The sequence below is a fragment of the Leptosomus discolor genome, chromosome 7 (genome assembly GCF_034619465.1).
Source record: "Leptosomus discolor isolate bLepDis1 chromosome 7, bLepDis1.hap2, whole genome shotgun sequence".
NCBI classification, from domain to species: domain Eukaryota; kingdom Metazoa; phylum Chordata; class Aves; order Leptosomiformes; family Leptosomidae; genus Leptosomus; species Leptosomus discolor.
The window spans coordinates 12,230,867-12,373,730 of NC_141397.1; the positions used below are offsets into that span (position 1 = coordinate 12,230,867).

The 142,864-nt window shown below is 46.1% G+C and overlaps 4 protein-coding genes across 4 annotated transcripts in view; all 4 read right to left on the reverse strand.

Moving 5' to 3' along the window:
• Positions 1 to 17,034: 17,034 nt before the first annotated feature.
• LOC147415075 (ankyrin repeat domain-containing protein 26-like) lies at positions 17,035 to 30,589 on the reverse strand. The gene is made up of 12 exons (XM_086468519.1): positions 30,555 to 30,589; positions 30,234 to 30,417; positions 28,546 to 29,499; positions 26,838 to 26,990; positions 25,779 to 25,838; positions 25,663 to 25,682; positions 25,287 to 25,380; positions 21,958 to 22,070; positions 21,403 to 21,538; positions 19,726 to 20,007; positions 19,283 to 19,518; positions 17,035 to 17,272 (listed from the first exon to the last, which is right to left on the reverse strand). Exons 1-12 carry the CDS (start codon positions 30,587 to 30,589, stop codon positions 17,035 to 17,037), a joined length of 2,505 nt encoding a protein of 834 aa, XP_086324645.1.
• A 4,694-nt stretch (positions 30,590 to 35,283) lies between these two features.
• Positions 35,284 to 79,119, reverse strand: LOC147415076 (uncharacterized). Its single transcript, XM_086468520.1, is given in 36 exon segments — positions 35,284 to 35,510; positions 36,102 to 36,271; positions 37,752 to 37,797; positions 42,000 to 42,246; positions 42,997 to 43,232; positions 43,440 to 43,721; positions 45,118 to 45,253; positions 45,673 to 45,785; positions 46,575 to 46,709; positions 47,820 to 47,897; positions 49,002 to 49,095; positions 49,378 to 49,553; positions 50,537 to 50,689; positions 52,248 to 53,201; positions 53,936 to 54,119; positions 54,795 to 54,841; positions 55,726 to 55,932; positions 56,805 to 57,137; positions 57,169 to 57,405; positions 57,407 to 57,463; positions 59,112 to 59,197; positions 62,812 to 62,856; positions 62,948 to 63,014; positions 63,113 to 63,141; positions 64,765 to 64,876; positions 66,029 to 66,090; positions 67,601 to 67,726; positions 68,452 to 68,889; positions 70,560 to 70,666; positions 70,749 to 70,782; positions 72,645 to 72,793; positions 73,571 to 73,708; positions 74,244 to 74,350; positions 74,462 to 74,635; positions 74,879 to 74,993; positions 78,917 to 79,119. Coding segments are annotated over 35 exon segments (5,856 nt in total). The 3' UTR covers positions 35,284 to 35,510; positions 36,102 to 36,122.
• Positions 79,120 to 96,400: 17,281 nt separating this feature from the next.
• On the reverse strand, positions 96,401 to 109,864 carry LOC147415077 (ankyrin repeat domain-containing protein 26-like). The gene is made up of 14 exons (XM_086468521.1): positions 109,830 to 109,864; positions 109,509 to 109,692; positions 107,821 to 108,774; positions 106,112 to 106,264; positions 105,061 to 105,120; positions 104,945 to 104,964; positions 104,569 to 104,662; positions 101,240 to 101,352; positions 100,685 to 100,820; positions 99,008 to 99,289; positions 98,565 to 98,800; positions 97,568 to 97,814; positions 97,071 to 97,126; positions 96,401 to 96,554 (listed from the first exon to the last, which is right to left on the reverse strand). The coding sequence occupies exons 1-14, from the start codon at positions 109,862 to 109,864 to the stop codon at positions 96,401 to 96,403; spliced, it is 2,724 nt and encodes a 907-aa protein (XP_086324647.1).
• Positions 109,865 to 114,557: 4,693 nt separating this feature from the next.
• LOC147415078 (uncharacterized) overlaps positions 114,558 to 142,864 on the reverse strand; it is a 43,859-nt gene continuing 15,552 nt past the window's right edge. The window contains 24 exon segments of the mRNA XM_086468522.1: positions 114,558 to 114,784; positions 115,376 to 115,545; positions 117,026 to 117,071; positions 121,274 to 121,520; positions 122,271 to 122,506; positions 122,714 to 122,995; positions 124,393 to 124,528; positions 124,948 to 125,060; positions 125,866 to 126,000; positions 127,111 to 127,188; positions 128,295 to 128,388; positions 128,671 to 128,846; positions 129,834 to 129,986; positions 131,543 to 132,496; positions 133,919 to 133,984; positions 134,094 to 134,138; positions 135,020 to 135,226; positions 136,099 to 136,438; positions 136,440 to 136,699; positions 136,701 to 136,757; positions 138,407 to 138,492; positions 142,107 to 142,151; positions 142,243 to 142,309; positions 142,408 to 142,436. Coding sequence (XP_086324648.1) covers positions 115,397 to 115,545; positions 117,026 to 117,071; positions 121,274 to 121,520; positions 122,271 to 122,506; positions 122,714 to 122,995; positions 124,393 to 124,528; positions 124,948 to 125,060; positions 125,866 to 126,000; positions 127,111 to 127,188; positions 128,295 to 128,388; positions 128,671 to 128,846; positions 129,834 to 129,986; positions 131,543 to 132,496; positions 133,919 to 133,984; positions 134,094 to 134,138; positions 135,020 to 135,226; positions 136,099 to 136,438; positions 136,440 to 136,699; positions 136,701 to 136,757; positions 138,407 to 138,492; positions 142,107 to 142,151; positions 142,243 to 142,309; positions 142,408 to 142,436 — 4,001 coding nt within the window. The 3' untranslated portion in view covers positions 114,558 to 114,784; positions 115,376 to 115,396.

Consider the following 142,864-nt stretch of genomic DNA (forward strand, 5'->3'; position numbering starts at 1 on the left):
TCAGGCGCCAGGCTGCGGCGACGGGTCCGGGCAGGAGGCGCCCGGATGCGCGGCGGGGCGGCGACAGGCCTGGCGTGCCCCGGGGGGGGGTCAGCGGGGCCGTGCGGCCGCCGAGCGCCCACTCCTGGTTTTTCCCTCGGCGCATGGCCAGGGTGCCAGGATGAGGCGCGGGTGGGGTCAGAGCCCAGCTGGGGCAGGCAGGGCCCGCGGGAGCTCTCAGTCGATGCCCACGGAGCGCTCCAAGCCTGCCGTGCTGGAACTCCATGATGCTTCCCCAGCTCCTCTGTTTTGCCCTTCTTGGAGACATTTGACATTGGAGACAGGATGGACGTTTCCTGTTTTCCAGGCCGCAGGAGCCCCCTCCGACTGCCATGGCCTCTCTGAGATCATCAAGAGTGTCCCCACAGTGACACTGCAGATGGACTTTCAAGTGAAGGAATGGACTGGACTTCACTTTGCACCCTCACCCCCCACCCCATTCTAACTGCTGTCAACTCCTATTACACCAGAGGCCAACGCTGAAGTTCCGTTCTGCTGCTCCACCAGCCAGGAACTGTTCCCTCTCACTGACAACTGGCAGCACAGAGCAGGTTAGGAACCAACTGGAAAACAGGTCACGTCCGAGTCTGCCAGCACAAAGTAAGGGCCAAGACGTTCTGCGCCTGCTTTCTCTGTGGAGAGACGCTACAAAGTACCGGAAGCTGAACTTCTTCTTGACCGCGCTCTGATGCAGGCCAGAGAAATTGCTTGCCCCCTTTTGCCGTTGCTGGCTACAGATTGGTCAGCTTCCCACGGATCAAAACCTGTGGGATTTGCCAGCATTTCAGGGCTACCAGAAGCTCACCCACTACCTTCCGCCCAGACTACAGGAAGGGTCTGGGATGTGATTAGTAGCAATACCTCAACTCCAGCGCACAGTCTTAACACCACTGTGCTTCACGCCTCGCCAGAGGACAAGGCCACAGAGGCTTGCTGGCCATTTGCCCGGCCTCCAGGGCAGACTGAAGCTGCAGCCAGGAAGAGAGCGGAAGTGAGCAGAAGAGAGCTGTTGCTCGGACTTACAGCCTTGCTTCTCTGTCACCCTTGGAGACATCTGCATGGCTGATTTTCACTCAGATTGAGGGCAGAGAGAGAAGTCTTAACTGACTGCTTAGGAAAACAGCCTGAATAAGCCTTCAAAACTGAGACTGTCCTCATCCATACCACCTCGGTCCAAAGAACTCAAATTCTGTGACAAAATGCACCATTTCTCCTAAAATGTCACAACAGTGATAGCAGCCATCACCTTTTTGCATCAATCAGAGAGGTCCTCGTCTGTACCAGAGGCAAGCAGAATAAGAGGGTACAATGACGTGAACAGGAGATGGGAGAAGCAAAGCCAGCAGGGGGGAACAGAAGAAAACAGACACAGACTAGATTACACAGTTTATTAAATACCAAGTTGGAACAAAATACTTGGAATTAAATGCAGGGTGTCGGCAGCACAAAACTGTCATCTTCCTGAGAAGGTGATGGCTGTGGCTGCTCTTCCTCACTGCCTGGCAACTCCATTCCCCTTAGACCCCCAAAACACATACATAAATTAACACCTGCACACTGCTAATACCCTTCGGTTTTGATAGCAACTTATGGAGAAGTGATGGTTTTTTTCTCCATAGGAGCTTAAAAACCATCCCCCGTCACTTCACTTTCCTGCATCTTCATTTCTCAGCCCTTGCATATTGGATGGTTCTTCCTTTTATACCACTCTTATTTGTGTCATCAGTGCAATACATACATAAACCCCATGAAATACAAAAACCATTCTAAAGGGCATAAAATGGACTAAGGAAAAGAGATGAAAGAAGCTCTGCAGAAGAATCACCTTTCTCGATCAAAGCTTAGACTTGGATATTTTTTCTCTGTTCTTTGCTCAGGTCTGAGCAGTAGCACCCTTTTTGCCAAAACCTTCCACAAAGCCAAGAGAAACACAACAAACCAGAACAAATCAGCATTCCTTGGTTCCACGCATATAACCTATACCTAGTATGTTTCGAACACAAAATAATTTCCAGAACAGAAAGAACAATTTAAAGGTTTTCAAAGTGGATATGCTACCTCGCTTTCTACTTTGTCCATCTCAGATTTAAAGACTTGTTCCCTCAAAGCAGTACACTTGGCATTTAATTCCTTGTTTCTCTCTTCCACTACGCAAACTTTCTTTTCAGTATCAGTTCTGAGTTTGTTGAACATATCATTAAACCGGTCCTGCACATCGCGCACTGCTTTCTCTTTGATGATCCCCTGGTTCTGCACATCTTCCAGTTGCTAACAGAGCAAAAGGTTTTCGCTCTGGAGCTGGGCCAATCGCTCCTGCATGGATTCCTGCTTTAGTACAAATTTGCTTACTTGATCTTTCTCAAGTTGTCAAGCGTGATCTCGTTGCTTTGCCTGAGCCTGGGCTTGACTTAATTCCTTTTGTGCCATTTCTAAGAGCAATGTTTTTTCCCTGAGCGTTTGTTTCAACCGGTGAAGCTCGTTTTCTAGACTATTAGCTTTGCTTTCAGCTTTACTCAGCTGCTGAGACAAGCTCTTGTTGGTTTCTTGCACATCAGAGAGGTCGTGATGGAGCTTGTCTTGCAAGCGAAGCCGTTCATCACGTTCTCTCTGAAACGTTCGTTCAACGTCAGTTTTCGATGACTGGTGACGTTCAAGTTCTTGCACAGCAACGTTCAGGCGGGAACGAAATGATTCCATTTCTGTCCCTAGTCTGTCTTTGCTTTCTTTCATCTCCTCAAGTTTGGAAGCCAGCACCGCAGATTCCGTCATTAGTAAGTTCAGCTGTCCGTTGTACTGAAAAACTGTTTGTGTTAAGGCTTCCTCTTTCAGTTTAAGTTCCTTTTTGGGATCTTCAATTTTTTCTTTCAAGGCCTCATTTTCCTCTAAATATTCTCCTTCTTCCTCCTGGTGCCTAAGTCTTACTTGATCAAGTTCTAGCCTTAGCATAGCAATCTCATCTTGTAGTAACTGTTTTTTGTGCAACAGGTCCTTTTCTCTCTCAGTGTCGGATTCCTGAATGACAGGGGACAGGAATAAATAGCCAGTTGGGAAATGAATCTACAAAACCACTTCAGCATCAAACGGCGTTTTAACATTTCTCACACTGAAGCGTGGCTTCAAAGAGGAGAGTGAAATTTCAGGTAATACATAAGGTACTGTATGAACCCGTGCACGTGTACAATGTACACACACAGCGCAAGTGTAACATACCCTTAGAGAGCAAACGAACATCCCACAGACACAACGCCTTTTTTTTTTTTTTTTAAGCCAGCAACCAAATAATGAAACTACTTAAAATATCTCAAGTATAAAGCTTTGAAAATAACTGTGTTTTAGCGTATGTGCATGCTTTAAAACATTCCCTTGGAGGTTAATTTAGCCCTGTTACAACTCTGGTAAGAAACAGGGCTAAAAAAGGGTATTTTCCTTCTCGTGCCATCTTTCATCTTCTATCAGTTGTCAAGTATCTTCTTAACACGGATCCTTTCTCTAAGCTGTACAACTTCATCATCCCTGGAATGCAGTAGCCTTGTCATGATCTGGCAAAGGAAAAAACCCACCTGACCACCAAAAACCCCAGCCCACTGGTGAACCAACTGTTCTCAACTACCCTCAAAATTTGGCAATAGTTATCCAATGCTTCTTCCATGAACAAAGTACCTCCTTCTTTAGGCATACTGGAATACGATGCCATTGAAAAGAATCAGCCAGTAAGAATACAAGCCTTTAACTCACTATTTAATATACCTGTTGCAGGAGCTTTCTCGGTGTTAACCACTCCATCGCTAAATCCCTTGAGCGTAACTCAAGTTGATGTTTCTCCTCTATCTCTTTACAATACGCATCTTCTTTCCTTCTTAGTTTTTCTCTTGTTTTTCTCTTAGTTTTTCTCTTTTCCTCTTCCCGCTTCAAAGTAAATCTAGGATTTAACAGAATATTTGAGAAAATAAAGCACCGATATAAAAATTAGATATTCCACATTAGGAACTTGCCGAGTTCATATTTTTACTGTAATTTTTACTTTTTAAAGAATTCTAAATTCATTCCATTAACCATGATATCAGTTGCACAAGACAGGGTATAAATCGCTGAGTGATTGCTTGAATTTGCGCACAGTTATGTACACCTATTCTTACGTTAAAGCTCAAGACAGCTTGACTTCTCCTCAGAGATACCTCTTCACCATGCTAAAAAGCCCTACCTCTCACAGTCTTTCTGCAGCTCGGAGCTTGTTCTCAGTTCTCCGCACAGATGCACATTGTCTACGTGTGTCTGCACCGCCAGCCTCCTCACTAGCTGTCCTGCACTGTCGCACATTCAAAATAGAAAAGATACATGACACACACATGACATAGGAACAATATCTACGTGCAGTATATGCATCTAGTGTTCTCCACAGAGAAGCTGCTCTACATCCCTGTCGCTTCCTGCATGACCCCCAAAGGACAAGGCACTCAGCGCCTGAATGGCAGGGGTAACAGAAAAAGCCGAGGATGCAAGAACTCCACAAAATGTGGACATGGTTCTCCGGGGTGTTGGCTCGGTGTCTGGAGAATGTTGTGGGCTCACCCCTTCCAAGAGTTCAGCCTTTTCCCTGTCACTCTGAGCAACACGCTTTTCCAGGTGGGATCTTGACTTCAACTGCTCTTCCCACGTGCTATGCGAGTCCTTTGGTGTCAGAGCCAGCACTTTCTGCTTTTGCATCTGTGAAAGCAACAGTGGCAAAAGAAAAAATTGAGGTGACCGGAAAGACAACGCTGCAAGTGACAGCAGTAACTGAAATGGAAACAGGCCTAAGCTCTCCTCTCCCCATGCAAGATCTAGGGTTAAGGTTAAGGCGGAGTGTAAAACACACCTCGGGAAACACAACCAAGAAGAGCAATTGAAGCTGCTGGAAAGAAAAAACACTCTACAGTGCCAAGGTGAGGTTACAGCTTTGGGGGCTAAGACGACATGCACACGCACAGACAAAATCACCCTGCAACTTTCTTCCAAAGGTCCTCCAGCGTTCATAATGATACGTAGTGCATAATATAATCACTCCTCTAGTGCCCACTACAGAAACTGCCCTAACCCCACGGCTTCTTAACACCCCAGCTTCCTGTGGACCCCCTGTCTGCTCGCTGGCAGGGCAGCATGAGAAACAGAGAAGGCCTTGACACTGTGCAAGTACTGCTCAGCAGTAACTAAATCAATCAACCCTGTGTTGCTAACACTCTTTTCATCACAAATTCAAGCCCCAGACAAGCTCCCATGAAGAAAACGAACGAGTGTCAAATCCTTACCTTTTAGAGCATTAAGTAGGACTTGCTAAAGTAGCATGGGAAAACTCTCAACACCAGAAAGCTGGGGAATGGACCAGGCTGCTTTCCGAGCAGCCTCTATTCAGCAGAACGAAGGAACTGAGCTCCCCTAGGCTCTCCAGGAAAACCTCGTCTTAATATTTCCCTACAGATACAGGCAACTAGGCTCAGGAGCTCACAAAAAGGCAAGTTTATGAGCAGCTTACTGAGGCAGAGGCTTGCAGGTCTCTCTGAAGGGCTTCGATCCTACTGCTTTGTTGCTGGACTGTAGCTTCCAGTCTGGCGTTTTCATTTTCAAGGCTTAAAAAGAAATACAGCTCGTATTACCACCAGAGCACCAATTCTGAAAGAACAGCGTGAAATAACATAATCTAAACCAAAAGCATCTTTCAAAATCTTGTATCAACTTCCTGTGATGCTGTTGTTTCCACACAATCCCAGAAAGCAACACAGAGACTTTGCTTCACTGTGTTACTCTCTTACCGTTGCACGTGTTCATTCAGTTGTTTAATAGGAGTATTAGTCCCAGAAGATGCCAACAGGGGGTCCTGCAGTTTCTGGGAAGAAGCTCTTTCTTCTCTTTCCTTATTAGCCAAGGCAGTCTCCAAGTCCCGAACATAATGCTCAGACTGAAGACGCTGCTCTTCCAACTCCTGCAGCTGTATAATCACAGTAAGAATCCACATCAGCCAGGTGAGCTTTTCTATAGAGGAGTCAACTGCTGCTGAAGCATTCAAGCACCGCAAATATCTGCACATACCCTCTACTCAAAGAACTAATCATTTCAAAGATACTCCAACCCCACTTCTACTAGCAAACGAACCCCACCTGTGTTACTTCATCACCTTTTATACTGGCCTCTCCCATCCCTCTGCTGATTTCCTCCAGGACAGTTCTAAGCAGTGACACTGCCCCTCCTAGCCTTCTGGTGACTCGTGAAACTCTTGCTACCCACTTGTTTGTTCCTCCATGAAAAACAGGAATTAAAAAGTTCATCTTTGTCCTAAAGTGGCTTCACAGCTCCCTCATAAGGGGATTTAAGTTGATTGCTATTTCAGAACGCCGAGGCCCCTGACTTCAGTTTTTGTAAGAACACTACAAAAGGCGGTCCCTGCCTCAGAAAAGAGCTTACAGTGCACTTGCAAGATGGCTGCTTAAGGATGCCAAACAACAGCAGGGCCAAAGGGGGAAAATAAAGGGTGAGATGCTGCTTTGGGCATACACTGCAAACACCCCACCTACAAACAAGCCGAAGGTTTGACTGGCTTCAAGAATGATGACAGAGGATCGTTGTTAACTTCCTTAGATCTCTCTCCTCCTGGCTCCCAGAACACTATGTTGTCCTTTTTCATGACGTTCAGGAAGAAAGTGCCACCCACAGGATTATGACAGAAAGTGACAGGCTTTCCATACCTCAGCTTCAACGCTGTCCAATTCCTTTTGCAAGCACAGTGTGTCCTTCTCCAGGTCACTCTGGTAGCACACAGCAACGTCCAGTGAAGCTTGTGACCTCAATTGCTTTTTAAGAGCATTGACAAGCTTCTGCTGCAGCTGTGTGACCCAGTCCTAAAGAAATGTTGTTACATGAGCACAAAGAATTCGATAAGAACATGTGAATATGAGGTGGGCTTTTACTTAGCTTCCATAACTAGATCAGCCTTCAGAGTGAATTCAAAGATAAGAAATGTTGCCGGCTACCAGCAGGCACCTCTCATTTAATGCACAGTCGGTAAGCCCCACTTAGAAGAGCGTAACGTATTCCACATACCTTCATCGGTGGCGATCTCTCAAAATTGTCATCAAGGTTCAGCTGGCCATCCCCTTGTACTAGAAAGCTGACGACATCCGCATGCCTGTTGGCACCAGTGAGATGCAGAGGTGTCCTAAAAATTAAACGTACGAGCTCAACAGAGACGACAAAAGAACCAAAGCTGTGTTGCCTCCCAGCCCTGGGACCCTGCCCAGGGTCTGCTCCTCCTGCCTCCTGCTGCTGCTGCTGCAGTCCTGCACTGGTCACCCATAGGGCAGAAGAGAACTGGCGATGCCTGAACCTCCCGCAGCAACAGCTGCCAGAAGCAACCAAGGTGTCCATCAGCGGCCTACAGCCCCTCACCTCTTCCCCTGGTCTTGCCGGTCAATGCCGACTCTCTTCAGCCAGCAGCGCCAGCAGCTGAGCCAGGCCAGGTCGCTGCGGGCAGCCGTATGGCGCAGCCTGCCCAGGTCCTCCTCCTGGAGCTCGTAGGCGCTGGCGGCAGTGGCGGCAGCAGCGCAGGGCTGGCCAGAAGTGGTGCCGGAGGGCGACTGCTGCTGCTTCTTGCCGAAGAGCCCCATGACCCTCTGCATGCTGCGGCGCGTGGTGCAGTGCACGGTGTGGCGCGGGCACGGCCACGCTGGGAGCGACCCGCAGCAGGAGGCACCCAGCGGGCTCTTCTGGGCACCGGACAAGGCCAAGGATGAGGGCGAGGGCCAGGGTGAGGGCAAGGGCGAGGAGAGGCCCAAGGGAGACGAGCTCGGCCCGAGCAGTGGCCGCGGCCTGGAGCCCCTGAGGCGAGGGCAGGGAGGCACCGACGCTGCCAGCCCGGGAGGTGCTGCCGCTCCCCCGGCGGCGGCAGCAGCACGGAGTGTCTGCTGGGCTCGCCAGCAGACGGCGGGCAGCCCCGTGCCTGCGCAACGCTTGGGGCGAGCAGGCTCTTTGGCGTCACATGGGGTCGTTGGTGTGACGCCGCCGTGCGGGGTCGGGTGGGTCCCTGCCGGGCCCTGGCGGGCGGGAGCGAGGGCGGCCTGGGGCGCGGCGCGGGGCTTGAGAGGGCTGCCGGGGGCCCCGGGGCGAGGGGGCTGCACCCACGCAACTGGGTCCCCCGGGTGAGGGGCGCGGGCTGTGCCCGCCTGGCCGAAAGCTGCAGCAGCGGCTGGAGCAGCTGGGCCTCGCCCGCTCCTGGTGTCCCTCGGCGCATGGCCAGGGTGCCAGGACGAGGCGGGGTGGGGTCAGAGCCCAGCTGGGGCAGGCAGAGCCCACGGGAGCTCATGGCAGATGCCCACTAATTGCCCCGCCTGCCGCGCTGGAGCTCTAGCACGATGCGCTTTCCTCCAACGAAAAGGCGGCCTGAACTTCCTGCAGTGTGGCAGAAATCAAGGGCCCCATCTCGCTGTGCTGGTGGCTGCTGCTCCCCGCCCCTGCACAGGATCCCAGAACAGCTGAAGTGCTCTGGTCCAAGTCCTCTCCTCAAGCGGGGCCAAGTAGAGCCAGTTGTCCAGGACTATGTCCAGCTGGCTTTTGAATGTCTCCAAGCATGGAGACTCCACAACCTTCCTGGGCACCCTGTGCCACTGCTCTGTCACCCTCACGGTAAAAATGTGTTTCCTGATGTTCAGAGGGAACATCCTGTGGTGCAGTTTATGCCCGTTGTCTCTTGTCCTATTGCTGTGCACCACTGGAAAAAGCTTTGGTCCTTCCTGTCACGGTCCACTCAGTGGACTCGTGATGGTTCGTTTGCTATGATCTCAAAGTGCAAAATTAAGGCGACCACGCCAAAGGGGTTTGCTTCAATCAAACAGTGAAACTTATTGGTCGCCCGTAAACTGGCGTGCATTAGGTAAAGAGTGTGAAAGGAAAGTGAAAAGAGCAAAGAGATTGATAGCTACCGCCACGGGTCCAAGGCGTCTATGGTCCCGGATCCAGGCAGCATCCCGCCGGTCCTAATGATCATCATGATCCTTGGTGGGGAAAGCTTCCAAAGTTCGGTTGCTGAGGAGCCATCTTTTATGCCAGGTAACACACCTTGCTCCTCCTCTGTATCTCGGCTTCTTCTTGGCTCCATCAATGCTGATCAGTCTTTCTTGACAGCAGTTATGTGGTCCACCTGGTCAGCTCAGGCTCCTCTCTGCTACCAGAGAACGGCACGGCACTCTTCGTGCCATGCAGCTCTCCCTCCTGGGGTGTTCGTACCGCATTCCGTTCTCGGGATCAGCAACTGTGTCTCAGGCAGGCCGCTGCAGACTCATGCCAAGATGTTAGCCTAACTTTTGGGGTACCTTATTGTCCATATCCCTGATGACAAGGTTCACAGAATCACAGAAGGTTAGGGGTTGGAAGGGACCTCGAAAGATCATCTAGTCCAACCCCCCTCCCAGAGCAGGACTGCCTAGAATAGATCACACAGGAACGCATCCAGGTGGGTTTTGCATGTCTCCAGAGGAGACTCCACAACCTCTCTGGGCAGCCTGTTCCAGGGCTCTGTCACCCTCACAGTGAAAAAGTTTGTCCTTTTTTTAAGGTGGAACCTCCTATGCTCCAGCTTGCAGCCATTGCCCCTTGTCCTGTCACCGGACATCACCGAGAAGAGCCTGGCTCCATCCTCCTGACACCGCCCTTGACATATTTATAAACATTGATGAGGTCACCCCTCAGGCTCCTCTTCTCCGAGCTAAAGAGACCCAGTTCCCTCAGCCTTTCATCATAAGGGAGATGTTCCACCCCCTGAATCATCTTTGTGGCTTTGCGCTGGACTCTTTCAAGCAGTTCCCCGCCCTTGAACCGAGAGGCCCAGAACTGGACACACTATTCCAGATGCAGTCTCACCAAGGCAGAGTAGAGGGGGAGGAGAACCTCTCTCGAGCTACTGACCACACCCCTTCTAAGACACCCTAGGATGCCATTTTCTGCCTTGGCCACGAGGGCACATTGCTGGCTCATGATCACCCTACTGTCCACCAGGACCCCCAGGTCCCTTTCCCCTACGCTACTCTCTAACAGGTCAGTCCCCAACCCCAAGTGGTACAACACTTGCCCTTGTATTTCTTTACGTTTCTCCGTGCCCAGCTCTCCAGCCTGTCCAGGTCTCTCTGAATGGCAGCACATCCTTCTGGTGTGTCAGCCACTCCTCCCAGTTTCCTGTCATCAGCAAACTTGCTGACAGTGCGCTCTGTTCCCTCGTCCAGGTCACTGATGAATATATTGAATAGTACTGGTCCCAGTACTGACCCCTGAGGGACTCCACTAGATACAGGCCTCCAACGAGACTCTGTCCCATTGACCACAACTCTCTGACTTCTTTCCTTCAACCAATTCACAATCCACCTCACTACCTGATCATCCAGACCACACTTCCTCAGTTCAGCTGTGAGGATGCTGTGGGAGACGGTGTCAAATGCTTTACTGAAAGCAAGATAAACCACATCCACCGCACCACCCTCATCTATCCCCCTGGTTATGTCTTCATAAAAGGCTCTCAGGTTGGTCAAACATGACTTCCCCTTGCGGAAGCCATGTTGACCACTCCTAATGACCATCTTACCTTTGATATGCCTAGAGACACCATCGAGGATAAGTTGTTCCGTCACTTTTCCAGGGATGGAGGCGAGGCTGACTAGCCTGTAGTTACCCAGGTCCTCCTGTTCCCCACAACTTAGCAAAGATGATGGAGAGTGGTTCAGCAATGACTCCCGCCAGCTCCCTCAGCACCCATGGATGCATCCCAGTTGAGACAATGCTGTTTTCCAGACCGACTCTCACACCTCCCTTCAGGTACTACAGACATTGATGAGATTCCCCACAAGCTTTCCCTTCTCCTGGCTGAACAGTCCCAGCTCTCTCAACTTTTCCTCATGTGAGATGCCCCAGTCCCTTCCTCAACTTAGTAGTCCTTTGTTGGACTTTCTGCAGTATGTCCATGTCTGAGGACACCAGAACCGGACACAATACTCCCCTCACCAGTGCTGAGTGGACATCCACCTCCCTAGACTTGCTGGCAATACTTTGTCTAAGGCAACCCAGGATACCATATTCCGTTTTTGCGACAAAGCAAGGACACTTGGCTGGCTCATGGTCCACCAGGACCCCTAGGTCCTTTTCTGCAAGGCTGCTTTCCAGGTGGATGGCCCCCAGCAAGTACTGGTGCCTGGGATTGTTCCTTTTCAGATGCAGGATGTTACAATGTCCCTTGCTGAACCGTGTGAAGTTCCTGTCAGCCCATTTCTCCAGCCTGTTGAGGTCCCTCGGGATGGCAGCACAACCCTCTGGCATACCAGCCACTCCTCCCACTTTTATGTCATCCGCAAACCTGCTGAGGGCGTGCTCTGCCCTGTCATCCAGATCATGAATGAAGATTTTGAACAGGACTGGACCCAGTATTGACCCCTGGGGTGCGCCGCCTGTCACTGGCCCCCGACTAGACATTGCACTGCTGATCACCACCCTCTGTGCATGGCTGTTCCGTCAGTTTTCAGTCCACCCTGCTGTCTGCTCATCCAGCCTGCACACACATCAGCACCTTTTCTGTGAGCATCTTATTGGTGACGGTGTCCAAAAGGCCTTACTGAAGTCCAGGTAGACAATATCAACTGCTCTCCCCTTGTCTACCAGCCCCGTCTTTTTATTGTAGAATTCTATGAAGTTGCCCAAACGTGGCTTCCCCTTGTTGAAGCCATTCTGACACCTGCTGATGATATTGTCAGTCATGTCCCTGGAAGCGGTTTCTGGGATTAGCTGCTCCATCACCTTCCCAGGGATGGAGGTGAGGCTGATCTGCCTGCAGTTCCTGGGTCCTCCTTCTTGCCCTTCTTGAAGATAGTGGTGACCTTTTCTTTGCTCCAGTCTTTGGGCGCTTCTGCCAGTCGCTGCAATCGATCACAGATTATCGAGAGTGGCTTCACGATCACATCAGCCAGTTCCTTGGCAGTCGTGAGTGCGTCCTGTCAGGGCCCATGTATGTCCAGTCTGCTTAAGTATTCCCTGACCTGATCCTCTCCCACCAAGAGTACATCTTCCTTGCTCCAGATCTTCCCCTGGTCTCTGGGACCTGGGATTCCTGAAGGCTGGCCTTGCTCGCAAAGACGGAGGCAAAGGCGGCACTCAGCACATCTGCCTTTTCCATGTCCTGTGTAACCAGGCCCCCCATCTTATTGAGCGACTGGCCCACGTTTTCCCTGGTCTTCTTTTTGTCACTCACGTGCTTAAAGAAGTCCTTCTTGTTGTCTTTGACATCTCTGCCCTGATTCAATTCCATTTGGGGTTTAGCTTAAGCTGCCTTTGATTTTCGCATCCTCAGCAAGCCCCTTGTTGTTAGTGAAGGTGAGGTCCAGCAGAGCACCTCTCCTTGTTGACTGCTTTATCACTCGGAGGAGGACGTTGTCATCAGTGCATTCTGGGAACCTCCTGGATTGCTTATGTCTTGCTGTGCTGTCCCACCAGCAGATATGGGCGTAGTTGAATTAATTATTCATATTATTAATTCCTCTTGCTTGTTTCTGCACTACTTGGGGCAGCCTCGAGATTCCTGGAAAGAACAGACACTGAAATAATTCTCATTTCTATTAGTGTGTGCCAGGAAGAGCTGGAAGGGGCAGCTTTACTGAAGGCCTCTTTAAACATTGTCCACCTGGTTTCAATCAAATCATCCAAAGAAAAAGCAAACCTCTCCTTCAGAATAGCTGTCTCTTACTCATTACAACACCCAGTTAAAAGAAAATAAAGGGGCAGAAGTCCCATTGCCTGATGTCATAAAGACTACCAGCTCTGATTCCTGGTCTCACCTCAGAACACCACTAAGGAGGGGAGTGCCAGGCACCCTTTTCTCTGCTAAGCACAGCCATCAGGCTCCTTAAAAGGCATCAGAAGAGCTGCAATGGGGATTGTGATTCCAACCTGGAAAGGAATGATGTTGTCAGGGCAGAAGTCCCTCACATTTCTTAACAGCACTTTTACTACAGCTGCCAGCCAGCGTGTGCTAGTTTCTTGGGTACAGACTGGCAGGCCTGAAGAGGCATTGCTGCTTGTTTTAAATGTACTTGGGAGCTTTCCTGCGTGCTTAAAAACAAATCTGGCCAGACCAAGGGCACATCCGAGTCCTCATCAAAACGGATACGCGCCGTAGGGCCGTAACAACTGAAGGCAAGCAGAGGTACCCAAAGGTTCACAGGGCAGACGGTCCACAGAACTCACTGCAGACTAAAAGGGAAACATAATTATTCAAAAGTTAGTACTCCCTGCAAACTAAACCTGTCTGCAAGCTGAACACACCAAGAGGCTGCAGAAACACGTACTCAACACCTTAAATGATCTTGTGAGGAGCTGCGACAGAAACAAGCCTTACTTGTTCCTTACACCCGGCCACGTTGTTGTGGCTGCTGCCGGTTTCGCCTGTGGTCCCACAGTTAAATCACCCGCGGGGGGTTGGACGTCTCCGTAATACTTTTCCTGTCCCACTGGTTGGTCCCAGGTTCCAACCCCTTTCACGCGCGCCACTGTCCTCTCTTCAAGGACAACTGCTGCTGGACTGAACCTCTGGGTTTCCCAACCCCATGAACTAAGCAGGCTCCTGCTCCTGTAAGGGAAGTTTTCACAGGAACTGGCCTCATGATTGATGGGGGCCACCCCTAACAGGTACAGCAAAATTTCACATGTTCTTTATTGACCTGAAAGCCATGATAAGAAAAAGACCCAGAACTGTGGCTTATTTAAACACTAACTTCTCCTGGTGGGTCTGAGTAAATTACACTCAGTACCTCTTCCATGGCACCTTCCCTCAGCTGAGGGCTCCCGGCGTCTTCTTCCTCTTGAGTTTGGTGTTTTGAGCCTGTTCAATACCTTTAAGTCCGTGCTCTGGCCTTGAAGGAAAATTTCCAGTTGGCTAAAGCACATGGGTCAGCATTCCCCAGCCTTATGACACCTGGAATTTTTTGCTCCTTTTAATAAAACGAGGACATTTCAGAGATACCTTGTTCTTGCCTCATTTCTGAAACTGTTTTCTTTCATATAGTTTCATCCAACACTCCTTCCTCTCAGATGCAACTCCACAGCAGGATCAAGCAGATCAGCTCTATAAACAAAGGAGTACAGATTTCACTCTCCTTGGTTTTATACGGGAATTGTGCACTCTCTCGTCACAAAAAAATCCTAATCACCACAAACTAAGCATTTCTATTATGTCACGGTAATTTCTATTATATCATGCTATCAGTTTATTTGAAAGCTACGAGAAATGCAGTGTTAGTTCTCTTTTGAGCTTTTGAAAATAAAGCTTTTGTTTATCAACACGTAAAGGGCGAGTGTCAGGAGGATGGAGCCAGGCTCTTCTCGGTGATGGCCAATGACAAGGGGCAAGGGGTGCAAGCTGCAGCACAGGAGGTTCCACATTAACATAAGGAAAACCAAAAACTTTTTCACTGTGAAGGTGACGGAGCGCTGGAACAGGCTGCCCAGAGAGGTTGTGGAGTCTCCTTCTCTGGAGACATTCAAAACCCGCCCGGACGCGTTCCTGCGTGACCTACTCTAGGTGGTCCTGCTCTGGCAGGCAGGTTGGACTAGATGATCTTTCAAAGTCCCTTCCAACCCCTGACATTCTGTGATTCGACCTGCAAGTTTATCAACGCAGAAGACTCAGAGAGGAAACAAAAATTAACTCAAAAGCAAACATTTTATTACTCAACTTATATCAAAAGAAATATAACTCATAAAACATGTAAAAGTTCTACAGGTGGGGGATTAATTGGAATGCAGCCCATCGTGAATCTCTGAGCTCTGAACTCTTGTATTTCTTCAGCCAACAGCTGGCTAATGGGTGTATACAGCTCCAGCTCTTCCAGCACACATTCGCTAGCAAACAAAAAAGAAAACCACAGATGAAGGTGAAATTACATTGTCAAAACAAACCCACCAGAGGCTATTGCCTACTTTGAATCCAGAGCCAGGTTCAAATTCCGGCTACCATGAAAATTAACGAAATTAACTGGACGATCTTGCAATATAAATGAACAGGCACTGCATTACATAGGAAAATTAAGAAAAAAAAAAAAAAAAGAAGAAAAAAAGAGAAAAAAAAGGGCTAAGTTTTTCTATAGAAGTTTTTGGAAAAGAATCGAAGGGATAATGCTGTCCCAGGGGCTCTGACAAGTCCCGAAACCTTTGTTTCCTTCCTTGTCCTCCCGCCCGCAGCTCAAACCCCATCTTCCCAATAATACCACAGGTGTCGAGTGCCCAGCCCAGGTTCAAAACAGGGATCACTTTCTTCCCAGGCCAGCAGGACCCCAGAGAACCAAACGAAGCAGTGTTTTCCGTGGTTCTTACTGCATGTCCCAGCCTCCCCCTCATGACCATGTCCTCTGCAATACCTCTGCACGGCCGACGGACAGACAATATCAACGGGTCCATCTCCGCTTGGTCCCATGATGGTGCCTGCCAACGGAAAAAAAACATTAAGTCGTTAAAATGTGAAGCAACGCCGCATCAACATGAACTGCAAGTGGAACCGTTCGAGTGGTGGCGATCAGCAGTTTGAGCAGAAAAGGCGGTTTTTCCCCCCGCGCTGAGCCGGTCCCTCCGGGAGCTGAACCCAGCGAGCTCCCCAGGGCAGCTCCGGAACCAGAGCTCCCCGGGACCTCCTCCTCACGGCGCCGCGCCGGCAGCAGCTCAGGGCACCGCAGGGAAGGGGCTGTTTGGCTCCCGCTGCTTCCCCGGGGAACTGCCCCAGCCCGCGACGAGACACCCGCAGCCGCAGCTTCCCGAGACCTGCGTCCAACGGCAGCTCGGCCAACCGCTCGGCTGCGGAGCTCCCGCCGGCAGCGGGCTGCGCGGAGCCCCGGCGGCAGGCCCGGCCCCGGGGGCAGCCCCCACCTCCAGCCCCCCGCCCGCCCGGCCGCCCGCCGGGCTAGAGGCTGCCCAGGCAGCCCGGCGGCCTCGCGCCCCCGCCCTCGGCGCCGCCGCCGCCCTCGCCGGTACCTGGGTGCCGCGGCGCAGAGGGCCCGTCGCCGCCGTCGCCGCCGCCGCGGCCGCCGCCGGGAGGGTCGGTGCGGCGGCGGCCCCCGAAGAGGAACCGGCCCACGGCCGCCGCCGCCCAGCGCCGCCCCACGGCCGGGAGAGGCGGGCGCTGCGCGGCGGGGCAGGGCTGCGGGGGGGCGGGGGAGCGGCGGCAGGAGGAGCGGGCCGGGGAGGAGGAGCGGGCCGAGGAGCGGGCCGGGGAGGAGGAGGCGGGCGGGGCCCGGCCGGGGCCCAGCGCCCGCCGCGCCACCGCCACCGCCGCCGCCGCCAGCGCCGCCAGCAGCGCCACCGCCGCCAGCTGCCGCGCCGCCATGTCCGCTCTCGGGCAGCCGCCGGCAGAATGAGCCCGAGGGCCGCCGCGTCGCCCGCGCGGGGCCGGTTGCTGCTGACGCCACAGTGGCCGTCACCCGGCAGCGCGGCCGCGCCCTATCGCGCCAGGCGGCCGGGCCGGCAGAGGGCAGCGTCGCCCTGCGGCCCGCTGGCCGCCCGGAGCGGGCGTGGGACGAGGTGCAGTCCATGCCTTGGTAGAGATTTGTTATCCCCTTTTTTCAGTGGAGAACCTCGATCAAAAATGGATGCTTTGTCAACCTTCTCCTTCCTTTTGACAGAGCACCTCCCTCACTCTGAAGTCTGAGCCTGTTTGACCTGGACTGGCTCTCAGCCAATGCGAGACAAAGGCTCTGTAGGCGGACACTCTGTAGGCGAACACTGCTTTGGAAAACATGCCACCTGCCACGAAAGACTCGAAAGGAGATGTTGGGAGTTGCATTTGAAGGGACGTCTGCATCATGACGTAGCAGTAGTTCATCAAGGCACTAGTTTTTAGTGGGACCACCACTACGTCAACACAAAGGAGGGCTCTCATTACGAGGCAGCAAGCCAGGCCCTGGCAAGGTGCAAGCACCGGGTTTTGTTCACTCTAATTGTAAGGTATTGGCCTTACCAGCTGCCACTGCTGCCCAGGTTGCTAATGGCTTCAGCAGGAGAAGAATGAGAAATTTCCGTCGGAAATAAGATGGACGATCGCTGTGGGCTTTTTGCTTTTGACTTGGGTGACAGCGCACAAGGCTGACACTCCATGCTAACCGCTGCTCCACGCTGGATGACAAGGGTGGGCACCTGGTTACACAGCTTGTGTCTGGCCTCTGTGGCATTGGGGCATGAGGTAGAGACAATCCTGAGGAGGGGAAGGGTCACGTAGTGGAGCGAGTCTTACACGGTGTGAGAAAGTTGACAGACGTGTGCTTTCCAGGCCCCCAAGCGATGGGTCATCTGTGAGCTTGCTCAGTCAAGCAGTGCACTCCTCCAGCTATTCCCATGGGCTCGTGAAGCTAAAGAAAATTCCTTCTCCCTTCAGAGAGCTCTGCACCAGGTAGTTAAGGCAAATGCTCTAAGAGTAGAGAGAAGTCTCTGTCTATCCTCACCATCGTTTCCAAATCTCATGATACGATGTTATAACGTTCACCATTCTGTGAGGGATGTGCCACCACACTGACGGCTAATTACAGTGCATACTTTGACCAGATGTATTGCAGAGGTTGCAGCATTGCTGCAAAATTAGACAGCTGTGAAGACTTCCTGAGGACTAGTTAACTTTACCTTTTCATGTAATAACACATAGCAGGAACGACAAAAACAAATGCCTCCTACGCATAGTATATGTCCTGCACTGAAGTCTAAAGTGAGAAGTTACGTGATCCTGTTCATATCGTCCCCTTTTTGAAGCATCCCTTTGTTGGTATTAATGTAGTAAAACAAGTTCCAGCAAAGAAGCTGCTAGAGGGAGGATCAGTGAAGAAGGAAAAGGTGTCTCGAACCAAAATGTCTGATGGGATTTTGCACTCATCATAAAGTCAAGCATTTTAAAGAAGTCCTAGATACGATACATTAAATTTTAATGAAGAGATTAGCTGGGAACTTCCTATGCCACAGGATGCTTGATCACATTTTCTCTTGTAAAAGAGTGTAGTTACACAGTTCATTATTTAGATGTCAGCATTTTTTGGTCTTTGAGCACTCCTGGAAATTTGTACAACCCTGAGGACCAAAAGTCTTCACCCCTACCACATGCAGTCGTGTACTGTTTTGGCATATTAGACTGTATGGTTTGGAACTATGCATGGATTTGAACTTCAGGCTAAAAAGCATAACCCTGCTTATGGATACTCTAGAGTATTTCCAAATGCTTACCTTAGCCACGTAGGCTTCAACGCTGTTTCTTGATGACAATGCATTCCCGGTAGAGCTTAGGAAGCTTCCTCCTAGATTGAGACTTCTGTTCAGTGCCAAATTGTTGCCAAGATGTCCCAGTTCAGCTGAATACAGAACTGGACTTGCAGGCGCACCTCCACTGACAACGCTGCTTGCGATTACGGATTTGCTTCTGTGGTGCTCCTGAAGGAGCTGAGCGTGCACTTCTGCTAGTCTCTCATTAGCTCTGAAACATTCAGAAGCAGAGAAAGAATTATCTTCAGTAGTAACACTGTCACAACATGAATCTCCAGGTCTTTGACTATTATTCAACTTCTGAAAGTGGAAGGGATGATGAGCATCCAAAAGAAGAACATCGCTTGACCTGAGGTTTTTTGGAGAGCCTGTTTCTAAGAAGTCACAGTACCTGCAAGGAGCAGCAAGAGTTACCCACACTTAGGACTTCTCAGCGTTAGGGCTGTTGTGGATGCAATGTGTTTACATAGCTTCTTCTGAAGGCTGTGTCACCTGCGTAAGAACTCTGGGCCACCCTCCCTTTCCCACAGAAAGCTCAAACCTCAGACACACTGCTAAAATGGAAGCCAAAAGAGATTTGGTTTGATATGTCACAGAATCAAAGACTGTTCTCTGAAGGACCTATCCTTATTCCAGCAGAACAGAACGTGAAATTTATCGTTTCTGCCACAGACAGAATAAGAGGAGGAGATTATTAGAGATGGGCAAAAAGGCTGTCTGTTAAAACACCATCAACTTAAACAACACCCTGTTAATGCCATGATCAGTGGTATTACTGCTGGAGCAGTAAAGAGAAACAAATGAGGCAGAAGGGTCTTGAGGTACTTTCCTCACAACTATGCCATTTTATGCTGACATACGTCATGCTGACCAGATGTAGAAAAGGGAGTTTAGGAGGAAAATGCATGAGTAAAAAGTAATATATTATTACAGCTGCAAAAAAGAAAAAGCATGGACTTACCTTTCCAGTTTATTTGCTAGGCAGCTCCTCGTTTTTACTTCCTCCAGGTACAGCTCTTTGTACTTTTCCACTTCTGCCTGTGCCGATTCTCTTTTAAAAACACTGTCTTGTTGCATATTTTTTATCCTGTCCAGTTCACATTTGAGGTCTCTAATTCTCTCTTTCAGCTGGTTTCCCAGCGATTCGTGATGACTGGCTCTGATTTGTTCTAACCTGTCCTGGGAGGCTGCCTGCACCTGCAGCAGATAATGCACTTCCAGTCACCGCAAAGTAAAAGAGAACTCCTCCAGCCAGTCAACTGCACGTACCTAATTTCAAGGACCTGCCTTTACTTAGCGAGGCAACTGTGCCTCCTCACCATCATCAGCAATGAAAAATAAAATACTAAAAAAATAACCAAGTGTGTAATGGAGACTACAAACACAAGTGAGAAACCCACCTACCTGCAAAAATAGATTGACTTCTTGTAGTTTTTGTCTTATTTCTTGGCCAGCTCGTTCTTCCATCTCTCTTTTATATTGTTCTATCTGGCTGCGATCCACCATGTTAGTCTCCAGATGATGTTTGAGGTTAGCCACCTCTTCTTTCAGCTGGCATTTGCTCTTCTCCAGTTTTTCCTGTTTCCCATGCATGGTGGACAACTGTTCTCGCAAATCCTGATTTTGTGCTTCTACCTGCTTGCGCTTTTTACACTCTGTCTCCAGTTGCTGGGAAAGTTCACCAACCTGTAGACAGCAAAAAAAAAGAAAAAGGAACTCAGAGGGATTTAATATTAGTAAATTCTGTGAAAATCCGTAAAGGGGTTGGCCATGGAGACTGAATTTGTTGTCTGCTGACTCAGAATTAAAACCAATAGATCCCAATGGTCAACCTCAGCTCCATCTTCCTCTTCCCCACTCCAGAAACATAGCTTTTCTATACTTACTGAACATAAAACATGATGTCCTGTCTTTTATTAAAAGAAAAAAAAATAGTGGAGGAACTAGCGTAGTAAAGACTTGAAAAGAGTCTCTAACAGAAAGTAGAAACTTTGCACTTATTTGAAACTGCCTAAATGTAATGCACTTCCCTGAGATTCGAAATAACTGTTCCAACAGAAACACAAAAACACTACCAACTTTTGGACTGAAAATGAGCTGCCGCAAAGGCAGTCGACCCATTCTGCAATACCTTCTAAAATCAAACGTAGCTCTGAAACGTGGCTGCTTTAGCAACAAATCCGAGTAACGAGCGGAGAAGCAGATAAAAGGTTACATGCTGCTAAAACAGCCAGAGCCCCCTCAAAAGCACTTCTGGAAGTCTTCTGCTGGGTCCCCATGACAAGGGAAAGACGGGCTGTGACAGCTACTAGGGAGCAATAAATTGCAGATTTTTTTTCTGCATCACCTCAACGCATCGTGCCCTGGGAAGCAACAACACTGTTTGGAAAAGCAAAACCTGAACTGCCTCCTGGTGAACTCGTGCCTAAGACAGGGCTCAAGGGGGGCTCTTGGGCAGAGCCAACTTCCTCCAGTTGTTCGAGTTACGGTCGCGTTACTTCCCTCTCTTCCAGAGAAGGAACTCATCTGTCAGACGTCGAAGATGCTGCCACAGCCTCCAGCTGCAGCCAGGCCTGTGGCGGGCCTCAGTGCTCTCAGCCCCAGCCCTCCCCCATGGGCGTGATGTCGTGGTAGGACTGCAGGCCTGCCCGGCCCCATGGACGGGCCTGGCGATCCGCATTCTTGGCTGACCCCGCTGACTGTCACCAGACCTGTTCTGCTCTTCTTGGTGAGGGCATGTGGGACTGCTCCCTGGCCCGCCAGGTCACGGACCCTGCCAGCCTTGCTGTGATGCTTGGCTCGCCCTTCCTCTACAGAACAGCTTACCCTTGATGTGCCCTTGCAGATACGGCTTTGCTCAAAACGTTTTCATCTTTACCCATGATGGTAACTACGTCGCTATTAGGTACAGTCATCTACTACCGTAACAGTAGAAGGAGCATCAAGAAAAGTCAATGAATTCCAAAATACAGCCATGAAAAAAAAAAAAATCTACATGAAAAGCAGTATAGGGAAAGAATAACACAGGTTTCAAAAGAAGAAACACCACCACCAAAAAACCCCAAACAAACCAGTGCTCACCTTTGTTCTCAATCTATCAACTTCATTGACCGTTTCAGAATACCCGTTCTTCACTTCTCCCTGCAAATTAAGCTGGGACTCTCTCTCCTCATACACTCTTAGTTTCTTCATAGCTCTGTTCAGAAGCCTCTTCATCCTGCACAGTAAATTAGTCAAGAAAACCATGAGGCAAAGGAACAACGGGCCTTTTTCACAGACTCTCATGGAAAGAGCACAGACATGGCTGGCTTTGTCTTTAATGTGCTTGATAGACCAGGATTTACTGAGAAAAACCAGCACTCCCGTGCCACAAATCCCTCGGGGGGTGCAACTTTCACCTCAAAAGAGGAATAAGAGGCAGACTTCCCTTCCAGGAAAACCGGAGGGCAATTTGCATTTGCAGTTCTTTTGGCAGCTCTTGGAAACTACAGGCACGTGTACAGAAGCATCTTGCAAGAGCTAACAGGGGGCTTGAATTCACTCACAAACAGTTACGTACACCTATTTTTACACCAAAGTTCAGGCAAGCTTGACTTCTACTTAGGGATACCTGTGCACCATGCTAAACAGCCCTACCTCTTACAGTCGTTCTGCAGTTCGATGTTTCTTTTCATTTCTTGGTCCAGATGCAGTTCCACTGTGCATTTCAACTCTTCCAGCTTCTTCACTTTCTTTCTTTCACTCTCACACTTTCAAAATAGAAAAGACACATGACACCCCCCATAGGAACAGTTTCTACGTGCAGTATGTGCATCTGGTGTTCTCCACAGAGCAGCTGCAGCACATCTCTGTCTGTTTGCCAAGTTCCACAGAACAGCAAGGGACAGAATTCCTGGCAGATTTCCCATCAAACAGGCCAGTACCTAACAACAGATGCCCCCACTAAAGCAAAGGCCACCCTCTTCTAATGCTTCAAGGCAAAAAGGTGGAAAAGAGGCTGGACAACACTTTCAGCAGTTCCTCAGCTCATAGCAGAGGTTACGTAGGTACACACAGCATGGGAAAGCCCAAGTCCATCTAAAGCTTTCGTGGGATCTTCAACGACCAGCAGGCAGGGGCTTGTGGGGGAATTTGATCTTTTGGAATTCTTTAATGGTTTACTCCCCTCTGCCATTACCTCCATCTCTTCTTTGTGGGTACGTACTTATTCACATGTTGTTACTCCTCTGGGTGTTTTCTCGGCCAAACCAGAGCAGAGCTTGCAGCAAGGAAAGAACTGGTGAACTGCAGCATTGCTCCATGTGCTCAACTGATAGCAAACCACACTGGGAGCCCCGCCCAACAGAACCACTCCAGAACTTACACAAAGAGACCCAGCTAGCTTTTACTCACTTCCTGGATGACCCCCAAAGGACAAGGTACTCAGCGCCTGAACGGCAGGGGTAACAGAAAAAGCCGAGGATGCAAGAACTCCACAAAAAGGTGGACACGGTTCTCCTGGGTATTGGTTCGGTGTCTGGAGAATGTTGTGGGCTCACCCGTTCCAAGAGTTCAGCCATTTCCTTGTCAAGCTGAGCAACACGCTCTTGCAGGTAAGATCTTGACTTCAACTGCTCTTCCCACGTGCTGTGTGAGTCCTTTGGTGTCAGAGCCAGCACATTCTGCTTTTGCATCTGTGAAAGCAACAGTGGCAAAAGAAAAAATTGAGGTGACCAGAAAGACAACGCTGCAAGTGACAGCAGTAACTGAAATGGAAACAGGCCTAAGCTCTCCTCACCCATGCAAGATCTAGGGTTAAGGTTAAGGCGGAGTGTAAAACACACCTTGGGAAACACAACCAAGAAGAGCAACTGAAGCTGCTGGAAAGAAAGAACACTCTACAGTGCCAAGGTGAGGTTACAGCTTTGGGGGCTAAGACGACATGCACACGCACACACAAAATCACCCTGCAACTTTCTTCCAAAGGTGCTCCGGCGTTCCTAATGATATGTACTGCATAATAAAAATCACTTCTCTAGCACCCACCGCAGAAACTGCCCTCCCCTCACTGCTTCTGTACCAGCTCTACATCTCCTGAGAGCAAGAAAATGTTTTCAAATTGGCAATGCTATTTATGTTTCTATCCAAAGGGACAAAGGTTTGCCTAATAGATGCACTTGAGTGGAACAGAACTTGCTGATTCAGTTCAAGTATAAAGAATGCAAGACGACTCGCCGCTTTTAGTGGCATTCTGTAAAAAAAAGAAGAAGAAAAAAAAAAAGGACGTCTACTGATCTACAGAAAGTTGTCGCCCTTACAGAGTAGATGAAACGCTGGGTCTTACAATGGAAGCCAACATGGTGTCAAGGGCAAACTGTGACAAAACTGCAAAGGTAACATGGATCTCCCAAGTCCAGTCTCCTCTCTCAGCTTTCAATCACAGACCTCCCTGCTGCCCTCAACATCCATCCTCTCCACCATCTGCCGTGGGTTAACCCTAGTAGGCAGCGGAGCACCACAGAGCCAGTTGCTCACTCCCCGCAGTGGGATGGGTGAGAGAATTCTTCTGACAAATCGCGCTGATGAACACGAGTATCTTTCACACCACACCACAGATAAAAAACACAGCAGTGGGGAAAGAGGAAATTTACAGCCTTTTTCCTTGAAGGGGGCCTTGCCCTAAAATCAGAAGGGTATGTGTCAGCTGAACTGTGCCTACACAGTCCACCTGAGCTTTTCATCAATTACCTGCACACGAAAAATTCAATGTCTAGGACAGTCATTCACAGAAGCCATTTGTATACCTGCTGCTGGTGGTTTTCCTCTGCAGCTGCCCGTCTTGTCCCTAAGCCAGTTATCAAGTCTTCCAGGCGGTTATGAACCTACAGAAGCATAAAAAGAAGCAAGAAGACACTCTCTGACTTTCCAGACTGACGTTTACACCTCATTACCAAAAATAAATATTACATACGCCTCGTCACCTCTATTCCTATAGTATTTACACCCAGCACCAATGATCAAAACGGCCTCAGTTTGATACCACTGTGAAATTGTTAGCAATCACCACCTCTGCTGTTTACTTCAGGGAGAGAGAACACCACAGGGGATACAAAGAATCTTCAATGAATACAGGCAGGAGTAGCTTTTCCCATCCGCAGTACATTTGAAAACCATGCCTTTTTAAGCACAGGAAAAGGACCAGCATCATGACTGCCTTCCCTCTTCTCTTGTCAAGATCAGCACATCAAAAAGTTCAACTTTCACATGTAGTTATTTTCACAATCTCTTTAGCACTAATTAAAAAACTACAGTGGTACAAGAACCCTAGTTCACCGGTTTCAATACAAAAATACTTTGCTTCATACAGGCCACAGATGAAAGCACCTTATCTGAGCTAAAATTAACCACTGGGTAGGGGCAGTGTGAAATTCCAAGGCTCGCACTGAGTTCTGCAAGTGCTATCACAGGCGCTTCTCTTCACTGGTTCATAAAAGCACACACACACCAAGTGGCCAAAGGAAAAGCAATCCTGCACAGCAGCAGCTCTGGGGACTATCACTTTTGTTCCAGGTCTGATGATGCCAGCCAGGGCTCCACCACACAGTGCTTGGCATCAATAACCCCTGTGCAATTTCCATGAGTTAACTCGGATGAATATCTTTAATGATACACATTGCAACAAGTGTCTGAAGCAGCACCTGATGTCACAACTGGTCTAAAGCAGCCAATAGTTACACCAGCGTATCAGAGTCAAATGCTCACCTTCTAGAGCATTAAGTAGGACTTGCTAAAGTAGCATGGGAAAACTCTCAACACCAGAAAGCTGGGGAATGGACCACGCTGCTTTCCGAGCAGCCTCTATTCAGCAGAACAAAGGAACTGAGCTCCCCTAGGCTCTCCAGGAACACCTCGTCTTAACATTTCCCCATAGGTACAGGCAACTAGGCTCAGGAGCTCACAAAAAGGGAAGTTTATGAGCAGCTTACTGAGGCAGAGGCTTGCAGGTCTCTCTGAAGGGCTTCGATCCTACTGCTTTGTTGCTGGACTGTAGCTTCCAGTCTGGCGTTTTCAATGTCAAGGCTTAAAAAGAAATACAGCTCTTATTACCACCAGAGCATCAATTCTGAAAGAACAGCGTGAAATAACACGATCTAAATTTAGGAGGTATGGTGGTATTAGGTCAACGGTTGGACTTGATGACTTCAGAGGTCTATTCCAACCTCATGATTCTATCATTCTAAACCAAAAGCATCTTTCAAAACCGTGTATCAACCTGCTGCGATGCAACAAGGCTATCCTGTTGTTTCCACACAATCCCAGAAAGTGACATAGAGACTTTGCTTCACTGTGTTACTCTCTTACCGTTGCACATGTTCTTCCAGCTGTTTAATAGTAGTATTATTCGCAGAAGACACCGACAGGAGGTCCTGCAGTTTCTGGGAAGAAGCTCTTTCTTCTCTTTCCTTATTAGCCAAGGCAGTCTCCAAGTCCCGAACATAATGCTCAGACTGAAGACGCTGCTCTTCCAACTCCTGCAGCTGTAAAATCACAGTAAGAATCCACATCAGTCAGGTGAGCTTTTCTATAGAGGAGTCAACTGCTGCTGAAGCATTCAAGCACCGCAAATATCTGCACATACCCTCTACCCAAAGAACTAATCATTTCAAAGATACTCCAACCCCACTTCTACTAGCAAACGAACCCAAACTATGTACTTCATCATCTTTTATACTGGCCTCTCCCATCCCTCTGCTGATTTCCTACAGGACACTTCTAAGCAGTGACACTGCCCCTCCTAGCCTTCTGGTGACTCGTCACACGCTTTTCTACCCACTTATTTTCTCCTCCATGAAAACATGAACGAAAAAAGTTCATCCTTGTCCTAAAATCACTTCACAGCTCCCTCATAATGGGATTAAAGATGATGCTATTTCAGATCGCAGAGGCCCCTGACCTCAGTATTTGTAAGGACGCTGCAAAAGGCGGTTCCCGCCTCAGAAAAGAGCTTACAGTGCACTTGCAAGATGGCTGCTTAAGGATGCCAGACAATAGCAGGGCCAAAGAAGAGGGGGAAAAAAAGGGGTGGGGTGGGTGTGTATATATATATATATATATATATATATATATATATATGCATACACAGAGTACGTTACAGAAGCACTCAGAATGGACAACGTGGTACTTGGGGGAGTGGGAGGGACGTGGAGGCAGCATAAAAAAGCTCAAATGCAGCAGTCCAGTATTTCTACTGTTCTTCAGAAATCAGAGAACCTACTTGGCCAAACCAAATGACATAAACTACAGAAACATCCATTTAATTTGCAAAGCACCTTCGGAAATACAAACCTTTGTCCAAGTAAGGACATAGTGTCCTCACATCAAGGACATGGACACCAAGTTTCTAAAACAGTGAGATTCACTCACCCATCATTAAATCTATCCTGGTGAGGTTTTTTCCGACGATTTTACGAAAACATTCACTCCTACTTTCAACAGCCACGCTTAGATTTCTTTCTACAGTTACAAACATTATGTACCTTAGTTTTAACCTTTTCCAATTCCTTTTGCAAGCGCAGCTTTTCTTCCTCCAGGTCACTGCGGTAGCGCGTGGTAACTTTAAGCGAGGCTTCTGACACAGATTGCTTTTGAAGAGCATCGGCAAGCTCCTGCTGCAGCTGTCTGACCATGCCCTAATGAAACCGTTAAATGCACATGAAAAAAAGCTGTAAGAACAAGAACGATGCCTTTACTTTAACCTACTTGGTTATACAATTAGCCTTGTCATTGGATTGAACTCAAAGGTATGAAATTTTGCCTGCCACCAGCAGACATCTGCACAGACAATGACTTCCACTTTCTCAGCTGAGCAGCTCCAAACTATCAACAGCTCTTCATGAAGACTTTTGTTTCCTAATAAATCAAAAAGGCTCAAGTATTATTCTTTTCAGAACAATACACAAGCACACACCGCAGTCATGTATTTTTTTCTACCCAAACCCAAAGCAATCTGTTGCGATGTAAGAGCCATAGTTTGACTGCAGCTATTGGCAAGTGAAGAATAAGGTGCTTATCTGACACATGCAGGTATTTACCGCACTCAAAGAGTCTGGATTTGCTACGAAGGAGGAAATGTAATTTTAAATCACTATTCAAATCAAATCATCAAGGGAGACAAACCTTCTACCCGTGTCTAAATACTTATTTGCCAGAAAGTAAAGGAAGAGCAGAGAAAACGCATAAGGCAACTCTTAAATCATTGCTCTACCTGGAACTGGTAGAGAACTTGATCATTAGAGAAGACCCTACCTAATCCTAGGAACTTACATAATAATGCATTCTCCCATTACCTATAGCTTTTTCAACTGCTACCTATTCCTCACTACCCCCGCCTTTATTCTCTTCCTCCCTTTTTCTTGACAGAAGCCATCTACCTACAGAAATGGGAGCAACATTGGTTCATGCATGTTTGAGCAACAAAAAATTTTGCCGGTGTTCTGCATAAGAGCATGGTTCATACTGATGTGTGGTGTGAATCTGCAGAAAGAGAGTTTAACTGATTTCCGCATTAGCCTTCAGTCCTGCTAATTAGTCTTTCACAGAGCCACAAAGAAAGAACACATTTAAATATGGCTACACATGATAAAATAGAGAACAGAAAGCTTAGGTCAGTGTCTGAAATGAACTTCACGAGGAACAGGCAGGCGCCGTAGACCCCCAAAACACATACATAAATTAACACCTGCACACTACTAATACCCTTCGATTTTGATAGTAATTTATGGAGAAGCCATGTTTTTTTCTCCGTAGGAGCTTAAAAAGCATCCCCCAACACTTCACTTGCCTGCATCTTCGTTTCTCAGCCCTTGCATATTGGATGGTTCTTCCTTTTATACCACTCTTATTTGTGTCATCAGTGCAATACATACGTAAAACCCATGAAATACAAAAACCATTCTAAAGGGCATAAAGTGGACTAAGGAAAAGAGATGAAAGAAGCTCTACAGAAGAATCACCATTCCTGATCAAAGCTTAGATTGGATATCTTTTCCCTGTTCTTTGCTCAGGTGTGAGCAGTAGCACCCTTTTTGCCAAAACCTTCCACAAAGCCAAGAGAAACACAACAAACCAGAACAAATCAGCATTCCTTGGTTCCACGCATATAACCTATACCTAGTATGTTTCGAACACAAAATAATTTCCAGAACAGAAAGAACAATTTAAAGGCTTTCAAAGTGGATACGCTACCTCTCTTTCTACTTTGTCCATCTCAGATTTAAAGACTTGTTCTCTCAAAGCAGTACACTTGGCATTTAATTCCTTGTTTCTCTCTTCCACTAGGCAAACTTGCTTTTCAGTATCAGCTCTGAGTTTGTTGAACATATCATTAAACCGGTCCTGCACATCGCGCACTGCTTTCTCTTTGATGATCCCCTGGTTCTGCACATCTTCCAGTTGCTGACGAAGCAAAAGGTTTTCGCTCTGGAGCTGGGCCAATCGCTCCTGCATGGATTCCTGCTTTAGTACAAATTTGCTCACTTGATCTTTCTCAAGTTGTCGAGCGTGATCTCGTTGCTTTGCCTGAGCCTGGGCTTGACTTAATTCCTTTTGTGTCATTTCTAAGAGCAATGTTTTTTCCCTGAGTGTTTGTTTTAACTGGAGAAGCTCGTTTTCTAGACTATTAGCTTTGCTTTCAGCTTTACTCAGCTGCTGAGACAAGCTCTTGTTGGTTTCTTGCACATCAGAGAGGTCGTGATGGAGCTTGTCTTGCAAGCGAAGCCGTTCATCACGTTCTCTCTGAAACATTTGTTCAACGTCAGTTTTCGATGACTGGTGACGTTCAAGTTCTTGCACAGCAATGTTCAGGCGGGAACGAAATGATTCCATTTCTGTCTCTAGTCTGTCTTTGCTTTCTTTTGTCTCCTCAAGTTTGGAAGCCAGCACCGCAGATTCCGTCTTTAGTAAGTTCAGCTGTCCGTCGTACTGAAAAACTGTTTGTGTTAAGGCTTCCTCTTTCAGTTTAAGTTCCTTTTTGAGATCTTCATTTTTTTCTTTCAAGGCCTCATTTTCCTCTAAATATTCTCCTTCTTCCTCCTGGTGCCTAAGTCTTACTTGATCAAGTTCTAGCCTTAGCATAGCAATCTCATCTTGTAGTAACTGGGTTTTGTGCAACAGGTCCTTTTCTCTCTCATTGTCGGATTCCTGAATGACAGGGAACAGGAATAAATAGCCAGTTGGGAAATGAATCTACAAAACCACTTCAGCATCAAACAGCGTTTTAACATTTCTCACACTGAAGCGTGGCTTCAAAGAGGAGAGTGAAATTTCAGGTAATACATAAGCTACTGTATGAACCCGTGCACGTGTACAATGTAGACACACAGCGCAAGTGTAACATACCCTTACAGAGCAAACGAACATCCCACAGACACAACGCCTTTTTTTTTTTTTTTAAGCCAGCAACCAAATAATGAAACTACTTAAAATATCTCAAGTATAAAGCTTTGAAAATAACAGTGTTTTATCATATGTGGATGCTTTAAAACATTCCCTTGGAGGTTAATTTAGCCCTGTTACAACTCTGGTAAGAAACAGGGCTAAAAAAGGGTATTTTCCTTCTTGTGCCATCTTTCATCTTCTATCAGTTGTCAAGTATCTTCTTAACACGGATCCTTTCTCTAAGCTGTACAACTTCATCATCCCTGGAATGCAGTAGCCTTGGCATGATCTGGCAAAGAAAAAAACCCACCTGACCACCAAAAACCCCAGACCACTGGTGAACCAACTGTTCTCAACTATCCTCAAAATTTGGCAATAGTTATCCAATGCTTCTTCCATGAACAAAGTACCTCCTTCTTTAGGCATACTGGAATACGATGCCATTGAAAAGAATCAGCCAATAAGAATACAAGCCTTTAACTCATTATTTAATATACCTGGGTTTTGAGCTTTCTCAGTGTTAACAACTCCATCTCGGAAACCCTTGAGGGTAACTCAAGTTGCTGTTTCTCCTCTATGTCTTTACAATACGCATCTTCTTTCCTTCTTAGTTTTTCTCTTGCTTTCTCATACAGCATTTCCACTCTGAGACTCTTTTCCTCTTCTCGTTTCACAGTAGATCTAGGATTTAACAGAATATTTGAGAAAATAAAGCACTGCTATAAAAATTAGATATTCCACATTATGAACTTGCAAGGACAAACCACAGAAATGTTCATAAATGTTTTCAGAGTTCATATTTTTACTGTAATTTTTACCCTTTATAGAATTCTAACTTCATTCCATTAACCATGGTATCAGTCGCACAAGACAGGGAAATAAGCCGCTGAGTGATTGATGATTTATTTGTAGGTACGTTTACACAGGTAAATGCACAGTAGTCTGCACATTTCTATAATTCTTAGCATTCAGCACTGTCCCGCATGACATCCTTGACTCTCAACTGGAGAGACATGGATTTGATGGATTGAGCACTCGGTGGATCAGGAATTGCCTAGATGGTCACACTGGGAGAGTCACGGTCAGTGGCCCAGTGTCCGAGTGGAGACCAGTGACAAGTGGCATGCCTCAGGGGTGGGTATTGGGACCGGTTCTGTTTAACATCTTTGTCGGCAACACCGACAGTGGGATTGAGTGCGCCCTCAGCAACTTTGCCAACGACACCAAGCTGTGTGGTGCGGTTGACACGCTGGAGAGAAGGGGTGCCATCCACAGGGACTGGGACAGGCTGGAGAGGTGGGCCCGATCTTTATTGTGAGAGTGGTGAGACACTGGAACAGGTTGCCCAGAGAAGTCTGTCTTTTTGTTTTCTTTGCAATTTTGGCATTCAGGGCAAATTTACTACATTGAACAGAAAGAAAAGAAAAAACACCACAAAAAACCCCACCAATTGAGTAGCTTTACATAAATATTTCTGTGAAACAGACATGCTTTATATATGTGATGTCCAAAACCGACTGAGATTAAAAATATGTATTACAAAACACAGACTTGACTCGAAAGATCCTGGAAGATGGCCAAGTATTTAAAAAAACTTTCCCCTAGGAATCAGGGGAGGATGTGGAATCGGAGGTGGATTCTGGTAAGCTGGAACACATCTAATACCCCCATTAGAGGAATTCTTTAGAGCAGAGACTCTCCTGAAGGACAGACAGGAAAAAGTCTCCTGCTTTGAGGGACAGGAAAATATCTGTGGCTTCCTCAAGCTTTTGAGATTGGTTTTGAGATTTCCCCTTTTCCTGACAAAGAGGATCTGAACTTAATGGAAACACCAACTGCATGGTGATCACTAAAATCACCTAGAAAAGGGAGGAAGCAAAGTGAACTGCAAGTTCTTTTCTGGATGGCCATTTCCTACAAAAATACCTGGGTTTCTCCGGTCTTCAAGTCTGTTTTTGAAGAAGTGTATTTCCTGGGTATGGACAAGGAAATCCACAGGGATTTGGTTTCCCTCTTCTTTCCCCCCCCCCTCCCCCCCTTCTTTTTTAAAGCAGGCAATAAATTTGAACCTCCATTATAAGCTTAGTTTTTTCTAAAAAAACCTATTTCTCTTAAATGTTTGAGAAGCAGTGGACTACTCAGGATGGTTTTCAGCACTGGGGAAACTACTCCAACTACTACAATATTAGAAAACCTAAAAGAGATTTACATAGTACTACAAACAAGAATTTGAGATTATTTCCTTAGCTTACCCTTTCATCGGCAATTGAATCAATTTTGATCTCTCCTCAGACGAAAAGCTCCTTTTGTCTTTTTCTGCTAGAGAGTTTTCGGTCTCCATTTTCAAGCAGACATCCTCCCTCCCAGTAGGCTTTTGTTTCACTTGCTGATTAGTAACGTTGCCTGACGGTCTATTTAGTTTATCAAGATCTTCCTGTTTTGCTACCGCCTGCGTTTTGAAACATCTTTGTTCACTTTTTTCCTTCTCGACCTACAAAAAGAAAGTTAAGCGCCACACATTTCTCAGTATTCCTAGAAAAGAGAAACATCATATCGAAGATCAAATCATTCAGAGTTGACCTCTGAAATCACGTCATGAAAAAAATGAGGGAATTCATATAGAGAAGCATTTCCACCAAATCGCACTACCACATGTGAAGTCATTGGAAGAACTTTGAAACCCCTCGTGATTAAAAAAGATAACAAAAACATAGCCTTTAGAAAGAAAACAACAGTGCATCTTAAAACATCAACAACAAAAAACCCAAAGAGTTCCAGATTGTCCGGACAGAGTTAGAAGGACTGTCCAATGCCAGCTGTAAAAGCACAGGAAGAAGCAAGTGGAACTGTGCTGCGCTACTGCTTCCTTAAGGGGAGGGGAGGGGAGGGGGGCGGGGGGAAGATCCCAAAGCCACAAGCAGGGATGGTTTCACAGCAAGCGGGAATTCTAGTGAAGGGCAATGAAGACACACCATGCAGAAATCACAGCAAATGAACAGATTAGTCAAGACCCTGTGCAGAAGCCATTCTCATTCTTTGATTCAGAATCAGAATTGAAACCCCACTTTGTCAATTTGGTCGTCTCTCCTTTCGCATCACCCCATGCCCTTTGCTTAGTGATCCTGTCCATCAGTGCCCCACAGCACTGCTGTTTACTCTCTTCCTCTGTATGCAGTCTTCATTTAAAGCCTTGCTTGAGGTCTGCCCTCCCGTTGGCAAAAATAGCTTTGCCCTGCTTAGTGGCTGGTACCTCATCTCTCTCGAGGAGACGCTGGTCTGCAAACAGGGTGCCATGGCCACAGGACCCAAAACCCTGTTGCCAGCAGCAGTTCTGCAGCCAGTTCTTGACTTGTCCTCAGCAGCAGAATTGAGGAGAACACCACGTGGGTCCTCGTGCCCTTGACTACTGCTCCCAGAGCCGGAGCAGCTCTTGCCTCACCTGCTCCTGGTGTTTCCCTCAGCGCATGGTGACTACAGGGTAACGGCCCGCTCTGCCGCCGCATGGGGAGCGGGGGAGGGCCCTGTTACAGTCCAGAAGAGGTAAACTCTTACCGGGGCTGCTGATTTGAATACCCGCCAAGAGATTAAGGCACAAACGAGGCGATATATTGTCAACAAAACTACTAAGGTTTATTTAGAGAGACAGAGAGAGAGAGAGAGAGAGAGAGAGAGAGAGAGAGAAAGAGAAAGGAAGAGCATGCCGCAATAGTCCAGTCCAGTCCAGGCAGGCAGGCAGGTAGGTAGTAAGACAGTAAGCCAGTCAGTAAGCAAGTAAGCTAGTAAGTTCCTGAGAGGCTACCAAGGGTCCCTTTGGTACCATAGTCCCAGGCCAATCCGATGGTGATGTGCTGCGGTCAAGCGGCGAGATGTGATCCACCAGCGGCATGGCATGCTGCTTTCATGCGCCAATCACGAGCTGGCAGTCTGTGCAACCCTCATTACACAGCTTGCAAGCTGTAGTGCATAAGCCGAAGAAATTCATGCCTTTAGCTGTTAGCGCATAGTGACAAACAAATATTTCCAAGAAGCCATGTTGTCTAGCCCAAAGTCCTAACAACGTCCGTCCCAGAGGCAGCGGACAAAACAGGTCTTCTTCTACGAGGCTGCTTCTGGCCTTCAGAGAGTGCGCTGTCACTATGGCGACTTGAGTCTCTACTTCCTCTCCAAAACCACCAAGGTACAGAGTTTGAGACAAACATAAAGTTCAGTGGTCCCAATTCTTACAGGCCCGCGGAGGCAAGGGGCATTAGCGGGGTGGTGGGTACCAAGGGGTGGCGGCGGACGCGCCCTTAAGGCCAGTTCCCGGCCTGCCCCCGCAGTGCTTGTCAGTGGCGTCGAAGGGTGAGCGATGTCGCCTTCCCACCTCAGGCGCCAGGCTGCGGCGACGGGTCCGGGCAGGAGGCGCCCGGATGCGCGGCGGCGCGGCGACAGGCCTGGCGTGTGCCGGGGGGTCAGCGGGGCCGTGCGGCTGCCGAGCGCCCGCTCCTGGTTTTTCTCTCGGTGCATGGCCAGGGTGCCAGGACGAGGCGCAGGTGGGGTCAGAGCCCAGCTGGGGCAGGCAGGGCCCGCGGGAGCTCTCAGTCGATGCCCACGGAGCGCTCCAAGCCTGCTGTGCTGGCACTCCATGAGGCTTCCCCAGCTCCTCTGTCTTGCCCTTCTTGGAGACGGGATGGATGTTTCCTGTTTTCCAGGCCGCAGGAGCCCCCTCCGACTGCCATGGCCTCTCTGAGATCATCAAGAGTGTCCCCACAGTGACACTGCAGATGGACTTTCAAGTGAAGGAATGGAATGGACTTCACTTTGCCCCTCACCCCATTGTAACTGCTGTCAACTCCTGATATGCCAGAGGCCAACGCTGAAGTTCCGTTCTGCTGCTCCACCAGCCAGGAACTGTTCCCTCTCACTGACAACTGGCAGCACAGAGCAGGTTAGGAACGAACTGGAAAACAGGTCACGTCCGAGTCTGCCAGCACAAAGTAAGGGCCAAGACGTTCTGCGCCTGCTTTCTCTGTGGAGAGACGCTACAAAGTACCAGAAGCTGAACTTCTTCTTGACCGCGCTCTGGTGCAGGCCAGAGAAATTTCTTGCCCCCTTTTGCCTTTGCTGGCTACAGATTGGTCAGCTTCCCATGGGATCAAAACCTGTGGGATCTGCCAGCATTTCAGGGCTACCAGAAGCTCACCCACTACCTTCCGCCTAGACCACAGGAAGGGTCTGGGACGTGATGAGTAGCAATACCTCAACTCTAGTCCTCAGTCTTAACATCATTGTGCTTCACGCCTCCCCAGAGGACAAGGCCACAGAGGCTTGCTGGCCATTTGCCCAGCCTCCAGGGCAGACTGAAGCTGCAGCCGGGAAGAGAGCTGAAGTGAGCAGAGAAGAGCTCTGGAGAGTTATATGGGCAGGGAAGGGGGTGGAAAGCAAAGTCAAGAAGGGGAACAATACAACGAAGAGATGTACTAGATTACGAAGTTTATTAAAAATCAAGTCGAAACGGAGTATCTGGAATTCAATGGTGTATTAGCTTCACAAAAATATATTCATAGAAAAAGGAACAGTGTCACAGCCGCATTCATTGCTTTCCTCACCGCCTGTTAACTCAAGTGCCTGAACGAGGGGGTAAAACCCCTACATTCTGTCCAGTCTTCCTTCATCTCAGTACAACCATTCTTACTTTTCCAGAATTGGGACTTTGTTCTGTATCTTCTGATCGCTAGTGACTTTTGCAGACAGGGGACGACAAGTGTGGATCTTCAATAACAACAGGTAACTCTCTGAAATAAGTAAAACCACTTGTTTTATTGACGCAATGTCCCACAACACTGGCTACCATCTGGGCTACAGCCACCATATCATCAGCTGCTAGCTGCAACAAAAAGATTGGCTATCCGATCACACCAGTTTTGGAAAGTACTGAGGAGACTGAGACGTGATCTGTTGACATTCCTTTTTTCCCCATAGGAAGTGCTTGATGTGCACCACACGTGTTGATGTAGGAAGTGCGAATGTCTAAAGCTGCAGCAACTTTTAATGCAGAAATCAACACGAATACCATGAGAGGCAATGGGCACAAACTGAAACACAGGAGTTCCACCTGAACATCAGGAAACACTTTTTTGTTGTGAGGGTGACGGAGCACGAGCACAGGTTGCCCATGGAGGCTGTGGAGTCTCCAACCTTGGAGATACTCAAAAGCCAACATGATCCGGGGCAACTGGCTCTAGCTGGTCCTCCTTGAGCAGGGGGGCTGGACGAGAGGACCTCCAGCGGTCCCTCCCAACCTCACCCATTCCGTGGTTCTGCCATACAAAACAAACATACCAACCCCCCACGTAACAACTGTCTTGGCACTACTATGCACTCACCGTAATTTTAAAGCATTTTGTTCAAATCATGTAATTTTTATTGAGAACATCACGGTACTCCTGTCTTGCCCTGAGAAGGGGATCCTGGTCAACATGGAAATTTTTTGAAGAACCATCAGCAGATACCATGGGAGAAGCTCCAGCAGATCCAGTTTCAAGTTCAGCAGTGGCTAGGGAGAAGAGAGACAAGATTCCTGATGTGACTTTTATGGTAGACAGGGTCAAATAAGTCACTGTAAAAACATGGGTAACTGGAGAGAAAGAGATTTAAAATCTTCCAAGGGAACGTATCGATGGAAGGGCCTGGCACAAAGGAAGAAACACATTTTCCCCACGTTTGCTTCTCAGTCAACAGTATTGCTAAAGCTAGTGACAGAAATTCCAGAGGCTACGCACTGAACATCTTCAGGGAAGCCACAAATGGCTCCTGCTTACACCAGAGCTAAATTTATCCCCCTGCAGACCTCGTCATCCTCAAGTATCTGTTTTCCTTAAATGTTCAAACCCGTGGTTTATTGGAACCAGTGATGACTGGAACACTACTCCTCAAAACCAGCTTCTGCATTCGCTGTGACAAACGTTACAAGAATCTGCCTGCGAAACCCCTTTGCACTGCAGTCAGGCCAGGACAAGTCTCCCAGCCTGGCCCTTTCTCCGAGGGGCGTCTTTGTAACTCGCCCTGGCAAAACCCGCTTCCCCCGCAAGAGAACACCTACCCAGCGAAAGCAAACCCACCTTCGCCACCTTTCTCCAGCCACCTTTTTCAGACAAGGTCCCCAAACCAAACATACTCTATGACTCCCAGCAGATGGGCAATTACGTTTCAGAATGCCCACGGGCACAACGCAATGGCTTTGTGTCCATTCAGACACACGGAAAGAGCTACGCAGCTGCAGCTGAACACTCCCGATACGATTAAAAGCGTACGGGAACAGAAAGGAAATGCTCTCAGGGGCTACCTGCTTTGAAATAGCAGCAGCCATGGCAAAGCGGTGACTCTGGAGGAACGGTTATCATGAAATAGGTGGAATTCCTCTTTGGACACCTGGCCTCCTATCAGAGAGCATATTTGATAGGCATATTCACCTCATGTTTGCCTAAACACTGCTGATTGATCTTTTCCTGAAGAAAGCATATCTTTTGTCACTGATTATATTCGCCTTGCTTATTCAAAAAAGGCTGCAAGGTGTAAGCTACAAATACAAGCAACGAATAGGAGACATAGCAAAAATCAAGAACTAACAGCAGAGAGTGTGTGTATGGTATGGTTCAGTGCTGAATGCAATCGATGTACGTGGAAGGAGAAGTGATGGCTGAAGGCTACAGAAATCTTATCTCACGGCTTCTTTTATGTTTGATGTTTGTGCTTGAGGAGTAATTCTAGTGAAAGGTGACTTCACCTGAAGCCAGGTGTATTTGTGGGGGGGAAATGGGTTAATTTTCTTTGCACTTGGGTGTTTTTTCAGGCAACTGCGTAACGTTCTACACAATACTTTGGTAAGCAGGAAGTTTTCACATTCAAGTCTAAACTGGAAAGCCAGCAGAAACCCCCCTGTGCTTAGCACAGAAAGAAATTCAAGCCATTATTTTCAAGAGCTAGGAACAGTCATCTTTTTCCTTAAGCACACTCCTCACATAGTGGCACGTTACCCTGTTCAAGTTCTTTCGTGATTTTTTCATCCAGTTCCCTCCGAACCTAGAATTATACAGAAAATACACAGTTAAGATATTAAGTTACATTTTTGTAATATTAAACTTCTAAAACGGTCTTAAAACCCACACGTAACGTAATAAAAACTAAAAAAGTCATCCCAAATGAAGACATCTTGGTTTGGGGTTTGATCTTTGATGAAGAGAAACTCTTGGTCAGCCAGGCTGTAATGTTCTCATTGCTGAGCAGCATCAGCTATAGCAGAAAATGATCTGTAACTCACCAGCTGGATTATAAGTGGGCATTTAAAAAATACTCAGGAAGAAAGCCCAGGGGAGTTATTACAGTGAAGGTATGGCTAAAGTCTACCATCAAGTACACGAGCAGAACGTCAGCTCAAGGCTGAGATACGCATAAATGCCATGCACAGGGACAAATTCAGTTGAGGCTGGCTTCTGCAACTTCCTAAAAGAAGAGGTGCAACAGCAGCTGCCGCAGGACTGACACACACCATTGTAGAGAAAAAAAGCATGTGCCAATATTCTTCTTTTCTCCACCTTGAGATGGAAAATCGAAAGAGCTCCTACAGATCATGCCAAGATTTTTCTTTTTTGTTATCGCAAATACCATGACACACACACATAAAAATATAAAAATCACACACCATTTTTTCTCACAAACTTTGTACTGAGACAGGTTAGCCACAGCTACAGCTTCTACACAGCCAGTGCTGCGGGTTTTATTATGTAACCGAAATCAGCTTGGATCCCTAGAAAAGAGCACTTACTCCTTTCTTCCCTAGGGGGTGGTTATTGCCACCAATTAAGAAATTCTCACTCATGAGTCTGACTTGAAAGTCTTCGTAAGAAGACATCAGATCTTTTGAAGAGGCATAGTCCAAGCACTATATGCTGCTGTTTACATTTGACGACATTTGTGACTCCTACATTTTTTCCATCAAGTCTGTGACACAGAGAAGTGAATTTCAAAATAGATGCCACACAGCTTCCAGGCCTATGATGGCCATGAAGATGCTGAAGGCCTTGGACCACGCGAGCTAGGTGGAGAGGCTGAGAGCGCTGCAACTGTTTCTTTACTGGAGTAGAAAAAGCTCGGGGGGACCTTATCTATGTGAATAAATACTTGGTGGGGGCTGTAAAGAAGACGGAGCCAGACTCTTCTCAGTGGCGCCAAGTAAAAGCACAAGAGGAATGGGCACAAACCAAAATAAAGGAAATTTCATTTTAACATTAGGATTTTTTTAACTTTTTTTTTTTTTTTTTTTTTTTAAATTGTAGACATGGTCAAGCACTGGAACAAGTTGCCCAGAAAAGGTTGTGGAGTGTCCATCCCTGAAGATATACAAAAACTGGCTGGACATAACCCTGAGCAACCGGCTATGACTGACCCTGCTTTGAGCAGGGGTGGTGTTGGACTAGATGATCTTCACAGGCCCCTTCCACTCTCACCCATTCTGTGATTCTCTGGTTTTAGTACTGAATCCCTGGGGGAATAAGTGTTTATCCTATGAAATGAGCAGGCTCACCAAGCAACACAGCAACAAACAAGGGAACTGAAACACTGTGCAATGTACTCAACAGGCCATAGAGAGCAAGAGCCTCAGGAAGGGAAGCCCTCTGCGTGCCCTCACAAGACGAGCAGTAACAGGCAGTAACTCCAAGGGCCAAAGAAGTCGGGCCGTAAAGCAGCAAGTGGAGAGAAAGGCCCTTTCCCCAGGACTACAGGGACAGCTGCAACCAAATTCACCAGCTCCTCCAGGAGAACCACCACCCAATCGTGGCGGTATTTCGTTGGAATAGTCTGTGCCTTCTGCTTGGATGGAGGGAAAGCAGGCATGCTGAGATTGCCAGCTTTTTCTTAAGAGAACCTCGTAGAAATGGTTCAAAATGGGTAAGTTCCCTGAGGATTTAGCAACAGTTTCACTCACCCTCATTCAAGAAAGAAACCTTTGAATTTAATACTCTACTAGAATTAGAAGCTAATCCTGAGAAGACAAACTGTGTGTAGCAAGAGGGAATTATCCTCAGCTCCTCTGTTAACAACAAACTAAGAGTCTCTGTAGGTTGTAAACAAAATGAGAGAGAACTTTAGGGGACTAAGTTCTACAGATAGAACTGCACTAGGAAGGAGAAATACGGGTATATAAGAAAGCCCTCAAACTAAAAAAGAAAACCCAATATCTGACATCAATACTTGGAGACTGGGGAAGTGTCATACATAATGGTTCTTCAGTTTCCTTGAGAGTCTGTGCAAGGCTGATGGGTATTTTTTGGTTCTGTTTCTTTGAACCCTCAAAGTGAAGCCTCACAAAACAGTACCCAAACCTAAAAGCATTCCCCAGCATCACAATCCATCACGAAATGTAAGACACATGCTCTGAAAAGAAACTTTGAGTGCGGCTGAAGTCAGGACGCTGAGTGAGAACAGTATCACTGTTCTTGGATCTCATGCACACTTTTCTTGGAATCAGCGCCGATGTTTTTCACACGCAGATTTGGGAACCATTTTTCACAAAACGTGGAAGCAGCCTCTATAATGACTTGAACTAGATATATCTCTGCATATATTAGCAACTGGATAAAAACAACGGGCTATGAAATAGCCTTTTAAAATATTTCCTTTCTGTAACATACGTAAGGGAAGCCAGTAAACCAGGAAAGGTATCTTGATATTGACAAAACTTTGAGATGCCCAGAGGGTTCCAATTCTGGAAAATTAAAATGGAAAGGACTACCTGAAGAATGTTGCTGTAAATCAGCTAAGAAGCACCGAGTACTCCCGCTTTCTTTCCCTTCACTGTGGTTCTTTTTCACGTTTCTTCTTCAAAATGGCACAACTGTTAACCCTTTTGTTTTAAACTCGGGCAGCTTTTTTCCTAGAAGTGGGTTGGTTTCCTCCTTTGCCTTTTTCTTCTTTTAACATCTTACTCCCATCTCTCTGTTCTTTCTTTTCCTCTCTTGTTGCCTGCTCCCTGCCCTTTCTGTGCCCTTGTCCCGGCCCTCTCCTTATTTCACTTTTGCAGTGGGTCCCTGAATTTTGCCTCTTTTCTACTGCTTGCCTGCAGAAGAGCCCCTGCAGATGGTACAGTACTAATTGCCTCCCGAGTTCTTTCTGTAAGGTCCACCCCTCTGACCTGAAAAAGCACATTCACAGGGACACAGAAAAGTTCATCTCTGTCACTGCTGCTGCTACGCGTCACCTACACTGCTTTGTCCCTTTTGGTTTTGTTGGTTTGGTTTTCTCTTAAACCAGGTGCAGTACGTAGACACGTGGTTTACATGGGATCTTTCCAATGTGGGGGGGACCACTGAACTGAGACGGACTTGCGAGTAAGCAAATACATCTCACCTTCTCGCATTCAACAACAGAATACACGAGGGATGAGAATGCTGACTGAACAGAGAAGCGTGTCCACGCCGCAGTCCTATGCTAGGTGGGAATTTGATTACAGCTATTGACATCTGGTTTCCAAATCTTATGATATAATGTTAAAACGTTCACCATTCTGTGAGGGATGTGCCACCACACTGACGGCTAATTACAGTGCATACTTTGACCAGATGTATTGCAGAGGTTGCAGCATTGCTGCAAAATTAGACAGCTGTGAAGACTTCCTGAGGACTAGTTAACTTTACCTTTTCATGTAATAACACACAGCAGGAACGACAAAAACAAATGCCTCCTACGCATAGTATATGGCCTGCACTGAAGTCTAAAGTGAGAAGTTACGTGATCCTGTTCATATCATCCCGTTTTTGAAGCATCCCTTTGTTGGTATTAATGTACTAAAACAAGTTCCAGCGAAGAAGCTGCTAGAGGGAGGATCAGTGAAGAAGGAAAACGTGTCTCGAACCAAAATGTCTGATGGGATTTCGCACTCATCATAAAGTCAAGCATTTTAAAGAAGTCCTAGATACGATACATGAAATTTTAATGAAGAGATTAGCTGGGAACTTCCTATGCCACAGTATTCTTGATCACAGTTTCTCTTGTAAAAGAGCGTAATTACACCGTTCATTATTTAGATGTCAGCATTTTTTGGTCTTTGAGCACTCCTGGAAATTTGTACAACCCTGAGGACCAAAAGTCTTCACCCCTACCACATGCAGTTGTGTACTCTTTCGGCATATTAGACTGTATGGTTTGGAACTATGCATGGATTTGAACTTCAGGCTAAAAAGCATAACCCTGCTTATGGATACTCTAGAGTATTTCCAAATGCTTACCTTAGCCACGTAGGCTTCAACGCTGTTTCTTGATGACAATGCATTCCCGGTAGAGCTTAGGAAGCTTCCTCCTAGATTGAGACTTCTGTTCAGCGCCAAATTGTTGCCAAGATGTCCCAGTTCAGCTGAATACAGAACTGGACTTGCAGCCGCACCTCCACTGACGACGCTGCTTGCAATTACGGATTTGCTTCTGTGGTGCTCCTGAAGGAGCTGAGCGTGCACTTCTGCTAGTCTCTCATTAGCTCTGAAACATTCAGAAGCAGAGAAAGAATTATCTTCAGTAGTAACGCTGTCACAACGTGAATCTCCAGGTCTTTGACTATTATTCAACTTCTGAAAGTGGAAGGGATGATGAGCATCCAAAAGAAGAACATCGCTTGACCTGAGGTTTTTTGGAGAGCCTGTTTCTAAGAAGTCACAGTACCTGCAAGGAGCAGCAAGAGTTACCCACACTTAGGACTTCTCAGCGTTAGGGCTGTTGTGGATGCAATGTGTTTACATAGCTTCTTCTGAAGGCTGTGTCACCTGCGTAAGAACTCTGGGCCACTCTCCCTTTCCCACAGAAAGCTCAAACCTCAGACACACTGCTAAAATGGAAGCCAAAAGAGATTTATTTTTTTATGTCACAGAATCAAAGACTGTTCTCTGAAGGACCTATCCTTATTCCAGCAGAACAGGACGTGAAATTTATCGTTTCTGCCACAGACAGAATAAGAGGAGGAGATTATTAGAGATGGGCAAAAAGGCTGTCTGTTAAAACACCATCAACTTAAACAACACCCTGTTAATGCCATGATCAGTGGTATTACTGCTGGAGCAGTAAAGAGAAACAAATGAAGCAGAAGGGTCTTGAGGTACTTTCCTCACAACTATGCCATTTTATGCTGACATACGTCATGCTGACCAGATGTAGAAAAGGGAGTTTAGGAGGAAAATGCATGAGTAAAAAGTAATATATTATTACAGCTGCAAAAAAGAAAAAGCATGGACTTACCTTTCCAGTTTATTTGCTAGGCAGCTCCTCGTTTTTACTTCCTCCAGGTACAGCTCTTTGTACTTTTCCACTTCTGCCTGTGCCGATTCTCTTTTAAAAATACCGTCTTGTTGCGTATTTTTTATCCTGTCCAGTTCACATTTGAGGTCTCTAATTCTCTCTTTCAGCTGGTTTCCCAGCGATTCGTGATGACTGGCTCTGATTTGTTCTAACCTGTCCTGGGAGGCTGCCTGCACCTGCAGCAGATAATGCACTTCCAGTCACCGCAAAGTAAAAGAGAACTCCTCCAGCCAGTCAACTGCACGTACCTAATTTCAAGGACCTGCCTTTACTTAGCGAGGCAACTGTGCCTCCTCACCATCATCAGCAATGAAAAATAAAATACTAAAAAAATAACCAAGTGTGTAATGGAGACTACAAACACAAGTGAGAAATCCACTTACCTGCAAAAATAGATTGACTTCTTGTAGTTTTTGTCTTATTTCTTGGCCAGCTCGTTCTTCCATCTCTCTTTTATATTGTTCTATCTGGCTGCGATCCACCATGTTAGTCTCCAGATGATGTTTGAGGTTAGCCACCTCTTCTTTCAGCTGGCATTTGCTCTTCTCCAGTTTTTCCTGTTTCCCATGCATGGTGGACAACTGTTCTCGCAAATCCTGATTTTGTGCTTCTACCTGCTTGCGCTTTTTACACTCTGTCTCCAGTTGCTGGGAAAGTTCACCAACCTGTAGACAGCAAAAAAAAAGAAAAAGGAACTCAGAGGGATTTAATATTAGTAAATTCTGTGAAAATCCGTAAAGGGGTTGGCCATTGAGACTGTATTTATTGTCTGCTGACTCAGAATTAAAACCAATAGATCCCAATGGTCAACCTCAGCTCCATCTTCCTCTTCCTCATTCCAGAAACATAGCTTTTCTATACTTACTGAACATAAAACATGATGTCCTGTCTTTTATTAAAAGAAAAAAAAATAGTGGAGGAACTAGCGTAGTAAAGACTTGAAAAGAGTCTCTAACAGAAAGTAGAAACTTTGCACTTATTTGAAACTGCCTAAATGTAATGCACTTCCCTGAGATTCGAAATAACTGTTCCAACAGAAACACAAAAACACTACCAACTTTTGGACTGAAAATGAGCTGCCGCAAAGGCAGTCGACCCATTCTGCAATACCTTCTAAAAACAAACGTAGCTCTGAAACGTGGCTGCTTTAGCAACAAATCCGAGTAACGAGCGGAGAATCAGATAAAAGGTTACATGCTGCTAAAACAGCCAGAGCCCCCTCAAAAGCACTTCTGGGAAGTCTGCTGCTGGGTCCCCATGACAAGGGAAAGACGGGCTGTGACAGCTACTAGTGAGCAATAAATTGCAGATTTTTTTTCTGCATCACCTCAACGCATCGTGCCCTGGGAAGCAATGACACTGTTTGGAAAAGCAAAACCTGAACTGCCTCCTGGTGAACTCGTGCCTAAGACAGGGCTCAAGGGGGGCTCTTGGGCAGAGCCAACTTCCTACAGTTGTTCGAGTTACAGTGGCGTTACTTCCCTCTCTTTCAGAGAAGGAACTCATCTGTCAGACGTCGAAGATGCTGCCACAGCCTCCAGCTGCAGCCAGGCCTGTGGCGGGCCTCAGTGCTCTCAGCCCCGGCCCTCCCCCATGGGCGTGATGTCGTGGTAGGACTGCAGGCCTGCCCGGCCCCATGGACGGGCCTGGCGATCCGCATTCTTGGCGGACCCCGCTGACTGTCACCAGACCTGTTCTGCTCTTCTTGGTGAGGGCATGTGGGACTGCTCCCTGGCCCGCCAGGTCACGGACCCTGCCAGCCTTGCTGTGATGCTTGGCTCGCCCTTCCTCTACAGAACAGCTTACCCTTGATGTGCCCTTGCAAATACGGCTTTGCTCAAAACGTTTTCATCTTTACCCATGATGGTAACTACGTCGCTATTAGGTACAGTCATCTACTACCGTAACAGTAGAAGGAGCATCAAGAAAAGTCAATGAATTCCAGAATACAGCCATGAAAAAAAATAAAATCTACATGAAAAGCAGTATAGGGAAAGAATAACACAGGTTTCAAAAGAAGAAACACCACCACCAAAAAACCCCAAACAAACCAGTGCTCACCTTTGTTCTTAATCTATCAACTTCATTGACCGTTTCAGAATACCCGTTCTTCACTTCTCCCTGCAAATTAAGCTGGGACTCTCTCTCCTCATACACTCTTAGTTTCTTCATAGCTCTGTTCAGAAGCCTCTTCATCCTGCACAGTAAATTAGTCAAGAAAACCATGAGGCAAAGGAACAACGGGCCTTTTTCACAGACTCTCATGGAAAGAGCACAGACATGGCTGGCTTTGTCTTTAATGTGCTTGATAGACCAGGATTTACTGAGAAAAACCAGCACTCCCGTGCCACAAATCCCTCAGGGGGTGCAACTTTCACCTCAAAAGAGGAATAAGAGGCAGACTTCCCTTCCAGGAAAACCGGAGGGCAATTTGCATTTGCAGTTCTTTTGGCAGCTCTTGGAAACTACAGGCACGTGTACAGAAGCATCTTGCAAGAACTAACAGGTGGCTTGAATTCACTCACAAACAGTTACGTACACCTATTTTTACACCAAAGTTCAGGCAAGCTTGACTTCTACTTAGGGATACCTGTGCACCATGCTAAACAGCCCTACCTCTTACAGTCGTTCTGCAGTTCGATGTTTCTTTTCATTTCTTGGTCCAGATGCAGTTCCACTGTGCATTTCAACTCTTCCAGCTTCTTCACTTTCTTTCTTTCACTCTCACACTTTCAAAATAGAAAAGACACATGACACCCCCCATAGGAACAGTTTCTACGTGCAGTATGTGCATCTGGTGTTCTCCACAGAGCAGCTGCAGCACATCTCTGTCTGTTTGCCAAGTTCCACAGAACAGCAAGGGACAGAATTCCTGGCAGATTTCCCATCAAACAGGCCAGTACCTAACAACAGATGCCCCCACTAAAGCAAAGGCCACCCTCTTCTAATGCTTCAAGGCAAAAAGGTGGAAAAGAGGCTGGACAACACTTTCAGCAGTTCCTCAGCTCATAGCAGAGGTTACGTAGGTACACACAGCATGGGAAAGCCCAAGTCCATCTAAAGCTTTCGTGGGATCTTCAACGACCAGCAGGCAGGGGCTTGTGGGGGAATTTGATCTTTTGGAATTCTTTAATGGTTTACTCCCCTCTGCCATTACCTCCATCTCTTCTTTGTGGGTACGTACTTATTCACATGTTGTTACTCCTCTGGGTGTTTTCTCGGCCAAACCAGAGCAGAGCTTGCAGCAAGGAAAGAACTGGTGAACTGCAGCATTGCTCCATGTGCTTAACTGATAGCAAACCACACTGGGAGCCCCGCCCAACAGAACCACTCCAGAACTTACACAAAGAGACCCAGCTAGCTTTTACTCGCTTCCTGGATGACCCCCAAAGGACAAGGTACTCAGCGCCTGAACGGCAGGGGTAACAGAAAAAGCCAAGGACGCAAGAACCCCACAAAAAGGTGGACACGGTTCTCCTGGGTATTGGTTCGGTGTCTGGAGAATGTTGTGGGCTCACCCGTTCCAAGAGTTCAGCCATTTCCTTGTCAAGCTGAGCAACACGCTCTTGCAGGTAAGATCTTGACTTCAACTGCTCTTCCCACGTGCTGTGCGAGTCCTTTGGTGTCAGAGCCAGCACATTCTGCTTTTGCATCTGTGAAAGCAACAGTGGCAAAAGAAAAAATTGAGGTGACCAGAAAGACAACGCTGCAAGTGACAGCAGTAACTGAAATGGAAACAGGCCTAAGCTCTCCTCACCCATGCAAGATCTAGGGTTAAGGTTAAGGCGGAGTGTAAAACACACCTTGGGAAACACAACCAAGAAGAGCAATTGAAGCTGCTGGAAAGAAAGAACACTCTACAGTGCCAAGGTGAGGTTACAGCTTTGGGGGTTAAGACGACATGCACACACACACACAAAATCACCCTGCAACTTTCTTCCAAAGGTGCTCCGGCGTTCCTAATGATATGTACTGCATAATAAAAATCACTCCTCTAGCACCCACCGCAGAAACTGCCCTCCCCTCACTGCTTCTGTACCAGCTCTACATCTCCTGAGAGCAAGAAAATGTTTTCAAATTGGCAATGCTCTTTATGTTTCTATCCAAAGGGACAAAGGTTTGCCTAATAGATGCACTTGAGTGGAACAGAACTTGCTGATTCAGTTCAAGTATAAAGAATGCAAGACGACTCGCCGCTTTTAGTGGCATTCTGTAAAAAAAAGAAGAAGAAAAAAAAAAGGACGTCCACTGATCTACAGAAAGTTGTCGCCCTTACAGAGTAGATGAAACGCTGGGTCTTACAATGGAAGCCAACATGGTGTCAAGGGCAAACTGTGACAAAACTGCAAAGGTAACATGGATCTCCCAAGTCCAGTCTCCTCTCTCAGCTTTCAATCACAGATCTCCCTGCTGCCCTCAACATCCATCCTATCCACCATCTGCCATAGTTTAACCCTAGGAGGCAGCGGAGCACCACAGAGCCAGTTGCTCACTCTCCGCAGTGGGATGGGTGAGAGAATTCTTCTGACAAATCACGCTGATGAACACAAGTATCTTTCACACCACACCACAGATAAAAAACACAGCAGCGGGGGAAGGAGGAAATTTACAGCCTTTTTCCTTGAAGGGGGCCTTGCCCTAAAATCAGAAGGGTATGTGTCAGCTGAACTGTGCCTACACAGTCCACCTGAGCTTTTCATCAATTACCTGCACACGAAAAATTCAAAGTCTAGGACAGTCATTCACAGAAGCCATTTGTATACCTGCTGCTGGTGGTGGTCCTCTGCAGCTGCCCGTCTTGTCCCTAAGCCAGTTATCAAGTCTTCCAGGCGGTTATGAACCTACAGAAGCATAAAAAGAAGCAAGAAGACACTCTCTGACTTTCCAGACTGAAGTTTACACCTCATTACCAAAAATGAATATTACATACGCCTCGTCACCTCTATTCCTATAGTATTTACACCCAGCACCAATGATCAAAACGGCCTCAGTTTGATACCACTGTGAAATTGTTAGCAATCACCACCTCTGCTGTTTACTTCAGGGAGAGAGAACACCACAGGGGATACAAAGAATCTTCAATGAAAACAGGCAGGAGTAGCTTTTCCCATCCGCAGTACATTTGAAAACCATGCCTTTTTAAGCACAGGAAAAGGACCAGCATCATGACTGCCTTCCCTCTTCTCTTGTCAAGATCAGCACATCAAAAAGTTCAACTTTCACATGTAGTTATTTTCACAATCTCTTTAGCACTAATTAAAAAACTACAGTGGTACAAGAACCCTAGTTCACCAGTTTCAATACAAAAATACTTTGCTTCATACAGGCCACAGATGAAAGCACCTTATCTGAGCTAAAATTAACCACTGGGTAGGGGCAGTGTGAAATTCCAAGGCTCGCACTGAGTTCTGGAAGTGCTATCACAGGCGCTTCTCTTCACTGGTTCATAAAAGCACACACACACCAAGTGGCCAAAGGAAAAGCAATCCTGCACAGCAGCAGCTCTGGGGACTATCACTTTTGTTCCAAGTCTGATGATGCCAGCCAGGGCTCCACCACACAGTGCTTGGCATCAATAACCCCTGTGCAATTTCCATGAGTTAACTCGGATGAATATCTTTAATGATACACATTGCAACAAGTGTCTGAAGCAGCACCTGATGTCACAACTGGTCTAAAGCAGCCAATAGTTACACCAGCGTATCAGAGTCAAATGCTCACCTTCTAGAGCATTAAGTAGGACTTGCTAAAGTAGCATGGGAAAACTCTCAACACCAGAAAGCTGGGGAATGGACCACGCTGCTTTCCGAGCAGCCTCTATTCAGCAGAACAAAGGAACTGAGCTCCCCTAGGCTCTCCAGGAACACCTCGTCTTAACATTTCCCCATAGGTACAGGCAACTAGGCTCAGGAGCTCACAAAAAGGGAAGTTTATGAGCAGCTTACTGAGGCAGAGGCTTGCAGGTCTCTCTGAAGGGCTTCGATCCTACTGCTTTGTTGCTGGACTGTAGCTTCCAGTCTGGCGTTTTCAATGTCAAGGCTTAAAAAGAAATACAGCTCTTATTACCACCAGAGCATCAATTCTGAAAGAACAGCGTGAAATAACACGATCTAAATTTAGGAGGTATGGTGGTATTAGGTCAACGGTTGGACTTGATGACTTCAGAGGTCTATTCCAACCTCATGATTCTATCATTCTAAACCAAAAGCATCTTTCAAAACCGTGTATCAACCTGCTGCGATGCAACAAGGCTATCCTGTTGTTTCCACACAATCCCAGAAAGTGACATAGAGACTTTGCTTCACTGTGTTACTCTCTTACCGTTGCACATGTTCTTCCAGCTGTTTAATAGTAGTATTATTCGCAGAAGACACCGACAGGAGGTCCTGCAGTTTCTGGGAAGAAGCTCTTTCTTCTCTTTCCTTATTAGCCAAGGCAGTCTCCAAGTCCCGAACATAATGCTCAGACTGAAGACGCTGCTCTTCCAACTCCTGCAGCTGTAAAATCACAGTAAGAATCCACATCAGTCAGGTGAGCTTTTCTATAGAGGAGTCAACTGCTGCTGAAGCATTCTAGCACCGCAAATATCTGCACATACCCACTACCCAAAGAACTAATCATTTCAAGGACATTCCAACCCCACTTCTACTAGCAAACGAACCCAAACTATGTACTTCATCATCTTTTATACTGGCCTCTCCCATCCCTCTGCTGATTTCCTACAGGACACTTCTAAGCAGTGACACTGCCCCTCCTAGCCTTCTGGTGACTCGTCACATGCTTTTCTACCCACTTATTTTCTCCTCCATGAAAACATGAACGAAAAAAGTTCATCCTTGTCCTAAAATCACTTCACAGCTCCCTCATAATGGGATTAAAGATGATGCTATTTCAGATCGCAGAGGCCCCTGACCTCAGTATTTGTAAGGACGCTGCAAAAGGCGGTTCCCGCCTCAGAAAAGAGCTTACAGTGCACTTGCAAGATGGCTGCTTAAGGATGCCAGACAATAGCAGGGCCAAAGAAGAGGGGGAAAAAAAGGGGTGGGGTGGGTGTGTATATATATATATATATATATGCATACACAGAGTACGTTACAGAAGCACTCAGAATGGACAACGTGGTACTTGGGGGAGTGGGAGGGACGTGGAGGCAGCATAAAAAAGCTCAAATGCAGCAGTCCAGTATTTCTACTGTTCTTCAGAAATCAGAGAACCTACTTGGCCAAACCAAATGACATAAACTACAGAAACATCCATTTAATTTGCAAAGCACCTTCGGAAATACAAACCTTTGTCCAAGTAAGGACATAGTGTCCTCACATCAAGGACATGGACACCAAGTTTCTAAAACAGTGAGATTCACTCACCCATCATTAAATCTATCCTGGTGAGGTTTTTTCCGACGATTTTACGAAAACATTCACTCCCACTTTCAACAGCCACGCTTAGATTTCTTTCTACAGTTACAAACATTATGTACCTTAGTTTTAACCTTTTCCAATTCCTTTTGCAAGCGCAGCTTTTCTTCCTCCAGGTCACTGTGGTAGCGTGTGGTAACTTCAAGCGAGGCTTCTGACACAGATTGCTTTTGAAGAGCATTGGCAAGCTCCTGCTGCAGCTGTCTGACCATGCCCTAATGAAACCGTTAAATGCACATGAAAAAAAGCTGTAAGAACAAGAACGATGCCTTTACTTTAACCTACTTGGTTATACAATTAGCCTTGTCATTGGATTGAACTCAAAGGTATGAAATTTTGCCTGCCACCAGCAGACATCTGCACAGACAATGACTTCCACTTTCTCAGCTGAGCAGCTCCAAACTATCAACAGCTCTTCATGAAGACTTCTGTTTCCTAATAAATCAAAAAGGCTCGAGTATTATTCTTTTCAGAACAATACACAAGCACACACCGCAGTCATGTATTTTTTTCTACCCAAACCCAAAGCAATCTGTTGCAATGTAAGAGCCATAGTTTGACTGCAGCTATTGGCAAGTGAAGAATAAGGTGCTTATCTGACACATGCAGGTATTTACCGCACTCAAAGAGTCTGGATTTGCTACGAAGGAGGAAATGTAATTTTATATCACTATTCAAATCCAATCATCAAGGGAGACAAACCTTCTACCCGTGTCTAAATACTTATTTGCCAGAAAGTAAAGGAAGAGCAGAGAAAACGCATAAGGCAACTTTTAAATCATTGCTCTACCTGGAACTGGTAGAGAACTTGATCATTAGAGAAGACCCTACCTAATCCTAGGAACTTACATAATAATGCATTCTCCCATTACCTATAGCTTTTTTTTTATAGCTACCTATTCCTCACTACCCCCGCCTTTATTCTCTTCCTCCCTTTTTCTTGACAGAAGCCATCTACCTACAGAAATGGGAGCAACATTGGTTCATGCATGTTTGAGCAACAAAAAATTATGCCGGTGTTCTGCATAAGAGCATGGTTCATACTGATGTGTGGTGTGAATCTGCAGAAAGAGAGTTTAACTGATTTCCTCATTAGCCTTCAGTCCTGCTAATTAGTCTTCCACAGAGCTACAAAGAAAGAACACATTTAAATATGGCTACACATGATAAAATAGAGAACAGAAAGCTTAGGTCAGTGTCTGAAATGAACTTCACGAGGAACAGGCAGGCCCCGTAGACCCCCAAAACACATACATAAATTAACACCTGCACACTACTAATACCCTTCGGTTTTGATAGTAACTTACGGAGAAGCGATGTTTTTTTCTCCGTAGGAGCTTAAAAAGCATCCCCCAACACTTCACTTGCCTGCATCTTCGTTTCTCAGCCCTTGCATATTGGATGGTTCTTCCTTTTATACCACTCTTATTTGTGTCATCAGTGCAATACATACGTAAAACCCATGAAATACAAAAACCATTCTAAAGGGCATAAAATGGACTAAGGAAAAGAGATGAAAGAAGCTCTGCAGAAGAATCACCTTTCTTGATCAAAGCTTAGACTTGGATATCTTTTCTCTGTTCTTTGCTCAGGTCTGAGCAGTAGCACCCTTTTTGTCAAAACCTTCCACAAAGCCAAGAGAAACACAACAAACCAGAACAAATCAGCATTCCTTGGTTCCACGCATATAACCTATACCTAGTATGTTTCGAACACAAAATAATTTCCAGAACAGAAAGAACAATTTAAAGGCTTTCAAAGTGGATACGCTACCTCTCTTTCTACTTTGTCCATCTCAGATTTAAAGACTTGTTCTCTCAAATCAGTACACTTGGCATTTAATTCCTTGTTTCTCTCTTCCACTAGGCAAACTTGCTTTTCAGTATCAGCTCTGAGTTTGTTGAACATATCATTAAACCGGTCCTGCACATCGCGCACTGCTTTCTCTTTGATGATCCCCTGGTTCTGCACATCTTCCAGTTGCTGACGAAGCAAAAGGTTTTCGCTCTGGAGCTGGGCCAATCGCTCCTGCATGGATTCCTGCTTTAGTACAAATTTGCTCACTTGATCTTTCTCAAGTTGTCGAGCGTGATCTCGTTGCTTTGCCTGAGCCTGGGCTTGACTGAATTCCTTTTGTGTCATTTCTAAGAGCAATGTTTTTTCCCTGAGTGTTTGTTTTAACTGGAGAAGCTCGTTTTCTAGACTATTAGCTTTGCTTTCAGCTTTACTCAGCTGCTGAGACAAGCTCTTGTTGGTTTCTTGCATATCAGAGAGGTCGTGATGGAGCTTGTCTTGCAAGCGAAGCTGTTCATCACGTTCTCTCTGAAATGTTCGTTCAAAGTCAGTTTTCGATGACTGGTGACGTTCAAGTTCTTGCACAGCAATGTTCAGGCGGGAACGAAATGATTCCATTTCTGTCTCTAGTCTGTCTTTGCTTTCTTTCGTCTCCTCAAGTTTGGAAGCCAGCACCGCAGATTCCGTCTTTAGTAAGTTCAGCTGTCCGTCGTACTGAAAAACTGTTTGTGTTAAGGCTTCCTCTTTCAGTTTAAGTTCCTTTTTGAGATCTTCATTTTTTTCCTTCAAGGCCTCATTTTCCTCTAAATATTCTCCTTCTTCCTCCTGGTGCCTAAGTCTTACTTGATCAAGTTCTAGCCTTAGCATAGCAATCTCATCTTGTAGTAACTGGTTTTTGTGCAACAGGTCCTTTTCTCTCTCAGTGTCGGATTCCTGAATGACAGGGGACAGGAATAAATAGCCAGTTGGGAAATGAATCTACAAAACCACTTCAGCATCAAACGGCGTTTTAACATTTCTCACACTGAAGCGTGGCTTCAAAGAGGAGAGTGAAATTTCAGGTAATACATAAGGTACTGTATGAACCCGTGCACGTGTACAATGTACACACACAGCGCAAGTGTAACATACCCTTAGAGAGCAAACGAACATCCCACAGACACAACGCCTTTTTTTTTTTTTTTAAGCCAGCAACCAAATAATGAAACTACTTAAAATATCTCAAGTATAAAGCTTTGAAAATAACTGTGTTTTAGCGTATGTGCATGCTTTAAAACATTCCCTTGGAGGTTAATTTAGCCCTGTTACAACTCTGGTAAGAAACAGGGCTAAAAAAGGGTATTTTCCTTCTCGTGCCATCTTTCATCTTCTATCAGTTGTCAAGTATCTTCTTAACACGGATCCTTTCTCTAAGCTGTACAACTTCATCACCCCTGGAATGCAGTAGCCTTGTCATGATCTGGCAAAGGAAAAAACCCACCTGACCACCAAAAACCCCAGACCACTGGTGAACCAACTGTTCTCAACTATCCTCAAAATTTGGCAATTGTTATCCAGTGCATCTTCCATGAACAAAGTACCTCCTTCTTTAGGCATACTGGAATACGATGCCATTGAAAAGAATCAGCCAATAAGAATACAAGTCTTTAACTCATTATTTAATATACCGGGTTTTTGAGCTTTCTCGGTGTTAACAACTCCATCTCGGAAACCCTTGAGGGTAACTCAAGTTGCTGTTTCTCCTCTATCTCTTTACAATACGCATCTTCTTTCCTTCTTAGTTTTTCTCTTGCTTTCTCATACAGCATTTCCACTCTGAGACTCTTTTCCTCTTCTCGTTTCACAGTAGATCTAGGATTTAACAGAATATTTGAGAAAATAAAGCACTGCTATAAAAATTAGATATTCCACATTATGAACTTGCAAGGACAAACCACAGAAATGTTCATAAATGTTTTCAGAGTTCATATTTTTACTGTAATTTTTACCCTTTATAGAATTCTAACTTCATTCCATTAACCATGGTATCAGTCGCACAAGACAGGGAAATAAGCCGCTGAGTGATTGATGATTTATTTGTAGGTACGTTTACACAGGTAAATGCACAGTAGTCTGCACATTTCTATAATTCTTAGCATTCAGCACTGTCCCGCATGACATCCTTGACTCTCAACTGGAGAGACATGGATTTGATGGATTGAGCACTCGGTGGATCAGGAATTGCCTAGATGGTCACACTGGGAGAGTCACGGTCAGTGGCCCAGTGTCCGAGTGGAGACCAGTGACAAGTGGCATGCCTCAGGGGTGGGTATTGGGACCGGTTCTGTTTAACATCTTTGTCGGCAACACCGACAGTGGGATTGAGTGCGCCCTCAGCAACTTTGCCAACGACACCAAGCTGTGTGGTGCGGTTGACACGCTGGAGAGAAGGGGTGCCATCCACAGGGACTGGGACAGGCTGGAGAGGTGGGCCCGATCTTTATTGTGAGAGTGGTGAGACACTGGAACAGGTTGCCCAGAGAAGTCTGTCTTTTAGTTTTCTTTGCAACTTTGGCATTCAGGGCAAATTTACTACATTGAACAGAAAGAAAAGAAAAAACACCACAAAAAACCCCACCAACTGAGTAGCTTTACATAAATATTTCTGTGAAACAGACATGCTTTATATATGTGATGTCCAAAACTGACTGAGATTAAAAATATGTATTACAAAACACAGACTTGACTCAAAAGATCCTGGAAGATGGCCAAGTATTTAAAAAAACTTTCCCCTAGGAATCAGGGGGGAATGTGGAATCGGAGGTGGATTCTGGTAAGCTGGAACACATCTAATACCCCCATTAGAGGAATTCTTTAGAGCAGAGACTCTCCTGAAGGACAGACAGGAAAAAATCTCCTGCTTCGAGGGACAGGAAAATATCTGTGGCTTCCTCAAGCTTTTGAGATTGGTTTTGAGATTTTCCCTTTTCCTGACAAAGAGGATCTGAACTTAATGGAAACACCAACTGCATGGTGATCACTAAAATCACCTAGAAAAGGGAGGAAGCAAAGTGAACTGCAAGTTCTTTTCTGGATGGCCATTTCCTACAAAAATACCTGGTTTTCTCCGGTCTTCAAGTCTGATTTTGAAGAAGTGTATTTCCTGGGTATGGACAAGGAAATCCACAGGGATTTGGTTTCCCTCTTCTTCCCCCCTCCCCCCCCTCCCCCCTTCTTTTTTAAAGCAGGCAATAAATTTGAACCTCCATTATAAGCTTAGTTTTTTCTAAAAAACCCTAATTCTCTTAAATGTTTGAGAAGCAGTGGACTACTCAGGATGGTTTTCAGCACTGCGGAAACTACTCCAACTACTACAATATTAGAAAACCTAAAAGAGATTTACATAGTACTACAAACAAGAATTTGAGATTATTTCCTTAGCTTACCCTTTCATCGGCAATTGAATCAATTTTGATCTCTCCTCAGACGAAAAGCTCTTTTTGTCTTTTTCTGCTAGAGAGTTTTCGGTCTCCATTTTCAAGCAGACATCCTCCCTCCCAGTAGGCTTTTGTTTCACTTGCTGATTAGTAACGTTGCCTGACGGTCTATTTAATTTATCAAGATCTTCCTGTTTTGCTACCGCCTGCGTTTTGAAACATCTTTGTTCACTTTTTTCCTTCTCGACCTACAAAAAGAAAGTTAAGCGCCACACATTTCTCAGTATTCCTAGAAAAGAGAAACATCATATCGAAGATCAAATCATTCAGAGTTGACCTCTGAAATCACGTCATGAAAAAAATGAGGGAATTCATATAGAGAAGCATTTCCACCAAATCGCACTACCACATGTGAAGTCATTGGAAGAACTTTGAAACCCCTCGTGATTAAAAAAGATAACAAAAACATAGCCTTTAGAAAGAAAACAACAGTGCATCTTAAAACATGAACAACAAAAAACCCAAAGAGTTCCAGATTGTCCGGACAGAGTTAGAAGGACTGTCCAATGCCAGCTGTAAAAGCACAGGAAGAAGCAAGTGGAACTGTGCTGCGCTACTGCTTCCTTAAGGGGAGGGGAGGGGAGGGGAGGGGGGCGGGGGGAAGATCCCAAAGCCACAAGCAGGGATGGTTTCACAGCAAGCGGGAATTCTAGTGAAGGGCAATGAAGACACACCATGCAGAAATCACAGCAAATGAACAGATTAGTCAAGACCCTGTGCAGAAGCCATTCTCATTCTTTGATTCAGAATCACAACAGATGTAATTGTGTGCATTTCTTTTTATGGCAATGAAGTGGTAACTACTTACACCGGAACAGAGTGCCACTTATTGTTAAACTGGAACTATAATGCATTCTGTGTTTTCCAAAAACCTTCGAATTACATAATGGGGAAAAGGATAAAGTCTCCACTGCTCTCTTTATTCCTAATTAATATATTTCCATTAGAAGAAAACACAAGCTGCACAAAGCATCTTCCCTTAATGAGGAATAGCTAAAGTGAACAGGACCTTTCATATGGAGAAAGACTACAGAATAAGGAGTAGCAGGTGAACTTCTACCTCTTTTTGCAGCTGTACCTTCTCTTGCTCCAAAGCCAGGAATACTACTTGCAGCATTCCTACCTTACTCTTAAATCTTTCCATACCTCGTTTCAGTTCTTCATCAAGGTTCCTTTTCAGCATGCCACACGATTGCTGAGCATTTGCAAAAAGACTGACAATTTCTCTTTCTCTTATTTTGTTACTGTCAATAAGGCACTCCTTGGGAACATCATCATTAAATGCAGAGGCTCTCCCAAGCTTACTTTCTGTTATAACAAGTGCATTTTCAGCACTTGTAGAAACACGTCTTATTTTAGGAAGAATATTAACGTCATCCAAAATACTTGTTTTTAAGCTACGTCAATTCTTCACTCAAGCCATCTTCTGACACTTCTTCCACAGCGGAAGTAGTTCTCCCAGTTTCATTAATTTCACCAAACAGCTGCTTCAGCTCTGCTGTAATGTTTTGAACATTTGTTTTCAATTCCCTTTTCTCTTTTTCAACCCACATTCTTTCATAGCTTTCTTCCCAAGGTTTTGGGCTTAACCGCTTGTCAGCACTGTGTGAGTCCTCATTTTCTGCTAGGGCTTCCTGATGTGAAATTTCTGCTTTGTCAGTCTTGGTTTTCACGTGCTGCTTTTTCTATCAAGTGGGTAGTTTCTAAAATGTGTTTATCCTTAAGTAAACCGGTACAGACAGAGAGATCACCAAGAAAAAGGAAGTTATAGTCAACCTAGGCAGTTTCTGTTGCAAACTCATCCTATCGTGTAACCGAAATAAGAGAAAGAAGACGTTTTGAAAGCAATTTTTATCATAAAAATCAAGGAATACTAAGTTAAAGGTTCACTGGATCATCATTTTCTTAAAAACAGAAGGACTTACTTGAGACACAACAGTTCTGCTCGGATCAGATTCATCTGGACACTAGGGTTGCTTTTACCTTTTAGCCTGCCTGCTTTCTGCAAGTGGTGGCATTTGTCACAAAGCAATTTATTTCTTCACCTTTTTTTGCTTTAATACCATTCTTCATTACAACTGCCTACATTTTCCCAGGCTCCTTCCTCCATCATCCGCCTGGCATTTTACACTCCCCTCACGGTCATTCACGTTGTATTAGCCAGCTCTGCTAACACAATGCGAATGAACATGACAAGTTTTTACTGTCCACCACAAGGAGAACTGGCTAAGCTAGGACTGTTTCTTCACCCAAGACTCAGAGATACCAAGTTCCATTCCAAGCTCCAAACAACAGCATTTATTAGGGAAACCTGCCCATTCCTTCCCTTATCCCAAAAATCGGCAACCCAAGCTTGCAACCCAGTCTCCTCACATCGCTGACCCCGTGCTCTGTTCCTCAACAGTTCTGACTGCTCCTCTTACGTGTCACACTCCTCCCAACATGTTCCCTCTCCACAGGCCTCCTTAACTTGTGGCCCCTTCTAAATAGGGCCTGCAGCCTTGGTGTCCCAATGGGCTACGACCATCCAACTCCTTGCTCTCTTTTCCCGTTACTCGGGCCCTTTTCTCTTTCGGCAAAATTTCGTCCTTTCTCAACGGGGAAGGAGCACCTCAGCCAACCACCATCTGTCTCAGCCTCTCCATTCCCACCTGCATCGCCCAACTACTCCTGCCTTCCAACAGGCTCAAGTTCTGTGCTCTGCCTGCTCAAATTAAGCACGCCCCTCTTTCACGATGCCGACGCGTGGGGTGGAAATAATCTGCTCCACTGTCCCTCGAGCTGTTACAGAAGACTCTAGACCCCTCTATCCAGCCCTGTCCTGTATGCCCAACACAAACAGGATGCCTGCCTTATTCCCTTTTAGAGTGGCCCCTGAAAAAACGCCTTTTCAAACACTTAGTAACACGGACAAACCAGCACGTATTTTACAGACGCAGGGAAAGCATCAGAAAGGTCACCAAATGTCAAGGTTTTTTCTTCAATCTTTCTCTTACAAAGAGGAAGACCAGGCACGTTTAATCACACAGATCAGCATAGTTTAGACAAATCTCCCACGTCACTTGAACGTGCGTTTTGCATAGGGGAAAAAAAATGCATTTGACTGCCCTGTTTCTCAGCCCTACACAAAAGGAAAAACACAGGTCAAAATTTAAGCAAACAAACTGGAAACAAATCAGTATAACAGCAAGTATCCAACACAGTGACAAGGGTTTTACCCCACCGTAAGAAGATGGTATCCAGCTTTACTTTGGACTATAATACAAACTGCCTCTACAGGACTCTCCCTTTAGATAAGTTTTCTTTACCTTACCGTATAACACAATTTACCAATTCAGACTAATTCAAAATACTTGGTTTTACCTACCTGCACCTCACAGTTTTCAATGGCATCCTCGATGTCATCTTTTTCAGCTGATGATGACGTAGGAAAGGTAGATCCTGAGTACTCATCTACGGTGAAAAACACATATTTTTATAACCAACATGACTCGATACTACTAATTCACACCTAGAGCGCATCTGTAATCATCATATTTGTGAGAAAAAACTTGACACAAAATAACACATCTCCTCAAATCTGTGAGATCCTAAAGAGAGACTGATCATGGTACAGACCTAAGATGCATCTGTGTGAATTCCTTTCTTCCTGGGCATTCTACTTTTTCACGTATAAAGAAATTTTGCTGCAAATCACTATCAGTGGTCACAAATAAACCATTCCTGTTTCTTAAAGGTGCATGCCCTCTCTCTGACAAACTGTCTGCCGTGCAGTAACTAGCTACATTCCTCCAGCAAGTTTAGTTTCCCTATGTCTTGCACACAGAAGATCACAAACAAAATCACAGGCTTGAAATCTTTAATGCCCCAGCTTTAATCCATGCATGAAACCAATCTGTTTCTAGACAGGGGTCTGGACTGAGCATTTCAGTCAAAGTGCTGCTGCCTCACGTCTTGCAGAAGACACGGATGGGACACTGAAGGAGAGACGGGCTTGTGAAATGTTGAGAAACAACCCACGATCTGGACGTTTCACTTGTACTGTTGAAAACCGGATTCCACCCTTTCCTCTCTCATAATTTCTAAGTAGTATCGCACAGGTTGCAAACTCCTCAGAAGCAGTCAGTCAGTCTGGGCTCCCCATTACAGGATGCTTACCTTGAACCTCTGTTACATCTGAGAAGTGGACTTTAAATAATCCCAGATGCCACTTAAAAGCAGCAACTCATTGTCATTTTTTGCGTGGAAGCTACACTGAACACTGAAATACAAAGCATTCAGAAAGAAACAAGCCTCAGCAGCTCAAGGGTGGCATCTGTAATCAGAGACGGAGGCTCTTCAAGGTAATCACTCTCCATCTCCCGGAAGCACTGGAGCCTGATGGAATCCAAGAGAAGTATCTGCATAGATGTCACACCGATTTGCAACATCCCTTCAGAAAACAGAAGGAAAAGAACTCAAGAGAGCAGAACTCGGCACAGACAGTCACCCAGCGCGTTGGCAATTTGCACATAAGCCTCTTGCGTGGTAACAGTATCTGCCAGAATGAGAAGAGTCTAGACACACCAGCCCGCTCGGAGTTTCTATTGCTCCTAGAAGTCTCTCCACCCCAAGCGCAGCAGGGGGTGGTCAATCTCTCAGATAGATGAGACTGCTTCTACACCGTTTCTAGAAAGGTGTGCTAACCAGATTTCTTCTGTCACTTCCTCAATGTTCATTCAGGTCACAAACTGCAACAGGCACGCAACTTCATACACCTGATCACTCCCACCATGTAACATGGACATCACAATCTTGGCTAAGAGACAGACCGAGTATTTTGTGGAGGGAGGAGAGCTGGGACACCTTTCTTGAAGAATGCTGCAAGACACACAACGAATAAACGTTTCCAGTCGAATGCATCTGCCTGAAAGCTGGATAAAAGCAGACCTGCCAGCACCCAGAGTTCTGTCCTGGCCCTCTAAACATGCAATTCACATTCTCTGTTCAGAGTACGTAGGTGCCTTAATGGTTTGGACTCTGTTTCACACTCCAGAGACTTTAACATTTGGTGCCATACTGCTAGAATCAACAGCAACACAAACTCCTATCAGTCTTGCCCATGGTCAAGAGTAAAGTTTTCAGTAGCACCTATGTGAGTCTGAAGTTTCAGTCTTTAGACAAGATTCTAGGATCTTTGAAGCCATAAGATTTCTTTGCCACAGAGTTTAATCAACCCTGAAATTTCTGTATGATCTGCACGGAACGAGGAAAAAGGCAGGAAAGATGGAAGGCAACAACATTCCTCCATCTGCAAAATTCCAGCTCTCGTGGTGTCAGTAACTCCAGTCAGTAATTATTTTTCCAGGCACTCTTCTTGGATCAGTCATTCACGGTCTATTTTTTGTATTATTGGCTTCTGTCAACATTGTGAGAGAGGGAGGACTCCTCGCTCTCAAGACTTTTTCACTTTTAGCACACAAACAAACAGAAATCCCCGTGCATACAAAAGATGCAAACCCCCCACCTTTTACTCTGCCTGTTTGCCACCCAGCATAAAAAGAAGACTTTGTGTTCTTTCCAATTAGCCTTTACCTCTCCTCTCTCTTCTAAGATTTCCCTCCTCATAAATTGCCTGACGGAATGACTTTTTGCAGATTACAGTGCAAAGCAGCTACTCTTCTATACAGGAAACATGAGAACACCATTACTTAATTTGGACCCCAAACCAGATTTTAAGAAGTTATTACTATGAGTCAGTAACAAAGTAAATAGAATGGGAAATGTCACCTCTCGTTCAACATTTCATTGGGCAAGATACTGTACCTATTTTCCAGATTTACAAAATAAACTTGTGAAGGACGGCATTCAACCCTTTTACAGTTAGAAATATTTGTGCCACAGGAATCACCACGCTTTCCTGAAGCAACCTAATTTGCCTAAACCCAAGTCCAAACATAAAGTTTGAAAGAAATTTTGGCATGTATTTCCCAACACCTGATCTTCAAGATAACCCACAGGTAAAATACTACAGGACACAAATGAATAAAGGCACACGGGAGAAATAGCTGACATGAACGGAGCTATGAAAAGGCACTCTTTCCTTTCTGTGTTTGTAATATTACAACGTGCTGGTCCACTACAGGGCTACGCTTCTCACTACTGTGCAATACAGACAAACCCAAAACTCGTGTTTTAACTGAGCAACTTTTAACAAGCCTCTGTGCATCTCACAAAAATACTATCACTGCAACATAAACGGCTGTTGTTGCTTGCCCATTGCCAATCCGTGAGAGAGAAGAGAAGAGCAGAGCAAGAGGAGGAGAGCGATATTTTTCCTAGAGAGAAGTTTACTCTCTATTATTGTCAAAAGAACAATGATTTTCCCCAACACAAGGATGCCAAAGCACTTGGAACTATTTGTATTCTATACTTAGAAGTTTCAAGTTCACTTACTTGCCTATGTCTCTGTTTACCTCTCTCCGGTCTCTATTTCAAATAGCTGATTGTAGAAACTCCAAAACCTGAACGGGGAACTGTTTCTCATCTCATTAACAAATATGCAAATCAATAAACCTTGGAACAAAGAAACTAAAAAAACCATTAAGGCCATATATCCTCACTTTTAGCCTTGTTTCCACAGAGAAGAGACTTCCTGACAACATGCTGACACTGTCATTTCCTTCCACCTTGTCTCTCTTCCCCACTTCCTTCCCCTACCTCTGAACCTGCTGGTCAGTCTCCATGAAAGAAGAAGAGAAGCCTCAGAGGAATGTGTTTGCTACATGGTTCAAAACAACTGCCAGACAGGTAGAGAAAAGGCAGGCAAGTAATCAGAAACTGGAAAGCAAGCCAACTTCAGGACTGCCTGAAAAGGTATGGTGGAGGAAGCCTACGTCATGGAAGGGTATTTACAGTGTTGAATGGCAGACTAGAGGAGGGAGCACACACATGCAGACAGGCGTATTTCAGAAGATCTTCTGCTCCCAGAACACCTTGCTAGAACCATTAATTTAATATTAGGAAAAAATGGGCAAGTACAATGGTCGGTCCACAAAAGAACACTACAAAGAGACTGTTACGAATACCTTCGATATCGTCTGCATCTCCTAAACCAAATTCCTCCAACAGATCTGCAAATCAAGGCCATCAGATGCGTTATTAAATACTCCCATCCAGACAGAGTATGAAACTAAACCCAGAACCACATGAAGCGAACATTACCTGATTTCTGCTGCCCTTTTTTAGGGGAGGTTTCGTCCATTTCCAAAACAGAGTTGGGAGACTTCGGCTATGAAAGACACAATCCAACGACAAAAAAACAAATGCAAAGTAACTACATACTGTTTATTTCATGAGCAGAACAAGTGGTCAGTCTGACAGGCTTACCTGGGAACTGGTGGGTTTCTCCAAAAAGCCTGGAGGCGAAAAATGGTTTGGGAGGCGTTACTTTATTTAATTGAAGGTACCTTTTACTCCATTCAACATGACTAGTTTCTACAACTAAGCATTAGCTGCAAGCATTATTTCACCGAGACTATGATACCTAACGTTCAGTTCCCTCATCATACAGCATTTGTATCAGTATACAAGAAACGGACAATGCAGACTTCCCATCCTTCCCCCTGGATTTAAAAAATAATAATCACAGAACTAAGACAATTCACGTGAGGCAACTAGGTCATGCTTGTAACAGAACAAGATCAAAATAGTTAGTCCTTTTCAGGAGCCAAATCCTGCTTTCCAAAAGGATTCCTTCAAAAGGCAAAGCTGGTCTGCTGAATGAATGATCACAAAGCAGTCCGACAGCACGACGACTGTGATTACCCTACAAGGGTGCAATGCATTTTGTATTTTCCTTTCTGTCGACGGGACAGAGAAAGCATGGGTGCAGGCACAGAAACTCCATACGCGTGTCATTCAACGAGGTAAAATCAAGCTAGTTCTCATCAGATTGTTCTGGTTTAGCTTGCAAGGAAACAAAAGAAACAAATGCTCTTTGGTTGTCATCTGCATTTACAGCATAGTTCCAAATACGTGTTCTTTTTTTTAAAAAATTTTTGTCCAACATTAAATCATTTCCAGACCCACACAATCTACTGGCCCACCTGTATTTCTCAAATCCTCTGCTGTAGTCATCTTACAGTTTGAGTCCTCTCATGAAAGAGGTATACGAAATGTTATGAGGAGTGGCTCCGGAGCAAAGCTTTTATATTTTTTAAAAAAAGAATCATTAAAAACCAAACAATATTTGATTTCCATAGACTTGGTTGTCTAGCAGTACGGAATTGCCTTAGAAAGATTACCATAAACACCTTTTACCCTCTTTTCACACTGATTTTAAAATCAGAATCATACAAAGCAGAGTTCCATGACAACTACTCAACGAGTAGATTTACAAGCTCCCAGGAGCTTGTAAAGTTTTGCTTTCAGCTTGCTAAACTGAAACTGGAGCTTCCTCAGCTATTCTGTTGCACCTATACTACAAGCAGGACTGACAAACCATTTGTTAAAGGAGAAATCCCTCAGAAAAGAGTTCTACTCCAGTATCAAGACTTCCCTGCCATCCTATGCTGAAGAGTGTCACAACCTACACGCAGAAGAATCAATAGCAACACAACCTGCACTTTTAGTCACATTTTAGCTCCTCGGCTAAGCACAACAGAAAGCTATAGAAAATTCACCTAGGGGAAAAAAAAAAGCTTAGCCAGATCACAGCTTTCTTCTGCTGCATTATCATGCAGGACTGGTCAAATGTTTGGACAGGTCCGTCTCAAACCACATACGCTTTCATCACTATGCAACAAGGACCTGAATCCAAAACGACACAAACGCATCCGAAGAACACACGTAACGCAAACAAGACAACTTCCTTGACAAACTGGCCAGCAAGCACTGTGGTAACTGGTGTTAATTAACAAAGACTAAGCGCTTCATTGCTACAGCACGCACCCACATGATAACAGCATTCTTACACTGATCAAAGTTCACTTTAGCCTATAAATGCTTAGAGACAAACTCTGAGTCCACCAGGAAGTTACCATTGTCACCTTTCCCTGAAACAATCTGTGAGCACGCTCCATGTCTGTCTGCAGCTGGGAGCACCACACCAGACGATGCTTTTCTCAGACTTTCAGTGTCCATCTCTATAACCTAAAACACACGCATGAGAATTGGTACAAATGCATTTGCAACTCATTTCTATGCAAAAAGCTCCTGCTAAGCCAATTGCATAGCGTGCTATCGAGTACATTAGAGCTACAATAACCTTTGATAAGACTCTTTGAAAGGACACATCAAGACACAGGATACTGGAAAATCACAGCAGTCGTATGTGTTTTCAGATCTTAGGCAGAAACCTCACATCTCAACTATTCTGTCATGTTGCTAAACCTTGACAAACTGGACAGCCACAAAAGAGAATTAACATGGTAACTCAAGATGTGGCTTGTGAACCAATAACTGCAGGTCTGTGATGATCCATTTTTTGCACTGAACCTGAACCGGACGTTCAAGTTTGTGCTCAGCTTCCCTAGGCATGTATCCTGCAGCGGTGAGCGAACACATCGCTACCCTCAATCACAAGGGCCATTTGGGTGGAACAAAGACTAGCAAGGCAAAGCTTACAGAAACTAAGGCGACTGGAAAAAAAAAAAAAAAATTTAGTCTTCTATTTTTAAGAACGGGTGAGGAAGGATTAATTGTTCCTCACAAGAGAAGCCAGAGGGGGTTAGCTACAGATCCTGCTCCTTTTAGTCTAGCCCATTACCACAGACAGAAAGAACTGAAAGGGCAAACGCAGTCAGCACGTGTGCTATCTCTGTCCAACAGGACTTTCAAAAAGGGCTGAAGTACACCTACAAAATTTAGAGAGGATCGATTCAGAAGCAGCTCACCGTCTAGTTTGTAGACCCTAAGGGCAACCACTGACCAGGTCAGCGGAATAGAGCTGTAGGGTGGAAAAGCCACAAACAGTCCTGCCAGCCCCTGTGAAAAGCTCAGAGTATTTTAAGCAGCAAGGAACTTCACCGCTTCTGTACTATACTAGAAACCAAACCCAAAGGCCAGTTGCTGGGAGACCCAGGTCGTTAGCTTCGTCCCAATCCTAACTGAACAGCTGGCCTAGAGCACAGGTATTTCCAGGGGTCCCAGTGACAAACCTGGCAGAAGCAGGCAAAGAGGAAACAAACCTCATCCACGCTAGGGTCCAATTCAAAGGCAAGCTCTCAAGTGCTTCTGGATCTTCATCCTGCCCTCCCCCCGCCCCCCTCGGGTGGGAATCCCAGTGTCCTTCACAGAAAGTACCTCAGAATCCCAGGGAGATCCAGCATCTTCCTCTTCCTCTGGTCCCACTTCTGGCAGAGCACCTACAAAGCAGGGAGGAAGTGAGACATTGGATATTTACATGTCACTCTACTTTTCCCCATCAGTCAAGCCCTGCACCCAAAAGATGCACAGTGCTTCTGTTGCTGAGGACAAACTAAGAAGCGAGTGTTACTCAAGGGCTTCTTCACACCCAGTCACGTCATGGTATTGCCTGTACATCGCCCTCTCCTCTTGCCTCCTTTCCAGCACAAGACGGCGATACACAACAGCTGACACACCTGCAAGCAACACCCAACACATGTCTGGGTAACATTCAGGAAGAGACTCCAGCATGCTGCCGTCCTGTGCTATACAGAGTTTTGGTCACCTGCTCTCCGGCCTACAGCTTCAGAATTTGGCATTTACTACCACTTCCCACTGCACAGGAGCTACCGTAGAAATGCTATCCAAAACGTCTTCACTCAAACATCACTAAAATCACCCCAAAACAATGCTCTTTTTGTAGTGCTACCAGGAAAGATCTTTCTTGACAGACAGCTGTTACTCTGCACCTTCCCAGAAGCCAGACACCTGAGTGTTGCCATTTAAACACAGAGTAGAGGCTCACGGCTCACTCACCCACCCCAAACGCTAAAAAGCCCTTTCTATCTCGGCGGCTTAACACCCAAATCTCCTCTCTACCACACGGCCATAAGGCTCGGTCTCACTGGGTTCCTGGCCGGATTAGACTATCTTCATTTCTCCGAGACCGGTGAGGGCACCCACCCCAGAAGAGGGCAACTACTGGTCCCAGCCTGGGCTCTGACTACTTACACTATGCCAAACATGCACTTAGGGTAAAATGCATAGACACAGAAGAGCATGTATAGGCACAACACTTAAATACAGCAGGTGCTGCCAGGCCCCCTGTGTAGCATTCCATCAGCAGCTACACATGCTCTGGTGACATCTACCGCACCAAGCTACTCTTTGGAGACAGGCAATAGAAACGGGGCCTTCTCCTCCTGCTCTGACACCTGAGGTGAGTAACAAAGTGCCCAACTCTGACCGAGCTGGTAGAGCACGCACAAGCGTGGCACTGCAAAGACCTGCACTTTAAAACTGGACAAGGTGAGGAGGCACTGGAACAGAACAGCTTTCTCTCAGCTTGACTCAAACCTTTCCCAGGCCTCAGCCAAGAGCAACCACAGCTTTTCAATCCCACAGCAGGGCCAGAAAGGGGAATACTACTGTCATACACAAGACACTCCAGTCCTCTTTTCCATCTGCACATTTTGTTCAGATCGCTTCAGGGCAAACACAGCAACAAAAGCAAGAATGGCACTTGCTTCATAAAGCACTGTCTGGAATCCAACACCACAATTTCAGGTTCTTCAAGAACGAATGAAAAGGAACAAAAGCTGCTTTTCTTCTCTGCCAAGACCGGCTAGGATTCACAGGCAAAGGAAATCTTCGCTATCTCAGAAGTCAATCACCATTTCAGTTCACTTACTGTGCATTCATATTCAGAGGAAGAACTGGGATCAGTATTTGCTAACCCATTTCTCTTACCGGCAGTGTCTTTGGAAGCATTGTAGACTTGGCGGCTGTCATTACAAACAGATTTTTTCACACCCTCAACAACTGCAGTTTGTAGCTCTTCACCAGCGTCCTTCTTCTCCTGCTTCTCCTCCTCTTCTTCCAATTCAAGTGATTCTTCCTGTAAGAGATTGACCAAAACAGATGCAAAGAGCAGAAACCAGCTCTTTGCCATCCATTGACAACTTGAAAAATACTTTTCTTGTGAAAGACAAAAGGGAAACCTTCCTGAGCTTTGTTTTACAAGGCCTTCAGTTTTTCCATGGAAATCTGTACGAGAAGACAGCAATGCCTAATACCCTAAGTCTCACCCCTGGTTCTGCAAAGCCCCTCAGAAGCACTTCCTCATGTCCGTCTAACTCTAGCTTCATTTGAATTACATCATTCTGGAACATATTCCTTCTTATCCCCTACTTTGCTCCAAGGAAAATCACTAGCTTCCTGCTCTCAATCTTATTCAAATCTCTTTTTCTTTGCTCACTTTCAGCCATCGCACCATGACTTTTACTAAATGGCAGTAAATCTTCACAGACAAGACCTGTACCTACAACTGAGAAAAATTTAACTGATTCCAGAAAAAGTCTACTGCCTATTCTTTTTCCTGTAACCAACAGAAAAAAATTACGGAAAATACTGCCCGATATTATTCCTACACCTAAGAAACTGCTTTGGCTAGGGGGAAGACATTTTCTAGTGTCAAAAGAGGATGATGAAAAGATGGATATATGTGAAGAATAAGTACTAACAGAAATCCAGTTTACCATTCATTTCTTACCTATATTACTCTTAGAAAATACCCGTGTGATTGAATCGTCCCTCTATACTTACTTCAGCACTCGAGTGAACCGCTGCTCTTAAGTTTCCTTCATGCCTATTTAAGCACAAGTTTCCACTTCCTTGTTTCAGTACTTCGCCGACTTTATCATCTACTTCTTCATTTTGCTCTTCTTCGGGATCTTCATCCGCACACTCAAGAACGACAGAGTTCGGTCTTCGACTTTCAAGTCTTGGGTTTTTTGCTGCTGACCAAGGCTTATTACTACTTTCAAAGCTATCATCGAAGCTTGGGTTTTTCTCCTTCAGACCACAACTATCGGAGAGAGGCTGAGGTATCTCTTTTTTCCACTCGGTCATTTCCGAGTCTGCAAAACAGAAGTCAGCATTTCTGTGAAACATCTCCCGAATCACGCTTTTCCTGTTCCAGCTTTCTTGTGTATCTTGTGGTGACTTAGGACTTTCCATTCTAGAATCACCACCACCATCTTAAAACACAAGAACAGGAAAAACGCACGTGAACAAAAGGAGTTACGTAAACAGCAACAGGCATGCTACCAGATTAACGTGCGGGAGAGGAGTCATCTGGGAATGTCTGGAAGAAGCCAGATAAGGGACAGGCAGGATGGAGGAAGGACTTGACCAGGGACAAAGGCTTAGGAGGGGATTCAGATCTTCATTTCAATGAGAGGACTTATTTTTTTCTGAAATGACTAAGCACTGTGTTTTCAGAATGATACTTTTCTCATTCACTCTAGCTAAAAGAAATTACAAAAGAAACTACTTAGCAAGTCTACTTTTACATATAAATCAGTATATCATGCAATCTTTTCCAAATAGCTTACTGTTTTTCCTGAACTGCTGGGAAGCATTCATTAACAGTACCAAGTTCGGCTTCTGCAGCTTCTGTAAGTAAAGATTTCTTTAAGCCAAAAATTGTTTGTTTTAAAAAACAGTTAACGACAACATATCCTGTGCTCACATCAAATCTGGAACGGTTAATATGCCCAGGCTGTCCGTTTGATAGCGTTCAGGTGCTGGCTCCATCCTATGCTTCTAACTACACACACACTCCTCACTTCAGTGAGTATTGCACCCCAAAACACTGTGCAGGCACCCTCCTGCAAACTGTTTCCAAAACTACCTTTACATGCGTAACAGTTCTAAAAATCGGCTTTTAATACTTACTAAATTTTCTAAAACAGTTCTAAAAATCAGCTTTTAATATTTATTGCTTAATTAAAATTCAGCTATATTTAAGACCACAGTTTCAGGATGCTTACTTGCAAATGTGCACAATGCAAGTAGCTGTTAAGATCCCTAGACTTAATGCATAAACTCATCCCTGCAAGTACACTTACCACAATAACCCTAAATTTCCAAATCATGCCAGAAAAATGCATCATTTCTATTTAAATCTGGGCAAGAAAATGAAATCATGTTAAAACTAGACATGCTTGCATCTCCAGCATTAGAGAGCGGCTTGAACTACCACCCTCGCGTTCCTCATCAGTGCAGAATGCCAGTGCAACAGAATAGATGCTCCAGACATCACTGCAGAAGTTGATCCTCTTTCAGAGCATTAGTAAAAACAGCAGGCGTGAGCGCTTGCAGCTGACAAAAAGAATACTACCCGAGCATTCAAAAGAGAAGGAAAACGTGCAGCGTGAGATTACATGCAAGCACGGAATGCCATCTCACGGAAGAAAAAAAAAGACAACCCATTTGAGTAACTCCTTCATCGAACACTCTTGAGGAACCTGAGGAGGGGGAAAGGAGAACTAGGTGATGAAAGACCTCAGTAGATCTTGATAAATAAATGCCCTTTATCAGTTAGGATTCTGTCACCAAATTTACAGGAAACAATAACGACGTTTGGAGAAGAACAGAATAGGTTATAATGGTAACTGATAAACTTCTAGGGTCTGCAAATCTGACTCAAATGAACAAGAACAAATGAAACAACGTGGTCCAACTCGTCACCTATTGCTCTTTTGCCCCAAACCACACATCTACTGCATGCTCTGCCACAGCTACAGGCGTTTTAGGAAAAACTCACAGCCCAAGAAAGGTTGGCAGGCCAGAGACGGCTTCTAAGGAGAAAACAATATTGGCTGGAACTGCAGTTTCTTCCAATCCCAGAGAAAAAAAAACTTACCTTCAAACCACTTATTTCTACTGTAAATGCACCATACCTTGGGGGTAAAATCAAGTTCTTCTTCCTCACAAGTAGGCCAACTGTCACCACTCCCCGCTTTTTCAGAGCTTCTTAAAAAGCAAAGCAAAGTGAGTACTGTGTCTCTCAAATCACTCCTCAGGCAAGTCTCAGGTATTTTGGAAGTCTTACCTTACGGAGTCTCCTTCGGAAAAGTCATCTATTGCTGTTCAAACATTAATTGACATGTTGAAATTAGATTTAGCATGCTAAAATTCAACCAGCACATATAAACATTGAACATGGACAACTCAACGTGTCATGACGGAACGAAACTTTGGGTAGTCAATTCAACACAAGACAGCATGAACGAACACATTTCGAAAACAACCATCTTTTAAGAGACTGAGCACAAGGAGAACAGGATTCACACTACTCAGAAGAAAAACAAGTCCTACTAGAAACAGACTGAGAACAGAGCATACTCTTTCTCCTCCCACAGTCCTTAACCCACAGACCATTCTCCTCACACTTACTATGCCTCTTCAAATGAGGAGAAGTAGTAAAAAGTTCCCATAATACTGGGGACTTATATTAGTAGTATTACGATTTTCAAGGAATGGGGCAAACTATTTGGTTCAAAACCCCATTTTTCCCGGGGGGTCTGTCAGTTTTGGAATCGCACGACAATATTATTCTTCAAGCCACGTATTTTAAAATAACCCAGGCCTGTCCGCCATTACAATGTGGTACCACAGCAATTATCTACACAGGCAGGAGGCATTAACAGAGAGTGCTGTTTGGGTGAAAGCAACGTTTTACTTATTAAACTACCTGTACCAAGCCCTTTGCCAAAAAAAAACCCAAACAACAAAAAAACCCCACAAACCAAACCACTTCCTTCAATCTATCAAGAAACTTTGCAAATCCCTGACTAGATGAAAGCAACTGTTCCTGAGTTGGCTCTAAATTAAATTCCCGTATCTGGGAAAAGTCAATGAGGACAAATATCCTAGGTTTTGCTCGTATTTCTCGACATATTTAAAAAAGGAGTAATGAACTCTGTTTGAACACTGTCTGCTGCCTATTTGCCACATAGTTCTGATCGAACACCCTTAAGAAAGCAGAAAGAACAAAACCTTCCACTGTAGGGCCCCAGACGTAAAGACAAACAATGTCATTTATATTAAAATATTAATTTACTAAGATTCCTCTAGGGCTATGTGAGCTCCTAAGCACAGACGGCATTTTAAAAGCTCACTGAAGGAGTTAATTTTTTGATCACAAGGCCATTGAATTGTTTTTCTGGATCACAAGGTAACACTGATTTTTTGAAGTTTATTTCATAAAACTACTAAAAGTGGAAGAAAAGCATTCTTGTTGTTGTAAATCCAGATCTGTCAAAGAGGACACAGTAGACACAGACACTGCATTGTTGATGCTAACAAAGTTGCTTTTCCCAGACGATTTTTCCTAACTATGCCTCTACAGCCCCTGCATGGAAACAGTTGTAACTGATGCTGAGAAATAAGGTGACTCACTAAAAGGAGCTTAGTGCAGGCGAAACCGTTACTGTTAAAAACAAAGACACACAAACTCAGTGGAAATCAACAAGACACGTATCTTCCTGCTAACTCATCTGTTGCTTCCCAACTACAGAAAGATGAACAGCTACTCAGGATGAACCTACTGCTTTTACAATTGGACTTTCACAATCTGAATGGCCATCCATAGGTAAAAGCACACACCCGAAAAAAAAAAAAACCACCGCTCTTGCCTCGTTCCTTCCCTGTCCCCCTTCTCTCTCTCTCTAGGAAAACCTATATAGATGGGCAATCTGGTGGGCAGAAGGCAACAACCCTGTCAGTGGACATGTAGGACACAAACCACAACTCTGCTTTCACAGCTTGACAAGAAGCACCTCCAACTAGCAACAAATAAGCACATTCACAAAACTTCTTGTGCTGCTCTGTCTGATGCCTCCGCTAGAGTTAACAGCGAACACAAGAAGCGTTAACAATACAAACCACCTAAAGAAAAGGCCACTGTGATTTTGCTCATGAGCCCCTCCACGGTTAAGGATCTTACCTCCTCTGTCCACAGCAGGTGCACCCCACACAAAGCCAGCAGCTCCTGCCCCGTGAGGAGTGCTCAGTACCACAACGTCTTGTGCACCACCTGCAGAAGCTTCTCCTGTGTCTTCGCATTCTGCGTATTCTGCCAGTTCTTTACTAAGACTACACAGAGAAAGAGAGGAAATAGAGTTGGTAAAAATAACCACGTAGTGGCATATACCCTTTAACAGAATCGTTAACAGCCACTTATTATCCACCCAACGCATACTCAGAGCCATATGGATTCATATACTCACATATTCGCTAAGAGTAATACACACAGAACTTACCACGTGACTATTACATACTTCAATATTCACTACAGTCACGTTCATTCTATAGATGCATACTCACACCTACAAAGTTATTAACACCTCCTTGGTACATGTTTTTCAGCCTAGCTTGTCAGCACACACACCTACCTTACAGAAGGAACACCCACAGGTACAAAGCTATGCCTAAGAAGAGTAAAACTGCTTTAAGATGGTAACAAAGGGAATATCAGTTAGAACTCCTCCGAACCAAAAGGCTGGTAGCTCCCAGTCTCTGTCCTTATTGACCTCCACTACAATGGTGCTGGTCCGGGGAGAGGGTTTACATGCGTTTCAGTTTGTCAAGTTCCACCTCTGGATAACTGCAGGATAGAGGCATTCTTTAGCGTTCACGTTGGGCAGACGTGAGCTTAGCAACAAAACTTGAAATCTAACAGAGAATTCTGGGTGGAAATTTTCCTCAGCTTCCACATTAACACTAGACACAGGAATAACCCGTATCAGAAGACATCACTGAGCACAGCTTCAGGTCTCAAAACACCATTAAACCTGGGTGCTACCACCAAAAACGTTCAAAAGGCACACTGATAACTGACAACTTTTTCTAACGATAAAGCTAAAAATTCACCTAGAATATCCATGAACAACAGCAAGATCCTCAGCTGTCCATCCGTTAGTGTCTCTACGGGAAACATCAGCCCCATACCGAAGAAGAACTTTTATCAAATTAAGCTCGCCATCAGAAGCAGCAGTCATAAGTGGGGTTCTGAAACATCCAAAATACGATATGAAATAGATTGTTTTACACAGACACAGTAAATATTTTTATTCCTATTTGCTCTCAAAAAAGTACGTTCCCCATTACTTTAGAATGATCAAAAGAAAAAGCGGTTTTCATGAAGTATTAAAACCAACAATAAAATGGGAGAGAGAGACCAAACAATTAAATGTTCACTCTTCGGACAAAGGTTCCGCATAGACAACGCTCACGTGCAAGTGACGCTGCTCTTACGCAGGAGACGGGTTTTCGAATTGAGGCGATGCTGCCGAGGTAACGGCACGTTTCCTGCCAGAAGGGCCATCACAGACAGCGCCTTCTTGCAATCCTCAGTGTGGAAAGCACCCACTGAGGCATGACAGCAGGCAAGTGCAGACCTGCTTTCACAAGTCATACAGAAATACCGCCTTCTGTGTGGCTCCCTGGGTTGTTGGTTTTTTTCAGAGCTCATTCCCATGCCTCTCATCAATCCGACCGAAAGGATACTAAAGACACCCATGCAGACTTTCGACGGAGCCCTCACCTTTCACACTGATCGCGAGCATTCACGTCAGCTCCGTTTTTAAGGAGAAACTCTACTATCTCTTCATGATGTTTGGAGACAGCAAGAATAAGCGGGGTATGGCCCTCCTGAAAGGACAGATAAGTAAATCAAGTTAAAAATCAAAGTATAAAAACCCTTTGAGAGAAACAGTAATGCAACTTCTTGAAAGAACTTCCTTAACAAATATAAACATTTACCTTATTCTGGGCATCAATATTGGCATTATGCTCAAGTAACAGCCCTGCTACAGATGTATTAGGAGATAGGACAGCAAGGTGGAGGGCAGTGTTGCCGTCAGCATCTGCCAGATTTGGGTCAGCGCCATGCTTTAGCAGAACAGCCACACATTCTTCTTGCTGGCACTGTACTGCCTGGGAACAACACACAAGAAAGGAAAAACTTCCAGCATCGACATTGCACTCTGTAACAATTCCCCCAGCTTCCTGATGCTGGAAAATAAAAGCACCCACAAAGAGCAGATAACATATGCCTCTCCCACCCCAATCACAATATGCATGTTTCCACGCAGGACAATGTAAAGAATCCTGCCACATACATCATTTAGCACACAGTCGATAAGCCCCAGTCACAAGAGCATAACATATTCCACATACCTTCATCAGTGGCGATCTGTGGTCATTGTCAAAAAGGTTTAGCTTACACTTGTTTTCCACTAGATATGTAACGACATCCACGTGGCCGTTTGCACAAGCCAGGTGCAGCGATGTCCTAAAAATTAAATAAAGTAGCACAGACAGACAACTAAATTAATCATTTCAGGCTGTAATAAACGGATATGACCACAAGTTTCTCTTTGAAGAAAGAAGCTTAAGGAAAGGTTTCTCATTCTGTTACCGGTAATGGCAGTTGCACACCAAATGCCTGAGGCTGGCTAGCAAAAATCCTCCTCAGCATCTGCTTCGTCAGGAGACCTTGCCTTCGCTGTAGAACTGAATCTGCACAAACAGGCATTGGTCGCTGCCTCCAGCAGGACTACGCACATGGCACAGCAACAGAGACTAAAGCTTGGGAACCTGAGGACTATGGCAAGTAAACCTTTAAGTTCTTCTACGATCGTTCATGTGCCAGTGTATCAGAGACAGAGCAGATGGGGTTTATAGCAAGAATACTAGTGTTTCCCTGCAGAATTTCTAATTTTTCTCCAGCTTGCTTACGACTGTAGCAAAAACAAGAACACGCTCGCACCAAAGTGCCTCTGACAACATGCAGCAAAGCAGACAGCTAGAACGGTCTAATCCTGACTACAGGAAAGTAATACTTGACCTTCCTGACATGTATAACTGTCGTAGCCATAAAAAGCTTACTACCGAGAAAGTCCTGCCCAAGGAGGGAATACTGTCTTTCCAGAATACATGAGCAGCACATGAAGCTTCCCCCCTCAAGTTAAAGCCTTGCCAGAAAGAAAAGGGCTCCTTCAAACCACTGAACATCTTGGGTCTCAAGTCAATTAACCAGCCTACTTGTACCCAAAGACACAATCACACAGAAAGTCCTTGCGTGTGCTTCCCCTAAATCAAAGCACAAAGCAGCACAAGCTTCACTCCTGCAGAAGGCAAAGGGCCTGCTGCTCTGCAGGACACCTGTCCCAACAGAGCAGAGACAAGCTAGAAAACAGCCGGGACCTTCCTCCCTTGAAAGTGATGCAATAAAAATCCTGCAGTTGCTCAAGAACTGAGGGGAAACACCAGCACTCCTTTGGAACCGCAGCACTGTAGGTAGGTCCTTCTCTGCATTTAGGAAAGCTCAACTAACCTTGCAATTGTTTTGGCACCTTGCTGATAGACAGGTGCACGACAGCTCACTGGCTAGGTGGGATCGGAAAGGGAGAGGTACACAAATGCAGTGGCACGTGATGCAGAAACACAGCAATTTGTAATGCAGATACTTCTTATTACAGGGCAGCTGATGAGCCTTCTCCATGGCAACAAGGATGAGGACAAGAAAAACACACAAAACTTCAAAGAACTTGTAATGTCTTGCTACAGGTGGGGAAAAGACTGAAGCATCCGTAGAAGAGTCCCTCAAGAGCAGCTACCACCACTTGCTGAGAAATTCTCATGTAAGTATGCAGGCTCCTTCACCTCTGAAGAACTGACTGACTGAGATCATCTGAAAGCTAACCGGGACTGGTTAGGAAGAAGTCTGCGATCATTTAAAAGCTGCTACTAAAAGCCGTAGGAAACCTGACCAACCTGAAGAAGTCACTATCAGCTTCGCAAACAGAAAAGCCTTCAGAAAACCTGCGGACTTGTTGCTGCCCTCCTCAACCAATCCTCTCAGTTGGCCAACAGGAAAGGAGATGGCTCTGCTTGGAGCAAGGCCTGCTGAGCTCCACAGAAGATCCACTTCAAGGAACAGGCTGGCAGAGAACATCAGCATGTTCACCCAGTTGCCTGTCCCCACAAGAGGCCTCCAGTAACACCAAACCCAGACTCCGTTCCTCCTGCTGCTGCCATCCTACGCGGATCACCCATGCGGTAGAGCAGAACTGCTGATGCCTGAGCAGCTGCAAAACCACCCCACTGAGAGACCACAGGGAAACAGCAGGCTGGCAGCACGCACTTCCAACAGCACTTGAGCCAACAACCCAGCACCTACAAGCTAAGCAACGGAAAGCTCTAGAGTTCGCCCTGACAGGCAGCTGACAGGGGAAAGCTCCTAGCGATTAGCTTTGACCCAGCGTTCATGACTAGCCGGCATCATGCCTACAGCGCTTCCAACTCCGTGCTGACTTTTGCCCATCTTTTTCAGCAAGGCTGAAGGCTTTGCTAGACCACCTCTGAAAAGCTGCCTGCTCCTAACTGATGCTGTTCAAGTGCATTTTTGGGAGCTCCCATGGGCTACAGGACCCACTCTGTGGAAGGAGCCTGTAGGTGTGATACTTGCCACATCCTTGGGGCAGTACCAAGATATTCCTACGAACAATGCACGCATTGGAGCCACTACTTCCTCCTTTTCCTAGTCTTCACTTCTATTTCCAATGATGTTGACTCTTCCAGCCCCTGGAGGACACAACGAATCTCTGAAACACAACTGCATCTGGTGGTCACTCACGACACACAATCACACCCACAGGCACTAAGAGGGTGTACGTGGGCCTGCAACCCTCATGGCTGGTATAGTGCACAGCGGCCGCAGCAAGCAGGTGGACTCTGGCCACCGAATCCCTCTCAGGTAAGCTGTTCAGCACTGGGCACTGTCATGCCAAAACCATCACAGTGCTCCATCTGACATACGCTGCCTTGTTGCTTGTTTGTTGGTTTGGGTTTTTTACAGTGTGTTACTTTATTCACCCAGTTATAACACTGACAATAGTATCACACACACAAGGAAACCTTTCCAGAGGAAACAGATTTTCTAGACAGGATGAACTGAAAAAGCAAAAACTAGCCAAAGTTGATACCAGGGCCCGCTAAGACCTCATGACTGATTGAAGCAGCCACAGTGAAAGAGAAGGTTGTCAGAAGAAAAAAAGAGAAACATTTGGCAGCTATTTCCATACTTTCCATTGGTCACCTTCACTCAAGCAGCTGCACTGTGCACAAAAGGCACTCAATCCACCTTAAACTGCATCCCCCATCTCCAGCTGCGTAAATACTGACCGGCAACAAAATCAGCTGGTTTTAGGTGTTTTCAGAGTATTAAGCTAGCTGACTGGCAAAAGTCCGGTCTTCAGGATAGGCACCCTAGGAAGCTGAGCTACTCTGAACCTTTCTCTTCAGAATGTCATGAAGGTTTTGACTCAGAGTCTTTTCAGAAAAGGCATTAAAGGGTTAACACAGACAAGACCCAAAAACTTCCCTTACGCTTAGGATGGATCACCAGCAGCTATGCTGCAGCCCAGGGCTTCTCCTTAAGCCAAAATTGCCAAGTAATTGATGTGCTTGACTCAAAAACACACATGACAACACCTGCCAGAAGCAGCAGCTTCTCCTGCAAGTCGCTGCCCACATCTTTCAATCCAAGGTACTGATTAGCTGCACCAAAGCCCCAGAGCAAACAACTAAGTAGCTGCCACCTAAAATCAGACTGCTGCTTTGGTGGCCGCATCACAGTCACATAAGGCACATCAGGCAATTGTGCACGCAGCATCAATAAACAACACGTTTATCCCGCACCATAACTCCTTCCCAACCGCAGTGCTTACCTCTCCTTAAGTGACTCCCCGTTGAGGCAGTGCAGCTTCCTCAGCTCAACGACTAAACCTGCACGCTGAGCCCCCCGAGATGCCCAGAGATACACGCGATCGCACTCCGACTTCCAAGCGCGGCTGCAGAAGAACCGCGAGGCTCCTTCCGCAGCCCACCTTTGCCAGGCTGCTGCCCGCTCCCTTCCACTCCTGCGCCCCCAGGCAAGGAAATACGACCCGGGGAACGGGGGCACTAAGGAGGCCGGGGCGAAACGGGCAAGGCGACAGCGGGATGCGAGGCCGAATTCAAGCGCTTCTGGCAGCACAAGCCCGACTCCCACCCCCACCCCCACCCCCACCCCCACCCCGGGCTGCGGAGCCAGCCCTGCCGCTCCTCCCAGCGACGCCGCCGTTTGCCCCCAGCGCCGCTGAGCTGCCGGGGGCCGCAGCTGCACCGGGGCTGCCGCCACCTCCCACCCCGCCCGGCGCTGCCCCCCCTTACCGCTCGGCCTTGTCCCGCCCGTCGATGCCGTACTTCTGCAGCCCCTGCCGCACCTGGGCCAGGCCGCCGCCGGCTGCCGCACGGTGCAGCTTGCCCGGGTCCTTCTGCCGGAGCTCGCAGGCACCGGCGGGGCAGGGCAGGGAGGCGCCGCCGGACGGCGGCTGCCCCTTTTTCTTCCACCGGAACCCGAAGATCCTCTTCATCCCGCGGCGGGGACGCGGGCACGGTCTCGCGTCAGGGGAGCGGCGGCGGGAGGCCGCCGGCGGGCTCTGTCGGGCCCGAGCAGGCACAGGGGAGCGGAGCCCCCGGCAGCGCCCTCGGCCCGGTACCTACGGCTGCTGCGGAGAGAACCGCCGGTAGCCCGAGGGCCGCAGCTCGCTCGCCCGGTGGCCGCGGCAGCCCGCAGGACCGCCGCCTCCACACGACCGCGAGCCTCGCGCAGGCACCGTTGGACGGCGACGTCAGGGTAACGGCCCGCTCCGCGCGCCGCGCGGGAGGGCGCGGAGGGCCTGTGGAGGCGCGGGGGCGTTAGCGGGGTGGTGGGTACCAAGGGGTGGCGGCGGACGCGCCCTTAAGGCCAGTTCCCGGCCTGCCCCCGCAGCGCTTGTCAGCGGCGTCAAAGGGTGAGCGATGTCGCCTTCCCGCCTCAGGCGCCAGGCTGCGGCGACGGGTCCGGGCAGGAGGCGCCCGGATGCGCGGCGGGGCGGCGACAGGCCTGGCGTGCCCCGGGGGGGGGTCAGCGGGGCCGTGCGGCCGCCGAGCGCCCACTCCTGGTTTTTCCCTCGGCGCATGGCCAGGGTGCCAGGATGAGGCGCGGGTGGGGTCAGAGCCCAGCTGGGGCAGGCAGGGCCCGCGGGAGCTCTCAGTCGATGCCCACGGAGCGCTCCAAGCCTGCCGTGCTGGAACTCCATGATGCTTCCCCAGCTCCTCTGTTTTGCCCTTCTTGGAGACATTTGACATTGGAGACAGGATGGACGTTTCCTGTTTTCCAGGCCGCAGGAGCCCCCTCCGACTGCCATGGCCTCTCTGAGATCATCAAGAGTGTCCCCACAGTGACACTGCAGATGGACTTTCAAGTGAAGGAATGGACTGGACTTCACTTTGCACCCTCACCCCCCACCCCATTCTAACTGCTGTCAACTCCTATTACACCAGAGGCCAACGCTGAAGTTCCGTTCTGCTGCTCCACCAGCCAGGAACTGTTCCCTCTCACTGACAACTGGCAGCACAGAGCAGGTTAGGAACCAACTGGAAAACAGGTCACGTCCGAGTCTGCCAGCACAAAGTAAGGGCCAAGACGTTCTGCGCCTGCTTTCTCTGTGGAGAGACGCTACAAAGTACCGGAAGCTGAACTTCTTCTTGACCGCGCTCTGATGCAGGCCAGAGAAATTGCTTGCCCCCTTTTGCTGTTGCTGGCTACAGATTGGTCAGCTTCCCACGGATCAAAACCTGTGGGATTTGCCAGCATTTCAGGGCTACCAGAAGCTCACCCACTACCTTCCGCCCAGACTACAGGAAAGGTCTGGGATGTGATTAGTAGCAATACCTCAACTCCAGCGCACAGTCTTAACACCACTGTGCTTCACGCCTCGCCAGAGGACAAGGCCACAGAGGCTTGCTGGCCATTTGCCCGGCCTCCAGGGCAGACTGAAGCTGCAGCCAGGAAGAGAGCGGAAGTGAGCAGAAGAGAGCTGTTGCTCGGACTTACAGCCTTGCTTCTCTGTCACCCTTGGAGACATCTGCATGGCTGATTTGCACTCAGATTGAGGGCAGAGAGAGAAGTCTTAACTGACTGCTTAGGAAAACAGCCTGAATAAGCCTTCAAAACTGAGACTGTCCTCATCCATACCACCTCGGTCCAAAGAACTCAAATTCTGTGACAAAATGCACCATTTCTCCTAAAATGTCACAACAGTGATAGCAGCCATCACCTTTTTGCATCAATCAGAGAGGTCCTCGTCTGTACCAGAGGCAAGCAGAATAAGAGGGTACAATGACGTGAACAGGAGATGGGAGAAGCAAAGCCAGCAGGGGGGAACAGAAGAAAACAGACACAGACTAGATTATACAGTTTATTAAATACCAAGTTGGAACAAAATACTTGGAATTAAATGCAGGGTGTCGGCAGCACAAAACTGTCATCTTCCTGAGAAGGTGATGGCTGTGGCTGCTCTTCCTCACTGCCTGGCAACTCCATTCCCCTTAGACCCCCAAAACACATACATAAATTAACACCTGCACACTGCTAATACCCTTCGGTTTTGATAGCAACTTATGGAGAAGTGATGGTTTTTTTCTCCATAGGAGCTTAAAAACCATCCCCCGTCACTTCACTTTCCTGCATCTTCATTTCTCAGCCCTTGCATATTGGATGGTTCTTCCTTTTATACCACTCTTATTTGTGTCATCAGTGCAATACATACATAAACCCCATGAAATACAAAAACCATTCTAAAGGGCATAAAATGGACTAAGGAAAAGAGATGAAAGAAGCTCTGCAGAAGAATCACCTTTCTCGATCAAAGCTTAGACTTGGATATTTTTTCTCTGTTCTTTGCTCAGGTCTGAGCAGTAGCACCCTTTTTGCCAAAACCTTCCACAAAGCCAAGAGAAACACAACAAACCAGAACAAATCAGCATTCCTTGGTTCCACGCATATAACCTATACCTAGTATGTTTCGAACACAAAATAATTTCCAGAACAGAAAGAACAATTTAAAGGTTTTCAAAGTGGATATGCTACCTCGCTTTCTACTTTGTCCATCTCAGATTTAAAGACTTGTTCCCTCAAAGCAGTACACTTGGCATTTAATTCCTTGTTTCTCTCTTCCACTATGCAAACTTTCTTTTCAGTATCAGTTCTGAGTTTGTTGAACATATCATTAAACCGGTCCTGCACATCGCGCACTGCTTTCTCTTTGATGATCCCCTGGTTCTGCACATCTTCCAGTTGCTAACAGAGCAAAAGGTTTTCGCTCTGGAGCTGGGCCAATCGCTCCTGCATGGATTCCTGCTTTAGTACAAATTTGCTTACTTGATCTTTCTCAAGTTGTCAAGCGTGATCTCGTTGCTTTGCCTGAGCCTGGGCTTGACTTAATTCCTTTTGTGCCATTTCTAAGAGCAATGTTTTTTCCCTGAGCATTTGTTTCAACCGGTGAAGCTCGTTTTCTAGACTATTAGCTTTGCTTTCAGCTTTACTCAGCTGCTGAGACAAGCTCTTGTTGGTTTCTTGCACATCAGAGAGGTCGTGATGGAGCTTGTCTTGCAAGCGAAGCCGTTCATCACGTTCTCTCTGAAACGTTCGTTCAACGTCAGTTTTCGATGACTGGTGACGTTCAAGTTCTTGCACAGCAACGTTCAGGCGGGAATGAAATGATTCCATTTCTGTCCCTAGTCTGTCTTTGCTTTCTTTCATCTCCTCAAGTTTGGAAGCCAGCACCGCAGATTCCGTCATTAGTAAGTTCAGCTGTCCGTTGTACTGAAAAACTGTTTGTGTTAAGGCTTCCTCTTTCAGTTTAAGTTCCTTTTTGGGATCTTCAATTTTTTCTTTCAAGGCCTCATTTTCCTCTAAATATTCTCCTTCTTCCTCCTGGTGCCTAAGTCTTACTTGATCAAGTTCTAGCCTTAGCATAGCAATCTCATCTTGTAGTAACTGTTTTTTGTGCAACAGGTCCTTTTCTCTCTCAGTGTCGGATTCCTGAATGACAGGGGACAGGAATAAATAGCCAGTTGGGAAATGAATCTACAAAACCACTTCAGCATCAAACGGCGTTTTAACATTTCTCACACTGAAGCGTGGCTTCAAAGAGGAGAGTGAAATTTCAGGTAATACATAAGGTACTGTATGAACCCGTGCACGTGTACAATGTACACACACAGCGCAAGTGTAACATACCCTTAGAGAGCAAACGAACATCCCACAGACACAACGCCTTTTTTTTTTTTTTTTTAAGACAGCAACCAAATAATGAAACTACTTAAAATATCTCAAGTATAAAGCTTTGAAAATAACTGTGTTTTAGCGTATGTGCATGCTTTAAAACATTCCCTTGGAGGTTAATTTAGCCCTGTTACAACTCTGGTAAGAAACAGGGCTAAAAAAGGGTATTTTCCTTCTCGTGCCATCTTTCATCTTCTATCAGTTGTCAAGTATCTTCTTAACACGGATCCTTTCTCTAAGCTGTACAACTTCATCATCCCTGGAATGCAGTAGCCTTGTCATGATCTGGCAAAGGAAAAAACCCACCTGACCACCAAAAACCCCAGCCCACTGGTGAACCAACTGTTCTCAACTACCCTCAAAATTTGGCAATAGTTATCCAATGCTTCTTCCATGAACAAAGTACCTCCTTCTTTAGGCATACTGGAATACGATGCCATTGAAAAGAATCAGCCAGTAAGAATACAAGCCTTTAACTCACTATTTAATATACCTGTTGCAGGAGCTTTCTCGGTGTTAACCACTCCATCGCTAAATCCCTTGAGCGTAACTCAAGTTGATGTTTCTCCTCTATCTCTTTACAATACGCATCTTCTTTCCTTCTTAGTTTTTCTCTTGTTTTTCTCTTAGTTTTTCTCTTTTCCTCTTCCCGCTTCAAAGTAAATCTAGGATTTAACAGAATATTTGAGAAAATAAAGCACCGATATAAAAATTAGATATTCCACATTAGGAACTTGCCGAGTTCATATTTTTACTGTAATTTTTACTTTTTAAAGAATTCTAACTTCATTCCATTAACCGTGATATCAGTTGCACAAGACAGGGTATAAATCGCTGAGTGATTGCTTGAATTTGCGCACAGTTATGTACACCTATTCTTACGTTAAAGCTCAAGACAGCTTGACTTCTCCTCAGAGATACCTCTTCACCATGCTAAAAAGCCCTACCTCTCACAGTCTTTCTGCAGCTCGGAGCTTGTTCTCAGTTCTTCGCACAGATGCACATTGTCTACGTGTGTCTGCACCGCCAGCCTCCTCACTAGCTGTCCTGCACTGTCGCACATTCAAAATAGAAAAGATACATGACACACACATGCACACGCACATAGGAACAATATCTACGTGCAGTATATGCATCTAGTGTTCTCCACAGAGAAGCTGCTCTACATCCCTGTCGCTTCCTGCATGACCCCCAAAGGACAAGGCACTCAGCGCCTGAATGGCAGGGGTAACAGAAAAAGCCGAGGATGCAAGAACTCCACAAAATGTGGACATGGTTCTCCGGGGTGTTGGCTCGGTGTCTGGAGAATGTTGTGGGCTCACCCCTTCCAAGAGTTCAGCCTTTTCCCTGTCACTCTGAGCAACACGCTTTTCCAGGTGGGATCTTGACTTCAACTGCTCTTCCCACGTGCTGTGCGAGTCCTTTGGTGTCAGAGCCAGCACTTTCTGCTTTTGCATCTGTGAAAGCAACAGCGGCAAAAGAAAAAATTGAGGTGACCGGAAAGACAACGCTGCAAGTGACAGCAGTAACTGAAATGGAAACAGGCCTAAGCTCTCCTCTCCCCATGCAAGATCTAGGGTTAAGGTTAAGGCGGAGTGTAAAACACACCTCGGGAAACACAACCAAGAAGAGCAATTGAAGCTGCTGGAAAGAAAAAACACTCTACAGTGCCAAGGTGAGGTTACAGCTTTGGGGGCTAAGACGACATGCACACGCACAGACAAAATCACCCTGCAACTTTCTTCCAAAGGTCCTCCAGCGTTCATAATGATACGTAGTGCATAATATAATCACTCCTCTAGTGCCCACTACAGAAACTGCCCTAACCCCACGGCTTCTTAACACCCCAGCTTCCTGTGGACCCCCTGTCTGCTCGCTGGCAGGGCAGCATGAGAAACAGAGAAGGCCTTGACACTGTGCAAGTACTGCTCAGCAGTAACTAAATCAATCAACCCTGTGTTGCTAACACTCTTTTCATCACAAATTCAAGCCCCAGACAAGCTCCCATGAAGAAAACGAACGAGTGTCAAATCCTTACCTTTTAGAGCATTAAGTAGGACTTGCTAAAGTAGCATGGGAAAACTCTCAACACCAGAAAGCTGGGGAATGGACCAGGCTGCTTTCCGAGCAGCCTCTATTCAGCAGAACGAAGGAACTGAGCTCCCCTAGGCTCTCCAGGAAAACCTCGTCTTAATATTTCCCTACAGATACAGGCAACTAGGCTCAGGAGCTCACAAAAAGGCAAGTTTATGAGCAGCTTACTGAGGCAGAGGCTTGCAGGTCTCTCTGAAGCCTTCGATCCTACTGCTTTGTTGCTGGACTGTAGCTTCCAGTCTGGCGTTTTCATTTTCAAGGCTTAAAAAGAAATACAGCTCGTATTACCACCAGAGCACCAATTCTGAAAGAACAGCGTGAAATAACATAATCTAAACCAAAAGCATCTTTCAAAATCTTGTATCAACTTCCTGTGATGCTGTTGTTTCCACACAATCCCAGAAAGCAACACAGAGACTTTGCTTCACTGTGTTACTCTCTTACCGTTGCACGTGTTCATTCAGTTGTTTAATAGGAGTATTAGTCCCAGAAGATGCCAACAGGGGGTCCTGCAGTTTCTGGGAAGAAGCTCTTTCTTCTCTTTCCTTATTAGCCAAGGCAGTCTCCAAGTCCCGAACATAATGCTCAGACTGAAGACGCTGCTCTTCCAACTCCTGCAGCTGTAAAATCACAGTAAGAATCCACATCAGCCAGGTGAGCTTTTCTATAGAGGAGTCAACTGCTGCTGAAGCATTCTAGCACCGCAAATATCTGCACATACCCTCTACCCAAAGAACTAATCATTTCAAAGATACTCCAACCCCACTTCTACTAGCAAACGAACCCCACCTGTGTTACTTCATCACCTTTTATACTGGCCTCTCCCATCCCTCTGCTGATTTCCTACAGGACAGTTCTAAGCAGTGACACTGCCCCTCCTAGCCTTCTGGTGACTCGTGAAACTCTTGCTACCCACTTGTTTGTTCCTCCATGAAAAACAGGAATTAAAAAGTTCATCTTTGTCCTAAAGTGGCTTCACAGCTCCCTCATAAGGGGATTTAAGTTGATTGCTATTTCAGAACGCCGAGGCCCCTGACTTCAGTTTTTGTAAGAACACTACAAAAGGCGGTCCCTGCCTCAGAAAAGAGCTTACAGTGCACTTGCAAGATGGCTGCTTAAGGATGCCAAACAACAGCAGGGCCAAAGGGGGAAAATAAAGGGTGAGATGCTGCTTTGGGCATACACTGCAAACACCCCACCTACAAACAAGCCGAAGGTTTGACTGGCTTCAAGAATGATGACAGAGGATCGTTGTTAACTTCCTTAGATCTCTCTCCTCCTGGCTCCCAGAACACTATGTTGTCCTTTTTCATGACGTTCAGGAAGAAAGTGCCACCCACAGGATTATGACAGAAAGTGACAGGCTTTCCATACCTCAGCTTCAACGCTGTCCAATTCCTTTTGCAAGCACAGTGTGTCCTTCTCCAGGTCACTCTGGTAGCACACAGCAACGTCCAGTGAAGCTTGTGACCTCAATTGCTTTTTAAGAGCATTGACAAGCTTCTGCTGCAGCTGTGTGACCCAGTCCTAAAGAAATGTTGTTACATGAGCACAAAGAATTCGATAAGAACATGTGAATATGAGGTGGGCTTTTACTTAGCTTCCATAACTAGATCAGCCTTCAGAGTGAATTCAAAGATAAGAAATGTTGCCGGCTACCAGCAGGCACCTCTCATTTAATGCACAGTCGGTAAGCCCCACTTAGAAGAGCGTAACGTATTCCACATACCTTCATCGGTGGCGATCTCTCAAAATTGTCATCAAGGTTCAGCTGGCCATCCCCTTGTACTAGAAAGCTGACGACATCCGCATGCCTGTTGGCACCAGTGAGATGCAGAGGTGTCCTAAAAATTAAACGTACGAGCTCAACAGAGACGACAAAAGAACCAAAGCTGTGTTGCCTCCCAGCCCTGGGACCCTGCCCAGGGTCTGCTCCTCCTGCCTCCTGCTGCTGCTGCTGCAGTCCTGCACTGGTCACCCATAGGGCAGAAGAGAACTGGCGATGCCTGAACCTCCCGCAGCAACAGCTGCCAGAAGCAACCAAGGTGTCCATCAGCGGCCTACAGCCCCTCACCTCTTCCCCTGGTCTTGCCGGTCAATGCCGACTCTCTTCAGCCAGCAGCGCCAGCAGCTGAGCCAGGCCAGGTCGCTGCGGGCAGCCGTATGGCGCAGCCTGCCCAGGTCCTCCTCCTGGAGCTCGTAGGCGCTGGCGGCAGTGGCGGCAGCAGCGCAGGGCTGGCCAGAAGTGGTGCCGGAGGGCGACTGCTGCTGCTTCTTGCCGAAGAGCCCCATGACCCTCTGCATGCTGCGGCGCGTGGTGCAGTGCACGGTGTGGCGCGGGCACGGCCACGCTGGGAGCGACCCGCAGCAGGAGGCACCCAGCGGGCTCTTCTGGGCACCGGACAAGGCCAAGGATGAGGGCGAGGGCCAGGGTGAGGGCAAGGGCGAGGAGAGGCCCAAGGGAGACGAGCTCGGCCCGAGCAGTGGCCGCGGCCTGGAGCCCCTGAGGCGAGGGCAGGGAGGCACCGACGCTGCCAGCCCGGGAGGTGCTGCCGCTCCCCCGGCGGCGGCAGCAGCACGGAGTGTCTGCTGGGCTCGCCAGCAGACGGCGGGCAGCCCCGTGCCTGCGCAACGCTTGGGGCGAGCAGGCTCTTTGGCGTCACATGGGGTCGTTGGTGTGACGCCGCCGTGCGGGGTCGGGTGGGTCCCTGCCGGGCCCTGGCGGGCGGGAGCGAGGGCGGCCTGGGGCGCGGCGCGGGGCTTGAGAGGGCTGCCGGGGGCCCCGGGGCGAGGGGGCTGCACCCACGCAACTGGGTCCCCCGGGTGAGGGGCGCGGGCTGTGCCCGCCTGGCCGAAAGCTGCAGCAGCGGCTGGAGCAGCTGGGCCTCGCCCGCTCCTGGTGTCCCTCGGCGCATGGCCAGGGTGCCAGGACGAGGCGGGGTGGGGTCAGAGCCCAGCTGGGGCAGGCAGAGCCCACGGGAGCTCATGGCAGATGCCCACTAATTGCCCCGCCTGCCGCGCTGGAGCTCTAGCACGATGCGCTTTCCTCCAACGAAAAGGCGGCCTGAACTTCCTGCAGTGTGGCAGAAATCAAGGGCCCCATCTCGCTGTGCTGGTGGCTGCTGCTCCCCGCCCCTGCACAGGATCCCAGAACAGCTGAAGTGCTCTGGTCCAAGTCCTCTCCTCAAGCGGGGCCAAGTAGAGCCAGTTGTCCAGGACTATGTCCAGCTGGCTTTTGAATGTCTCCAAGCATGGAGACTCCACAACCTTCCTGGGCACCCTGTGCCACTGCTCTGTCACCCTCACGGTAAAAATGTGTTTCCTGATGTTCAGAGGGAACATCCTGTGGTGCAGTTTATGCCCGTTGTCTCTTGTCCTATTGCTGTGCACCACTGGAAAAAGCTTTGGTCCTTCCTGTCACGGTCCACTCAGTGGACTCGTGATGGTTCGTTTGCTATGATCTCAAAGTGCAAAATTAAGGCGACCACGCCAAAGGGGTTTGCTTCAATCAAACAGTGAAACTTATTGGTCGCCCGTAAACTGGCGTGCATTAGGTAAAGAGTGTGAAAGGAAAGTGAAAAGAGCAAAGAGATTGATAGCTACCGCCACGGGTCCAAGGCGTCTATGGTCCCGGATCCAGGCAGCATCCCGCCGGTCCTAATGATCATCATGATCCTTGGTGGGGAAAGCTTCCAAAGTTCGGTTGCTGAGGAGCCATCTTTTATGCCAGGTAACACACCTTGCTCCTCCTCTGTATCTCGGCTTCTTCTTGGCTCCATCAATGCTGATCAGTCTTTCTTGACAGCAGTTATGTGGTCCACCTGGTCAGCTCAGGCTCCTCTCTGCTACCAGAGAACGGCACGGCACTCTTCGTGCCATGCAGCTCTCCCTCCTGGGGTGTTCGTACCGCATTCCGTTCTCGGGATCAGCAACTGTGTCTCAGGCAGGCCGCTGCAGACTCATGCCAAGATGTTAGCCTAACTTTTGGGGTACCTTATTGTCCATATCCCTGATGACAAGGTTCACAGAATCACAGAAGGTTAGGGGTTGGAAGGGACCTCGAAAGATCATCTAGTCCAACCCCCCTCCCAGAGCAGGACTGCCTAGAATAGATCACACAGGAACGCATCCAGGTGGGTTTTGCATGTCTCCAGAGGAGACTCCACAACCTCTCTGGGCAGCCTGTTCCAGGGCTCTGTCACCCTCACAGTGAAAAAGTTTGTCCTTTTTTTAAGGTGGAACCTCCTATGCTCCAGCTTGCAGCCATTGCCCCTTGTCCTGTCACCGGACATCACCGAGAAGAGCCTGGCTCCATCCTCCTGACACCGCCCTTGACATATTTATAAACATTGATGAGGTCACCCCTCAGGCTCCTCTTCTCCGAGCTAAAGAGACCCAGTTCCCTCAGCCTTTCATCATAAGGGAGATGTTCCACCCCCTGAATCATCTTTGTGGCTTTGCGCTGGACTCTTTCAAGCAGTTCCCCGCCCTTGAACCGAGAGGCCCAGAACTGGACACACTATTCCAGATGCAGTCTCACCAAGGCAGAGTAGAGGGGGAGGAGAACCTCTCTCGAGCTACTGACCACACCCCTTCTAAGACACCCTAGGATGCCATTTTCTGCCTTGGCCACGAGGGCACATTGCTGGCTCATGATCACCCTACTGTCCACCAGGACCCCCAGGTCCCTTTCCCCTACGCTACTCTCTAACAGGTCAGTCCCCAACCCCAAGTGGTACAACACTTGCCCTTGTATTTCTTTACGTTTCTCCGTGCCCAGCTCTCCAGCCTGTCCAGGTCTCTCTGAATGGCAGCACATCCTTCTGGTGTGTCAGCCACTCCTCCCAGTTTCCTGTCATCAGCAAACTTGCTGACAGTGCGCTCTGTTCCCTCGTCCAGGTCACTGATGAATATATTGAATAGTACTGGTCCCAGTACTGACCCCTGAGGGACTCCACTAGATACAGGCCTCCAACGAGACTCTGTCCCATTGACCACAACTCTCTGACTTCTTTCCTTCAACCAATTCACAATCCACCTCACTACCTGATCATCCAGACCACACTTCCTCAGTTCAGCTGTGAGGATGCTGTGGGAGACGGTGTCAAATGCTTTACTGAAAGCAAGATAAACCACATCCACCGCACCACCCTCATCTATCCCCCTGGTTATGTCTTCATAAAAGGCTCTCAGGTTGGTCAAACATGACTTCCCCTTGCGGAAGCCATGTTGACCACTCCTAATGACCATCTTACCTTTGATATGCCTAGAGACACCATCGAGGATAAGTTGTTCCGTCACTTTTCCAGGGATGGAGGCGAAGCTGACTAGTCTGTAGTTACCCAGGTCCTCCTGTTCCCCACAACTTAGCAAAGATGATGGAGAGTGGTTCAGCAATGACTCCCGCCAGCTCCCTCAGCACCCATGGATGCATCCCAGTTGAGACAATGCTGTTTTCCAGACCGACTCTCACACCTCCCTTCAGGTACTACAGACATTGATGAGATTCCCCACAAGCTTTCCCTTCTCCTGGCTGAACAGTCCCAGCTCTCTCAACTTTTCCTCATGTGAGATGCCCCAGTCCCTTCCTCAACTTAGTAGTCCTTTGTTGGACTTTCTGCAGTATGTCCATGTCTGAGGACACCAGAACCGGACACAATACTCCCCTCACCAGTGCTGAGTGGACATCCACCTCCCTAGACTTGCTGGCAATACTTTGTCTAAGGCAACCCAGGATACCATATTCCGTTTTTGCGACAAAGCAAGGACACTTGGCTGGCTCATGGTCCACCAGGACCCCTAGGTCCTTTTCTGCAAGGCTGCTTTCCAGGTGGATGGCCCCCAGCAAGTACTGGTGCCTGGGATTGTTCCTTTTCAGATGCAGGATGTTACAATGTCCCTTGCTGAACCGTGTGAAGTTCCTGTCAGCCCATTTCTCCAGCCTGTTGAGGTCCCTCGGGATGGCAGCACAACCCTCTGGCATACCAGCCACTCCTCCCACTTTTATGTCATCCGCAAACCTGCTGAGGGCGTGCTCTGCCCTGTCATCCAGATCATGAATGAAGATTTTGAACAGGACTGGACCCAGTATTGACCCCTGGGGTGCGCCGCCTGTCACTGGCCCCCGACTAGACATTGCACTGCTGATCACCACCCTCTGTGCATGGCTGTTCCGTCAGTTTTCAGTCCACCCTGCTGTCTGCTCATCCAGCCTGCACACACATCAGCACCTTTTCTGTGAGCATCTTATTGGTGACGGTGTCCAAAAGGCCTTACTGAAGTCCAGGTAGACAATATCAACTGCTCTCCCCTTGTCTACCAGCCCCGTCTTTTTATTGTAGAATTCTATGAAGTTGCCCAAACGTGGCTTCCCCTTGTTGAAGCCATTCTGACACCTGCTGATGATATTGTCAGTCATGTCCCTGGAAGCGGTTTCTGGGATTAGCTGCTCCATCACCTTCCCAGGGATGGAGGTGAGGCTGATCTGCCTGCAGTTCCTGGGTCCTCCTTCTTGCCCTTCTTGAAGATAGTGGTGACCTTTTCTTTGCTCCAGTCTTTGGGCGCTTCTGCCAGTCGCTGCAATCGATCACAGATTATCGAGAGTGGCTTCACGATCACATCAGCCAGTTCCTTGGCAGTCGTGAGTGCGTCCTGTCAGGGCCCATGTATGTCCAGTCTGCTTAAGTATTCCCTGACCTGATCCTCTCCCACCAAGAGTACATCTTCCTTGCTCCAGATCTTCCCCTGGTCTCTGGGACCTGGGATTCCTGAAGGCTGGCCATGCTCGCAAAGACGGAGGCAAATGCGGCACTCAGCACATCTGCCTTTTCCATGTCCTGTGTAACCAGGCCCCCCATCTTATTGAGCGACTGGCCCACGTTTTCCCTGGTCTTCTTTTTGTCACTCACGTGCTTAAAGAAGTCCTTCTTGTTGTCTTTGACATCTCTGCCCTGATTCAATTCCATTTGGGGTTTAGCTTAAGCTGCCTTTGATTTTCGCATCCTCAGCAAGCCCCTTGTTGTTAGTGAAGGTGAGGTCCAGCAGAGCACCTCTCCTTGTTGACTGCTTTATCACTCGGAGGAGGACGTTGTCATCAGTGCATTCTGGGAACCTCCTGGATTGCTTATGTCTTGCTGTGCTGTCCCACCAGCAGATATGGGGGTAGTTGAATTAATTATTCATATTATTAATTCCTCTTGCTTGTTTCTGCACTACTTGGGGCAGCCTCGAGATTCCTGGAAAGAACAGACACTGAAATAATTCTCATTTCTATTAGTGTGTGCCAGGAAGAGCTGGAAGGGGCAGCTTTACTGAAGGCCTCTTTAAACATTGTCCACCTGGTTTCAATCAAATCATCCAAAGAAAAAGCAAACCTCTCCTTCAGAATAGCTGTCTCTTACTCATTACAACACCCAGTTAAAAGAAAATAAAGGGGCAGAAGTCCCATTGCCTGATGTCATAAAGACTACCAGCTCTGATTCCTGGTCTCACCTCAGAACACCACTAAGGAGGGGAGTGCCAGGCACCCTTTTCTCTGCTAAGCACAGCCATCAGGCTCCTTAAAAGGCATCAGAAGAGCTGCAATGGGGATTGTGATTCCAACCTGGAAAGGAATGATGTTGTCAGGGCAGAAGTCCCTCACATTTCTTAACAGCACTTTTACTACAGCTGCCAGCCAGCGTGTGCTAGTTTCTTGGGTACAGACTGGCAGGCCTGAAGAGGCATTGCTGCTTGTTTTAAATGTACTTGGGAGCTTTCCTGCGTGCTTAAAAACAAATCTGGCCAGACCAAGGGCACACCCGAGTCCTCATCAAAACGGATACGCGCCGTAGGGCCGTAACAACTGAAGGCAAGCAGAGGTACCCAAAGGTTCACAGGGCAGACGGTCCACAGAACTCACTGCAGACTAAAAGGGAAACATAATTATTCAAAAGTTAGTACTCCCTGCAAACTAAACCTGTCTGCAAGCTGAACACACCAAGAGGCTGCAGAAACACGTACTCAACACCTTAAATGATCTTGTGAGGAGCTGCGACAGAAACAAGCCTTACTTGTTCCTTACACCCGGCCACGTTGTTGTGGCTGCTGCCGGTTTCGCCTGTGGTCCCACAGTTAAATCACCCGCGGGGGGTTGGACGTCTCCGTAATACTTTTCCTGTCCCACTGGTTGGTCCCAGGTTCCAACCCCTTTCACGCGCGCCACTGTCCTCTCTTCAAGGACAACTGCTGCTGGACTGAACCTCTGGGTTTCCCAACCCCATGAACTAAGCAGGCTCCTGCTCCTGTAAGGGAAGTTTTCACAGGAACTGGCCTCATGATTGATGGGGGCCACCCCTAACAGGTACAGCAAAATTTCACATGTTCTTTATTGACCTGAAAGCCATGATAAGAAAAAGACCCAGAACTGTGGCTTATTTAAACACTAACTTCTCCTGGTGGGTCTGAGTAAATTACACTCAGTACCTCTTCCATGGCACCTTCCCTCAGCTGAGGGCTCCCGGCGTCTTCTTCCTCTTGAGTTTGGTGTTTTGAGCCTGTTCAATACCTTTAAGTCCGTGCTCTGGCCTTGAAGGAAAATTTCCAGTTGGCTAAAGCACATGGGTCAGCATTCCACAGCCTTATGACACCTGGAATTTTTTGCTCCTTTTAATAAAACGAGGACATTTCAGAGATACCTTGTTCTTGCCTCATTTCTGAAACTGTTTTCTTTCATATAGTTTCATCCAACACTCCTTCCTCTCAGATGCAACTCCACAGCAGGATCAAGCAGATCAGCTCTATAAACAAAGGAGTACAGATTTCACTCTCCTTGGTTTTATACGGGAATTGTGCACTCTCTCGTCACAAAAAAAATCCTAATCACCACAAACTAAGCATTTCTATTATGTCACGGTAATTTCTATTATATCATGCTATCAGTTTATTTGAAAGCTACGAGAAATGCAGTGTTAGTTCTCTTTTGAGCTTTTGAAAATAAAGCTTTTGTTTATCAACACGTAAAGGGCGAGTGTCAGGAGGATGGAGCCAGGCTCTTCTCGGTGATGGCCAATGACAAGGGGCAAGGGGTGCAAGCTGCAGCACAGGAGGTTCCACATTAACATAAGGAAAACCAAAAACTTTTTCACTGTGAAGGTGACGGAGCGCTGGAACAGGCTGCCCAGAGAGGTTGTGGAGTCTCCTTCTCTGGAGACATTCAAAACCCGCCCGGACGCGTTCCTGCGTGACCTACTCTAGGTGGTCGTGCTCTGGCAGGCAGGTTGGACTAGATGATCTTTCAAAGTCCCTTCCAACCCCTGACATTCTGTGATTCGACCTGCAAGTTTATCAACGCAGAAGACTCAGAGAGGAAACAAAAATTAACTCAAAAGCAAACATTTTATTACTCAACTTATATCAAAAGAAATATAACTCATAAAACATGTAAAAGTTCTACAGGTGGGGGATTAATTGGGATGCGGCCGAACTCTGTGCCGTGAACTGATGTATTTCTTCAGCCGACAGCAGGCCGATTGGAGCGCACAGCGGGAGCTCATCCAGCACACATTCACTAGAAAACAAAAAACACCACCACAGGCAAAAGTGAAATTCGGTGGTCAAAACAAAACCGCCAGAAGCTATTGCCTACTTTGAGTCCAGAGTCAGATTCAAATACCTGCTACTACGAAAATTAACGACATTAACTGGACGATTTTACAGTATAAAAGAACGTGCGCTGCATTAAACAGCAACATTCAGCACAAGAAAAAAGAAAGAAAAAAGAGCTGTCCCAGCCTCCCCCACATGACCATGTCCTCTGCAATACCTCTGCACGGCCGACGGACAGACGGCATCAACGGGTCCATCTCCGCCTGGTCCCATGATGATGCCTTCCAACGGAAAAAAAAACATTAAGTCGTTAAAATATGAAGCAACGCCGCATCAACATGAACTGCAAGTGGAACCGTTCGAGTGGTGGCGATCAGCAGTTTGAGCAGAAAAGGCGGTTTTTCCCCCCGCGCTGAGCCGGTCCCTCCGGGAGCTGAACCCAGCGAGCTCCCCAGGGCAGCTCCGGAACCAGAGCTCCCCGGGACCTCCTCCTCACGGCGCCGCGCCGGCAGCAGCTCAGGGCACCGCAGGGAAGGGGCTGTTTGGCTCCCGCTGCTTCCCCGGGGAACTGCCCCAGCCCGCGACGAGACACCCGCAGCCGCAGCTTCCCGAGACCCGCGTCCAACGGCAGCTCGGCCAACCGCTCGGCTGCGGAGCTCCCGCCGGCAGCGGGCTGCGCGAAGCCCCGGCGGCAGGCCCGGCCCCTGGGGCAGCCCCCACCTCCGGCCGCCCGCCGGGCTAGAGGCTGCCCAGGCAGCCCGGCGGCCTCGCGCCCCCGCCCTCGGCGCCGCCGCCGCCCTCGCCGGTACCTGGGTGCCGCGGCGCAGAGAGCCCGTCGCCGCCGCCGCCGCGGCCGCCGCCGGGAGGGTCGGTGCGGCGGCGGCCCCCGAAGAGGAACCGGCCCACGGCCGCCGCCGCCCAGCGCCGCCCCACGGCCGGGAGAGGCGGGCGCTGCGCGGCGGGGCAGGGCTGCGGGGGGGCGGGGGAGCGGCGGCAGGAGGAGCGGGCCGGGGAGGAGGAGCGGGACGAGGAGCGGGCCGGGGAGGAGGAGGCGGGCGGGGCCCGGCCGGGGCCCAGCGCCCGCCGCGCCACCGCCACCGCCGCCGCCGCCAGCGCCGCCAGCAGCGCCACCGCCGCCAGCTGCCGCGCCGCCATGTCCGCTCTCGGGCAGCCGCCGGCAGAATGAGCCCGAGGGCCGCCGCGTCGCCCGCGCGGGCCCGGTTGCTGCTGACCCACAGTGGCCGTCACCCGGCAGCGCGGCCGCGCCCTGTCGCGCCAGGCGGCCGGGCCGGCAGAGGGCAGCGTCGCCCTGCGGCCCGCTGGCCGCCCGGAGCGGGCGTGGGACGAGGTGCAGTCCATGCCTTGGTAGAGATTTTGTTATCCCCTTTTTTCAGTGGAGAACCCCGATCAAAAATGGATGCTTTGTCAACCTTCTCCTTCCTTTTGACATAGCACCTCCCTCACTCTGAAGTCTGAGCCTGTTTGACCTGAACTGGCTCTCAGCCAATGCGAGACAAAGGCTCTGTAGGCGGACACTCTGTAGGCGAACACTGCTTTGGAAAACATGCCACCTGCCACAAAAGACTCGAAAGGAGAAGTTGGGAGTTCCATTTGAAGGGGCGTCTGCATCATGACGTAGCAGTAGTTCATCAAGGCACTAGTTTTTAGTGGGACCACCACTAGGTCAACACAAAGGAGGGCTCTCATTACGAGGCAGCAAGCCAGGCCCTGGCAAGGTGCAAGCACTGGGTTTTGTTCACTCTAATTGTAAGGTATTGGCCTTACCAGCTGCCACTGCTGCCCAGGTTGCTAATGGTTTGAGCAGGAGAAGAATGAGAAATTTCCGTCGGAAATAAGATGGATGATCACTGTGGGCTTTTTGCATCTGACTTGGGTGACAGCGCACAAGGCTGACACTCCATGCTAACCGCTGCTCCACGCTGGATGACAAGGGTGGGCACCTGGTTACACAGCTTGTGTCTGGCCTCTGTGGCATTGGGGCATGAGGTAGAGACAATCCTGAGGAGGGGAAGGGTCACGTAGTGGAGCGAGTCTTACACGGTGTGAGAAAGTTGACAGACGTGTGCTTTCCAGGCCCCCAAGCGATGGGTCATCTGTGAGCTTGCTCAGTCAAGCAGTGCACTCCTCCAGCTATTCCCATGGGCTCGTGAAGCTAAAGAAAATTCCTTCTCCCTTCAGAGAGCTCTGCACCAGGTAGTTAAGGCAAATGCTCTAAGAGTAGAGAGAAGTCTCTGTCTATCCTCACCATCGTTTCCAAATCTCATGATACGATGTTATAACGTTCACCATTCTGTGAGGGATGTGCCACCACACTGACGGCTAATTACAGTGCATACTTTGACCAGATGTATTGCAGAGGTTGCAGCATTGCTGCAAAATTAGACAGCTGTGAAGACTTCCTGAGGACTAGTTAACTTTACCTTTTCATGTAATAACACATAGCAGGAACGACAAAAACAAATGCCTCCTACGCATAGTATATGTCCTGCACTGAAGTCTAAAGTGAGAAGTTACGTGATCCTGTTCATATCGTCCCCTTTTTGAAGCATCCCTTTGTTGGTATTAATGTACTAAAACAAGTTCCAGCAAAGAAGCTGCTAGAGGGAGGATCAGTGAAGAAGGAAAAGGTGTCTCGAACCAAAATGTCTGATGGGATTTTGCACTCATCATAAAGTCAAGCATTTTAAAGAAGTCCTAGATACGATACATTAAATTTTAATGAAGAGATTAGCTGGGAACTTCCTATGCCACAGGATGCTTGATCACATTTTCTCTTGTAAAAGAGTGTAGTTACACAGTTCATTATTTAGATGTCAGCATTTTTTGGTCTTTGAGCACTCCTGGAAATTTGTACAACCCTGAGGACCAAAAGTCTTCACCCCTACCACATGCAGTCGTGTACTGTTTTGGCATATTAGACTGTATGGTTTGGAACTATGCATGGATTTGAACTTCAGGCTAAAAAGCATAACCCTGCTTATGGATACTCTAGAGTATTTCCAAATGCTTACCTTAGCCACGTAGGCTTCAACGCTGTTTCTTGATGACAATGCATTCCCGGTAGAGCTTAGGAAGCTTCCTCCTAGATTGAGACTTCTGTTCAGTGCCAAATTGTTGCCAAGATGTCCCAGTTCAGCTGAATACAGAACTGGACTTGCAGCCGCACCTCCACTGACAACGCTGCTTGCGATTACGGATTTGCTTCTGTGGTGCTCCTGAAGGAGCTGAGCGTGCACTTCTGCTAGTCTCTCATTAGCTCTGAAACATTCAGAAGCAGAGAAAGAATTATCTTCAGTAGTAACACTGTCACAACATGAATCTCCAGGTCTTTGACTATTATTCAACTTCTGAAAGTGGAAGGGATGATGAGCATCCAAAAGAAGAACATCGCTTGACCTGAGGTTTTTTGGAGAGCCTGTTTCTAAGAAGTCACAGTACCTGCAAGGAGCAGCAAGAGTTACCCACACTTAGGACTTCTCAGCGTTAGGGCTGTTGTGGATGCAATGTGTTTACATAGCTTCTTCTGAAGGCTGTGTCACCTGCGTAAGAACTCTGGGCCACCCTCCCTTTCCCACAGAAAGCTCAAACCTCAGACACACTGCTAAAATGGAAGCCAAAAGAGATTTGGTTTGATATGTCACAGAATCAAAGACTGTTCTCTGAAGGACCTATCCTTATTCCAGCAGAACAGAACGTGAAATTTATCGTTTCTGCCACAGACAGAATAAGAGGAGGAGATTATTAGAGATGGGCAAAAAGGCTGTCTGTTAAAACACCATCAACTTAAACAACACCCTGTTAATGCCATGATCAGTGGTATTACTGCTGGAGCAGTAAAGAGAAACAAATGAGGCAGAAGGGTCTTGAGGTACTTTCCTCACAACTATGCCATTTTATGCTGACATACGTCATGCTGACCAGATGTAGAAAAGGGAGTTTAGGAGGAAAATGCATGAGTAAAAAGTAATATATTATTACAGCTGCAAAAAAGAAAAAGCATGGACTTACCTTTCCAGTTTATTTGCTAGGCAGCTCCTCGTTTTTACTTCCTCCAGGTACAGCTCTTTGTACTTTTCCACTTCTGCCTGTGCCGATTCTCTTTTAAAAACACTGTCTTGTTGCATATTTTTTATCCTGTCCAGTTCACATTTGAGGTCTCTAATTCTCTCTTTCAGCTGGTTTCCCAGCGATTCGTGATGACTGGCTCTGATTTGTTCTAACCTGTCCTGGGAGGCTGCCTGCACCTGCAGCAGATAATGCACTTCCAGTCACCGCAAAGTAAAAGAGAACTCCTCCAGCCAGTCAACTGCACGTACCTAATTTCAAGGACCTGCCTTTACTTAGCGAGGCAACTGTGCCTCCTCACCATCATCAGCAATGAAAAATAAAATACTAAAAAAATAACCAAGTGTGTAATGGAGACTACAAACACAAGTGAGAAATCCACCTACCTGCAAAAATAGATTGACTTCTTGTAGTTTTTGTCTTATTTCTTGGCCAGCTCGTTCTTCCATCTCTCTTTTATATTGTTCTATCTGGCTGCGATCCACCATGTTAGTCTCCAGATGATGTTTGAGGTTAGCCACCTCGTCTTTCAGCTGGCATTTGCTCTTCTCCAGTTTTTCCTGTTTCCCATGCATGGTGGACAACTGTTCTCGCAAATCCTGATTTTGTGCTTCTACCTGCTTGCGCTTTTTACACTCTGTCTCCAGTTGCTGGGAAAGTTCACCAACCTGTAGACAGCAAAAAAAAAGAAAAAGGAACTCAGAGGGATTTAATATTAGTAAATTCTGTGAAAATCCGTAAAGGGGTTGGCCATGGAGACTGAATTTGTTGTCTGCTGACTCAGAATTAAAACCAATAGATCCCAATGGTCAACCTCAGCTCCATCTTCCTCTTCCCCACTCCAGAAACATAGCTTTTCTATACTTACTGAACATAAAACATGATGTCCTGTCTTTTATTAAAAGAAAAAAAAATAGTGGAGGAACTAGCGTAGTAAAGACTTGAAAAGAGTCTCTAACAGAAAGTAGAAACTTTGCACTTATTTGAAACTGCCTAAATGTAATGCACTTCCCTGAGATTCGAAATAACTGTTCCAACAGAAACACAAAAACACTACCAACTTTTGGACTGAAAATGAGCTGCCGCAAAGGCAGTCGACCCATTCTGCAATACCTTCTAAAATCAAACGTAGCTCTGAAACGTGGCTGCTTTAGCAACAAATCCGAGTAACGAGCGGAGAAGCAGATAAAAGGTTACATGCTGCTAAAACAGCCAGAGCCCCCTCAAAAGCACTTCTGGAAGTCTTCTGCTGGGTCCCCATGACAAGGGAAAGACGGGCTGTGACAGCTACTAGGGAGCAATAAATTGCAGATTTTTTTTCTGCATCACCTCAACGCATCGTGCCCTGGGAAGCAACAACACTGTTTGGAAAAGCAAAACCTGAACTGCCTCCTGGTGAACTCGTGCCTAAGACAGGGCTCAAGGGGGGCTCTTGGGCAGAGCCAACTTCCTCCAGTTGTTCGAGTTACGGTCGCGTTACTTCCCTCTCTTCCAGAGAAGGAACTCATCTGTCAGACGTCGAAGATGCTGCCACAGCCTCCAGCTGCAGCCAGGCCTGTGGCGGGCCTCAGTGCTCTCAGCCCCAGCCCTCCCCCATGGGCGTGATGTCGTGGTAGGACTGCAGGCCTGCCCGGCCCCATGGACGGGCCTGGCGATCCGCATTCTTGGCTGACCCCGCTGACTGTCACCAGACCTGTTCTGCTCTTCTTGGTGAGGGCATGTGGGACTGCTCCCTGGCCCGCCAGGTCACGGACCCTGCCAGCCTTGCTGTGATGCTTGGCTCGCCCTTCCTCTACAGAACAGCTTACCCTTGATGTGCCCTTGCAGATACGGCTTTGCTCAAAACGTTTTCATCTTTACCCATGATGGTAACTACGTCGCTATTAGGTACAGTCATCTACTACCGTAACAGTAGAAGGAGCATCAAGAAAAGTCAATGAATTCCAAAATACAGCCATGAAAAAAAAAAAAATCTACATGAAAAGCAGTATAGGGAAAGAATAACACAGGTTTCAAAAGAAGAAACACCACCACCAAAAAACCCCAAACAAACCAGTGCTCACCTTTGTTCTCAATCTATCAACTTCATTGACCGTTTCAGAATACCCGTTCTTCACTTCTCCCTGCAAATTAAGCTGGGACTCTCTCTCCTCATACACTCTTAGTTTCTTCATAGCTCTGTTCAGAAGCCTCTTCATCCTGCACAGTAAATTAGTCAAGAAAACCATGAGGCAAAGGAACAACGGGCCTTTTTCACAGACTCTCATGGAAAGAGCACAGACATGGCTGGCTTTGTCTTTAATGTGCTTGATAGACCAGGATTTACTGAGAAAAACCAGCACTCCCGTGCCACAAATCCCTCGGGGGGTGCAACTTTCACCTCAAAAGAGGAATAAGAGGCAGACTTCCCTTCCAGGAAAACCGGAGGGCAATTTGCATTTGCAGTTCTTTTGGCAGCTCTTGGAAACTACAGGCACGTGTACAGAAGCATCTTGCAAGAGCTAACAGGGGGCTTGAATTCACTCACAAACAGTTACGTACACCTATTTTTACACCAAAGTTCAGGCAAGCTTGACTTCTACTTAGGGATACCTGTGCACCATGCTAAACAGCCCTACCTCTTACAGTCGTTCTGCAGTTCGATGTTTCTTTTCATTTCTTGGTCCAGATGCAGTTCCACTGTGCATTTCAACTCTTCCAGCTTCTTCACTTTCTTTCTTTCACTCTCACACTTTCAAAATAGAAAAGACACATGACACCCCCCATAGGAACAGTTTCTACGTGCAGTATGTGCATCTGGTGTTCTCCACAGAGCAGCTGCAGCACATCTCTGTCTGTTTGCCAAGTTCCACAGAACAGCAAGGGACAGAATTCCTGGCAGATTTCCCATCAAACAGGCCAGTACCTAACAACAGATGCCCCCACTAAAGCAAAGGCCACCCTCTTCTAATGCTTCAAGGCAAAAAGGTGGAAAAGAGGCTGGACAACACTTTCAGCAGTTCCTCAGCTCATAGCAGAGGTTACGTAGGTACACACAGCATGGGAAAGCCCAAGTCCATTTAAAGCTTTCGTGGGATCTTCAACGACCAGCAGGCAGGGGCTTGTGGGGGAATTTGATCTTTTGGAATTCTTTAATGGTTTACTCCCCTCTGCCATTACCTCCATCTCTTCTTTGTGGGTACGTACTTATTCACATGTTGTTACTCCTCTGGGTGTTTTCTCGGCCAAACCAGAGCAGAGCTGGCAGCAAGGAAAGAACTGGTGAACTGCAGCATTGCTCCATGTGCTCAACTGATAGCAAACCACACTGGGAGCCCCGCCCAACAGAACCACTCCAGAACTTACACAAAGAGACCCAGCTAGCTTTTACTCGCTTCCTGGATGACCCCCAAAGGACAAGGTACTCAGCGCCTGAACGGCAGGGGTAACAGAAAAAGCCGAGGACGCAAGAACTCCACAAAAAGGTGGACACGGTTCTCCTGGGTATTGGTTCGGTGTCTGGAGAATGTTGTGGGCTCACCCGTTCCAAGAGTTCAGCCATTTCCTTGTCAAGCTGAGCAACACGCTCTTGCAGGTAAGATCTTGACTTCAACTGCTCTTCCCACGTGCTGTGTGAGTCCTTTGGTGTCAGAGCCAGCACATTCTGCTTTTGCATCTGTGAAAGCAACAGTGGCAAAAGAAAAAATTGAGGTGACCAGAAAGACAACGCTGCAAGTGACAGCAGTAACTGAAATGGAAACAGGCCTAAGCTCTCCTCACCCATGCAAGATCTAGGGTTAAGGTTAAGGCGGAGTGTAAAACACACCTTGGGAAACACAACCAAGAAGAGCAACTGAAGCTGCTGGAAAGAAAGAACACTCTACAGTGCCAAGGTGAGGTTACAGCTTTGGGGGCTAAGACGACATGCACACGCACACACAAAATCACCCTGCAACTTTCTTCCAAAGGTGCTCCGGCGTTCCTAATGATATGTACTGCATAATAAAAATCACTTCTCTAGCACCCACCGCAGAAACTGCCCTCCCCTCACTGCTTCTGTACCAGCTCTACATCTCCTGAGAGCAAGAAAATGTTTTCAAATTGGCAATGCTATTTATGTTTCTATCCAAAGGGACAAAGGTTTGCCTAATAGATGCACTTGAGTGGAACAGAACTTGCTGATTCAGTTCAAGTATAAAGAATGCAAGACGACTCGCCGCTTTTAGTGGCATTCTGTAAAAAAAAGAAGAAGAAAAAAAAAAAGGACGTCTACTGATCTACAGAAAGTTGTCGCCCTTACAGAGTAGATGAAACGCTGGGTCTTACAATGGAAGCCAACATGGTGTCAAGGGCAAACTGTGACAAAACTGCAAAGGTAACATGGATCTCCCAAGTCCAGTCTCCTCTCTCAGCTTTCAATCACAGACCTCCCTGCTGCCCTCAACATCCATCCTCTCCACCATCTGCCGTGGGTTAACCCTAGTAGGCAGCGGAGCACCACAGAGCCAGTTGCTCACTCCCCGCAGTGGGATGGGTGAGAGAATTCTTCTGACAAATCGCGCTGATGAACACGAGTATCTTTCACACCACACCACAGATAAAAAACACAGCAGTGGGGAAAGAGGAAATTTACAGCCTTTTTCCTTGAAGGGGGCCTTGCCCTAAAATCAGAAGGGTATGTGTCAGCTGAACTGTGCCTACACAGTCCACCTGAGCTTTTCATCAATTACCTGCACACGAAAAATTCAATGTCTAGGACAGTCATTCACAGAAGCCATTTGTATACCTGCTGCTGGTGGTTTTCCTCTGCAGCTGCCCGTCTTGTCCCTAAGCCAGTTATCAAGTCTTCCAGGCGGTTATGAACCTACAGAAGCATAAAAAGAAGCAAGAAGACACTCTCTGACTTTCCAGACTGACGTTTACACCTCATTACCAAAAATAAATATTACATACGCCTCGTCACCTCTATTCCTATAGTATTTACACCCAGCACCAATGATCAAAACGGCCTCAGTTTGATACCACTGTGAAATTGTTAGCAATCACCACCTCTGCTGTTTACTTCAGGGAGAGAGAACACCACAGGGGATACAAAGAATCTTCAATGAATACAGGCAGGAGTAGCTTTTCCCATCCGCAGTACATTTGAAAACCATGCCTTTTTAAGCACAGGAAAAGGACCAGCATCATGACTGCCTTCCCTCTTCTCTTGTCAAGATCAGCACATCAAAAAGTTCAACTTTCACATGTAGTTATTTTCACAATCTCTTTAGCACTAATTAAAAAACTACAGTGGTACAAGAACCCTAGTTCACCGGTTTCAATACAAAAATACTTTGCTTCATACAGGCCACAGATGAAAGCACCTTATCTGAGCTAAAATTAACCACTGGGTAGGGGCAGTGTGAAATTCCAAGGCTCGCACTGAGTTCTGGAAGTGCTATCACAGGCGCTTCTCTTCACTGGTTCATAAAAGCACACACACACCAAGTGGCCAAAGGAAAAGCAATCCTGCACAGCAGCAGCTCTGGGGACTATCACTTTTGTTCCAGGTCTGATGATGCCAGCCAGGGCTCCACCACACAGTGCTTGGCATCAATAACCCCTGTGCAATTTCCATGAGTTAACTCGGATGAATATCTTTAATGATACACATTGCAACAAGTGTCTGAAGCAGCACCTGATGTCACAACTGGTCTAAAGCAGCCAATAGTTACACCAGCGTATCAGAGTCAAATGCTCACCTTCTAGAGCATTAAGTAGGACTTGCTAAAGTAGCATGGGAAAACTCTCAACACCAGAAAGCTGGGGAATGGACCACGCTGCTTTCCGAGCAGCCTCTATTCAGCAGAACAAAGGAACTGAGCTCCCCTAGGCTCTCCAGGAACACCTCGTCTTAACATTTCCCCATAGGTACAGGCAACTAGGCTCAGGAGCTCACAAAAAGGGAAGTTTATGAGCAGCTTACTGAGGCAGAGGCTTGCAGGTCTCTCTGAAGGGCTTCGATCCTACTGCTTTGTTGCTGGACTGTAGCTTCCAGTCTGGCGTTTTCAATGTCAAGGCTTAAAAAGAAATACAGCTCTTATTACCACCAGAGCATCAATTCTGAAAGAACAGCGTGAAATAACACGATCTAAATTTAGGAGGTATGGTGGTATTAGGTCAACGGTTGGACTTGATGACTTCAGAGGTCTATTCCAACCTCATGATTCTATCATTCTAAACCAAAAGCATCTTTCAAAACCGTGTATCAACCTGCTGCGATGCAACAAGGCTATCCTGTTGTTTCCACACAATCCCAGAAAGTGACATAGAGACTTTGCTTCACTGTGTTACTCTCTTACCGTTGCACATGTTCTTCCAGCTGTTTAATAGTAGTATTATTCGCAGAAGACACCGACAGGAGGTCCTGCAGTTTCTGGGAAGAAGCTCTTTCTTCTCTTTCCTTATTAGCCAAGGCAGTCTCCAAGTCCCGAACATAATGCTCAGACTGAAGACGCTGCTCTTCCAACTCCTGCAGCTGTAAAATCACAGTAAGAATCCACATCAGTCAGGTGAGCTTTTCTATAGAGGAGTCAACTGCTGCTGAAGCATTCTAGCACCGCAAATATCTGCACATACCCACTACCCAAAGAACTAATCATTTCAAGGACATTCCAACCCCACTTCTACTAGCAAACGAACCCAAACTATGTACTTCATCATCTTTTATACTGGCCTCTCCCATCCCTCTGCTGATTTCCTACAGGACACTTCTAAGCAGTGACACTGCCCCTCCTAGCCTTCTGGTGACTCGTCACACGCTTTTCTACCCACTTATTTTCTCCTCCATGAAAACATGAACGAAAAAAGTTCATCCTTGTCCTAAAATCACTTCACAGCTCCCTCATAATGGGATTAAAGATGATGCTATTTCAGATCGCAGAGGCCCCTGACCTCAGTATTTGTAAGGACGCTGCAAAAGGCGGTTCCCGCCTCAGAAAAGAGCTTACAGTGCACTTGCAAGATGGCTGCTTAAGGATGCCAGACAATAGCAGGGCCAAAGAAGAGGGGGAAAAAAAGGGGTGGGGTGGGTGTGTATATATATATATATATATATATATATATGCATACACAGAGTACGTTACAGAAGCACTCAGAATGGACAACGTGGTACTTGGGGGAGTGGGAGGGACGTGGAGGCAGCATAAAAAAGCTCAAATGCAGCAGTCCAGTATTTCTACTGTTCTTCAGAAATCAGAGAACCTACTTGGCCAAACCAAATGACATAAACTACAGAAACATCCATTTAATTTGCAAAGCACCTTCGGAAATACAAACCTTTGTCCAAGTAAGGACATAGTGTCCTCACATCAAGGACATGGACACCAAGTTTCTAAAACAGTGAGATTCACTCACCCATCATTAAATCTATCCTGGTGAGGTTTTTTCCGACGATTTTACGAAAACATTCACTCCTACTTTCAACAGCCACGCTTAGATTTCTTTCTACAGTTACAAACATTATGTACCTTAGTTTTAACCTTTTCCAATTCCTTTTGCAAGCGCAGCTTTTCTTCCTCCAGGTCACTGCGGTAGCGCGTGGTAACTTTAAGCGAGGCTTCTGACACAGATTGCTTTTGAAGAGCATTGGCAAGCTCCTGCTGCAGCTGTCTGACCATGCCCTAATGAAACCGTTAAATGCACATGAAAAAAAGCTGTAAGAACAAGAACGATGCCTTTACTTTAACCTACTTGGTTATACAATTAGCCTTGTCATTGGATTGAACTCAAAGGTATGAAATTTTGCCTGCCACCAGCAGACATCTGCACAGACAATGACTTCCACTTTCTCAGCTGAGCAGCTCCAAACTATCAACAGCTCTTCATGAAGACTTTTGTTTCCTAATAAATCAAAAAGGCTCAAGTATTATTCTTTTCAGAACAATACACAAGCACACACCGCAGTCATGTATTTTTTTCTACCCAAACCCAAAGCAATCTGTTGCGATGTAAGAGCCATAGTTTGACTGCAGCTATTGGCAAGTGAAGAATAAGGTGCTTATCTGACACATGCAGGTATTTACCTCACTCAAAGAGTCTGGATTTGCTACGAAGGAGGAAATGTAATTTTAAATCACTATTCAAATCAAATCATCAAGGGAGACAAACCTTCTACCCGTGTCTAAATACTTATTTGCCAGAAAGTAAAGGAAGAGCAGAGAAAACGCATAAGGCAACTCTTAAATCATTGCTCTACCTGGAACTGGTAGAGAACTTGATCATTAGAGAAGACCCTACCTAATCCTAGGAACTTACATAATAATGCATTCTCCCATTACCTATAGCTTTTTCAACTGCTACCTATTCCTCACTACCCCCGCCTTTATTCTCTTCCTCCCTTTTTCTTGACAGAAGCCATCTACCTACAGAAATGGGAGCAACATTGGTTCATGCATGTTTGAGCAACAAAAAATTTTGCCGGTGTTCTGCATAAGAGCATGGTTCATACTGATGTGTGGCGTGAATCTGCAGAAAGAGAGTTTAACTGATTTCCGCATTAGCCTTCAGTCCTGCTAATTAGTCTTTCACAGAGCCACAAAGAAAGAACACATTTAAATATGGCTACACATGATAAAATAGAGAACAGAAAGCTTAGGTCAGTGTCTGAAATGAACTTCACGAGGAACAGGCAGGCGCCGTAGACCCCCAAAACACATACATAAATTAACACCTGCACACTACTAATACCCTTCGATTTTGATAGTAATTTATGGAGAAGCCATGTTTTTTTCTCCGTAGGAGCTTAAAAAGCATCCCCCAACACTTCACTTGCCTGCATCTTCGTTTCTCAGCCCTTGCATATTGGATGGTTCTTCCTTTTATACCACTCTTATTTGTGTCATCAGTGCAATACATACGTAAAACCCATGAAATACAAAAACCATTCTAAAGGGCATAAAGTGGACTAAGGAAAAGAGATGAAAGAAGCTCTACAGAAGAATCACCATTCTTGATCAAAGCTTAGACTTGGATATCTTTTCCCTGTTCTTTGCTCAGGTGTGAGCAGTAGCACCCTTTTTGCCAAAACCTTCCACAAAGCCAAGAGAAACACAACAAACCAGAACAAATCAGCATTCCTTGGTTCCACGCATATAACCTATACCTAGTATGTTTCGAACACAAAATAATTTCCAGAACAGAAAGAACAATTTAAAGGCTTTCAAAGTGGATACGCTACCTCTCTTTCTACTTTGTCCATCTCAGATTTAAAGACTTGTTCTCTCAAAGCAGTACACTTGGCATTTAATTCCTTGTTTCTCTCTTCCACTAGGCAAACTTGCTTTTCAGTATCAGCTCTGAGTTTGTTGAACATATCATTAAACCGGTCCTGCACATCGCGCACTGCTTTCTCTTTGATGATCCCCTGGTTCTGCACATCTTCCAGTTGCTGACGAAGCAAAAGGTTTTCGCTCTGGAGCTGGGCCAATCGCTCCTGCATGGATTCCTGCTTTAGTACAAATTTGCTCACTTGATCTTTCTCAAGTTGTCGAGCGTGATCTCGTTGCTTTGCCTGAGCCTGGGCTTGACTTAATTCCTTTTGTGTCATTTCTAAGAGCAATGTTTTTTCCCTGAGTGTTTGTTTTAACTGGAGAAGCTCGTTTTCTAGACTATTAGCTTTGCTTTCAGCTTTACTCAGCTGCTGAGACAAGCTCTTGTTGGTTTCTTGCACATCAGAGAGGTCGTGATGGAGCTTGTCTTGCAAGCGAAGCCGTTCATCACGTTCTCTCTGAAACATTCGTTCAACGTCAGTTTTCGATGACTGGTGACGTTCAAGTTCTTGCACAGCAATGTTCAGGCTGGAACGAAATGATTCCATTTCTGTCTCTAGTCTGTCTTTGCTTTCTTTCGTCTCCTCAAGTTTGGAAGCCAGCACCGCAGATTCCGTCTTTAGTAAGTTCAGCTGTCCGTCGTACTGAAAAACTGTTTGTGTTAAGGCTTCCTCTTTCAGTTTAAGTTCCTTTTTGAGATCTTCATTTTTTTCTTTCAAGGCCTCATTTTCCTCTAAATATTCTCCTTCTTCCTCCTGGTGCCTAAGTCTTACTTGATCAAGTTCTAGCCTTAGCATAGCAATCTCATCTTGTAGTAACTGGGTTTTGTGCAACAGGTCCTTTTCTCTCTCATTGTCGGATTCCTGAATGACAGGGAACAGGAATAAATAGCCAGTTGGGAAATGAATCTACAAAACCACTTCAGCATCAAACAGCGTTTTAACATTTCTCACACTGAAGCGTGGCTTCAAAGAGGAGAGTGAAATTTCAGGTAATACATAAGCTACTGTATGAACCCGTGCACGTGTACAATGTAGACACACAGCGCAAGTGTAACATACCCTTACAGAGCAAACGAACATCCCACAGACACAACGCCTTTTTTTTTTTTTTTAAGCCAGCAACCAAATAATGAAACTACTTAAAATATCTCAAGTATAAAGCTTTGAAAATAACAGTGTTTTATCATATGTGGATGCTTTAAAACATTCCCTTGGAGGTTAATTTAGCCCTGTTACAACTCTGGTAAGAAACAGGGCTAAAAAAGGGTATTTTCCTTCTTGTGCCATCTTTCATCTTCTATCAGTTGTCAAGTATCTTCTTAACACGGATCCTTTCTCTAAGCTGTACAACTTCATCATCCCTGGAATGCAGTAGCCTTGGCATGATCTGGCAAAGAAAAAAACCCACCTGACCACCAAAAACCCCAGACCACTGGTGAACCAACTGTTCTCAACTATCCTCAAAATTTGGCAATAGTTATCCAATGCTTCTTCCATGAACAAAGTACCTCCTTCTTTAGGCATACTGGAATACGATGCCATTGAAAAGAATCAGCCAATAAGAATACAAGCCTTTAACTCATTATTTAATATACCTGGGTTTTGAGCTTTCTCAGTGTTAACAACTCCATCTCGGAAACCCTTGAGGGTAACTCAAGTTGCTGTTTCTCCTCTATGTCTTTACAATACGCATCTTCTTTCCTTCTTAGTTTTTCTCTTGCTTTCTCATACAGCATTTCCACTCTGAGACTCTTTTCCTCTTCTCGTTTCACAGTAGATCTAGGATTTAACAGAATATTTGAGAAAATAAAGCACTGCTATAAAAATTAGATATTCCACATTATGAACTTGCAAGGACAAACCACAGAAATGTTCATAAATGTTTTCAGAGTTCATATTTTTACTGTAATTTTTACCCTTTATAGAATTCTAACTTCATTCCATTAACCATGGTATCAGTCGCACAAGACAGGGAAATAAGCCGCTGAGTGATTGATGATTTATTTGTAGGTACGTTTACACAGGTAAATGCACAGTAGTCTGCACACTTCTATAATTCTTAGCATTCAGCACTGTCCCGCATGACATCCTTGACTCTCAACTGGAGAGACATGGATTTGATGGATTGAGCACTCGGTGGATCAGGAATTGCCTAGATGGTCACACTGGGAGAGTCACGGTCAGTGGCCCAGTGTCCAAGTGGAGACCAGTGACAAGTGGCATGCCTCAGGGGTGGGTATTGGGACCGGTTCTGTTTAACATCTTTGTCGGCAACACCGACAGTGGGATTGAGTGCGCCCTCAGCAACTTTGCCAACGACACCAAGCTGTGTGGTGCGGTTGACACGCTGGAGAGAAGGGGTGCCATCCACAGGGACTGGGACAGGCTGGAGAGGTGGGCCCGATCTTTATTGTGAGAGTGGTGAGACACTGGAACAGGTTGCCCAGAGAAGTCTGTCTTTTTGTTTTCTTTGCAATTTTGGCATTCAGGGCAAATTTACTACATTGAACAGAAAGAAAAGAAAAAACACCACAAAAAACCCCACCAATTGAGTAGCTTTACATAAATATTTCTGTGAAACAGACATGCTTTATATATGTGATGTCCAAAACCGACTGAGATTAAAAATATGTATTACAAAACACAGACTTGACTCGAAAGATCCTGGAAGATGGCCAAGTATTTAAAAAAACTTTCCCCTAGGAATCAGGGGAGGATGTGGAATCGGAGGTGGATTCTGGTAAGCTGGAACACATCTAATACCCCCATTAGAGGAATTCTTTAGAGCAGAGACTCTCCTGAAGGACAGACAGGAAAAAGTCTCCTGCTTTGAGGGACAGGAAAATATCTGTGGCTTCCTCAAGCTTTTGAGATTGGTTTTGAGATTTCCCCTTTTCCTGACAAAGAGGATCTGAACTTAATGGAAACACCAACTGCATGGTGATCACTAAAATCACCTAGAAAAGGGAGGAAGCAAAGTGAACTGCAAGTTCTTTTCTGGATGGCCATTTCCTACAAAAATACCTGGGTTTCTCCGGTCTTCAAGTCTGTTTTTGAAGAAGTGTATTTCCTGGGTATGGACAAGGAAATCCACAGGGATTTGGTTTCCCTCTTCTTTCCCCCCCCCCTCCCCCCTTCTTTTTTAAAGCAGGCAATAAATTTGAACCTCCATTATAAGCTTAGTTTTTTCTAAAAAAACCTATTTCTCTTAAATGTTTGAGAAGCAGTGGACTACTCAGGATGGTTTTCAGCACTGGGGAAACTACTCCAACTACTACAATATTAGAAAACCTAAAAGAGATTTACATAGTACTACAAACAAGAATTTGAGATTATTTCCTTAGCTTACCCTTTCATCGGCAATTGAATCAATTTTGATCTCTCCTCAGACGAAAAGCTCCTTTTGTCTTTTTCTGCTAGAGAGTTTTCGGTCTCCATTTTCAAGCAGACATCCTCCCTCCCAGTAGGCTTTTGTTTCACTTGCTGATTAGTAACGTTGCCTGACGGTCTATTTAGTTTATCAAGATCTTCCTGTTTTGCTACCGCCTGCGTTTTGAAACATCTTTGTTCACTTTTTTCCTTCTCGACCTACAAAAAGAAAGTTAAGCGCCACACATTTCTCAGTATTCCTAGAAAAGAGAAACATCATATCGAAGATCAAATCATTCAGAGTTGACCTCTGAAATCACGTCATGAAAAAAATGAGGGAATTCATATAGAGAAGCATTTCCACCAAATCGCACTACCACATGTGAAGTCATTGGAAGAACTTTGAAACCCCTCGTGATTAAAAAAGATAACAAAAACATAGCCTTTAGAAAGAAAACAACAGTGCATCTTAAAACATCAACAACAAAAAACCCAAAGAGTTCCAGATTGTCCGGACAGAGTTAGAAGGACTGTCCAATGCCAGCTGTAAAAGCACAGGAAGAAGCAAGTGGAACTGTGCTGCGCTACTGCTTCCTTAAGGGGAGGGGTGGGGAGGGGAGGGGAGGGGGGCGGGGGGAAGATCCCAAACCCACAAGCAGGGATGGTTTCACAGCAAGCGGGAATTCTAGTGAAGGGCAATGAAGACACACCATGCAGAAATCACAGCAAATGAACAGATTAGTCAAGACCCTGTGCAGAAGCCATTCTCATTCTTTGATTCAGAATCAGAACTGAAACCCCACTTTGTTAATTTGGTCGTCTCTCCTTTCGCATCACCCCATGCCCTTTGCTTAGTGATCCTGTCCATCAGTGCCCCACAGCACTGCTGTTTACTCTCTTCCTCTGTATGCAGTCTTCATTTAAAGCCTTGCTTGAGGTCTGCCCTCCCGTTGGCAAAAATAGCTTTGCCCTGCTTAGTGGCTGGTACCTCATCTCTCTCGAGGAGACGCTGGTCTGCAAACAGGGTGCCATGGCCACAGGACCCAAAACCCTGTTGCCAGCAGCAGTTCTGCAGCCAGTTCTTGACTTGTCCTCAGCAGCAGAATTGAGGAGAACACCACGTGGGTCCTCGTGCCCTTGACTACTGCTCCCAGAGCCGGAGCAGCTCTTGCCTCACCTGCTCCTGGTGTTTCCCTCAGCGCATGGTGACTACAGGGTAACGGCCCGCTCTGCCGCCGCATGGGGAGCGGGGGAGGGCCCTGTTACAGTCCAGAAGAGGTAAACTCTTACCGGGGCTGCTGATTTGAATACCCGCCGAGAGATTAAGGCACAAACGAGGCGATATATTGTCAACAAAACTACAAAGGTTTATTTAGAGAGACAGAGAGAGAGAGAGAGAGAGAGAGAGAAAGAGAAAGGAAGAGCATGCCGCAATAGTCCAGTCCAGTCCAGGCAGGCAGGCAGGTAGGTAGTAAGACAGTAAGCCAGTCAGTAAGCAAGTAAGCTAGTAAGTTCCTGAGAGGCTACCAAGGGTCCCTTTGGTACCATAGTCCCAGGCCAATCCGATGGTGATGTGCTGCGGTCAAGCGGCGAGATGTGATCCACCAGCGGCATGGCATGCTGCTTTCATGCGCCGATCACGAGCTGGCAGTCTGTGCAACCCTCATTACACAGCTTGCAAGCTGTAGTGCATAAGCCGAAGAAATTCATGCCTTTAGCTGTTAGCGCATAGTGACAAACAAATATTTCCAAGAAGCCGTGTTGTCTAGCCCAAAGTCCTAACAACGTCCGTCCCAGAGGCAGCGGACAAAACAGGTCTTCTTCTACGAGGCTGCTTCTGGCCTTCAGAGAGTGCGCTGTCGCTATGGCGACTTGAGTCTCTACTTCCTCTCCAAAACCACCAAGGTACAGAGTTTGAGACAAACATAAAGTTCAGTGGTCCCAATTCTTACAGGCCCGCGGAGGCAAGGGGCATTAGCGGGGTGGTGGGTACCAAGGGGTGGCGGCGGACGCGCCCTTAAGGCCAGTTCCCGGCCTGCCCCCGCAGCGCTTGTCAGTGGCGTCGAAGGGTGAGCGATGTCGCCTTCCCACCTCAGGCGCCAGGCTGCGGCGACGGGTCCGGGCAGGAGGCGCCCGGATGCGCGGCGGGGCGGCGACAGGCCTGGCGTGTGCCGGGGGGTCAGCGGGGCCGTGCGGCTGCCGAGCGCCCGCTCCTGGTTTTTCCCTCGGTGCATGGCCAGGGTGCCAGGACGAGGCGCAGGTGGGGTCAGAGCCCAGCTGGGGCAGGCAGGGCCCGCGGGAGCTCTCAGTCGATGCCCACGGAGCGCTCCAAGCCTGCTGTGCTGGCACTCCATGAGGCTTCCCCAGCTCCTCTGTCTTGCCCTTCTTGGAGACGGGATGGATGTTTCCTGTTTTCCAGGCCGCAGGAGCCCCCTCCGACTGCCATGGCCTCTCTGAGATCATCAAGAGTGTCCCCACAGTGACACTGCAGATGGACTTTCAAGTGAAGGAATGGAATGGACTTCACTTTGCCCCTCACCCCATTGTAACTGCTGTCAACTCCTGATACGCCAGAGGCCAACGCTGAAGTTCCGTTCTGCTGCTCCACCAGCCAGGAACTGTTCCCTCTCACTGACAACTGGCAGCACAGAGCAGGTTAGGAACCAACTGGAAAACAGGTCACGTCCGAGTCTGCCAGCACAAAGTAAGGGCCAAGACGTTCTGCGCCTGCTTTCTCTGTGGAGAGACGCTACAAAGTACCAGAAGCTGAACTTCTTCTTGACCGCGCTCTGGTGCAGGCCAGAGAAATTTCTTGCCCCCTTTTGCCTTTGCTGGCTAGAGATTGGTCAGCTTCCCATGGGATCAAAACCTGTGGGATCTGCCAGCATTTCAGGGCTACCAGAAGCTCACCCACTACCTTCCGCCTAGACCACAGGAAGGGTCTGGGACGTGATGAGTAGCAATACCTCAACTCTAGTCCTCAGTCTTAACATCATTGTGCTTCACGCCTCCCCAGAGGACAAGGCCACAGAGGCTTGCTGGCCATTTGCCCAGCCTCCAGGGCAGACTGAAGCTGCAGCCGGGAAGAGAGCTGAAGTGAGCAGAGAAGAGCTCTGGAGAGTTATATGGGCAGGGAAGGGGGTGGAAAGCAAAGTCAAGAAGGGGAACAATACAACGAAGAGATGTACTAGATTACGAAGTTTATTAAAAATCAAGTCGAAACGGAGTATCTGGAATTCAATGGTGTATTAGCTTCACAAAAATATATTCATAGAAAAAGGAACAGTGTCACAGCCGCATTCATTGCTTTCCTCACCGCCTGTTAACTCAAGTGCCTGAACGAGGGGGTAAAACCCCTACATTCTGTCCAGTCTTCCTTCATCTCAGTACAACCATTCTTACTTTTCCAGAATTGGGACTTTGTTCTGTATCTTCTGATCGCTAGTGACTTTTGCAGACAGGGGACGACAAGTGTGGATCTTCAATAACAACAGGTAACTCTCTGAAATAAGTAAAACCACTTGTTTTATTGACGCAATGTCCCACAACACTGGCTACCATCTGGGCTACAGCCACCATATCATCAGCTGCTAGCTGCAACAAAAAGATTGGCTATCCGATCACACCAGTTTTGGAAAGTACTGAGGAGACTGAGACGTGATCTGTTGACATTCCTTTTTTCCCCATAGGAAGTGCTTGATGTGCACCACACGTGTTGATGTAGGAAGTGCGAATGTCTAAAGCTGCAGCAACTTTTAATGCAGAAATCAACACGAATACCATGAGAGGCAATGGGCACAAACTGAAACACAGGAGTTCCACCTGAACATCAGGAAACACTTTTTTGTTGTGAGGGTGACGGAGCACGAGCACAGGTTGCCCATGGAGGCTGTGGAGTCTCCAACCTTGGAGATACTCAAAAGCCAACATGATCCGGGGCAACTGGCTCTAGCTGGTCCTCCTTGAGCAGGGGGGCTGGACGAGAGGACCTCCAGCGGTCCCTCCCAACCTCACCCATTCCGTGGTTCTGCCATACAAAACAAACATACCAACCCCCCACGTAACAACTGTCTTGGCACTACTATGCACTCACCGTAATTTTAAAGCATTTTGTTCAAATCATGTAATTTTTATTGAGAACATCACGGTACTCCTGTCTTGCCCTGAGAAGGGGATCCTGGTCAACATGGAAATTTTTTGAAGAACCATCAGCAGATACCATGGGAGAAGCTCCAGCAGATCCAGTTTCAAGTTCAGCAGTGGCTAGGGAGAAGAGAGACAAGATTCCTGATGTGACTTTTATGGTAGACAGGGTCAAATAAGTCACTGTAAAAACATGGGTAACTGGAGAGAAAGAGATTTAAAATCTTCCAAGGGAACGTATCGATGGAAGGGCCTGGCACAAAGGAAGAAACACATTTTCCCCACGTTTGCTTCTCAGTCAACAGTATTGCTAAAGCTAGTGACAGAAATTCCAGAGGCTACGCACTGAACATCTTCAGGGAAGCCACAAATGGCTCCTGCTTACACCAGAGCTAAATTTATCCCCCTGCAGACCTCGTCATCCTCAAGTATCTGTTTTCCTTAAATGTTCAAACCCGTGGTTTATTGGAACCAGTGATGACTGGAACACTACTCCTCAAAACCAGCTTCTGCATTCGCTGTGACAAACGTTACAAGAATCTGCCTGCGAAACCCCTTTGCACTGCAGTCAGGCCAGGACAAGTCTCCCAGCCTGGCCCTTTCTCCGAGGGGCGTCTTTGTAACTCGCCCTGGCAAAACCCGCTTCCCCCGCAAGAGAACACCTACCCAGCGAAAGCAAACCCACCTTCGCCACCTTTCTCCAGCCACCTTTTTCAGACAAGGTCCCCAAACCAAACATACTCTATGACTCCCAGCAGATGGGCAATTACGTTTCAGAATGCCCACGGGCACAACGCAATGGCTTTGTGTCCATTCAGACACACGGAAAGAGCTACGCAGCTGCAGCTGAACACTCCCGATACGATTAAAAGCGTACGGGAACAGAAAGGAAATGCTCTCAGGGGCTACCTGCTTTGAAATAGCAGCAGCCATGGCAAAGCGGTGACTCTGGAGGAACGGTTATCATGAAATAGGTGGAATTCCTCTTTGGACACCTGGCCTCCTATCAGAGAGCATATTTGATAGGCATATTCACCTCATGTTTGCCTAAACACTGCTGATTGATCTTTTCCTGAAGAAAGCATATCTTTTGTCACTGATTATATTCGCCTTGCTTATTCAAAAAAGGCTGCAAGGTGTAAGCTACAAATACAAGCAACGAATAGGAGACATAGCAAAAATCAAGAACTAACAGCAGAGAGTGTGTGTATGGTATGGTTCAGTGCTGAATGCAATCGATGTACGTGGAAGGAGAAGTGATGGCTGAAGGCTACAGAAATCTTATCTCACGGCTTCTTTTATGTTTGATGTTTGTGCTTGAGGAGTAATTCTAGTGAAAGGTGACTTCACCTGAAGCCAGGTGTATTTGTGGGGGGGAAATGGGTTAATTTTCTTTGCACTTGGGTGTTTTTTCAGGCAACTGCGTAACGTTCTACACAATACTTTGGTAAGCAGGAAGTTTTCACATTCAAGTCTAAACTGGAAAGCCAGCAGAAACCCCCCTGTGCTTAGCACAGAAAGAAATTCAAGCCATTATTTTCAAGAGCTAGGAACAGTCATCTTTTTCCTTAAGCACACTCCTCACATAGTGGCACGTTACCCTGTTCAAGTTCTTTCGTGATTTTTTCATCCAGTTCCCTCCGAACCTAGAATTATACAGAAAATACACAGTTAAGATATTAAGTTACATTTTTGTAATATTAAACTTCTAAAACGGTCTTAAAACCCACACGTAACGTAATAAAAACTAAAAAAGTCATCCCAAATGAAGACATCTTGGTTTGGGGTTTGATCTTTGATGAAGAGAAACTCTTGGTCAGCCAGGCTGTAATGTTCTCATTGCTGAGCAGCATCAGCTATAGCAGAAAATGATCTGTAACTCACCAGCTGGATTATAAGTGGGCATTTAAAAAATACTCAGGAAGAAAGCCCAGGGGAGTTATTACAGTGAAGGTATGGCTAAAGTCTACCATCAAGTACACGAGCAGAACGTCAGCTCAAGGCTGAGATACGCATAAATGCCATGCACAGGGACAAATTCAGTTGAGGCTGGCTTCTGCAACTTCCTAAAAGAAGAGGTGCAACAGCAGCTGCCGCAGGACTGACACACACCATTGTAGAGAAAAAAAGCATGTGCCAATATTCTTCTTTTCTCCACCTTGAGATGGAAAATCGAAAGAGCTCCTACAGATCATGCCAAGATTTTTCTTTTTTGTTATCGCAAATACCATGACACACACACATAAAAATATAAAAATCACACACCATTTTTTCTCACAAACTTTGTACTGAGACAGGTTAGCCACAGCTACAGCTTCTACACAGCCAGTGCTGCGGGTTTTATTATGTAACCGAAATCAGCTTGGATCCCTAGAAAAGAGCACTTACTCCTTTCTTCCCTAGGGGGTGGTTATTGCCACCAATTAAGAAATTCTCACTCATGAGTCTGACTTGAAAGTCTTCGTAAGAAGACATCAGATCTTTTGAAGAGGCATAGTCCAAGCACTATATGCTGCTGTTTACATTTGACGACATTTGTGACTCCTACATTTTTTCCATCAAGTCTGTGACACAGAGAAGTGAATTTCAAAATAGATGCCACACAGCTTCCAGGCCTATGATGGCCATGAAGATGCTGAAGGCCTTGGACCACGCGAGCTAGGTGGAGAGGCTGAGAGCGCTGCAACTGTTTCTTTACTGGAGTAGAAAAAGCTCGGGGGGACCTTATCTATGTGAATAAATACTTGGTGGGGGCTGTAAAGAAGACGGAGCCAGACTCTTCTCAGTGGCGCCAAGTAAAAGCACAAGAGGAATGGGCACAAACCAAAATAAAGGAAATTTCATTTTAACATTAGGATTTTTTTAACTTTTTTTTTTTTTTTTTTTTTTTAAATTGTAGACATGGTCAAGCACTGGAACAAGTTGCCCAGAAAAGGTTGTGGAGTGTCCATCCCTGAAGATATACAAAAACTGGCTGGACATAACCCTGAGCAACCGGCTATGACTGACCCTGCTTTGAGCAGGGGTGGTGTTGGACTAGATGATCTTCACAGGCCCCTTCCACTCTCACCCATTCTGTGATTCTCTGGTTTTAGTACTGAATCCCTGGGGGAATAAGTGTTTATCCTATGAAATGAGCAGGCTCACCAAGCAACACAGCAACAAACAAGGGAACTGAAACACTGTGCAATGTACTCAACAGGCCATAGAGAGCAAGAGCCTCAGGAAGGGAAGCCCTCTGCGTGCCCTCACAAGACGAGCAGTAACAGGCAGTAACTCCAAGGGCCAAAGAAGTCGGGCCGTAAAGCAGCAAGTGGAGAGAAAGGCCCTTTCCCCAGGACTACAGGGACAGCTGCAACCAAATTCACCAGCTCCTCCAGGAGAACCACCACCCAATCGTGGCGGTATTTCGTTGGAATAGTCTGTGCCTTCTGCTTGGATGGAGGGAAAGCAGGCATGCTGAGATTGCCAGCTTTTTCTTAAGAGAACCTCGTAGAAATGGTTCAAAATGGGTAAGTTCCCTGAGGATTTAGCAACAGTTTCACTCACCCTCATTCAAGAAAGAAACCTTTGAATTTAATACTCTACTAGAATTAGAAGCTAATCCTGAGAAGACAAACTGTGTGTAGCAAGAGGGAATTATCCTCAGCTCCTCTGTTAACAACAAACTAAGAGTCTCTGTAGGTTGTAAACAAAATGAGAGAGAACTTTAGGGGACTAAGTTCTACAGATAGAACTGCACTAGGAAGGAGAAATACGGGTATATAAGAAAGCCCTCAAACTAAAAAAGAAAACCCAATATCTGACATCAATACTTGGAGACTGGGGAAGTGTCATACATAATGGTTCTTCAGTTTCCTTGAGAGTCTGTGCAAGGCTGATGGGTATTTTTTGGTTCTGTTTCTTTGAACCCTCAAAGTGAAGCCTCACAAAACAGTACCCAAACCTAAAAGCATTCCCCAGCATCACAATCCATCACGAAATGTAAGACACATGCTCTGAAAAGAAACTTTGAGTGCGGCTGAAGTCAGGACGCTGAGTGAGAACAGTATCACTGTTCTTGGATCTCATGCACGCTTTTCTTGGAATCAGCGCCGATGTTTTTCACACGCAGATTTGGGAACCATTTTTCACAAAACGTGGAAGCAGCCTCTATAATGACTTGAACTAGATATACCTCTGCATATATTAGCAACTGGATAAAAACAACGGGCTATGAAATAGCCTTTTAAAATATTTCCTTTCTGTAACATACGTAAGGGAAGCCAGTAAACCAGGAAAGGTATCTTGATATTGACAAAACTTTGAGATGCCCAGAGGGTTCCAATTCTGGAAAATTAAAATGGAAAGGACTACCTGAAGAATGTTGCTGTAAATCAGCTAAGAAGCACCGAGTACTCCCGCTTTCTTTCCCTTCACTGTGGTTCTTTTTCACGTTTCTTCTTCAAAATGGCACAACTGTTAACCCTTTTGTTTTAAACTCGGGCAGCTTTTTTCCTAGAAGTGGGTTGGTTTCCTCCTTTGCCTTTTTCTTCTTTTAACATCTTACTCCCATCTCTCTGTTCTTTCTTTTCCTCTCTTGTTGCCTGCTCCCTGCCCTTTCTGTGCCCTTGTCCCGGCCCTCTCCTTATTTCACTTTTGCAGTGGGTCCCTGAATTTTGCCTCTTTTCTACTGCTTGCCTGCAGAAGAGCCCCTGCAGATGGTACAGTACTAATTGCCTCCCGAGTTCTTTCTGTAAGGTCCACCCCTCTGACCTGAAAAAGCACATTCACAGGGACACAGAAAAGTTCATCTCTGTCACTGCTGCTGCTACGCGTCACCTACACTGCTTTGTCCCTTTTGGTTTTGTTGGTTTGGTTTTCTCTTAAACCAGGTGCAGTACGTAGACACGTGGTTTACATGGGATCTTTCCAATGTGGGGGGGACCACTGAACTGAGACGGACTTGCGAGTAAGCAAATACATCTCACCTTCTCGCATTCAACAACAGAATACACGAGGGATGAGAATGCTGACTGAACAGAGAAGCGTGTCCACGCCGCAGTCCTATGCTAGGTGGGAATTTGATTACAGCTATTGACATCTGGTTTCCAAATCTTATGATATAATGTTAAAACGTTCACCATTCTGTGAGGGATGTGCCACCACGCTGACGGCTAATTACAGTGCATACTTTGACCAGATGTATTGCAGAGGTTGCAGCATTGCTGCAAAATTAGACAGCTGTGAAGACTTCCTGAGGACTAGTTAACTTTACCTTTTCATGTAATAACACACAGCAGGAACGACAAAAACAAATGCCTCCTACGCATAGTATATGGCCTGCACTGAAGTCTAAAGTGAGAAGTTACGTGATCCTGTTCATATCGTCCCGTTTTTGAAGCATCCCTTTGTTGGTATTAATGTACTAAAACAAGTTCCAGCGAAGAAGCTGCTAGAGGGAGGATCAGTGAAGAAGGAAAAGGTGTCTCGAACCAAAATGTCTGATGGCATTTTGCACTCATCATAAAGTCAAGCATTTTAAAGAAGTCCTAGATACGATACATTAAATTTTAATGAAGAGATTAGCTGGGAACTTCCTATGCCACAGGATGCTTGATCACAGTTTCTCTTGTAAAAGAGCGTAATTACACAGTTCATTATTTAGACGTCAGCATTTTTTGGTCTTTGAGCACTCCTGGAAATTTGTACAACCCTGAGGACCAAAAGTCTTCACCCCTACCACATGCAGTTGTGTACTCTTTTGGCATATTAGACTGTATGGTTTGGAACTATGCATGGATTTGAACTTCAGGCTAAAAAGCATAACCCTGCTTATGGATACTCTAGAGTATTTCCAAATGCTTACCTTAGCCACGTAGGCTTCAACGCTGTTTCTTGATGACAATGCATTCCCGGTAGAGCTTAGGAAGCTTCCTCCTAGATTGAGACTTCTGTTCAGCGCCAAATTGTTGCCAAGATGTCCCAGTTCAGCTGAATACAGAACTGGACTTGCAGCCGCACCTCCACTGACGACGCTGCTTGCGATTACGGATTTGCTTCTGTGGTGCTCCTGAAGGAGCTGAGCGTGCACTTCTGCTAGTCTCTCATTAGCTCTGAAACATTCAGAAGCAGAGAAAGAATTATCTTCAGTAGTAACGCTGTCACAACATGAATCTCCAGGTCTTTGACTATTATTCAACTTCTGAAAGTGGAAGGGATGATGAGCATCCAAAAGAAGAACATCGCTTGACCTGAGGTTTTTTGGAGAGCCTGTTTCTAAGAAGTCACAGTACCTGCAAGGAGCAGCAAGAGTTACCCACACTTAGGACTTCTCAGCGTTAGGGCTGTTGTGGATGCAATGTGTTTACATAGCTTCTTCTGAAGGCTGTGTCACCTGCGTAAGAACTCTGGGCCACCCTCCCTTTCCCACAGAAAGCTCAAACCTCAGACACACTGCTAAAATGGAAGCCAAAAGAGATTTATTTTTTTATGTCACAGAATCAAAGACTGTTCTCTGAAGGACCTATCCTTATTCCAGCAGAACAGAACGTGAAATTTATCGTTTCTGCCACAGACAGAATAAGAGGAGGAGATTATTAGAGATGGGCAAAAAGGCTGTCTGTTAAAACACCATCAACTTAAACAACACCCTGTTAATGCCATGATCAGTGGTATTACTGCTGGAGCAGTAAAGAGAAACAAATGAGGCAGAAGGGTCTTGAGGTACTTTCCTCACAACTATGCCATTTTATGCTGACATACGTCATGCTGACCAGATGTAGAAAAGGGAGTTTAGGAGGAAAATGCATGAGTAAAAAGTAATATATTATTACAGCTGCAAAAAAGAAAAAGCATGGACTTACCTTTCCAGTTTATTTGCTAGGCAGCTCCTCGTTTTTACTTCCTCCAGGTACAGCTCTTTGTACTTTTCCACTTCTGCCTGTGCCGATTCTCTTTTAAAAATACCGTCTTGTTGCGTATTTTTTATCCTGTCCAGTTCACATTCGAGGTCTCTAATTCTCTCTTTCAGCTGGTTTCCCAGCGATTCGTGATGACTGGCTCTGATTTGTTCTAACCTGTCCTGGGAGGCTGCCTGCACCTGCAGCAGATAATGCACTTCCAGTCACCGCAAAGAAACAGAGAACTCCTCCAGCCAGTCAACTGCACGTACCTAATTTCAAGGACCTGCCTTTACTCAGTGAGGCAACTGTGCCTCCCCACCATCATCAGCAATGAAAAATAAAATACTAAAAAAATAACCAAGTGTGTAATGGAGACTACAAACACAAGTGAGAAACCCACCTACCTGCAAAAATAGATTGACTTCTTGTAGTTTTTGTCTTATTTCTTGGCCAGCTCGTTCTTCCATCTCTCTTTTATATTGTTCTATCTGGCTGCGATCCACCATGTTAGTCTCCAGATGATGTTTGAGGTTAGCCACCTCTTCTTTCAGCTGGCATTTGCTCTTCTCCAGTTTTTCCTGTTTCCCATGCATGGTGGACAACTGTTCTCGCAAATCCTGATTTTGTGCTTCTACCTGCTTGCGCTTTTTACACTCTGTCTCCAGTTGCTGGGAAAGTTCACCAACCTGTAGACAGCAAAAAAAAAGAAAAAGGAACTCAGAGGGATTTAATATTAGTAAATTCTGTGAAAATCCGTAAAGGGGTTGGCCATGGAGACTGTATTTGTTGTCTGCTGACTCAGAATTAAAACCAATAGATCCCAATGGTCAACCTCAGCTCCATCTTCCTCTTCCTCACTCCAGAAACATAGCTTTTCTATACTTACTGAACATAAAACATGATGTCCTGTCGTTTATTAAAAGAAAAAAAAAATAGTGGAGGAACTAGCGTAGTAAAGACTTGAAAAGAGTCTCTAACAGAAAGTAGAAACTTTACACTTATTTGAAACTGCCTAAATGTAATGCACTTCCCTGAGATTCGAAATAACTGTTCCAACAGAAACACAAAAACACTACCAACTTTTGGACTGAAAATGAGCTGCCGCAAAGGCAGTCGACCCATTCTGCAATACCTTCTAAAAACAAACGTAGCTCTGAAACGTGGCTGCTTTAGCAACAAATCCGAGTAACGAGCGGAGAAGCAGATAAAAGGTTACATGCTGCTAAAACAGCCAGAGCCCCCTCAAAAGCACTTCTGGGAAGTCTGCTGCTGGGTCCCCATGACAAGGGAAAGACGGGCTGTGACAGCTACTAGTGAGCAATAAATTGCAGATTTTTTTTCTGCATCACCTCAACGCATCGTGCCCTGGGAAGCAACAACACTGTTTGGAAAAGCAAAACCTGAACTGCCTCCTGGTGAACTTGTGCCTAAGACAGGGCTCAAGGGGGGCTCTTGGGCAGAGCCAACTTCCTCCAGTTGTTCGAGTTACGGTGGCGTTACTTCCCTCTCTTCCAGAGAAGGAACTCATCTGTCAGACGTCGAAGATGCTGCCACAGCCTCCAGCTGCAGCCAGGCCTGTGGCGGGCCTCAGTGCTCTCAGCCCCAGCCCTCCCCCATGGGCGTGATGTCGTGGTAGGACTGCAGGCCTGCCCGGCCCCATGGACGGGCCTGGCGATCCGCACTCTTGGCGGACCCCGCTGACTGTCACCAGACCTGTTCTGCTCTTCTTGGTGAGGGCATGTGGGACTGCTCCCTGGCCCGCCAGGTCACGGACCCTGCCAGCCTTGCTGTGATGCTTGGCTCACCCTTCCTCTACAGAACAGCTTACCCTTGATGTGCCCTTGCAGATACGGCTTTGCTCAAAACGTTTTCATCTTTACCCATGATGGTAACTACGTCGCTATTAGGTACAGTCATCTACTACCGTAACAGTAGAAGGAGCATCAAGAAAAGTCAATGAATTCCAAAATACAGCCATGAAAAAAAATAAAATCTACATGAAAAGCAGTATAGGGAAAGAATAACACAGGTTTCAAAAGAAGAAACACCACCACCAAAAAACCCCAAACAAACCAGTGCTCACCTTTGTTCTTAATCTATCAACTTCATTGACCGTTTCAGAATACCCATTCTTCACTTCTCCCTGCAAATTAAGCTGGGACTCTCTCTCCTCATACACTCTTAGTTTCTTCATAGCTCTGTTCAGAAGCCTCTTCATCCTGCACAGTAAATTAGTCAAGAAAACCATGAGGCAAAGGAACAACGGGCCTTTTTCACAGACTCTCATGGAAAGAGCACAGACATGGCTGGCTTTGTCTTTAATGTGCTTGATAGACCAGGATTTACTGAGAAAAACCAGCACTCCCGTGCCACAAATCCCTCGGGGGGTGCAACTTTCACCTCAAAAGAGGAATAAGAGGCAGACTTCCCTTCCAGGAAAACCGGAGGGCAATTTGCATTTGCAGTTCTTTTGGCAGCTCTTGGAAACTACAGGCACGTGTACAGAAGCATCTTGCAAGAACTAACAGGGGGCTTGAATTCACTCACAAACAGTTACGTACACCTATTTTTACACCAAAGTTCAGGCAAGCTTGACTTCTACTTAGGGATACCTGTGCACCATGCTAAACAGCCCTACCTCTTACAGTCGTTCTGCAGTTCGATGTTTCTTTTCATTTCTTGGTCCAGATGCAGTTCCACTGTGCATTTCAACTCTTCCAGCTTCTTCACTTTCTTTCTTTCACTCTCACACTTTCAAAATAGAAAAGACACATGACACCCCCCATAGGAACAGTTTCTACGTGCAGTATGTGCATCTGGTGTTCTCCACAGAGCAGCTGCAGCACATCTCTCTCTGTTTGCCAAGTTCCACAGAACAGCAAGGGACAGAATTCCTGGGAACGTTTAATCATTGCAGATTTCCCATCAAACAGGCCAGTACCTAACAACAGATGCCCCCACTAAAGCAAAGGCCACCCTCTTCTAATGCTTCAAGGCAAAAAGGTGGAAAAGAGGCTGGACAACACTTTCAGCAGTTCCTCAGCTCATAGCAGAGGTTACGTAGGTACACACAGCATGGGAAAGCCCAAGTCCATTTAAAGCTTTCGTGGGATCTTCAACGACCAGCAGGCAGGGGCTTGTGGGGGAATTTGATCTTTTGGAATTCTTTAATGGTTTACTCCCCTCTGCCATTACCTCCATCTCTTCTTTGTGGGTACGTACTTATTCACATGTTGTTACTCCTCTGGGTGTTTTCTCGGCCAAACCAGAGCAGAGCTGGCAGCAAGGAAAGAACTGGTGAACTGCAGCATTGCTCCATGTGCTCAACTGATAGCAAACCACACTGGGAGCCCCGCCCAACAGAACCACTCCAGAACTTACACAAAGAGACCCAGCTAGCTTTTACTCGCTTCCTGGATGACCCCCAAAGGACAAGGTACTCAGCGCCTGAACAGCAGGGGTAACAGAAAAAGCCAAGGACGCAAGAACCCCACAAAAAGGTGGACACGGTTCTCCTGGGTATTGGTTCGGTGTCTGGAGAATGTTGTGGTCTCACCCGTTCCAAGAGTTCAGCCATTTCCTTGTCAAGCTGAGCAACACACTCTTGCAGGTAAGATCTTGACTTCAACTGCTCTTCCCACGTGCTGTGCGAGTCCTTTGGTGTCAGAGCCAGCACTTTCTGCTTTTGCATCTGTGAAAGCAACAGTGGCAAAAGAAAAAATTGAGGTGACCAGAAAGACAACGCTGCAAGTGACAGCAGTAACTGAAATTGAAACAGGCCTAAGCTCTCCTCACCCATGCAAGATCTAGGGTTAAGGTTAAGGCGGAGTGTAAAACACACCTTGGGAAACACAACCAAGACGAGCAATTGAAGCTGCTGGAAAGAAAGAACACTCTACAGTGCCAAGGTGAGGTTACAGCTTTGGGGGCTAAGACGACATGCACACGCACACACAAAATCACCCTGCAACTTTCTTCCAAAGGTGCTCCGGCGTTCCTAATGATATGTACTGCATAATAAAAATCACTCCTCTAGCACCCACCGCAGAAACTGCCCTCCCCTCACTGCTTCTGTACCAGCTCTACATCTCCTGAGAGCAAGAAAATGTTTTCAAATTGGCAATGCTCTTTATGTTTCTATCCAAAGGGACAAAGGTTTGCCTAATAGATGCACTTGAGTGGAACAGAACTTGCTGATTCAGTTCAAGTATAAAGAAAGCAAGATGACTCGCCGCTTTTAGTGGCATTCTGTAAAAAAAAGAAGAAGAAAAAAAAAAGGACGTCTACTGATCTACAGAAAGTTGTCGCCCTTACAGAGTAGATGAAACGCTGGGTCTTACAATGGAAGCCAACATGGTGTCAAGGGCAAACTGTGACAAAACTGCAAAGGTAACATGGATCTCCCAAGTCCAGTCTCCTCTCTCAGCTTTCAATCACAGACCTCCCTGCTGCCCTCAACATCCATCCTCTCCACCATCTGCCGTGGGTTAACCCTAGTAGGCAGCGGAGCACCACAGAGCCAGTTGCTCACTCCCCGCAGTGGGATGGGTGAGAGAATTCTTCTGACAAATCGCGCTGATGAACACAAGTATCTTTCACACCACACCACAGATAAAAAACACAGCAGCGGGGGAAAGAGGAAATTTACAGCCTTTTTCCTTGAAGGGGGCCTTGCCCTAAAATCAGAAGGGTATGTGTCAGCTGAACTGTGCCTACACAGTCCACCTGAGCTTTTCATCAATTACCTGCACACGAAAAATTCAAAGTCTAGGACAGTCATTCACAGAAGCCATTTGTATACCTGCTGCTGGTGGTGGTCCTCTGCAGCTGCCTGTCTTGTCCCTAAGCCAGTTATCAAGTCTTCCAGGCGGTTATGAACCTACAGAAGCATAAAAAGAAGCAAGAAGACACTCTCTGACTTTCCAGACTGAAGTTTACACCTCATTACCAAAAATAAATATTACATACGCCTCGTCACCTCTATTCCTATAGTATTTACACCCAGCACCAATGATCAAAACGGCCTCAGTTTGATACCACTGTGAAATTGTTAGCAATCACCACCTCTGCTGTTTACTTCAGGGAGAGAGAACACCACAGGGGATACAAAGAATCTTCAATGAAAACAGGCAGGAGTAGCTTTTCCCATCCGCAGTACATTTGAAAACCATGCCCTTTTAACCACAGGAAAAGGACCAGCATCATGACTGCCTTCCCTCTTCTCTTGTCAAGATCAGCACATCAAAAAGTTCAACTTTCACATGTAGTTATTTTCACAATCTCTTTAGCACTAATTAAAAAACTACAGTGGTACAAGAACTCTAGTTCACCAGTTTCAATACAAAAATACTTTGCTTCATACAGGCCACAGATGAAAGCACCTTATCTGAGCTAAAATTAACCACTGGGTAGGGGCAGTGTGAAATTCCAAGGCTCGCACTGAGTTCTGGAAGTGCTATCACAGGCGCTTCTCTTCACTGGTTCATAAAAGCACACACACACACCAAGTGGCCAAAGGAAAAGCAATCCTGCACAGCAGCAGCTCTGGGGACTATCACTTTTGTTCCAAGTCTGATGATGCCAGCCAGGGCTCCACCACACAGTGCTTGGCATCAATATCTCCTGTGGAATTTCCATGAGTTAACTCGGATGAATATCTTTAATGATACACATTGCAACAAGTGTCTGAAGCAGCACCTGATGTCACAACCGGTCTAAAGCAGACAATAGTTACACCAGCGTATCAGTGTCAAATCCTCACCTTCTAGAGCATTAAGTAGGACTTGCTAAAGTAGCATGGGAAAACTCTCAACACCAGAAAGCTGGGGAATGGACCAGGCTGCTTTCCGAGCAGCCTCTATTCAGCAGAACAAAGGAACTGAGCTCCTCTAGGCTCTCCAGGAACACCTCCTCTTAACATTTCCCCATAGGTACAGGCAACTAGGCTCAGGAGCTCACAAAAAGGGAAGTTTATGAGCAGCTTACTGAGGCAGAGGCTTGCAGGTCTCTCTGAAGGGCTTCGATCCTACTGCTTTGTTGCTGGACTGTAGCTTCCAGTCTGGCGTTTTCAATGTCAAGGCTTAAAAAGAAATACAGCTCTTATTACCACCAGAGCATCAATTCTGAAAGAACAGCATGAAATAACACGATCTAAATTTAGTGGGAATGGTGGTATTAGGTCAACGGTTGGACTTGATGACCTCAGAGGTCTATTCCAACCTCATGATTCTATCATTCTAAACCAAAAGCATCTTTCAAAACCGTGTATCAACCTGCTGCGATGCAACAAGGCTATCCTGTTGTTTCCACACAATCCCAGAAAGTGACATAGAGACTTTGCTTCACTGTGTTACTCTCTTACCGTTGCACATGTTCTTCCAGCTGTTTAATAGTAGTATTATTCGCAGAAGACACCGACAGGAGGTCCTGCAGTTTCTGGGAAGAAGCTCTTTCTTCTCTTTCCTTATTAGCCAAGGCAGTCTCCAAGTCCCGAACATAATGCTCAGACTGAAGACGCTGCTCTTCCAACTCCTGCAGCTGTAAAATCACAGTAAGAATCCACATCAGTCAGGTGAGCTTTTCTATAGAGGAGTCAACTGCTGCTGAAGCATTCAAGCACCGCAAATATCTGCACATACCCTCTACCCAAAGAACTAATCATTTCAAAGATACTCCAACCCCACTTCTACTAGCAAACGAACCCAAACTATGTACTTCATCATCTTTTATACTGGCCTCTCCCATCCCTCTGCTGATTTCCTACAGGACACTTCTAAGCAGTGACACTGCCCCTCCTAGCCTTCTGGTGACTCGTCACACGCTTTTCTACCCACTTATTTTCTCCTCCATGAAAACATGAACGAAAAAAGTTCATCCTTGTCCTAAAATCACTTCACAGCTCCCTCATAATGGGATTAAAGATGATGCTATTTCAGATCGCAGAGGCCCCTGACCTCAGTATTTGTAAGGACGCTGCAAAAGGCGGTTCCCGCCTCAGAAAAGAGCTTACAGTGCACTTGCAAGATGGCTGCTTAAGGATGCCAGACAATAGCAGGGCCAAAGAAGAGGGGGAAAAAAAGGGGTGGGGTGGGTGTGTATATATATATATATATATATATACGCATACACAGAGTACGTTACAGAAGCACTCAGAATGGACAACGTGGTACTTGGGGGAGTGGGAGGGACGTGGAGGCAGCATAAAAAAGCTCAAATGCAGCAGTCCAGTATTTCTACTGTTCTTCAGAAATCAGAGAACCTACTTGGCCAAACCAAATGACATAAACTACAGAAACATCCATTTAATTTGCAAAGCACCTTCGGAAATACAAACCTTTGTCCAAGTAAGGACATAGTGTCCTCACATCAAGGACATGGACACCAAGTTTCTAAAACAGTGAGATTCACTCACCCATCATTAAATCTATCCTGGTGAGGTTTTTTCCGACGATTTTACGAAAACATTCACTCCTACTTTCAACAGCCACGCTTAGATTTCTTTCTACAGTTACAAACATTATGTACCTTAGTTTTAACCTTTTCCAATTCCTTTTGCAAGCGCAGCTTTTCTTCCTCCAGGTCACTGCGGTAGCGTGTGGTAACTTTAAGCGAGGCTTCTGACACAGATTGCTTTTGAAGAGCATCGGCAAGCTCCTGCTGCAGCTGTCTGACCATGCCCTAATGAAACCGTTAAAAGCACATGAAAAAAAGCTGTAAGAACAAGAACGATGCCTTTACTTTAACCTACTTGATTATACAATTAGCCTTGTCATTGGATTGAACTCAAAGGTATGAAATTTTGCCTGCCACCAGCAGGCATCTGCACAGACAATGACTTCCACTTTCTCAGCTGAGCAGCTCCAAACTATCAACAGCTCTTCATGAAGACTTTTGTTTCCTAATAAATCAAAAAGGCTCAAGTATTATTCTTTTCAGAACAATACACAAGCACACACCGCAGTCATGTATTTTTTTCTACCCAAACCCAAAGCAATCTGTTGCGATGTAAGAGCCATAGTTTGACTGCAGCTATTGGCAAGTGAAGAATAAGGTGCTTATCTGACACATGCAGGTATTTACCGCACTCAAAGAGTCTGGATTTGCTACGAAGGAGGAAATGTAATTTTAAATCACTATTCAAATCAAATCATCAAGGGAGACAAACCTTCTACCCGTGTCTAAATACTTATTTGCCAGAAAGTAAAGGAAGAGCAGAGAAAACGCATAAGGCAACTTTTAAATCATTGCTCTACCTGGAACTGGTAGAGAACTTCATCATTAGAGAAGACCCTACCTAATCCTAGGAACTTACATAATAATGCATTCTCCCATTACCTATAGCTTTTTCAACTGCTACCTATTCCTCACTACCCCCGCCTTTATTCTCTTCCTCCCTTTTTCTTGACAGAAGCCATCTACCTACAGAAATGGGAGCAACATTGGTTCATGCATGTTTGAGCAACATAAAATTATGCCGGTGTTCTGCATAAGAGCATGGTTCATACTGATGTGTGGTGTGAATCTGCAGAAAGAGAGTTTAACTGATTTCCGCATTAGCCTTCAGTCCTGCTAATTAGTCTTTCACAGAGCCACAAAGAAAGAACACATTTAAATATGGCTACACATGACAAAACAGAGAAGAGAAAGCTTAGGTCAGTGTCTGAAATGAACTTCACGAGGAACAGGCAGGCCCCGTAGACCCCCAAAACACATACATAAATTAACACCTGCACACTACTAATACCCTTCGATTTTGATAGTAACTTATGGAGAAGCCATGTTTTTTTCTCCGTAGGAGCTTAAAAAGCATCCCCCAACACTTCACTTGCCTGCATCTTCGTTTCTCAGCCCTTGCATATTGGATGGTTCTTCCTTTTATACCACTCTTATTTGTGTCATCAGTGCAATACATACGTAAAACCCATGAAATACAAAAACCATTCTAAAGGGCATATACTGGACTAAGGAAAAGAGATGAAAGAAGCTCTACAGAAGAATCACCTTTCTTGATCAAAGCTTAGACTTGGATATCTTTTCTCTGTTCTTTGCTCAAGTCTGAGCAGTAGCACCCTTTTTGTCAAAACCTTCCACAAAGCCAAGAGAAACACAACAAACCAGAACAAATCAGCATTCCTTGGTTCCACGCATATAACCTATACCTAGTATGTTTCGAACACAAAATAATTTCCAGAACAGAAAGAACAATTTAAAGGCTTTCAAAGTGGATACGCTACCTCTCTTTCTACTTTGTCCATCTCAGATTTAAAGACTTGTTCTCTCAAAGCAGTACACTTGGCATTTAATTCCTTGTTTCTCTCTTCCACTAGGCAAACTTGCTTTTCAGTATCAGTTCTGAGTTTGTTGAACATATCATTAAACCGGTCCTGCACATCGCGCACTGCTTTCTCTTTGATGATCCCCTGGTTCTGCACATCTTCCAGTTGCTGACGAAGCAAAAGGTTTTCGCTCTGGAGCTGGGCCAATCGCTCCTGCATGGATTCCTGCTTTAGTACAAATTTGCTCACTTGATCTTTCTCAAGTTGTCGAGCGTGATCTCGTTGCTTTGCCTGAGCCTGGGCTTGACTTAATTCCTTTTGTGTCATTTCTAAGATCAATGTTTTTTCCCTGAGTGTTTGTTTTAACTGGAGAAGCTCGTTTTCTAGACTATTAGCTTTGCTTTCAGCTTTACTCAGCTGCTGAGACAAGCTCTTGTTGGTTTCTTGCATATCAGAGAGGTCGTGATGGAGCTTGTCTTGCAAGCGAAGTCGTTCATCACGTTCTCTCTGAAATGTTCGTTCAAAGTCAGTTTTCGATGACTGGTGACGTTCAAGTTCTTGCACAGCAATGTTCAGGCGGGAACGAAATGATTCCATTTCTGTCTCTAGTCTGTCTTTGCTTTCTTTCGTCTCCTCAAGTTTGGAAGCCAGCACCGCAGATTCCGTCTTTAGTAAGTTCAGCTGTCCGTCGTACTGAAAAACTGTTTGTGTTAAGGCTTCCTCTTTCAGTTTAAGTTCCTTTTTGAGATCTTCATTTTTTTCTTTCAAGGCCTCATTTTCCTCTAAATATTCTCCTTCTTCCTCCTGGTGCCTAAGTCTTACTTGATCAAGTTCTAGCCTTAGCATAGCAATCTCATCTTGTAGTAACTGGTTTTTGTGCAACAGGTCCTTTTCTCTCTCAGTGTCGGATTCCTGAATGACAGGGAACAGGAATAAATAGCCAGTTGGGAAATGAATCTACAAAACCACTTCAGCATCAAACGGCGTTTTAACATTTCTCACACTGAAGCGTGGCTTCAAAGAGGAGAGTGAAATTTCAGGTAATACATAAGCTACTGTATGAACCCGTGCACGTGTACAATGTACACACACAGCGCAAGTGTAACATACCCTTAGAGAGCAAACGAACATCCCACAGACACAACGCCTTTTTTTTTTTTTTTTTAAGACAGCAACCAAATAATGAAACTACTTAAAATATCTCAAGTATAAAGCTTTGAAAATAACTGTGTTTTATCATATGTGGATGCTTTAAAACATTCCCTTGGAGGTTAATTTAGCCCTGTTACAACTCTGGTAAGAAACAGGGCTAAAAAAGGGTATTTTCCTTCTCATGCCATCTTTCATCTTCTATCAGTTGTCAATTATCTTCTTAACACGGATCCTTTCTCTAAGCTGTACAACTTCATCATCCCTGGAATGCAGTAGCCTTGGCATGATCTGGCAAAGAAAAAAACCCACCTGACCACCAAAAACCCCAGACCACTGGTGAACCAACTGTTCTCAACTACCCTCAAAATTTGGCAATAGTTATCCAATGCTTCTTCCATGAACAAAGTACCTCCTTCTTTAGGCATACTGGAATACGATGCCATTGAAAAGAATCAGCCAATAAGAATACAAGCCTTTAACTCATTATTTAATATACCTGGGTTTTGAGCTTTCTCAGTGTTAACAACTCCATCTCGGAAACCCTTGAGGGTAACTCAAGTTGCTGTTTCTCCTCTATGTCTTTACAATACGCATCTTCTTTCCTTCTTAGTTTTTCTCTTGCTTTCTCATACAGCATTTCCACTCTGAGACTCTTTTCCTCTTCTCGTTTCACAGTAGATCTAGGATTTAACAGAATATTTGAGAAAATAAAGCACTGCTATAAAAATTAGATATTCCACATTATGAACTTGCAAGGACAAACCACAGAAATGTTCATAAATGTTTTCAGAGTTCATATTTTTACTGTAATTTTTACCCTTTATAGAATTCTAACTTCATTCCATTAACCATGGTATCAGTCGCACAAGACAGGGAAATAAGCCGCTGAGTGATTGATGATTTATTTGTAGGTACGTTTACACAGGTAAATGCACAGTAGTCTGCACACTTCTATAATTCTTAGCATTCAGCACTGTCCCGCATGACATCCTTGACTCTCAACTGGAGAGACATGGATTTGATGGATTGAGCACTCGGTGGATCAGGAATTGCCTAGATGGTCACACTGGGAGAGTCACGGTCAGTGGCCCAGTGTCCAAGTGGAGACCAGTGACAAGTGGCATGCCTCAGGGGTGGGTATTGGGACCGGTTCTGTTTAACATCTTTGTCGGCAACACCGACAGTGGGATTGAGTGCGCCCTCAGCAACTTTGCCAACGACACCAAGCTGTGTGGTGCGGTTGACACGCTGGAGAGAAGGGGTGCCATCCACAGGGACTGGGACAGGCTGGAGAGGTGGGCCCGATCTTTATTGTGAGAGTGGTGAGACACTGGAACAGGTTGCCCAGAGAAGTCTGTCTTTTTGTTTTCTTTGCAATTTTGGCATTCAGGGCAAATTTACTACATTGAACAGAAAGAAAAGAAAAAACACCACAAAAAACCCCACCAATTGAGTAGCTTTACATAAATATTTCTGTGAAACAGACATGCTTTATATATGTGATGTCCAAAACTGACTGAGATTAAAAATATGTATTACAAAACACAGACTTGACTCGAAAGATCCTGGAAGATGGCCAAGTATTTAAAAAAACTTTCCCCTAGGAATCAGGGGAGGATGTGGAATCGGAGGTGGATTCTGGTAAGCTGGAACACATCTAATACCCCCATTAGAGGAATTCTTTAGAGCAGAGACTCTCCTGAAGGACAGACAGGAAAAAGTCTCCTGCTTTGAGGGACAGGAAAATATCTGTGGCTTCCTCAAGCTTTTGAGATTGGTTTTGAGATTTCCCCTTTTCCTGACAAAGAGGATCTGAACTTAATGGAAACACCAACTGCATGGTGATCACTAAAATCACCTAGAAAAGGGAGGAAGCAAAGTGAACTGCAAGTTCTTTTCTGGATGGCCATTTCCTACAAAAATACCTGGGTTTCTCCGGTCTTCAAGTCTGTTTTTGAAGAAGTGTATTTCCTGGGTATGGACAAGGAAATCCACAGGGATTTGGTTTCCCTCTTCTTTCCCCCCCCCCTCCCCCCCTTCTTTTTTAAAGCAGGCAATAAATTTGAACCTCCATTATAAGCTTAGTTTTTTCTAAAAAAACCTATTTCTCTTAAATGTTTGAGAAGCAGTGGACTACTCAGGATGGTTTTCAGCACTGGGGAAACTACTCCAACTACTACAATATTAGAAAACCTAAAAGAGATTTACATAGTACTACAAACAAGAATTTGAGATTATTTCCTTAGCTTACCCTTTCATCGGCAATTGAATCAATTTTGATCTCTCCTCAGACGAAAAGCTCCTTTTGTCTTTTTCTGCTAGAGAGTTTTCGGTCTCCATTTTCAAGCAGACATCCTCCCTCCCAGTAGGCTTTTGTTTCACTTGCTGATTAGTAACGTTGCCTGACGGTCTATTTAGTTTATCAAGATCTTCCTGTTTTGCTACCGCCTGCGTTTTGAAACATCTTTGTTCACTTTTTTCCTTCTCGACCTACAAAAAGAAAGTTAAGCGCCACACATTTCTCAGTATTCCTAGAAAAGAGAAACATCATATCGAAGATCAAATCATTCAGAGTTGACCTCTGAAATCACGTCATGAAAAAAATGAGGGAATTCATATAGAGAAGCATTTCCACCAAATCGCACTACCACATGTGAAGTCATTGGAAGAACTTTGAAACCCCTCGTGATTAAAAAAGATAACAAAAACATAGCCTTTAGAAAGAAAACAACAGTGCATCTTAAAACATGAACAACAAAAAACCCAAAGAGTTCCAGATTGTCCGGACAGAGTTAGAAGGACTGTCCAATGCCAGCTGTAAAAGCACAGGAAGAAGCAAGTGGAACTGTGCTGCGCTACTGCTTCCTTAAGGGGAGGGGAGGGGAGGGGAGGGGGGCGGGGGGAAGATCCCAAAGCCACAAGCAGGGATGGTTTCACAGCAAGCGGGAATTCTAGTGAAGGGCAATGAAGACACACCATGCAGAAATCACAGCAAATGAACAGATTAGTCAAGACCCTGTGCAGAAGCCATTCTCATTCTTTGATTCAGAATCACAACAGATGTAATTGTGTGCATTTCTTTTTATGGCAATGAAGTGGTAACTACTTACACCGGAACCGAGTGCCACTTATTGTTAAACTGGAACTATAATGCATTCTGTGTTTTCCAAAAACCTTCGAATTACATAATGGGGAAAAGGATAAAGTCTCCACTGCTCTCTTTATTCCTAATTAATATATTTCCATTAGAAGAAAACACAAGCTGCACAAAGCATCTTCCCTTAATGAGGAATAGCTAAAGTGAACAGGACCTTTCATATGGAGAAAGACTACAGAATAAGGAGTAGCAGGTGAACTTCTACCTCTTTTTGCAGCTGTACCTTCTCTTGCTCCAAAGCCAGGAATACTACTTGCAGCATTCCTACCTTACTCTTAAATCTTTCCATACCTCGTTTCAGTTCTTCATCAAGGTTCCTTTTCAGCATGCCACACGATTGCTGAGCATTTGCAAAAAGACTGACAATTTCTCTTTCTCTTATTTTGTTACTGTCAATAAGGCACTCCTTGGGAACATCATCATTAAATGCAGAGGCTCTCCCAAGCTTACTTTCTGTTATAACAAGTGCATTTTCAGCACTTGTAGAAACACGTCTTATTTTAGGAAGATTATTAACGTCATCCAAAATACTTGTTTTTAAGCTACGTCAATTCTTCACTCAAGCCATCTTCTGACACTTCTTCCACAGCGGAAGTAGTTCTCCCAGTTTCATTAATTTCACCAAACAGCTGCTTCAGCTCTGCTGTAATGTTTTGAACATTTGTTTTCAATTCCCTTTTCTCTTTTTCAACCCACATTCTTTCATAGCTTTCTTCCCAAGGTTTTGGGCTTAACCGCTTGTCAGCACTGTGTGAGTCCTCATTTTCTGCTAGGGCTTCCTGATGTGAAATTTCTGCTTTGTCAGTCTTGGTTTTCACGTGCTGCTTTTTCTATCAAGTGGGTAGTTTCTAAAATGTGTTTATCCTTAAGTAAACCGGTACAGACAAGAGAGATCACCAAGAAAAAGGAAGTTATAGTCAACCTAGGCAGTTTCTGTTGCAAACTCATCCTATCGTGTAACCGAAATAAGAGAAAGAAGACGTTTTGAAAGCAATTTTTATCATAAAAATCAAGGAATACTAAGTTAAAGGTTCACTGGATCATCATTTTCTTAAAAACAGAAGGTCTTACTTGAGACACAACAGTTCTGCTCGGATCAGATTCATCTGGACACTAGGGTTGCTTTTACCTTTTAGCCTGCCTGCTTTCTGCAAGTGGTGGCATTTGTCACAAAGCAATTTATTTCTTCACCTTTTATTGCTTTAATACCATTCTTCATTACAACTGCCTACATTTTCCCAGGCTCCTTCCTCCATCATCCGCCTGGCATTTTACACTCCCCTCACGGTCATTCACATTGTATTAGCCAGCTCTGCTAACACAATGCGAATGAACATGACAAGTTTTTACTGTCCACCACAAGGAGAACTGGCTAAGCTAGGACTGTTTCTTCACCCAAGACTCAGAGATACCAAGTTCCATTCCAAGCTCCAAACAACAGCATTTATTAGGGAAACCTGCCCATTCCTTCCCTTATCCCAAAAATCGGCAACCCAAGCTTGCAACCCAGTCTCCTCACATCGCTGACCCCGTGCTCTGTTCCTCAACAGTTCTGACTGCTCCTCTTACGTGTCACACTCCTCCCAACATGTTCCCTCTCCACAGGCCTCCTTAACTTGTGGCCCCTTCTAAATAGGGCCTGCAGCCTTGGTGTCCCAATGGGCTACGACCATCCAACTCCTTGCTCTCTTTTCCCGTTACTCGGGCCCTTTTCTCTTTCGGCAAAATTTCGTCCTTTCTCAACGGGGAAGGAGCACCTCAGCCAGCCACCATCTGTCTCAGCCTCTCCATTCCCACCTGCATCGCCCAACTACTCCTGCCTTCCAACAGGCTCAAGTTCTGTGCTCTGCCTGCTCAAATTAAGCACGCCCCTCTTTCACGATGCCGACGCGTGGGGTGGAAATAATCTGCTCCACTGTCCCTCGAGCTGTTACAGAAGACTCTAGACCCCTCTATCCAGCCCTGTCCTGTATGCCCAACACAAACAGGATGCCTGCCTTATTCCCTTTTAGAGTGGCCCCTGAAAAAACGCCTTTTCAAACACTTAGTAACACGGACAAACCAGCACGTATTTTACAGACGCAGGGAAAGCATCAGAAAGGTCACCAAATGTCAAGGTTTTTTCTTCAATCTTTCTCTTACAAAGAGGAAGACCAGGCACGTTTAATCACACAGATCAGCATAGTTTAGACAAATCTCCCACGTCACTTGAACGTGCGTTTTGCATAGGGGAAAAAAAATGCATTTGACTGCCCTGTTTCTCAGCCCTACACAAAAGGAAAAACACAGGTCAAAATTTAAGCAAACAAACTGGAAACAAATCAGTATAACAGCAAGTATCCAACACAGTGACAAGGGTTTTACCCCACCGTAAGAAGATGGTATCCAGCTTTACTTTGGACTATAATACAAACTGCCTCTACAGGACTCTCCCTTTAGATAAGTTTTCTTTACCTTACCGTATAACACAATTTACCAATTCAGACTAATTCAAAATACTTGGTTTTACCTACCTGCACCTCACAGTTTTCAATGGCATCCTCGATGTCATCTTTTTCAGCTGATGATGACGTAGGAAAGGTAGATCCTGAGTACTCATCTACGGTGAAAAACACATATTTTTATAACCAGCATGACTCGATACTACTAATTCACACCTAGAGCGCATCTGTAATCATCATATTTGTGAGAAAAAACTTGACACAAAATAACACATCTCCTCAAATCTGTGAGATCCTAAAGAGAGACTGATCATGGTACAGACCTAAGATGCATCTGTGTGAATTCCTTTCTTCCCGGGCATTCTACTTTTTCACGTATAAAGAAATTTTGCTGCAAATCACTGTCAGTGGTCACAAATAAACCATTCCTGTTTCTTAAAGGTGCATGCCCTCTCTCTGACAAACTGTCTGCCGTGCAGTAACTAGCTACATTCCTCCAGCAAGTTTAGTTTCCCTATGTCTTGCACACAGAAGATCACAAACAAAATCACAGGCTTGAAATCTTTAATGCCCCAGCTTTAATCCATGCATGAAACCAATCTGTTTCTAGACAGGGGTCTGGACTGAGCATTTCAGTCAAAGTGCTGCTGCCTCACGTCTTGCAGAAGACACGGATGGGACACTGAAGGAGAGACGGGCTTGTGAAATGTTGAGAAACAACCCACGATCTGGACGTTTCACTTGTACTGTTGAAAACCGGATTCCACCCTTTCCTCTCTCATAATTTCTAAGTAGTATCGCACAGGTTGCAAACTCCTCCGAAGCAGTCAGTCAGTCTGGGCTCCCCATTACAGGATGCTTACCTTGAACCTCTGTTACATCTGAGAAGTGGACTTTAAATAGTCCCAGATGCCACTTAAAAGCAGCAACTCATTGTCATTTTTTGCGTGGAAGCTACACTGAACACTGAAATACAAAGCATTCAGAAAGAAACAAGCCTCAGCAGCTCAAGGGTGGCATCTGTAATCAGAGACGGAGGCTCTTCAAGGTAATCACTCTCCATCTCCCGGAAGCACTGGAGCCTGATGGAATCCAAGAGAAGTATCTGCATAGATGTCACACCGATTTGCAACATCCCTTCAGAAAACAGAAGGAAAAGAACTCAAGAGAGCAGAACTCGGCACAGACAGTCACCCAGCGCATTGGCAATTTGCACATAAGCCTCTTGCGTGGTAACAGTATCTGCCAGAATGAGAAGAGTCTAGACACACCAGCCCGCTCGGAGTTTCTATTGCTCCTAGAAGTCTCTCCACCCCAAGCGCAGCAGGGGGTGGTCAATCTCTCAGATAGATGGGACTGCTTCTACACCGTTTCTAGAAAGGTGTGCTAACCAGATTTCTTCTGTCACTTCCTCAATGTTCATTCAGGTCACAAACTGCAACAGGCACGCAACTTCATACACCTGATCACTCCCACCATGTAACATGGACATCACAATCTTGGCTAAGAGACAGACCGAGTATTTTGTGGAGGGAGGAGAGCTGTGACACCTTTCTTGAAGAATGCTGCAAGACACACAACGAATAAACGTTTCCAGTCGAATGCATCTGCCTGAAAGCTGGATAAAAGCAGACCTGCCAGCACCCAGAGTTCTGTCCTGGCCCTCTAAACATGCAATTCACATTCTCTGTTCAGAGTACGTAGGTGCCTTAATGGTTTGGACTCTGTTTCACACTCCAGAGACTTTAACATTTGGTGCCATACTGCTAGAATCAACAGCAACACAAACTCCTATCAGTCTTGCCCATGGTCAAGAGTAAAGTTTTCAGTAGCACCTATGTGAGTCTGAAGTTTCAGTCTTTAGACAAGATTCTAGGATCTTTGAAGCCATAAGATTTCTTTGCCACAGAGTTTAATCAACCCTGAAATTTCTGTATGATCTGCACGGAACGAGGAAAAAGGCAGGAAAGATGGAAGGCAACAACATTCCTCCATCTGCAAAATTCCAGCTCTCGTGGTGTCAGTAACTCCAGTCAGTAATTATTTTTCCAGGCACTCTTCTTGGATCAGTCATTCACGGTCTATTTTTTGTATTACTGGCTTCTGTCAACATTGTGAGAGAGGGAGGACTCCTCGCTCTCAAGACTTTTTCACTTTTAGCACACAAACAAACAGAAATCCCCGTGCATACAAAAGATGCAAACCCCCCACCTTTTACTCTGCCTGTTTGCCACCCAGCATAAAAAGAAGACTTTGTGTTCTTTCCAATTAGCCTTTACCTCTCCTCTCTCTTCTAAGATTTCCCTCCTCATAAATTGCCTGACGGAATGACTTTTTGCAGATTACAGTGCAAAGCAGCTACTCTTCTATACAGGAAACATGAGAACACCATTACTTAATTTGGACCCCAAACCAGATTTTAAGAAGTTATTACTATGAGTCAGTAACAAAGTAAATAGAATGGGAAATGTCACCTCTCGTTCAACATTTCATTGGGCAAGATACTGTACCTATTTTCCAGATTTACAAAATAAACTTGTGAAGGACGGCATTCAACCCTTTTACAGTTAGAAATATTTGTGCCACAGGAATCACCACGCTTTCCTGAAGCAACCTAATTTGCCTAAACCCAAGTCCAAACATAAAGTTTGAAAGAAATTTTGGCATGTATTTCCCAACACCTGATCTTCAAGATAACCCACAGGTAAAATACTACAGGACACAAATGAATAAAGGCACACGGGAGAAATAGCTGACATGAACGGAGCTATGAAAAGGCACTCTTTCCTTTCTGTGTTTGTAATATTACAACGTGCTGGTCCACTACAGGGCTACGCTTCTCACTACTGTGCAATACAGACAAACCCAAAACTCGTGTTTTAACTGAGCAACTTTTAACAAGCCTCTGTGCATCTCACAAAAATACTATCACTGCAACATAAACGGCTGTTGTTGCTTGCCCATTGCCAATCCGTGAGAGAGAAGAGAAGAGCAGAGCAAGAGGAGGAGAGCGATATTTTTCCTAGAGAGAAGTTTACTCTCTATTATTGTCAAAAGAACAATGATTTTCCCCAACACAAGGATGCCAAAGCACTTGGAACTATTTGTATTCTATACTTAGAAGTTTCAAGTTCACTTACTTGCCTATGTCTCTGTTTACCTCTCTCCGGTCTCTATTTCAAATAGCTGATTGTAGAAACTCCAAAACCTGAACGGGGAACTGTTTCTCATCTCATTAACAAATATGCAAATCAATAAACCTTGGAACAAAGAAACTAAAAAAACCATTAAGGCCATATATCCTCACTTTTAGCCTTGTTTCCACAGAGAAGAGACTTCCTGACAACATGCTGACACTGTCATTTCCTTCCACCTTGTCTCTCTTCCCCACTTCCTTCCCCTACCTCTGAACCTGCTGGTCAGTCTCCATGAAAGAAGAAGAGAAGCCTCAGAGGAATGTGTTTGCTACATGGTTCAAAACAACTGCCAGACAGGTAGAGAAAAGGCAGGCAAGTAATCAGAAACTGGAAAGCAAGCCAACTTCAGGACTGCCTGAAAAGGTATGGTGGAGGAAGCCTACGTCATGGAAGAGTATTTACAGTGTTGAATGGCAGACTAGAGGAGGGAGCACACACATGCAGACAGGCGTATTTCAGAAGATCTTCTGCTCCCAGAACACCTTGCTAGAACCATTAATTTAATATTAGGAAAAAATGGGCAAGTACAATGGTCGGTCCACAAAAGAACACTACAAAGAGACTGTTACGAATACCTTCGATATCGTCTGCATCTCCTAAACCAAATTCCTCCAACAGATCTGCAAATCAAGGCCATCAGATGCGTTATTAAATACTCCCATCCAGACAGAGTATGAAACTAAACCCAGAACCACATGAAGCGAACATTACCTGATTTCTGCTGCCCTTTTTTAGGGGAGGTTTCGTCCATTTCCAAAACAGAGTTGGGAGACTTCGGCTATGAAAGACACAATCCAACGACAAAAAAACAAATGCAAAGTAACTACATACTGTTTATTTCATGAGCAGAACAAGTGGTCAGTCTGACAGGCTTACCTGGGAACTGGTGGGTTTCTCCAAAAAGCCTGGAGGCGAAAAATGGTTTGGGAGGCGTTACTTTATTTAATTGAAGGTACCTTTTACTCCATTCAACATGACTAGTTTCTACAACTAAGCATTAGCTGCAAGCATTATTTCACCGAGACTATGATACCTAACGTTCAGTTCCCTCATCATACAGCATTTGTATCAGTATACAAGAAACGGACAATGCAGACTTCCCATCCTTCCCCCTGGATTTAAAAAATAATAATCACAGAACTAAGACAATTCACGTGAGGCAACTAGGTCATGCTTGTAACAGAACAAGATCAAAATAGTTAGTCCTTTTCAGGAGCCAAATCCTGCTTTCCAAAAGGATTCCTTCAAAAGGCAAAGCTGGTCTGCTGAATGAATGATCACAAAGCAGTCCGACAGCACGATGACTGTGATTACCCTACAAGGGTGCAATGCA

What these genes read in the sequence shown, in the direction of transcription:
- LOC147415077 (XM_086468521.1), bottom strand. Translation starts at nt 109,864, where the DNA reads ATGGTTAATGGAATGAAGTTAGAATTCTATAAAGG. An exon ending in TTGATAGATTGAGAACAAAG is followed by an intron (nt 99,290 to 100,684) that starts GTGAGCACTGGT and finishes TGCTGTCTACAG; the next exon opens with GTTGGTGAACTTTCCCAGCA. An exon ending in AAGTCAATCTATTTTTGCAG is followed by an intron (nt 98,801 to 99,007) that starts GTAGGTGGATTT and finishes TATCTGCTGCAG; the next exon opens with GTGCAGGCAGCCTCCCAGGA.
- LOC147415075 (XM_086468519.1), bottom strand. Translation starts at nt 30,589, where the DNA reads ATGGTTAATGGAATGAAGTTAGAATTCTATAAAGG. An exon ending in TGGACAAAGTAGAAAGAGAG is followed by an intron (nt 26,991 to 28,545) that starts GTAGCGTATCCA and finishes CGGTTTCATTAG; the next exon opens with GGCATGGTCAGACAGCTGCA. An exon ending in ACCTGCAAGCCTCTGCCTCA is followed by an intron (nt 22,071 to 25,286) that starts GTAAGCTGCTCA and finishes CTATTTTGAAAG; the next exon opens with TGTGAGAGTGAAAGAAAGAA.